Below are 139,038 nucleotides of genomic sequence, written 5' to 3'. Positions count from 1 at the left end.
GGATCATGGCGGAGGCAGAGAGGAAGTATGCCCAGGTCAAATGGTGCTCGCTGTGAAAAAGTTTCTCCAGAATTCCTGTGGCTGGCATTTCACCATAATAACTGAACACAAACCTCTGTTGAACCTCTTCAAGATGTGGTGATTCCTCCCATCACATCACTTTGAATCCAACACTGGGCTCTGCTATTAGGTGCCTAAGAATATACCTCAGAACATCATCCTGGGAGACATATAGCCAATGCGGATGCCTTGAGTATTTGATTAAACTCCAAATGTCATTTCTGTGTCCAAGTCTCCAATCAATCTATATCCTGTTGCATCCCCTGACAATCCCTGCAACTATCAGCAACTCCACCAAACTTCATGTCATCCACAAACTTACTACATTTTACTACAGACTCTCTACATTTTCCTCCAGACCATTTATATATACTTCAAACAACAGAGGCCCCAGCACTGATCCCAGCAGGCACCTCTACCTACAGATTTCCATTATGAAAAATACACTTCCACTGCTACCCTCTGTCTTCTATAACCAAGCTACTTCTGTATCCATATAGCCAGTCAAACTCAAATCCTATGTGATTTTAGTTTTTGTATCAATTCGCCCTATGGAATTTGTCAAACACCTTACTAAAGTTCATATACACTACATCCACAGCCCTTCCCTCATCAATTATCTTTGTCGCTTCTTCAAAAAACCCAATCAAGTTGGTGAGACATGACCTTCCCCATACAAAACCATGCTGCCTGTCACTAACTAGTCCATTTTCTTTCAAATGTGCATGTATCCTGTCCCTCAGTATCTTCTCCAAAAGCTTTCCCACCACTGACATCAGGCTCACCAGCCTATCATTTCCTGGATTATCCCTGCTTCCTTTAGAACATAGAAAACTACAGTACAAACAGGCCCTTCAGCCCGCAAGTTGTGCTGATCATATCCATACCTACCAGGCCTATCTATAACTCTCAATCCCATTAAATCCCATGTACTCATCCAGAAGTCTTTTAAAAGACCCCAGCAAGTTTGTCTCTACCACCACCGACAGCAGCCAATTCCAGTCACTCACCACCCTCTGAGTGAAAAACTTACCCCTGACATCTCCTCTGTAACTGCTCCCCAGCACCTTAAACCTGTGTCCTCTCGTAGCGACCATTTCAGCCCTGGGAAATAGCCTCCGAGAATCCACCCTATCTATACCTCTCAACATCTTATAAACCTCTATCAGGTCGCCTCTCAATCTTCGTCTCTCCAGGGAGAAGAGACCTAACTCCCACAACCTATCCTCATAAGGCATGCCTCCCAAAGGCAACATCCTTGTAAATCTCCTCTGCACCCTTTCAATAGCTTCCACATCCTTCTTGTAGTGAGGTGACCAGAACTATGCACAGTACTCCAAGTGGGGTCTGACAAGGGTCTTATAAAGTTGCAGCATTACCTCCCAACTCCTAAACTCAATCCCTCGATTAATGAAGGCCAGTACACCATATGCCTTCTTGACCACATCCTCCACCTGCGAGGCTGATTTAAGAGTCCTATGGACCCGGACCCCAAGGTCCTTCTGATCCTCTACACTGCTAAGAGTCCTACCCTTGATATTGTACTTCTTCATCCCATTGGACCTGCCAAAATGGACCACTACACATTTATCCTTTCTTAAACAAGGGAACAACATTGGCTATTCTCCTGTCCTCTGGCCAAAGAGAATGTGAAGGTATCTGTTAAGGTCCCAGCTATTTCTCCTATTGCCTCCCACAGAAACCTGGGATAGATACCATCCGGCCCTGGGGACTTGTCTACCTTAATGCAATTTAAGATACTCAACACTTCCTCCTTTGATATATTGACATTCACTAGAGCATTCACACACCCATCCCTGACCTCAGCATTAGTCATGTCCTTCTGTTTGGTGACTGCTCATTAAGGATCTCACCCACTTCCTGTGGCTCCACGCATAACTTTCCTCCATTGTCCTTGAGTGGCCCTACTCTTTCTCTTACTACCCTCTTGCTCCTAATAAATGCATAAAAAGCCTTGAGATTCTCCTTGACCCTGTTTGTTAAAGACATTTCATGGCCCCTTTTAGCTCTCCTGATTCCATGTTTAAGCTCCTTCCTACTTTCAGTATACTCCTCAAGGACTTTGTCAGTTTTTAGATGCCTCGTCCTATTGTACACTTTCTTTTCCCTTTTGACTTTCTGAATCCTGCCATTTCTATGCTTCATTTTTACGGGAACATGCCTGTCCTGCACTTCAATCAACTGGCCTTTCAAAGCCTCCCACATGCCAGGTGTGGATTTGCCCTCAAATAACTGCTCCCAATCCACATTCCTCACTTCTGTCTAATTTGGATGTCATTGGCCCTCACCCAATTAAGTGCCTTCACCTGAGGGCCCCTCTTGTCCTTATCGATGATGACCCAAAATCTATGGAGTTATGGTTGCTCAGCTCAAAATGCTCCCCAACTGAAACATCGATGACCTGGCCCGGCTCATTCCCCAATACCCAGTATAGTATGGCCCCCTCCCTGGTTGAATTGTCAACATATTGTATCAAAAAGCCCCCCTGGACACATCAAACAAACTGCTCTCCATCTGAGCCCCTAACCTAACCCAATTAATATGGGGGAAGTTAAAGTCACCCATCACAACTCCACTGTTTTTTTCACATCTTCCATGTATCTGACTGCACAGCTGCTCCTCTGTCTCCTACGGGCTGTTGGGAGGTCTATAGTACACTCCCAACATTGTGAATTTACCCTTCTTAGTCCTGAGCTCCACCCATAATGCCTCACTACAAGATCCCTCCAATGTCTCCTCCCTCAAAACAACTGTGATCTGCTCTCAGTATCACTTTTTTCCCTAGTCCCTACACTTATTGACCTGCAGTTCTGGTTTCCACCTCCCTGTCGCACTCGTGTTAGCCTTCCTGAACCACACTAGCAAACCTCCCACCCAGGATACTGGTGCCCCTACTGTTGTTTTAACAACACCAGGCCTGAGGTCCATGTCTCTCCTAGCACCCCCACTGGTAGAATTTCCTTTCTGCCATTTGGTTTGGTCAGAGGTTCGTTAATGACGGGACTGGGTCAGATGACGGAAACCAAATAGAGGATGTTCTCTTCTGGAGGGTGTACCACAGAGTTACTGAAGCGGGTTCCTCCTCAGGTTCTGCTTCAGCTGGGAGACCCACTTCTTTAGCCTCTGTCTCGAGTCCGTACCTTTGCTATCCGGAATGGCCAATGTGGAGTCAGCCCTGCCCGCAGCTATCTCCATGGCTGGTGGTGGGGACAGCTCGAGGAAGGATCCTGATACCAGAGAAATTCTTCACTTACAGAGGTTATCTGGATGAAAAGATGGAGGAAAAAGAATTCTTTCTCTTTGTCATCAACACAGTAATTTGGTCAAATGCCAGTTTCCCATCACCAAAACCCTTCATTCTGCACCAAAGGAAAAGGTTGCTCCCGAGGTTTACAGACTGATAGTCTTCACCTTGTGACCTGCAACTCTTGTCCAGGTAAAGTTACAGCCTTACAACTCCCGCTGGTTCCTCCCCACTGGGCGAGCCTCCACTCGCTCGATAAGGCAGCTTGTACTCCACGAAGACTATTGATTTGTTGATGATTGCCCCGTGGTCTTCACGGTTATCGTAACAGATTCTGTCACCTATTTTGCACACTGGAGTTTCGATACCTTCCACCAAACTAAATATGGGAATAACTTTAAATAAGTTAAGTTTATTTATTAGTCAGAAGCAAGGCTTACATTAACATTGCAATGAAGTTACTGTGAACTTCCCCTAGTCACTACAGTCTGGTAGCTGTTCAGGTCAATTCACCCAACCTGCACATCTTTCAGTCTGCGGGAGGAAACTGGAGCACCCGGATGAAACCCACACAGTCACAGGAGAACATGCAAACTCCACACAGACAGACTTGTGTTGTGAGACAGCAGTGTGAACCACTGTGCCACAACTCATGAAGTCCGTCCGTTGCAGGTTGAGATTAATACTGCATTTAAAAGTCTTTATGATTGGCTGAATGATGTTCTCAATATGCTGTTATATACACAAGCTGGGATTAATTATAAATTATTTAGGCAAAATTCTCTTACTGGCCAGGGAGAGTTTGATTTTAAATCTGGCCTGGATAGAATTTGAATTTAGCTTAAAAATTTAGTAAATTTAATAATTTAAAGTGACCAAGAAGCTGAAGAATTGTTAAAAAATCAGGTGGTTTACTCTCTGGTTCATCCTTTAGGGAAGGAAATGTGCTGTTCTTACTCGATCTGGTCTACATGTGACTCCAGGCCCTCAGCAATGTGGTTGTATGTAAATTGCTCGATAAAATGGCCATGTTATTTATATTGTCACCTTCTCAGAGTAACTCAGGATGAGCAATAAGTGTGACTTTAACGGTGACTTACACATCAATTCTAAAAATTATTCAATTTCAGACTCATTCCCCAGGATTGCTACGAATTAGCACTCATTGGATTTCATTGGGGAAGAGGCTAAAATGTGGAACATTGCAGCAATAAAACTTAATTCAGCTAATCTTGTGGCAATGTTTCCATCTGGTGGAAACTCTGGGAAGTACAGCTCCATTCTCCAAGCACCCTTTTTTTTGTAGTTGACCTGTAGTTTGGAAATGCAGATGTTCAGGGTTGTTGAGCAGCTGTGCTGCGCATTCTTTGCTAAAAAGCAGATGTGTCAATCACAGTGGATAATGCACCAGCTAACTCTTAGAACCATAGAAAATTACAGCTCAGAAACAGGCCTTTTGGCCCTTCTTGTCTGTGCCAAACCATTTTTTGCCTAGTCCCACTGACCTGCACTTGGACCATATCCCTCCACACCCCTCTCATCCAAGAACCCGTCCAAGTTTTCATGATTTCTTAATCTGGGGAGGAGGTGGAAGTTGAGTGTAGAGGCTAATAATGCTGATAGACCTCAACTGTCCTGTCCCTATAGATGGCATCCCTTTGAGTGACCCACAACCTGTGGAGACCATTCTCATCACTCACTGTCAGACTGGATTGCCAGGATATTCTTGTTGCCATCAGTGTGGGCACAGAAAGCCCACAGATCTCTGTGGCATGTCTCCTTTCATTTTATATCAATTGTCCTTTGATGAGAGACTGAATAAATTGAGTCTATATTCTCTGATGTTTAGAAGAATAAGAGATGATCTTATAGAAACATACAAGATTCTGGAAGGGACTTGACAGGGTTGACATTGAGAAATTGAACCTGAAGAAGAGTGTTAGAGCACAGAACAGTACAGCACAGGAAGAGGCCTGTTGGCCCACAATGTTGTGCTGAACATGATGCCAAATTAAACTAATCCCTTCTGCCTGCCCTTGCTCCATATCCCTCTATTCCTTGCATATCCGTGTGCTTATCTAAAAACCCTTTAAACACCCCTACTGTATCTGTCTGCACCACCATTCCTGGCAGCGCATTCCAGACATCTACCACTCTCTGTGTGAAAAACTTGCCCCTCACATCTCCTTTGAACTTTCCCCTCTCACATTAAGTCCATGCCCCCTAGTATTAGGCATTTCCACTCTGGGAAAAAGATTCTGACTGGCAACCCTATCTATGCCTCTCATAATTTTATAGACTTCTATCAGGTCTCCCCTCAGCCTCCACTGCTCCAGAGAAAACAGCCCTAGTTTGTTCAGCCTTTCCGTATAGCTCATCCCCTCCAATCCAGGCAGCATCCTGGTAAACTTCTCCAAAGCCTCCACATCCTTCATTAACTCTGTTTCTTGCTCCGCAGATGTGCCAGATCTGCTGAGTTTTTCCTGCTTGCGTTTCAGATTTCCAGCATCTCCAGAATTTTGCTTTAATTATTGGATATATCCCTCAACCTTCGCACTGGAATGACGGAGGGGTGATCTGATAGAAGGCTACAAGATTATGAGAGCATGGTCAGAATGCATGTACAGAAGCTTCTTCCAAGGATGGAAGAGCCAATTACTAGGGTGCCCGGTTTAAGGTGCAAAGGGCAAGGTTTAAAGGAGATGTACAAGGCAAGTTTTTTACACAAAAGGTGGTGGGTGCCTGGAACTCGCTGCCAGAGGAGGTAGTGGAAGCGGATACGATTGTGACTTTTAACGGGCATCTGGACAAATACATGAATATGATGGGAATAGAGGGATATGATACCCGGAAGAGTAGGGGCTTTTAGTTCACATGGGCAGCATGGTTGGTGCAGGCCTGGAGGGACGAAGGGCCTGTTTCTGTGCTGTAATTTTCTTTGTTCTATATTATTTCCCTTGGTTGAAATCTAAAACATAGGTTCACAGTCTCAGGGTAAGAGGCCAACCATTTCAGTCTGACTTGAGCAATTTCTTCATTCAGCTTTTGATGCCAGCTGATGTTGCTATTGGAACTATGTAACTATTGCTATCCCAGGGCGGAACCCAGTTTGACAGATCCTAACTTTTGTATTTTTCTTTGGAAACATGCAGGGCAGTGACTAGGGCTCAGATAATGCACTAGGGCTCAGATAGTGCACTAGAGAGCTTTAGATTGGCTAGGAGGGAGTTAAAGAGAGAGTTAAGAAGGGCTAAAAGAGGACATGAGAAGACTTTGGCTGATAGGGTTAAGGAGAATCCTAAGGCGTTCTATAGATATGTTAAGAACAAAAGGTTGGTTAGGGCAAGATTAGGGCCAGTTAGAGACAGCAGTGGGAATTTATGTGTGGAACCGGAAGAGATTGGAGAGGCATTGAACCAATATTTCTCTTCGGTGTTCACGCAGGGGGACATAAATGTAGCTGTGGAGAACACTGGGTTACAGGGTTGTAAACTGGACAGTATTGCAGTTGACAAGGAGGATGTGCTAATTATTCTTGAGGGTTTGAAAATAGATAAGTCCCCTGGGCCGGATGGGATTTACCCTAGGATTCTCTGGGAGGCAAGGGAGGAGATTGCAGAGCCTCTGGCTCTGATCTTCATGTCGTCGTTGGTCACCGGTATAGTGCCAGAAGATTGGAGGTTAGCGAATGTTGTCCCATTGTTTAAGAAGGGGAACAGAGACTTCCCCGGGAATTATAGACCGGTGAGTCTTACTTTTGTTGTGGGTAAGGTTTTAGAAAAAATTATTAGGGATAGGATTTATAGTTATTTGGAGAGTAATGAAATGATTAGAGATAGTCAGCACGGTTTTGTGGAGGGTAGGTCGTGCCTTACTAACCTTATTGAGTTTTTTGAGAAAGTGACTAAAGAGGTGGATGGGGGTAAGGCAGTTGACGTGGTGTATTTGGACTTTAGTAAGGCGTTTGATAAGGTTCACTATGGAAGCCTTCTGCAGAAATTGCAGATGTATGGGATTGACGGTGATTTAGGAAATTGGATTAGGAATTGGCTGGCGGATAGGAGACAGAGGGTAGTGGTCGATGGTAAGTATTCGACATGGAGTTCAGTTACGAGTGGTGTGCCTCAGGGATCTGTTTTGGGGCCACTGCTGTTTGTAATTTTTATAAATGATCTGGATGAGGGTATAGCTGGGTGGATTAGTAAATTTGCTGACGACACCAAAGTCGGAGGTGTGGTGGATAGTGAGGAAGGGTGTCTTAGTCTACAGGGAGACTTGGACAAGTTGCAGAGCTGGACCGAGAGGTGGAGGATGGAGTTTAATGCGGAAAAGTGTGAGGTAATTCACTTTGGCAGGAATAACGGATGTGTAGAGTATAGGGCTAACGGTAGGACTCTGAATAGTGTGGATGAACAGAGGGATCTAGGTGTATGTGTACATAGATCCCTGAAAGTTGGGAATCAAGTAGATAGGGTTGTTAGGAAGGCATACGGTGTCTTGGCGTTTATTGGTAGGGGGATTGAATTTAAGAGCCGCAGCGTCATGTTGCAACTGTACAAAACTCTGGTGCGTCTGCACTTGGAGTATTGTGTGCAGTTCTGGTCCCCACATTATAGGAAGGATGTGGAGGCTTTGGAGAGGGTGCAGAGGAGGTTTACCAGGATGTTGCCTGGTATGGAGGGGAGGTCCTATGAGGAGAGACTGAGGGATTTGAGGTTGTTTTCGTTAGAAAGAAGGCGGCTAAGAGGGGACCTTATTGAAACATATAAGATGATTAGAGGTTTGGATAGGGTGGACAGTGATAGCCTTTTTCCTCGGATGGAGAAAGCTAGCACGAGGGGGCATAGCTTTAAATTAAGGGGTGGTAGTTATAGGACGGATATCAGGGGTAGGTTCTTTACCCAGAGGGTGGTGAGGGATTGGAATGCCCTGCCTGCTGCAGTTGTGGATGCGCCTAGTTTGGGGGCGTTTAAGAGATCCGTGGATAGGTTTATGGATGGAAAGGGTTTGGTTTAGGTTAGAGGGTCATTGTTTTTTAACTGGTCGGCGCAACATCATGGGCCGAAGGGCCTGTTCTGCGCTGTAATGTTCTATGTTCTATGTTCTAAGCAGAGTCACAGGAGTCAGCTGATGAACTTTTAACAAAATAATAAAACATTTATTAAACAACAAAAGATTAACTATATTACATGACTCCTTCATTCCAACTACATCTTCACAGATATATACAGATTTGGATAGCACAAGTTACAAAATTTATCTCATACTCTAATGTTCTCAGTAAGTACACTGTCCATGTAAACCAAAAGGCAAAATGTGGTCAGACCCAACACCCTGAAACATATAAATGAAAGAACATAAGAAATAGGAGCAGGAGTCGGCCATCCAGCCCATCGAGCCTGCCCCACCATTCAATAAGATCACGGCTGATCTTTTTGTGAACTCAGCTCCACTTACCCGCTCGTTCACCATACCCTTTAATTCCTTTATTGTTCTAAAATTTATCTATTCTTGCCTTAAAAACATTCAATGAGGTAGCCTCAACTGATTCACTGGGCAGGGAATCCACAGATTCACAACCCTTTGTGTGAAGAAGTTCCTCCTCAACTCAGTCCTAAATCTGCTTCCCCTTATTTTGAGGCCATGCCCCCTAGTTCTAATTTCACCCGCCAGTGGAAACAACTTCCCTGCTTCTACCTTATCTATTCTCGTCATAATCTTATATGTTTCTATAAGATCGCCCCTCATTCTTCTGAATTCCAATGAGTATAGCCCCAGTCTACTCAGTCTCTCCTCATAAGCCAAACCTCTCAACTCCAGAATCAACCTAGTGAATCTCCTCTGCACCCCCTCCAGTGCCAGTATATCCTTTCTCAAGTAAGACCAAAACTGTACACAGTACTCCAGGTGTGGCCTCACCAGCACCTTATACAGCTGCAACATAACCTCGCTGTTTTTAAACTCCATCCCTCTAGCAATGAAGGACAAAATTCCATTTACCTTCTTAATTACCTGCTGCATCTGCAAACCAACTCCTTGAGATTCCTGCACAAGGACACCCAGGTCCACCCAGGTCCCTCTGCACAACAGCACGCTGCAATTTTTTACCATTTAAATAATTCCTACCAAAATGGATGACCTCACATTTACCAACATTGTACTCCATCTGCCAGACCCTCGTCCACTCACTTAGACTACCTATATCCCCTTGCAGACTTCAGTGTCCTCTGCACACTTTGATCTTCCACCCATCTTAGTGTCATCTGCGAATTTTGACACACTACACTTGGTCCCCAACTCCAAGTCATTTATGTAAATCGTAAACAATTGCGGTCCCAACACTGATCCCTGAGGCACACCACTAGTCACTGATCCCCAACCAGAAAAACACCCATTTACCCTCATCTTTGCTTTCTGTTAGTTAACCAATCCTCTACCCACGCTAATACATTACCCTTAACACCGTGCACCTTTATCTTACGCAGCAGTCTTTGGTGCGGCATCTTGTCAAAGGCCTTCTGGAAATCCAGATACACCCCATCCACAGGTTCCCCATTGTCCACTGCACATGTAATGTCCTCAAAGAATTCCACCAAATTAGTCAAGCATGACCTGCCCTTCATGAACCCATGCTGCGTCTTACCAATGGGACAATTTATATCCAGATATCTCACTACTTTTTCCTTGATGATAGATTCAAGCATTTTCCCCACTACAGAAGTTAAGCTAACTGGCCTATAGTTACCTGCCTTTTGTCTACCTCCTTTTTTAAACAGTGGCGTCACATTTGCTGTTTTCCAATCTGTGGGAACCACCCCAGAGTCCAGTGAATTTTGGTAAATTACCACTAGTGCATTTGCTATTTCTTCCGCCATCTCTTTTCTTACCCTGGGATACATTCCATCAGGACCTGGAGACTTGTCCACCTTTAGCTCCATTAACTTGCCCAACACTACCTCTTTTGTGATAATTATAGTTTCTCAGTCCTCGCCTGCTGTAGCCTTCCTGTCAACAATTTTTATTATATTATTTGTATCTTCCACTGTGAAGACTGACACAAAATATCTGTTCAACGCCTCAGCCATTTTCTCATTTCCAGTTCTTCCATTCCCCTTCTCATCCTTTAAAGGACCAATGTTTATTTTTGCCACTTTTTTTCATTTTATATATTTGTAGAAACTTTTGCTCTCTGTTTTTATATTCTGAGCTAGTTTACTCTCATGATCCATCTTTATAGCTTTTTTCATGGCTTTCTGCTGACCTTTAAAGATTTCCCAATCCTCTAGTTTCCCACTAATCTTTGCCACTTTGTATACATTTTCTTTCAATTTGATATCCTCCTTTATTTCCTTAGGTATCCATGGCTGATTATCTCTTTTTCTACAGTCCTTCCTTATCACTGCTATATACTTTTGCTGAGCACTGTGAAAGATCGCTTTGAAATCCTCCACTGTTCCTCAATTGTCCCACCATAAAGTTTTTGCTCCCAGTCCACCTTAGCCAACTCCTCCCTCATCCCTTTGTAGTTTTCCTTGTTTAAGCACAAGACACTGGTATTGGATTTTACCTTCTCATGCTCCATCTATATTTTAAATTCAGCCATACCATGATTGCTTCTTCCAAGAGGAAGCAAGAGAATTTGGCAGAGTGCAAAATTCTCTGTTCTCACTGGCAGTGGCAGAAGGACATGAACGGCCGGAGAATTCCAGCCATTGCCTTTAAAATGATTTAAACTGATTGCTAAGTAGAAATCATTTGGTAAACTCAGCACACCGCGGGGAAAGAAATCTGTTATCCTTACCAGCACAGAGCTACGCGTCACTCTAGGAGAGAGAATTGAGCCAATATTTTGAGCCTGGATGACCCTTCGTCACATCAATGTTGCTGCACAATCTCAAGCCTCATCAGTGACACTTTCAATCTTGAAAAACACTGAACCTAATGTCCATCAGTTAATGCAATAAAAACTGAGTAGGAACAGAAGATTGATTTAAAATTGTTTTTAATTATACAGCATTCAGTTTTCGAGATGCACAGAAACACACAGAGAAATGCACAAGTCAGAGACCTACACAGACATGTTTCCACCCACTCACCTGCAAATATAAACATGCAGAAATACACACAAATACACAACCTCTCATACACACATACTCTAACACACACCCTTATACACATTCATATATATGACCACACCTAGAAATATACATGCAATCACACAATGAAAAATGCTTATATATTTACACACATTCAGAGACAAATACAACAGAAATACATTTAGACACACTAAATAGTGACACATTGCCTGAAATTCACCTGTCCGTCCACCACGGGAATTGTAAGGGGGGTTTGGTGGGGGGAGGGGAGGGGGTGGTGGACCATGCAAAGGTCCAGTGACCTTGGGTGGGATTTTCCGGTTTTGAAGCCAGTTTGGTTGGAGAATCTGGCCCCGTTGTGTTAATTGTATTGATTGAAATGGTTTTCAACACAAAGGTGGTAATCTCTTTGATTAGCACAAAGGCATGTAGCTAGTTATCACACTGGTCTTGGCCAGAGAAAAGTTACCTGGACTGAAGGAATGCGAATATGACTATTTAAAATAATATTCAGGAGGGAATTGGCAAACAAAACCCTAGTTTTGAGTTTAGATGTAGAAGCCCACATTTCTGAAGCTGCTGAATAAGACCCTGTGCTCACTGTGCTTGCTAGGTGCGTTCACCAAGACCTCAAATTTAAAATTCTCATCCTCAAGTTCAAATGTCCATGGCCTTGCTTCTCCCTCTCTCCCACCTCGAGTCTCAGACATATTGGGTGGGATTTTATGACCTCACTCGTCCTGAAACTGTAAAATCCAGCCTGAGGTCAATGGATATTTCCATGGTCCACCCCTCACCCACTCCGATTCCTGTGGCGGGCAGGATGGTACATTTCCACTCATTCTTTCTGTTAACATGTTGATGTAGGGAGCTATCTATTGGTGCACGGAGTTGGGGATAAGGTGTTAGCGTGGATAGAGGATTGGTTGTCTAATAGGAAGCAGAGAGTTGGTATCAATGGGTGCTATTCTGATTGGCGGTTGGTGACTGGTGGACTGCCGCAGGGATCGGTGCTAGGGCCTCAACTATTTACCATTTATATAGATGATCTGGAGGAAGGGGCTGAGTGTAGGGTAACAAAATTTGCTGATGACACGAAGATGAGTGGAAAAGCAAATCGCGTGGAGGGTGTGGAAAGTTTGCAGAGGGATCTGGATAGGCTGAGCGAGTGAGTGAGGACCTGGCAGATGGAGTATAATGTTAGCAAGTGTGAGGTTATCCACTTTGGCAGAAATAATAGCAGGAGGGATTATTATTTAAAGGGCGAAAAGCTGCAGCATGCTACGGTGCAGAGGGACCTGGGGGTCCTTGTGCATGAGTTGCAAAAACCCAGTCTGCAGGTGCAGCAGGTGATCAAGAAGGCGAATGGGATGCTGGCCTTCATAGCGAGGGGGATAGAATATAAAAGCAGGGAGGTCTTGCTGCAACTGTACAGGGTACTGGTGAGGCCGCAGCTGGAGTACTGTGTGCAGTTTTGGTCGCCACACTTGCGCAAGGATATATTGACCTTGGAGGGAGTGCAGAGGAGGTTCACTAGGCTGATACTGGAGATGAGGGGGTTGGACTATAAAGAGAGACTGAATAGACTGGGTCTGTACTTGTTGGAGTTTAGAAGGATGAGGGGGGATCTTATAGAGACGTATAAGATAATGAAAGGGATGGATAGGGTAGAGGTAGAGAGATTCTTCCCGCTTAGAAAGGATAGCAGGACTAGAGGGCATAGCCTCAAGATAAGGGGGGGCAGTTTAGATCAGAGTTGAGGAGGAACTTCTTCACTCAAAGGGTGGTGAATCTCTGGAATTCTCTGCCCGTTGAAGTGGTGGAGGCTACCTCGCTAAATATATTTGTCACGGGTAGATAGGTTTTTGACAGACAAGGGAATTAAGTGTTATGGGGAGAGAGCGGGAAAGTGGAACTGATCCACTTCAGATCAGCCACGATCTTATTGAATGGCGGGGCAGGCTCGAAGGGCTAGATGGCCCACTCCTGCTCCTATTTCTTATGTTCTTATGTAAGGTACTGTCTTTATTTTGTAGTTCATTTTGGGCAGCACGGTGACACAGTGGTTAGCACTGCTGCCTCAGCACCAGAGACCCAGGTTCAATTCCCGGTTTGGGTCACTATCTGTGTGGAGTTTGCACATTCTCCCTGTGTCTGCATGGGTTTCCTCCAGGTGCTCTAGTTTCATCCCACAGTTTAAAAGACGTGCCGGTTAGGTGCATTGACCCGATCAGGTACTGAAGTGTGGTGACTAGGGGAGTTTTACAGTAACTTGCTTGTAACTAATAACTAAACTTTACTTTGAAACTTTATTTCTTCACGTCCATGTTTGAAGATGGCGGTGGAGTGTGGCGACTCTTTATGAGCTATGTTTGGTATGATTTGTACGGATAGCACGCAAAACAATACTTTTCACTGTATCCCGGTACATGAGACAATAATAACTTAAATCAAATCAAGGTGTGGAGATGCCAGTGTTGGACTGGTGTGGACAAGGTGAGAAGTCACATAAGAACATAAGAAATAGGAGCAGGAGTAGGCCATCTAGCCCTTCGAGCCTGTGATAGTGGTTCAGTTCCACTTACCCGCTTGCTCCCCATAACCCTTAATTCCCTTATTGATCAGAAATCTATCTACCTGTGACTTAAACACATTTAACGAGGTAGCCTCCACTGCTTCAATGGGCAGAGAATCCCAAAGATTCACTACCCTCTGAGAGGAGAAGCTCCTCCTCAACTCTGCTCTAAATTGACTCCTCCTTATTTTGAGGCTGTGTCCTCTAGTTCTTGTTTCCATTCTAAGCAGGAAAAATCTCTCTGCCTCTACCCTCTCTAGCCCCTTCATTATCTTATAGGTCTCTATAAGATTCCCCCCAGCCTTCTAAACTCCAACGAGTACAGGCCCAATCTACTCAATTAAAAAGTATGAATAAAAGAAATGAATTGTAATGTTTTGATAGTAGGTTGTTGGGCTGGAAATTTGCAAGGTCAGTTTATACTGGTTCAAAGGTCTGTGTCAGTTGGTGAAGTATCTCTATCTGTAGTGAAAGACCTTGATACAGTTATGCATGCTATCCACCACCGCAACGTGCCCAACATGGATGAGTCCAAGACCCCGAGGACTGTTGAGTCCACCTTCCACAATAATGCTGGCGGGCCCTTGTGGAGGGTAGAGGACGATTGAATGCCTGTGTCTCCAGTCTACCACCAGCACATTGTCCAGGTCATCGATACAGACGCCCCATGGGTTTGAAAGCTCAATGGTCAAACTGGACTTGGTGCTGCCCAGAACACGAAGAACCTGCAAGTTTCTGTCCAGAACCTTCACACAGCAACCACCATCAAAACCCCTCTCTGAGACAGCAACATGCTCTGAGCTATTAATGCTGATAAAATAAGGTTTATTGAAGCCAGATACTACATTGTTGTCCAGCCTTTGTGCAGTATGTGAATCCAGGGTCAAGACTGAGATGGTTCCTTGCTTTGTATCAGTGATGAGGAACTGGTCACTGATGTTGACAGTGATGCCTCTTGGGTTCTGGAAATTGTCAGTGATGATACTGAGGAGCTTTCCATGCCTGCTGTAAACCTCTATTGATTTATTAGAGATGTTGGACAGAGCCAACAGGCCCTGGCTATTCACTGAAACATCAAAGTAGGCACCTCGCTCCAACGCAATCTGTTGGATGACATCTCCTTTTCTGTTCCTAGCCTGTAGCCTCTTGTTTCCATAATCCACTACATAAATGGTGCCCTGGGGGGTGGTGTGTATGCCATAAGGGAGGTTCAGATCTGCTCGACCACAGCCATATCTTCCAAACTGTCCAACAAGATCATTTTTGAAGAAAGGAGTTCCTCTCTGTGCCTGGGAGCTCAGATTGGCCTCGCTTTTGCTCCGTGCTTTAGTAGCAGCAAGGGATGAATGAGGACTCTCTGTAGCTGTCATCCACCCATCCATCTTAGTGGAAACTCCACTGCAAGCCACAGAAAGAAACCTACTGTAGTTAGACTGTGATACCTTAGATGTTAAAATCTTCCTGTCTTCTTGAAAAGGGACTTTAGGTTTCCTGGTCACCTTTGGCTGAAGCCATGACTTTTGACCTCCTAACTCTGATGAATAGGGGCGAGACATTCTATGGCGACCCAGGGACTCTTTGTTGTCTACAGTTAGTGATGGATGTTCTCCACTTTGGACGTTTGGAACTGAACTGCTATTTAAACTTGTTCTCAGTCTCATGGATGGACTAGGGCACCTCCCTTTGACATTTATCATTTGAGATGAACCTTTCTTGTTAACCTCATTCCTGCCTGTTTTGGTAAAATGAGACCTGTATTTCCCTTTTGCCTGATTCTGCACTGCTTTTGAGGGTATTTTCTCCCTCTCTTCAAAGCTTCGAGGTGAATCAATCAGGAAAGTATTGGAAGAATCCAGACTGTCAGTGGGAGAGGATATCCTTTGTGAAAGATTTTCCAACTTGTCTTCCTCCGGATCACTGAATAGCCTCAGTTCTGGGATTACTGGTCTGTCATTTGTAGACAGGTCCAGACAGCTCTTACTGATCTTCTTCTTTTTAAACCTTTTGTTCAATTTTGAACTCCCTGTGTTGCCTGCTGCAAAACTTCCACCGTCTAGCTTAGCTGCTGCTTTGCTGATTGATTCCATTGATGGCCAACATGACATTTTATGAACACTATCCTCTTGTGATGTGGAAGGCAGACGACTGGCACAGATGGCTTGTGTCCTGTAAAGTTCAGGATCCTTTTTTTCTGTCTGGTTTAGTGCTTTCACTCTAGTCTTGGTACAGTGTTCAGAAATGGAATCATCTGAATCATCATCAGAGATAATTGCTCTCGTCACTCTGAAAAGGGATTCAGGATCAACTGGCTGGGAAGTTTCTGTCTGAGGTGAGCTGGATGTTGAATCACCTCCAAGACATTCCAGTGGATTAGTAGGGTTTGATTGATTTGCCTTGTTTCCATCTGTTGAAGTACTGTTCCTTACTTGTGAGATAGTGTTGTCAGGATTGTTAGTGGGCACACAAATCTTTGGTTGTATTAGTGCTACAGAGTCCTCCTGAGTGTTTGCTGGAAAGCTATTGGTCTGAGACTTCAGCACTGGCTCAGGTTTTGTCTTCATCACTGAACAGTGATTAACGATTTGCTCTTGACCCCTTTGAGTTTGTACATTATAGTTGGGAGTCACAAGTGAACGTTCAGAGGCTTGGTCATTCTTGTTTGGACCAGACAGTCTCGAATTCTGGACACTGGAGCACTGAGAACCTATAAGACTTGGAATAGCTGCATCTTGGTTTAAAGAGGCATCACCTTTGATCCCCAAAGTTCTCATCTTGAAGGGGACTCCACTGTCCCTCTTCTCAAACACTTCTATGTTCTCTATTTCATTTGCTGACATATGAGAGGCACATCCACCATCAAGCCACGAGGCTGAACTATTCACCTCTTCCGTAAAGACTGAAGACTCACACGTCCCACAACCCTCACTATCAGCAGTTTCATTCCCAATTGCATCACAGCACTCTGGGTTTGGCGATGAAACTGTTTGACATTCACTCACCATCAGAGAAGGTTTATTTCCTGAAGTTAGAATGTTACTGTATGGCTGTGAGTTCTCATGAAGCTCTATCCCTTCCTCGCTTTGTATTTCTCCATCAGTTCCTTTCCAGTTCACGTGACCCTCTGTGCTGTCCTGTAAGAAGGCATTTAAAGCACCTTGAATACTTGAAGGATCGCCTGCCAGACAGTAGCTTTGACTTACGCTGTTGCAGTCAGGGTTTTGCCAAGGGGCTGTGCTGTTGATTCCTGAATTCTCACTGAATGTTGAAGACTCTGTCTTAACTTTGTGCTGCAGCACTGAGGGGCCACTCAGCTCAGCACCTTGACACAGAGAGGAAAAGGAGAACTGAAGACACAGTTCCTCTGATACAATCTCCCCCAGCTTCAGGCCCTGATGGAGTCTTGGCACAAACTGAAGCTTCTTCAGTATGATATTGAAGCTCTTCTCCTTGGAGAAAAACTTGGCAATTTGATCCTGGATCTCTCTGCCACTGATGTGTTTACCTTCTGAGTTTATCAATGTCTGAAGCTTGGAGCAAAGCTGTAAAATTTGCTCTTGTTTCTGGTCGATTTTGGAGATTCCATCCTGGAGATTTGTTTGGTTAAATTCCTGCAGGATTGTCAGCTGTCTCTTCAGTTCACATTGTTCTTCCTCTATTTTATTCAGAATGATTTCCTCTTGTTGAAGAATTGACAGTCGAACACGTTCAGAGCAATTGAAAATCCTTTCATGCTCCTTGATGTTGCTTAATCTGAGGTCCTCAAGTCTCTGATAGTCTTTCTGGAGCTTGGACAACAAGTCTACATATTCCTCCATTGCTGCCTTGTTGTGATATTGATGCTGCTGAGATGAGGTTGAATGCTTCTTCAACAGATGAAGATGAAGTCAGTCCACTTTCTGCTCAACTCTTTCCTACAGAAAAACAGTAAACTCATTAAGATATGTTTTGATTTGTTCATTATTCTTGCAAGGATTCTGGCTCATGGGACAGATGAAGACCCGTTGGGTGGCACTGCCAGTACTGACATCCCACAAAGCTATTGGAAGACTACGCCCTCAGCAGAGATCACTTGGCATGAAAAGAGAGAGCAGGAGGAGAACATGGATTGAGCTGAAGGAGTTTTTCAGGAATGCATCTTCGAATATGGCACCTGACTGTGAAATGCAGCTTTCTACTTTTATCACATGCTCTGGGCTTGCTGATATTGAAACACAAAACAAACAGGTTGTAACCACAGACTCAAGCCTGGAGCACAAGAACCAAACACAAAGTGAACCTTCAAACACAGTTCATTTCATTTTAATTGCAAATTCTCCTCATAGTTTTCAGAGATCAAACAATGAAATGACTGCACAGAAACTGCAGGAGATCGTCTCATGTAACTGAAACCAGAGCGAACATTGCGTACTCTATAATTAAATTTAAATGACTGTTTTGTTAATGCTGTTCAGTGACAATGAGAGGGGTGGCCACACAGGTGGAGATAAAGGTAAAAGCAAAATATATAGACCGTTGAGATAATGGATTGAATTTTGCTGTGGCCACTGGAAATCTGACATAGAGACCATTTGTGAGATTGTACCTTTTGGCAGTGCACCCAATGGCACAAGTTTAGAGCAAAGAAAATTACAGCACAGGAACAGGCCCTTCGGCCCTTTAAGACTGCATTGACCATGCTGCCCGACTGAATTAAAACCCCGTACCCTTCCAGGCTCCATATCCCTCTAATCCCTGTTCATGTATTGCCGAGATGACCCTTAAAAGTTTACTGGAAGCAACATAATAATTGACCACCTCTGCATCCAATTAAAGGCAACAGATGGAACAAGGATTCAGAACGGCCAATGGGAGAGCCTGAGGGAATGGCTGGCCGGCAGTTCCACTGCGAGAGGTGAGCACCATTAAGGAAGAGGGAGATCTTGGGCACACCTAAAAGCTCAAAACTCTGAGGATTCTGTGTGGAAGAGGAATCCAGCCAAAAGAATGAATGACTGTCATTGCACCTCTTTGAGTTTTGTGTCTTCCTGATACCTACACTTGCAGCAGCTTCTGATGGCCCCTGACTCCCACTATCTTCGAAGCATTGCTGGCTCCCAAATGTTGCAACACCAGAAAACTTGCACTGTTCACAGAAAATGGCCCTTAATTGAAGCCTTAATTAACCAGAATGTCTGATGATTCCAGTGACAGGCTGCCTGAGAACACCCACCAGGAAAGAACCATGTTCTGACTGAGATTTCCACTATCTTCCTGCACTCACTCTCCATGCCTCCATGCAACCAGGAAACTCCCCCCTGAACCAAAATGAAACCTGAAAACCGGGAATAAAATTTGAAACTGTGGGAAATATGCAACATGTCTAAAACGAGATTTAATATTTTACATTGTTCTCAGTTTTATTACAAGTGACAGATAAACATTAAAAGATATACAAGTATAGATGGGAAAATGAGAAAGAGGAGAGAGGAGTGGTGGAAGGGAGGGGGAAAAAGCAACAAGAGAAAGAATGAAAGAGCATGTAAGACGGAGTGTCACTTTCCACCCCACCAAGTCTAATTCTAATTGAATCAGTTGGTATGCATGTAACCCTTGAGATCTTGATCATGCAGAGTTTGTAAGGAGAAAAGTTTCCAATGCCTTATCTGCAAATACTTACTGGGATGACTTCCAATGAATCTTCAGAATCTCATGCATTCACGTTACTACACAGAAGGAAGTATTTGGCTCATTGTACCTGTTCCAATTACCTATTCTTTGCCCATAGCCATGCAATTCTTTTTCTTTTCAACTATTTATCCAATTCCCCTTTGGAAGTTATACTTGAATCTCTTCCCATCATCCTTTCAGGCAGCGCCTTCCAGATCACAATAACTTTCTGTGTAAAAAGATTCCCTTATGTTTCCTTGTCAAATATCTTAAACCCACTGGAGAAAAATTATCATTCATTAACTCTGCTTCTCCTCACAGATGCTGCCTGACATCACAGAATCGTACAGCACAAAAGACGCCCTTTGGCCCATTGAATCTGCGCTGATGTGAGGCATACTTCACTTCCCACCTATCCCATTTACCAGCACTTGGCTCATAGCCTCGAGTGTTATGAATCCACACACTTGATGTGAGGTAATTCACCCCTCATGTTGAGAACTTCCAGCATTTTTGTTCTCTTCTGTTGCCAGTGGAAAAGATTACTCCCAATTTACTCTATAAAACCCTAACCTGATTTTGAACAATTTATCAAATCTATTTTAAAATTCTCTGCTTGAAGGAAAGTTATGTAGAAAAGTAATTTAGATTTAGAACCTTAACTCTGTTTCTCTCCATAGATGCTGCCAATCTTGCTGAGTTTATCCAGCATTTGCTGCTTTTATTTCAGATTTCCATATACACAGTATTTTGCTTTTATTTATCTCAGCATCTCCAGTATCCCTGTAACAAACTCTTGCATCCTGAGTACCTTTCCAGCAAATCTCTTCCACACTATCTCGGAGGCCTGGATACATTCTTCCTGGAGTATGAAGTATGAAGTTGATCCAGGTGTTTTATAAGGTTTTAGCAAAACATTATTACTTTGGTACTCTATTCCTCAATAGCTGTGTTTAACGTCTGTGGTAGGTAAAATGTTAGAATCTGTCATTAAGGGGGAAATTGCGAGGCATCTTGAAGGGAATTGCTTGATAGAGCAGACGCAGCACGGTTTCATTAAAGGGAAGTCGTGTCTGACAAATTTACTGGAGTTCTATGAGGATGTGTCTAGGGCGGTGGATAGAGGAGAGCCGGTGGATGTGGTCTTTCTAGATTTTCAGAAGGCGTTTGACAAAGTACCTCACAAGAGGTTATTGCAGAAGGTCGAGGGACATGGAGTTGGGGGTAGGGTGTTAGCGTGGATAGAGGATTGGTTGTCAAATAGGAGGCAGAGAGTGGGGGTCAACGGGTGCTATTCGGATTGGCGGATGGTGACTAGTGGAGTGCCCCAGGGGTCGGTGCTGGGGCCTCAGCTTTTTACCATTTATATAGATGATCTGGAGGAGGGAACCGAGTGTAGGGTGTCGAAATTTGCTGATGACACCAAGATTGGGGGAAAGGCAAATTGTGCGGAGGGTGTGGAGAGTCTACAGAAGGATCTAGATAGGATGGGCGAATGGGCCAGAAAATGGCAAATGGAATTTAATGTTGGCAAGTGTGAGGTGGTCCACTTTGGTAGGAAGAATGGTAGGAAGGACTATTACTTACGGGGCGAAAAACTGCAGCAGGTGACGATGCAGAGGGACCTCGGGGTCCTTGTGCATGAGTCGCAAAAACCCAGCCTGCAGGTGGTCAGGAAGGCGAATGGGATGCTGGCCTTCATAGCGAGGGGCATTGAATATAAAAGTAGGGAGGTCTTGCTGCAGCTGTATAGGGCATTGGTGAGGCTGCAGCTGGAGTACTGTGTGCAGTTTTGGGTGCCACACCTGCGCAAAGATATTTTGGCCTTGGAGGGAGTGCAGAGGAGGTTTACTAGGCTGATACCGGAGTTGAGCTATGAGGAGAGGCTGAATAAACTGGGCTTGTACTCGTTAGAGTTTAGAAGAATGAGGGGAGATCTCATTGAGACGTATAAGATGATGAATGGGATGGATAGGATAGAGGTGGAAAGACTCTTCCCGCTCAAAAAAGACAGTAGGACTAGGGGGCACAGCCTCAAGATAAAAGGGGGGCGGTTTAGAACACAGTTGAGGAGGAACTTCTTCACTCAAAGGGTGGTGAATCTCTGGAATTCTCTGCCCGTTGAAGTGGTGGAGGCTGCCTCGCTAAATATTTTTAAGATGCAGGTTGATGGGTTTTTGATAGGAGAGGGGATTAAGGGTTATGGGGAGAGGGCGGGAAAGTGGAACTGAGCAGCGACAGATCAGCCATGATCTTATTGAATGGCGGGGCAGGCTCGAAGGGCTGGATGGCCTACTCCTGCTCCTATTTCTTATGTTCTTATGTATATGCATTTTTAATAGTCTCCTGAACTTGTTCTGCCAGTTTCAAGGATTTATGTACATCAACTCTCAGGTCTGTCCATCCCTTCAGCTGTAAAATTATACATGTTCTTTCTAAAAAAATGAATCATATCACACTTCTCTACATTAAATTGCGTCATTCCTGTGTCTATTTCCCTAGTCCATGAAGTTTGTTATCACCCTCCTCAGATAGGGTTGTTAGGAAGGCATACGGTGTCTTGGCGTTTATTGGTAGGGGGATTGAATTTAGGAGCCACAACGTCATGTTGCAACTGTACAAGACTCTGGTGCGGCCACACTTGGAGTATTGTGTGCAGTTCTGGTCCCCACATTATAGGAAGGATGTGGGGGCTTTGGAGAGGGTGCAGAGGAGGTTTACCAGGATGTTGCCTGGTATGGAGGGGAGGTCCTATGAGGAGAGACTGAGGGATTTGAGGTTGTTTTCGTTAGATAGAAGGCGGCTAAGAGGGGACCTTATTGAAACATATAAGATGATTAGAGGTTTAGATAGGGTGGACAGTGATAGCCTTTTTCCTCGGATGGAGAAAGCTAGCATGAGGGGGCATGGTTTTAAATTAAGGGGTGGTAGTTATAGGACAGATGTCAGGGGTAGGTTCTTTACCCAGAGGGTGGTGAGGGATTGGAATGCCCTGCCTGCTGCAGTTGTAAATGCGCCTAGTTTGGGGGCGTTTAAGAGATCCGTGGATAGGTTTATGGATGGAAAGGGTTTGGTTTAGGTTAGAGGGTCATTGCTTTTTAACTGGTCGGCACAACATCGTGGGCCGAAGGGCCTGTTCTGAGCTGTAATGTTCTATGTTCATTGTTTACTATGTTCTGCGACATCGTTTAGTTTCTGAGCCTTACTATTTATTATGTGGCTGCATCAAGATTTGTATCTCATTAAAGTAAAATTAAACTTGAAATTAACATTGACATATTTATACCAATTTCCCTTCTATGAAAAAATAGTCAAAAACTCATATATAAGATCTATGAGCACTCAGAGACCTCTATTAGGTTGCCTCTTAATCTTTGCATCAATAGTGTGAAATGCCCTAAATCCCCAAGTCTTTCTGCATGGGCAGTACCACAATACCAAATGGGTATTACCAGGTCCTGCCCCAAGCCACCCAGGGGGAGGGGAGGTGGGGAAGGGGTGCGGGGGGGGGGTTGGTGTGAGGAGGAGCGGTGCTTGATTGGCCTCCGGTCCCACTGGCAAGGCCAGTCAGGATCTATGTGGTGTAGGTACACCCACAGTGCTGTTAGGGAGGAAGTTCCAGGATTTTAACCCAGTGACAGTGAAGGAACGGTGATATATTTCCAAGTCAGGATGGTGAGTGACTTGGAGGGAAACCTCCAGGTGACTTGGAGGGAAACTTCCACCTCTGTGGGGGCTATACGTGATAAATGCTGGTGAGCACCTCATGAGGAGGTAGATTCAAGTGAGCCCAGGCGATAGCAAAACATGTGATGAAAATCAGTTTTGCTCCCTATCTGAGCCAATTTCACCAGCAAATCAGTGTCAGTAAGATTGCGGGAGGTGTAAAACTGGGCGTGATCCTGATTTTTCACCTCTCGTCTGATCTTACCGGCTCACCTCACCAATAAGATTGCAGCTAGCAGGTTTGGCAGCATTTATGAAGATAAAAACAGAATTAATGGTTCGAGTCAATGTGACTTTTTCAGAGCTGAGATTTTGCAGAATTGTTTTTACTTTGATTTTATTTCCCTTTCTATGGTTCTATTTCTTTGACATGTCACATTCAGTTCTCAATGTGCCTATAAATCAAGGGTTCACTGTCCATGGCTCATTTCAATCTTACCCTGTAAACTATAATCCATTCCCCTTTTATCATTTCCAAAATGTATTACCTCAAGTTATTCAGTGCTGAGTTAACACATTCCCTTTCTATCTGCGGTTGGTCAGTCTCTTATCTGGGAACAGAGAAACAGGGAACAGAAAAAACTGCAGTGAAAGAGAGAGTCAGAGAGGAGAGAGACAAATGGACAGGCAGTGAAAGAGAAATAAATGTGTTTATACCGTGAGGTCAGAACATAGACAGAAATCTGTGAACCTGTACATGTCCAAGACAGAAAACTGGTGCAAGGTGAAATAACTGAATTTTAACAGAGTGGAATTTAGAACGAAGTTTACCTACTTTCAGCAGCTGTGTCGTACAGATCCTGACTGGCAGAGGAGAATAATTTTGATGGAAGAGCTATGTGAAATTAGTGATACCAGGCCTGCCCAAGCTTGTCTGGCCCTCCCAGTTACCAAAGCAACATGAAGCTTGGCCTCTACACAGTGGCACGTCTTGCTACGTATGTTAGAGAATAGTAATCAACATGGATTTTTCAAAACTTCTTTTATGGGAAGTAAACGTCAGGCGCATCCTTAATTGCCGTTCTTTGACAGAACCTTCCAAACTTGTGACCTTTACTACTAAGATGGACAATGGTAGCAGATACCTGGGAAGACCACCACCTGGAGGTTTCCCTCCAAGTCACTCACCATCCTGACTTGGAAATATATCACCGTTCCTTCACTGTCGCTGGGTTAAAATCCTGGAACTTCCTCCCTAACAGCACTGTGGATGTACCTACAGCACATAGACTGTAGCATTTCAAGAAGGCAGCTCACCACCACCTTCTCAAGGGACAATTAGGACTGGGGTGTAAATACTGGGCTAGCCAGCGATACCCACAACCCACAAAAGAATATAAAAATACAAGTGCTTGCAGCATTGTGAGTGCTGCATAGCTAACTGAGAGTGCTTTGGAGTTGGGTGAAAACAGGGAGCTCAAGGTGTAGGTTTGTAAGGGGTAAATAGAAATTAAGGTTAATTTCAGGGCTAATTTCTAGCTTCTTTAATCAGGTAAGTAAAAGCTGCTGTATTTGGTTGGGTGTAGTTTTGTTGTAATTCTGAAACGGGAGACAGTCAAGTCACACTTAACTGGTGCTGGGAAACTGAATAACTGGTTTAATCCAGTTTCACAAGCACTGTTTCGGGCCAGCACAGAGGAGGCAATCCTCCGTACTGTTTGGCTGAGAGCGCTTTGGAGTTGGGTGAAAACAGGGAATTAGGTAAAGCTGAAAGTCTGAGTGCGGAGCTCAGTCCAGGCAGGAACAAAGCACAGGAGAGCTTCATCAACAGCAAAAGGAAGAGAGAGAGAGAGAGGAAGAGAGAACTGATACGGTGAGTAGGGGTATGGTTGAGTAATTGTTATTAGATTATGCCTTGTAGTTGGTAAGCTCATAGTTAGAGCTGATCTATGAGGAAGCAATGGGGCAGGATGGAGTGGAGCACTCCTGAACGAAACATTGAGGTAAGCAGGGAGCAGAGCTTAAGGCAATGTCACTATTCAGCGAGGGCCGTGAGGAGCAGAGGCAGCTGATTGGTGAGTAACAATCAGCTGGTATTTCTTCCCTTCTTTAACTCTTTCAGAGATGTTAGTTTGGAGCAGCTAGTGTTTAAAGTAGAGAAATGTCCCTTGTGTAACCAGCACTCTAAAGGGAGAAACTAACAGCTCAGTTCAAGGTGTGATGATACTGTGCTGATAAAAAATGCCTTTAAAAGAACAAAGAACAAAGAAAGTTACAGCACAGGGACAGGCCCTTCGGCCCTCCAAGCCTACACCGTCTATGTTGCCCGACTTAACTAAATCCCCTACGCTTTCGGGGACCATATCCCTCTATTTCCATCTCATTCATGTACTTGTCAAGATGCCCCTTAAAAGTCATTACCATAAACGCTTCCACTACCTCCCCCGGCAATGAGTTCCAGGCACCCTCCACTCTCTGTGTAAAAAATCTGCATTGTACATCTCTTTTAAACCTTGCCCCTCGCACCTTAAACCTGTGTCCCCCTAGTAATTGACTCTTCCAGCCTGGGAAAAAGCTTCTGACTATCCACTCTGTCCGTGCCTCTCATAATCTTGTAGACTTCTATCAGGACTCCCCTCAACCTCCGTCACTCCAGTGAGAACAAACCAAGTTTCTCCAACCTCTCCTCATAGCTAATGTCCTCCATACCAGGCAACATCCTGGCAAATCTTTTCTGAATCCTCTCCAAAGCCTCCACATCCTTCTGGTAGTGTGGCAACCAGAACTGAACACTATATTCCAATTGCGGTCTCACTAAGCTTCTATAAAGCGACAACATGACTTGCCGATTTTTAAACTCAATACCCCGATGAAGGCAAGCAAGCTGTATGTCTTCTTGACTACCTGCTCCACCTGCATTGCCACTTTCAGTGACCTGTGTACCTGTACACCCAGATCCCTTTGCCTATCAATACTCCTAAGGGTTCTGCCATTTACAGTACATTTCCTATCTGTATTAGACCTTCCAAAATGCATTAACTCACATTTGTCCGGATTAAACTCCATCTGCCATTTTCCGCCCAGGTCTCCAACTGAACTCTATCCTGCTGTATCTTCTGATGGTCCTTATGTATTGCCTGCAAACTTACTAATCAATCGAGTTATATTTTCCTCCAAATCATTTATATATATTACAAACAGCAAAGGTCCCTGAGGAACGCCACTTGTCACAGCCCTCCATTCAGAAACACACCCTTCCACTGCTACCCTCTGTCTTCTTCGACCGAGCCAGTTTTGTATCCACCTTGCCAGCTCACCTCTGATCCCATGCAACTTCACCTTCTGCACTAGTCTGCCATGAAGGACCTTGTCAAAGGCCTTACTGAAGTCCATGTAGACACCATCCACTGTCCTACCCTCATCGTTCATCTTCGTCACTTCCTTGAAAATCTCGATCAACTTCGTGAGACACGACCTCCCCTTCACAAAACTATGTTGCCTCTCACTAATATATCCACTTATTTCAAAGTAGCTAGTACGTCCACTTATTTCTATTCTTTGTGTAGAATCTGTTTTAGCAGTTCTTTTTTGTACAAATAGTTCCATTCTGTCTATAAGCAACATCCTGCATTGTTCTTGCAGTGGCATAATTGCTTCTAATTGCAAAAATGTTTGTTTTAATCTGGACTAATGCTGTTCTGTAGTTTTGAGTGTTCCCTTGACGTTTGGGCTTTGTTGTTTTTTAGTTGCTGTTTGGAGTTGAGAGAGGTCAATGCTTCTTCTTCCCCTCTCTGAAGTTAGAGACTGGATTCTGCCAGGAAATAAGTCTCTTTCTCTGAGATTCTGCAACATGAGAGTGGATTTTTCTCCGCAAATTTAAAGTTAGTTGCTGTTTGGAAAATGCAGAGGGAGGTATCCCTTTTGGTCTCTGAAGTCTGGAAACTGCTATCTGGATCTCTGTCCATAAGTATTAAAAGACTGGAAATCTAGTGCCACGTAATCATGCTTGTTTTTTGTGCTAATTCTGAAAAAGGGTGTATGTTTATGAGAATATGGCTTTTCATTGTAACAATAGATATAGCTAGTTGTAAGAATTATACTTTGTTATGTTTAAGTATTTTAACTGGTAAAAGCTATGTTAATTCTTTTTGCAGTATTTTAAATGTGTTCTTAGATAAATTTTGTTTTTAGAAGAACTTCCTAGTGAGTCAATTGAATCATACCTGGAGCGAAACAACTTAAGCTCACCCCAATGCCAAAATCAATTGTTAAAGTTAGGATCTAGGCTAACTGCATAGCATACCTTGAGGTTTCTGGCCTGATTCCTAACAATATATAGCAGGAGAACTCAGCCTATTGTAATACTCCTCCTGCAATATGTGGGAAACCTGGTGACCTCGTGTGCAGGAAGACTGTCCAGCTGCAGTTCCTGAATGACTGCGTTGCAAGACTGGAATGTGAATTGGACTCACTATGGAGGGCATCATGGATAGCATGTTTAGCCAGCTGGTTACACCCAAGTCCGCACAGGATCTGAGTGCTCACCCGGGTACTCCATCCAAGCCAGTTGCTTTCCATGGGTTGACTTTCAAGAAGATCTGACATCAGAGCTCTTGGAGCACCGTTATACAGGTGCGCTGATTGCCCAGTAGGGAACCACGAAGAAAGGAAGGGCAATAGTGACAGGCATTCAGGGGAGCAGACAGGCCTTCCTGCTAAAGAAGACCTGGCTCCAGGCTGGTGTGTTGCCTCCCTGGTTCCAGGATCAGGGATGTCACTGGATGGCTGCAGGGCATCCTAAAAGGGGAGGGTGATGAGGGAGAGGTCGTAGTCCATGTTGGTGCCAATGATATGGGCAAAGTGAGGAATGAGGTCTGGCAGCAAGGATTCAGGGAGTGAGGCAGTAGATTAAAAAGCAGGAGCTCAATGGTTGTAATCTCTGGATACTTCTGGTGCCAGGTGCTACTATAGAAACAGGGAAAGATGACAGGTTAATTTAATTGCAAGAGGAATAGACAGGCATTTCTGCGAATCAAATGAGACTCCAGGATAGTATGTTGCCTCCTTGTTGCAAGGGTCAAGCACGCCTCGGAGTGACTGGATGGGGAGGGTGAACAGCCAGCTGTCATGGTGCAGAAAGGCACCAATGATATAGATGAAAAACAGTATGAGGTCTGACAAGCTGAATTTAGAGAGTTAGGAGTTAAAGTAAAAAGTAGGACCTCAAAGGTAGTAATTTCAGGATTGCTCCTAGTGCCACGTACGAGTCAGAGTAGGAATGTCAGGATAGCTGTAATGAATACGTAGCTTGAGGGATGGTGCAAGAGGGAGGGATTTAAATTCCTGGGATGTTGGAACTGGTTCTGGGGGAGGTGGGACCAGTACAAATCAGGGACTAGGACTGGAACCAATGTGCCAGGGGGAATGTTTGTTAGTGCTGTTGAGGAGGGGTTTAAACTAATGTGGCAGGGGGGTGGGAACCAATGCAGGAAGTAAAGCGGGGACAGAAACAAAAGGCAGTAAGGGGAAAAGTGAAAGGCAGAGAAACCAAAGACAAAAATCAAAAAGGGTCACAGTATAGAGATTGTGGAGAACTCAGTGACTGGGCCAGCAAGGGTCAGAGAAATAAAACACAGGGTGAGTGTACAAAACATGACAGGACAGATGGTCTGAGGAAGCAGGGCAGAGAGCAAGGGAAGTCTAGATTAAGCTGCATTTATTTCAATGCAAGAGGCCTGACAGGCAAGGCAGATGAACTCAGCGCATGGATTGGGATATTATAGCAATTACTGAAACATGACTAAGGCAGGGCAGGACTGGCAGCTCAATGTTCCAGGGTACAAATGCTATAGGAAAGATAGAACAGGAGGTAAGAAAGGAGGGGGAATTGTGTTTTTAGAACATAGAACATTACAGCGCAGAACAGGCCCTTCGGCCCACGATGTTGCGCCGACCAGTTTGATTAGGGACATGGCAATACTGAGAGGGGATATATCCGAGGGTTTGCCCACTGAGTCTGTATGGGTAGAACTGAAAAATAAGAAGGAGGAAATAAGAACATTAGAACTAGGAGCAGGAGTAGGCCATCTGGCTCCTCGAGCCTGCTCTGCCATTCAATAAGATCATGGCTGATCTTCTTGTGGACTCAGCTCCACTTACCCGCTCGCTCACCATAATCCTTAATTCCTTTACTGTTCAAACATTTATCTATCCTTACCTTAAAAACATTCAATGAGGTAGGCTCAACTGATTCACTGGGCAGGGAATTCCACAGATTCACAACTCTTTGTGTGAAGAAGTTCCTCCTCAACTCCATCCTAAATCTGCTTCCCCTTATTTTGAGGCTATGCCCCCTAGTTCTAGTTCATCCACTAATGGAAACAATTTCCTTGCTTCTCTCTTATCTATTCCCTTCATAATCTTATATGCTTCTATGAGATCGCCCCTCGTTCTTTTGAATCCCAATGAGTATAGCCCCAGTCTACTTAGTCTCTCCTCATAAGCCAACCCTCTCAACTCCGAAATCAACCTAGTGAATCTCCTCTGCAGTGCCAGTATATCCTTTCTTAAGTAAGGAGAACAAAACTGTACACAGTACTCCAGGTGTGGCCTCACCAGCACCGTATACAGCTGCAACATAACCTCGCTGTTTTTAAACTCCATCCCTCCAGCAATGAAGGACAAACTTCCATTTGCCTTCTTAATTACCTGCTGCACTTGCAAACCAAATCCGTGAGATTCCTGCACAAGGACACCCAGGTCCCTCTGCACAGCAGCATGCTGCAATTTTTTACATTTAAATAATAGTCCATTTTGCTGTTATTCTTACGAAAATGGATGACCTCACATTTACCAACATTGTACTCCATCTGCCAGATCCTTGCCTACTCACTTAGACTATCTATATCCCTTTGCAGACTTTCAGTGCCCTCTGCAGACTTTGCTCTGCCACTCATCTTAGTGACATCTGTGAATTTTGACACACTACATTTGGTCCCCAACTCCAAATCTATATAAATCGTAATCAATTGTGATCCCAACACTGATCCCTGAGGCACTCCACTAGCCACTGATTGCCAACCAGAAAAACACCCATTTACCCCCACTCTCTGCTTTCTGTTAGTTAACCAATCCTCTATCCGTGCTAATATATTACCCATAATACTGTGCATCTTTATCTTATGCAGCAGTCTTTGGTGTGGCACCTTGTCAAAGGCCTTCTGGAAATCCAGATACATCACATCCCCAGGTTCCCCATTGTCCTCTGCACATGTAATGTTCCCAAACAATCCCACCAAATTATGAACCCATGCTGCGACTTATCAATGGGATAATTTATATCCAGCTGTCTCGCTATTTCTTTCTTGATGATGAATCACTTTGATAGGGTTGTACTATAGGCCCCCAAATAGTCAGCAGGAAATTGAGGAGCAAATATGTAAGGAGATTACAGATAGCTCCAAGAAAAATAGGATGGTAACAGTCAGGGATTTTAACTTTCCCAACATTGACTGGGACAGTTATAGTATTAGAAGCTTGGATGGAGAGAAATTTGTTGAGTGCATTCAGGAGGAATTTTTCATTCAGTATGTGGATGGCTCAAATAGAGAGGGGTCAAAACTTGAAGGTATTAGATAGGAACTTTCAAAAGTTGAATGGGGGAGTCTGTGGGAAGGCAAAGAAATGGCTGGTAAGTGGGAGGCTTTCGAAAGTGTGCTAACCAGGGTTCAGGGTAAGCACGTTCTTTTTAGAGTGAAGGGCAAAGCTGGCAGAAGTTGGGAACCCTGGATGACTCTGGATATTGAAGCCCTGGTCAAAAAGAAGAAGGAGACACATGACATGCATGGGCAGTGGGGATCAAGTGGATTCCTTAAGGAGGAGAGGTTGCTAGAGTAGAGTTAAGAGAGAAATCAGGCCAAAAGAGGACATGAGATTGCTTTGGCAGATGAGGTAAAGGAGAATCCAAAGAGCTTCTACAAATACATGAAGGGCAAAAGAGTAACTTGGGAGAGTCGGGCCTCTTAAGGATCAACAAGGTCATCTATGTGCAGATCCACAAGAAATGGGTGAGATCCCAAATGCATATTTCTCATCAGTATTTACTGTTGAGAAAGGCATGGAAAGGCAGGGGACTTAGGGACATAAATACTGATGTCTTGAGAATTGTAGGATAATAAGGTTGGTTAATAGTGAAGATGATTGTAGGTTACAGGAAGATATAGATGGTTGGTCAAATGAACAGAGCAGTGACAGATGACATTTAGCCCTGATAAGTGCGAGATGATGCACTTTGGAAGATGCACTTCGGAGTGCGAAGTGATGCACTCATTAGGTGATGCACTTTGGAGTACTTAATGAATGTCAGGACACTGGGAAGCTCTGGGGAACAGAAGGACACCATATCTAAGGAAGGATGTGCTGGCCTTGGAAAGGGTCCAGAGGAGGTTCACAAGAATGATCCCTGGAATGAAGAGTTTGTCTTTTGAGGAATGGTTGAGGATTCTGGCTCTGTATCTGTTGGAGTTTAGAAGGATGAAGGGGGAACCTTATTGAAACTTACAGCATACTGCGAGGCCTGGATAGAGTGTACGTGGACAGGAACTTTCCACGAATGGGAAAAACTAGAACCAGAGGGCATGACCTCAGGCTGAAGGGACAATCCTTTAAAACAGAGATGAGCAGGTATTTCTTAAGCCATAGAGTGGTGAATCTGTGGAAGTCTTTACTGCAGAAGGCTGCGGACACAGGGATAGATAAGTTTCTGATTAATAAGGGGATCAGGACTTATGGGGGAAAGGAAGGAGAATGCGGATGAGAAAAATATCAGCCATTATTGAATGTGGAGCAGGCTCGATGGGCTGAATGGCCTAATTCTGCTCCTCTGTCTTATGTCTAAGGTGTAAGGGAAACAAAAAACCTCAGATGTTTTCACCGTAATAAATTAGGACACGCAAAGTCAGTGTTGGTGGTTTAAAAAAAACACTGGGGGAGAACAAGATAAGCCAGTAGGGTTTGTTAAAGCGGTAAAGCCCAGTTGAAGCTAAAGAGGTGGAAAAGAAAGTACTGACTGGTCAGAGGTTGACTGATAAGAAAGTGCCAAATCTCTTTAAACAATTTATTTGTGTGGGTAAAGTTTACTCATGTGTACCAGGAAGAATAGATAAAGAAGTTAAAATTTTAAGAGATATGGGAGCAAGAGATGAGGAGTTGTGTAGTTTGGGAGGAGTATTGCCAGAGAAGGTGGTAATATGTGGAATTCAGGATGAGAAGAGTCGTTTTCCATTATATAAGGTGAGGTTGGAGAGTCCAGTGAAAAGTGATGAAATGACAATAGGAGTGAAAGGGAAATTATCTTGTCTTGGAATATAGTTTATCTTGGATAAAGATATAACTGGATTGCAGGTGGGAGTGATGCCTACTGTGGTTGAAAAACCAGTGGAAAATCAAACAACTGTTCAAGGATACATATCTTGGGGTCTTTCCTGATTATGTGGTAACAAGGTCACAAAGCCACAGATTAAAACAAGAGGAGAAATTAAAGAGTCAAGATAAAGAATCAGAAACAATTTTTGATCATATAATTTGAAAAGAACAAGAACAGGTGGAGGATGAAGTGGATATTTTTGGTTTGGGAAAGTTGGTGGAATTACAACAGAAAGAAAAAGAGATAATACAGTTGTAACAGAAAGCTTACACGGAAGAAGAATCAGACTATGTACAAGAATGTTATCACCTTAAAAATGATGTTTAAATGATCCTGCTAGAAAGGATAGCAGGACTAGAGGGCACAGCCTCAAGATAAGGGAGGGGGGTGCAGCTTACATTGGACGAACTTCTTCACGCAAAGGGTGGTGAATCTCTGGAATTCTCTGCCCATTGAAGTGGTGGAGGCTACCTCGTTAAATATATTTAAGTCACGGGTAGATAGGTTTCTGATAGACAAGGGAATTACGGGTTATGGGGAGAAAGCGGGAAAGTGGAACTGATCCACTTCAGATCAGCCATGATCTCATTGAATGGCGGGGCAGGCTCGAAAGGCTAGATGGCCTACTCCTGCTCCTATTTCTTATGTTCTTATGTTTTAATGCGGAAATAGAGACCTTTACATATTCTGGCAGATGAAAGATGACAGAAGTTCAACAAGTAGTATTACCGGTGGGTTATAGAAAGAAGGTGTTGCAGGTAGCGCATGAGCTACCAATAGGAGGTAATTCGGGAATAAGGGAAACTCAAACCAAAATATAAATACATTTTTATTGGCCTGGACTGCATAAAGATGTGGTTGAATTTTGCCTGTAATATCAGACATGTCAGGGAATAGGGAAACCTCAGTCAGCACCCTCAATACCCACTCCAGCATTTGAGGGAATTTGCAAGGATCTTAATTGATCCCTAAAATGAAAAGTGGAAATCGATATCTATTGACCATAATAGATGTGTCAGCTGGGTTTCCAGAGGCCATTCTATTATGCAACATGACAGCTAAAAGGATTGTAAAGGAATTGCTTAATTTTTTTTACTTTTCTGGCAATACTCCTCCCAAACTACACAACTCCTCATCTCTTGCTCCCGTATCTCTTAAAATTTTAAGGAAAGGTTGAGGGAGCTGGGGCTTTTCTCTTTAGAGTGGAGGAGGATGAGAGGCAACTTAAGAACATAAGAAACAGGAGCAGGAGTAGGCCATCTAGCCCTTCGAGCCTGCCCCGCCATTCAATAAGATCATGGCTGATCTGTCGCTGCTCAGTTCCACTTTCCCGCCCTCTCCCCATAACCCTTAATCCCCTCTCTTATCAAAAACCCATCAACCCGCGTCTTAAAAATATTTAGCGAGGCAGCCTCCACCACTTCAACGGGCAGAGAATTCCAGAGATTCACCACCCTTTTGAGTGAAGAAGTTCCTCCTCAACTCCGTTCTAAACTTAATAGAGGTTTATAAGATGATGAGGGGGATAGATAGAGTGGATGTGCAGAGACTACTTCCTCAGGTGGGGTTCATGCTGGGAGATGTAGGAGGGATGTTCGAGGTAGATTCTTTACTCAGAGAGTGGTTGGGGTGTGGAATATGCTGCCTGCTGTGATAGTGGAGTCGGACACTTTAGGAACTTTCAATGGTTATTGGATAGGCACATGGAGCACACCAGAATAATAAGGAGTGGGATAGCTTGATCTTGGGTTTGGACATAGCTCAGCACAACATTGAGGGCCGAAGGGCCTGTACTGTGCTGGACTGTTCTATATTCTATGTTCTAGACATGGACTACCCACAGAAATACAATTAGATCAAGGGTCAAATTTTATATCAAAGTAATTCAAGGAGGTTATGGATAGCTCAGGAATAAAACAATTTAAATCAACTGTGTACCATCCAGAATTCAAGGGAGCGTTAGAATGAGGGCATCAAACTTTAAAGACAATGTTGAGGGCTTATTGTCAAGATTTTAAAGAGGATTGGGATAAAGGAATTCCATTTGTACCTTCTGCAATTAAGAATATGAAACAATGAAATTCAATTCATTTGAAATGATTTTTGGTCATGAGGTAAGAGGACCACTTAAATTGATTCAGGAGTGAGCGTTCTGAGAGTACATTACTGGACTACGTGTCAAATTTTAGGGAAATGTTAAATAGAGCAGATGAATTGGCTAGACAACATTTAAAAGTGGCACAGCATGCAATGAAACAGGAAGTGGATAAGAAATCAAAAATTTGCAGTTTTGCTAGTGGCAGATGAACCTTTAAAAGCAAGGTTTAGTGGGCATTATCTAATTGAAAGGAAACTGAGCAAGGTGAATTATTTGACAAGAGTGAATCATAGAATCATAGAACATAGAACACTACAGCACAAACAGGCCCTTCGGCCCACAAGTTGCGCCGATCACGTCAAAACCTACCAATCCATAGACCTATCTATAACCCCCAATCCCATTAAATCCCATATACTCATCCAGAAGTCTTTTAAAAGACCCCAGCGAGTTCGCCTCCACCACCATTGACGGCAGCCGATTCCATTCACTCACCACCCTCTGAGTGAAAAACTTACCCCTAACATCACCTCAGTACTTGCTTCCCTGCACCTTAAATCTGTGTCCTCTCATAGCGACCATTTCAACCTGGGGAAATAGCCTCTGAGAATCCACCCTATCTATTCCTCTCAACATTTTATAAACCTCTATCAGGTCGCCTCTCAACCTTCGTCTCTCCAGGGAGAAGAGTCCCAGCTCCCTCAACCTATCTTCATAAGGCATGCCTCCCAATCCAGGCAACATCCTTGTAAATCTCCTCTGTACCCTTTCAATAGCTTCTACGTCCTTCCTATAGTGAGGCAACCAGAACTGCGCACAGTACTCCAAATGAGGCCTGACAAGGGACTTATAAAGTTGCAGCATTACCTCCCGACTCCTAAACTCAATCCCTTGATTAATGAAGGCCAGTACACCATACGCCTTCTTGACCACATCCTCCACCTGCGAGGCCGATTTAAGAGTCCTGTGGACCCAGACCCCAAGATCCTTCTGCTCTTCAACACTGCTAAGACTCCAGCCATCTATGACTCCTCCATCATAGACGCCTACAGTGCTGAAATCAAACTCAGATCCCTGATTACTGTGAAACAGCAGTTCTAACCACTGCATCACCATACTGCCAGATAGAAGGAGAATTCAGAGCGTGTCATGTGAGTATGCTCTAACAGTATTTTGATCGGGAAGGAATGTAGAAGAGGGGTGTGTTGGTGGTTACAATTCAGAGCGAAGAACCAAATCCAGATGATTCTGAATTTGACATTCCTCAAACTAAATTGGATAATCAGGAAGTTATCAGAAACTGGAATAAATTATTGAGTTACTTTCCAGTTATTACAATCACACAGAGAGATATGTGGGAATAAGCTGGAAAGTACTAAACTAGTTATGCGTGAGGTAGATGGAGGAAATACTGTTCCAATTAAGCAACAGCCTTGTAGGCTTAACCCTCTAAAGTTGGCACAAGTTCAAAAGGAGATTGAAAGCATGCTTAAAAATGACATAATTTAAATAAGTTGCAGTGATGGTACCAAAACCAGACGATACCCAACAATTGAGCGTGGACTATAGGAAAGTTAATGCAGTTACAAAATCAGATTGGTATCCTACTCCTCAGTTGGAAGACTGCATTGAGAAGATGGAACAAATGACTTTTATCTCCAAACTTAACTTACTCAAAGAATAATGTGGACAATTGCAAGGTGATGCAATTTGGAGGGTCAAATTTAATTGTGAATTATGTTGTAAATGGTAGAACCCTTAGGAACATTAACATGCAGAGGGATCTGGGTGTGCAGGTCCATAGTTCCAGCACAGGTGGCCAAGGTGATTAAGAAGGCATATGGCAAGCTTGCCTTCATCAGCCAGGACATTGAGTATAAGAGTTGGGAAATCATGTTGCAGCTGTATAAAACCTGGGTTAGGCTGCATTTAGAGTATTGTGTACAGTTCTGGTCACCGAACTACCAGAAGGACATGGAAGATTTAGAGAGAATGCAAAGAAGGTTCACCAGGATGCTGCCTAATCTGTTGGCTATGAGGACAGGTTGAACAAACTAGAATTGTTTTCACTGGGAAGATGGGGGCTGAGGGGAGATCTGTTGGAGGTCTACAAAACTACGAGAGGCACAGACAGGGTGGATAGTCAGAAGCTTTTTCCTTGGGTGGAAGTGTCAATTACAAGGCACAGGTTCAGGGTGAGAAGGGGAAAGTTTAAGGGAGATGTGTGGGATAAGATTTTCACACAGAGAGTGGTGGGTGCCTGGAACACGCTGCCAGAGGAGGTGGTGGAAGCAGGCACATTAGTGACATTTAAGAGGCATCTGGATGAGTACATGAACAGGGAGGGAGTTGTGAGATACGGACCAAGTAAGGACAGAAAGTTTTTGTTTTAGTTTAGTTAGGGCATCATGTTCGGCAAAGGCCCTGCTCTTATACTGTACTTTTCTTTGTTCTTTGATACTGACAGGTACCGTCATCCAAAAGAGTGAAGGACATTTTAGCTTTTGTGATACCAAATGATTTGTACCAGTTCAAAATTATGCCATTTGGAATGAAAATACCCTAGCCGCATTTCAAAGGTTAACCAACAAGATCATTTCAGGTTTACCCAATTGTGAAGTATACATAGATATTCTGATGTTTTTTATTCAGAATAGAAACAACATCTGGAGCACCTAGCGGAATTGTTCGACTGACCTCAGGAAGCGGGCTTGGTGGTAAACCTGGCTAAGAGTGAGTTTGGAAAATCCTAAGTTAGATTCCTCAACCATACGATTGGACATGGACAGATCCCACAGGAAGTGAAGACAAAGGTTATTGGGTTGTTCCCAGTACCATCAATGAGAAGGGAAAAATGGAGATTTCTGGGCATGAGTGGTGGTTTTTACAGGAAATCTGCTAGAACTCACCAATTTTCACAGTTGCATCATAGAAAGCATTCTTTCTGGTTGTATCACAGCTTGGTATGGCTCCTGCTCTGACCAACGCCACAAGAAACTACAAAGGGCTGTGAATGTAGTCCCGTCCATCACTCAAACCAGTCTCCCATCCATTGACTCTGTCTATACTTCCCGCTGCCTCAGAAGCACAACAGGCATAATTAAGGGCCCCATGCATCCTTAATGAGTGACATCACAGACATGATCTTAGAATTAAAGATTCATAGAATCATACAGCACAGAAGAGGCCCTTCGGCCCATCGACTCTGCACCAACACATTAGAAACACCTGAAGTCCTACCTAATCCCATCTGCCAGTTCTTGGCCCATAGCCCTGAATGTTATGATGTGCCAAGCACTCATCCAGGTACTTTTTAAAGGATATGAGGCATCCCACCTCCACCACCCTCCCAGGCAGTGCATTCCAGACAGTCACCACCCTCTGGGTAAAAACTTTTTTCCTCACATCCCCCCTAAACCTCCTGCCCTTCACCTTGAACTTATGTCCCTTCATGACTGACCCTTGAACTAAGGGGAACAGCTGTTCCTTATCCACTCTGTCCATGCCTCTTATAATCGTGTACACCTCAATCAGGTCGCTCCCTCAGTCTTCTCTGTTCCAACGAAAACAAACCAAACCTTCATAACTGTTCGTCATAACTTAAATGTTCCATCCCAGGCAGCATCCTGGTGAATCTCCTCCACACCCCCTCCAGTGCAATCACATCCTTCCTATAATGTGGCAACCAGAACTGCACGCAGCACTCCAGTGTGGCCTCACCAAAGTTCTATACAATTGCAACATGACTGCATTGCTTCTGTAATCTATACTCTGAAAAAGAGAAGTGTCCCATATGCCTTTTTCACCATCCTACTAACATGCCCTGCCGCCTTCAGAGATCTGTAGACAAACAAGGTCCCTTTGTTCCACAGAACTTCCTAGTGTCCCACCATTCACTGAGCACTTCCTTGTCAAATTACTCCTTCTGAAGTACATCACCTCACACTTTTCATGGTAAAATTCCATCTGCCACTTATCTGTCCATTTGACCATTCTGCCTATATCTTCTTGTAGCCCAAGACACTTCGCCTCACTGTTAACCACCCAGTCAATCTTTTTGTCATCCGCAAACTCACTAGTTCTACCCCGACATAGTCATCAATGGCATTTATATAAATAACGAATAATAGGGGACCCAACACAGGTCCCTGTGGTCAGCCAGTGGACACTGGCTCCCAGTCAATGAAGCAGCCTTCTATTATCATCCTCTGTCTCCTACGACTGAGCCAATTTTGAATCCACTTCATCAAATTACTTTCTAGAACTAGAGAATCCCTATGGCTCACTGTGTGACAAATCTAAGAAAAGTGTAAGGACCAGCACCAACGACTATAATTGGCCTTTGTCAGCTTCACAAAAACCTTTGAATTTTCAATGCAGAAGGTTTATGGAGTATTCTCCTCACATTTAGCTGCCCTCAGCAGCTTTTCATCATCCTCTACCTTGTGAGTCCTTCTAAAGGAATCATCACAAACCCTATCCTGGGTCAAACAAGGCTGTGTTATTGCACCATCTTTTCTCCAATTCCCTTGCTGCAACTCTGTCCTTCACAGCCATGGAGATAATCTACAGTAGTCACGATGTGGAGATGCTGGCGTTGGACTGGGATAAACACAGCAAGAAGTCTGACAACACCAGCTTTAAGTCTAACCGATTTATTTGATAGTAAACTCGCAAGTTTTTGGGGTTTGCCCCTTCATCAGGCGAGTGGAGAATTCTGGCCTCTGAGGCTCTGTCTGAGGCCAGAACTCTCCATTCGCCTGATGAAGGGGCAAACCCCGAAAGCTTGCGAGTTTACTATCAAATAAATCGGTTGGACTTAAACCTGGTGTTGTCAGACTTCTTACTGTGATAATCTACAGAACAGAGAGGACGTGTTCAACCAACATTGTCTTCAATTGAAAACCCAAATCAATCCAACCTCAGTCATCAAGCTTCAGTATGTAGTTGAATCTTCTGTGTGCACTCACTCAGCAACTGAGTTCAAGGTTGTTGTTGATTCTTTCTCTGAAGCATATGACAGAACATGCCTTTCACTAATCACCCGGAAAACCTCTTCCAACGGATTCCCATAGCAAACCACAACTCGCTCATCCCCGCCAAGCTCTATGGAAAAATCCTGGGAAATGTGGAAAATTACTATAACTTTGGCGTCTCCTTGTAAGAAAGGCAAATGTCGGTAACAACATTGATGATCACCTCTAATGTGCCAGCTCATTTCCCTAACCTGTCAACACCACCTGCCTCACATGTGGCAGAGAGTCTGCAGATTGTACATGGGACTTTTCAATCATCTCAGAACCCATGGAAACTGGAGGGAAAGCAAGTCATCCGCGACCCCAAGGGACTGCCTAAGAAGAAGGCAATCTCTATTGACTGTAGTTACTAACATAAGAACATAAGAAATAAGAGCAGGAGTAGGCCATCTAGCCCTTCCAGCCTGCTCCGCCATTCAACAAGATCATGGCTGATCTGAAGTGGATCAGTTCCACTTTCTCCCCATAACCCTTAATTCCCTTGTCTGTCAAAAACCTATAAGAACATAAGAACATAAGAAATAGGAGCAGGAGTAGGCCATCTGGCCCTTCAAGCCTGCCCCGCCATTCAATAAGATCATGGCTGATCTGTCGTGGCTCAGTTCCACTTTCCCGCCCTCTCCCCATAACCCTTAATCCCCTCTCTTATCAAAAACCCATCAACCCGCTTCTTAAAAATATTTAGCGAGGCAGCCTCCACCACTTCAACGGGCAGAGAATTCCAGAGATTCACCACCCTTTGAGTGAAGAAGTTCCTCCTCAACTCCGTTCTAAACCGCCCCCCCTTTATCTTGAGGCTGTGCCCCCTAGTCCTACTGTCTTTTTTGAGCGGGAAGAGTCTCTCCACCTCTATCCTATCCATCCCATTCATCATCTTATACGTCTCAATGAGATCTCCCCTCATTCTTCTAAACTCTAACGAGTACAAGCCTAGTTTATTCAGCCTCTCCTCATAGCTCAACCCCCTCAACTCCAGTATCAGCCTAGTAAACCTCCTCTGCACTCCCTCCAAGGCCAAAATATCCTTGCGCAGGTGCGGCGCCCAAAACTGCACACAGTACTCCAGCTGTGGCCTCACCAATGCCCTATACAGCTGCAGCAAGACCTCCCTACTTTTATATTCAATCCCCCTCGCTATGAAGGCCAGCATCCCATTCGCCTTCCTGACCACCTGCTGCACCTGCAGGCTGGGTTTTTGCGACTCATGCACAAGGACCCCGAGGTCCCTCTGCACCGTCGCCTGCTGCAGTTTTTCGCCACGTAAGTAATAGTCCTTCCTACCATTCTTCCTACCAAAGTGGACCACCTCACACTTGCCAACATTAAATTCCATTTGCCATTTCCTGGCCCATTCGCCCAGCCTATCTAGATCCTTCTGCAGACTCTCCACACCCTCTGCACAATTTGCCTTTCCCCCAATCTTGGTGTCATCAGCAAATTTCGACACCCTACACTCGGTTCCCTCCTCCAGATCATCTATATAAATGGTAAATAGCTGAGGCCCCAGCACCGACCCCTGGGGCACCCCACTAGTCACCAACCGCCAATCCGAATAGCACCCATTGACCCCCACTCTCTGCCTCCTATTTGACAACCAATCCTCTATCCACGCTAACACCCTACCCCCAACTCCACGTCCTCTGACCTTCTGCAGTAACCTCTTGTGAGGTACCTTATCAAACGCCTTCTGAAAATCCAGAAAGACCACATCCACCGGCTCTCCTCTATCCACCGCCCTAGACACATCCTCATAGAACTCCAGTAAATTTGTCAGACACGACTTCCCTTTAATGAAACCGTGTTGCGTCTGCCCTATCAAGCAATTCCCTTCAAGATGCCTCGCAATTTCCTCCTTAATGACGGATTTTACCTACCACAGACGTTAAACTAACCGGCCTATAATTCCCCGCCTTTTGCCTGGCACCCTTCTTAAACAACGGCGTAACATTAGCCGTTTTCCAATCTTCCGGCACTTCCCCGGAATCCAGCGACGTCTGGAAAATAACCACCAAGGCATCCACTATAACCTCCGCCATTTCTTTCAGAACCCTCGGATGCATTCCATCCGGTCCTGGGGACTTGTCCACAATCAGCCCCTCCAGTCTGTCGCGCACCACCTCTCTAGTAACAGTAATGTCATTAAGACCCTCCAGTCGCTAACACCCGGCAAATTATTCACGTCCTCCTCCGTGAAGACAGAAACAAAAAAGTTATTCAAGACCTTAGCCATATCCCCATCCCCTACCACTAGGTCCCCTTTCTCATCCTCTAAGGGACCAACGTTCACCCTAGCCAGCCTCTTCCTTTTTATATATTTATAAAAACTCTTGCTATCCTTTTTTATATTAAGCGCTAGCCCAGCTTCATAGCTTCTTCTACCCTCCTTTATCAACTTTTTTGTCAATCTTTGTTGACATTTAAACCTTTCCCAATCCTCTTCTCGCCCACTGCTCTTAGCTACTCTAAATTCCTCCGCTTTTAATTTAACACTTTCCTTCACCTCCTTCGTTATCCACGGCTTATTACCTCTCTTCCTACTGTCCTTTTTAACCATCGGAATAAATTTCTGCTGAGCACCAAGAAAGATCTCCTTAAAGATCCTCCACTGCTCCTCAGCAGACCTACCTTCCAACGCGCTCCCCCAGTCCACATTCGCCAATTCTTCTCTCATCCTACCATACTCCCCTCTATTCAAACAAAGGACGCGTGTCCGGGAACCCACTTTCTCCTCCTCCATCTGCAACAGAAACTCCACCATACAATGATCACTCTCTCCAAGAGGATCCTTCACCGCAAGGTCCCTAATTCTACCATCTACCCGTGACTTAAATATATTCAGCGAGGTAGCCGCCACCACTTCAACGGGCAGGGAATTCCAGAGGCTCACCACCCTTTGAGTGAAGAAGTTCCTCCTCAGCTCCGATCTAAACTGCCCCTCCCCCTTATTTTGAGGCTGTGCCCTCTAGTCCTGCTGTCCTTTCTGAGCGGGAAGAATCTCTCTACCTCTAGCCTACCTAGCCCCTTCATTATCATCTCTATAAGATCCCCCCTCAGCCTTCTAAACTCCAACGAGTACAGAACCAGTCTATTCAATCTCTCCTCATAGGCTAGCCCCCTCATCTCCGGTATCAGCCTAGTGAACCTTCTCTGTACTCCCTCCAAGGCCAATATATGCTTTTGCAAGTGCGGCGACCAAAACAGCACACAGTACTCCAGCTGCGGCCTCACCAGTGCCCTGTACAGTTGCAGCAAGACCGCCCTGCTTTTATATTCTATTCCCCTCGCTATAAAGGCCAACATTCCATTTTCCTTCTTGATCACCTGCTGCACCTGCAGACTGGGTTTTTGCGATTCGTGCACAAGGACCCCCAGGTCCCTCTGCACCGTAGCATGCTGCAGCTTTTCGCCTTTTAAATAGTAATCCCTCCTACTATTATTTCTACCAAAGTGGATAACCTCACATTTGCTAACATTATACTCCATCTGCCAGGTCCTCGCCCACTCACTCAACCTATCCAGATTTCTCTGCAGACTTTCCGCGCCTTCCACGCAATTTGCTTTTCCACTCATCTTTGTGTCATCAGCAAATTTCGTTACCCTACACTCAGCCCCCTCCTCCAGATCGTCTATGTAAATGGTGAACAGTTGAGGCCCCAGCACCGATCCCTGCGGCACTCCACTAGTCACCAACTGCCAACTAGAATAGCACCCATTGATACCAACTCTCTGCTTCCTATTAGACAGCCAATCCTCTATCCACGCTAACACCTTACCCCCAAATCCGTGCACCCTAACCTTTTGCAGCAACCTTTTGTGAGGCACACTATTGTGTTGACTGGCCCAGTTAAATATATACCAGGATTCAGTGCTGGCCAGCCTGGTTATTAGGTTGGAGAAGGTATTAATGTTTTTAGCTTGGTTATTGGGTTACAGAAATGGGTATCAATAAATCATTCAGGTCTGGTTATTGAGTTAGTAGCTAGTCTGATGATGGAGTTCTAGACAGGTTATTGCGGGGCTGTGACTGCGGGTAATGAGATAGTCCCGGTCCTGCAGCGATCAGAAACACGTAACAATCAGTCAGTGTGAGCTCAGAGGCAGCAGTTACTGGGAAGAAGCCTGGCTAACGGGACAGTAGCAGCGGTGGAGGTGCTTCCCAATGGGATGACACTGATTCCTGTCCACCCGCCTATCTGGGCGGCTGGCCCAGCCCATCCATTCTGTCCAAGCTAAAAGCTATGTCCCACAGCGCCAACGTCGAACAGATCAGCAGTCGGCAGGCTGATGATTATTGGGTCCTGGTGCGACATGAGGTGAGAGATAAACAGCAGCAACTTAGCGAATATCGCGCTGAAAGTCAAATCAATGAAGGTCAGTAAGTGAAGGGTCAGACTGAGGGTCAGTGAGTGAAGGTCAGTAGGTGAAGGTCAGCGAGAGTCAGTGGATGAGGGTCAGTGAGGGTCAGAGGGTGAGGATCGTGGGTGAGGGTCAGAGTGAGGGTCAGTGGGTGAGGGTCAGAGTGAGGGTCAGTGGGTGAGGGTCAGTGGGTGAGGGTCAGTGGGTGTGAGTCAGTGGATGAAGGTCAGAGTGAGGGTCAGTGGGTGAGGGTTAGAGTGAGGGTCAGTAGGAGAGGATCAGTGAGTGAGGGTCAGTAGGTGAGGGTCAGTGAGAGTCAGTGGCTGAGGGTCAGTGGGTGAGGGTCAGTGAGAGTCAGTGGGTGAGGGTCAGTGAGAGTCAGTGGGTGAGGGTCAGTGGGTGAGGGTCAGTGAGAATCAGTTAATCTTCTCTACACTCTCTCCAAAGCTTCCATGGCCTTCTGGTAGTGTGGTGACCAGAACTGTACACAGTCCTCCAAAGGCAGCCTAACCAAAGTTTTATATAGCTGCGACATGATTTCCCAAGTCTTGTAGTCAATATCCGGGTGATGAAGGCAGGCATGCCATATGTCTTCTTAAGCACCTTGGCCACCTGTGTTGTCACTTTTAGGGAATTGTGGACCTGCATGCCCAGATCCCTCAGTACGCTAATGTTCCCTAAGGATTCTGCCATTTACAAGTATAACTCACACCTAAATTTGATCCTCCGAAATGCATCACCTCATATTTGTGCAGATTAAACTCCATCTGCCATTTCTGTGCCCAAGTTTCCAATCTGTCTCTATCCTGTAATATCCTCTGACAATTCCTGGCACTATCAGCAACATCAACAGGCTTCATGTCATCCATAAACTTATTAATCAGACCCGCTACATTTTTCTCCAGATCATTTATATCTATTGCAAACAACAGAGGCCCCGGCACTGATCCCTGTGGAACACCACTAGCAAGAAGTCTCACAACACCAGGTTAAAGTCCAACCAATTTATTTGATAGTAAACTCACAAGCTTACTGTGTTTACCCCAGTCCAACGCTGGCATCTCCACATCATGAACACCACTAGCTACAGATCTCCATTTTGAAAACACCCTTCCACTGCTACTGTCTGTCTTCTATGATCAAACCAGTTCTGTATCCATCCAGCCAGCCCACCCCAAATCCCACGTGATTTTAGTTTTTTTTTTACCAGTTTGCCATGTGGGACCTTAACAAACGCCTTACTAAAATCCATATAAACTACATCTACAACCTTTCCCTCATCAATTATTTTTGTCAACTCTTCAAAAAACTCAAATCAAGTTGGTGAGACATGACCTTCCCCATACAAAACCATGCTGCCTGTCATTAACTAATCCATTTTCTTCCAAATGTGCATACATTCTGTCCCTCAGTATCTTCTCCAAAAGCTTCCCTATCTCTGACATCTGTTCTATCTATCACCCCTCAATTTCAAATTATGTCCCTTTGTGCTAGCCATCTCCATCTGAGGAAAAAGGCTCTCATTGTCCATCCTATCTAATTCTCTGATCATCTTGTATGCCTCTATTAAGTCACCTCTTAACCTTCTTCTCTCTAATGAAAACAGCCTCAGGTCCCTCAGCCTTTCCCCATAAGACCATCCCACCATACCAGGCAACATCCTGGTAAATCTCCTCTGCACCCTTTCCAACGCTTCCAAATCTTCCTTATAATGCGGTGATGAAAACTGTACACAATACTCCAAGTGCGGCCACAGCAGAGTTTTGTACAGTTGCAACATGACCTCACGGCTTTGAAATTCAATCCCTCTACCAATAAAAGCTAACACACCGTACGCCTTCGTAACAACCTTATCAACCTGGGTGCCAACTTTCAGGGATCTATGCACATGGACACTGAGATCTCTCTGCTCATCCACACTGCCAAGTATCTTACCATTAGCCCAGTACTCTGTATTCCTGTTATTCCTTCCAAAGTGAAACACCTCACACTTTTCCACATTAAACTCCATTTGCCACCTCTCAGCCCAGTTCTGCAGCTTATCTATGTCCCTCTGTGACCTGCAACATCCTTCCTCACTGTTCACAACTCCACCGACTTTAGTGTCATCCACAAATTTAGTAACCCAGCCTTCTATGCCCTCATCCAGGTCATTTATAAAAATAACAAACATCAGTGGCCCCAAAACAGATCCTTGCAGTGCACCACTAGTAACTGAACTCCAGGATGAACATTTCCCATCAACCACCACCCTCTGTCTTCTTACAGCTAGCCAATTTCTGATCCAAACCGCTAAATCACCCTCAGTCCCATGCCTCCATATCTTTTGCAATAGCTTTCCGTGGGGAACCTTATCAAACGCTTTACTGAAATCCATATAGACCACATCAACTGCTTTACCCTCATTCATCTCTTTGGTCACCTTCTCAAAGAACTCAATAAGGTTTGTGAAGTATGACCTACCCTTCACAAAACCATGTTGGCTATCCCTAATCAAATTATTCCTTTCTAGATGATTATAAATCCTATCTTTTTTAATCCTGTCCAAAATGCTGCCCACAACAGAAGTAAGGCTCACTGGTCTATAATTCCCAGGGTTGTCTCTACTCCCCTTTTTGAACATAGGGACAATATTTGCTATCCTCCAGTCTTCTGGCACTATTCTTGTAGACAATGACGACCTAAAGATCAAAGCCAAAGACTCTGCAATCTTCTCCCTAGCCTCCTTGTGAATCCTAGGATAAATCCCATCTGGCGCAGGGGATTTATCTATTTTCATACTTTCCAGAATTGCTAACACCGCCTCCTTATGAACCTCAATCCTGCCTAGTCTAATAGCCTGTATCTCAGTATTCTCCTCGACAACATTGTCTTTTTCCTGTGTGAATATTGACGAAAAGTATTCATTTAGTGCCTCTCCTGTGTCTTCGGACTCCACGCACAACTTCCCACTACTGTCGTTGAGTGGCCCTAATCTTGCCCTAGTTATTCTTTTATTCCTGATACAAAGATATGTAGAGGGGCAGGCAGTGCTGAGGAAGTGGGGAGGCTGCAGAATTACTTGGACAGGCTAAGAGAGTGGGTAAAGAAATGGCAGCTGGAATATAATGCATGAAAGTGTGAGTTTATGCACTTTAGTAGGAAGATTGGAGGCATAGATTATTTTCTAAATGGGGAAAGGTTTCAAAAATCTGAAGCACAAAGGCACTTGGGAGTCCAGGTTCAGGACTCTTTTAAGGTTAACATGCAGGTTCAGTTGGCAGTTAGGAAGGTAAATGCAATGTTAGCATTTATGTCGAGAAGGCTAGAATACAACGGCAGGGATGCACTGCTAACGCTGTACAAGGTTCTGGTCAGACCCCTTATGGAATATTGTGAACAGTTTTGGTCCCCATACCTAAGAAAGGATGTGCTGGCCTTGGAGAGGGTCCACAGCAGATTCACAAGAATGATCACAGGAATGAAGAGTTTGCCATATGAGGAGTCTGGATCTATACTCGATGGAGTTTAGAAGAATGAGGGGGGCTATACTCGAAACTTACAGAGTACTGAAAGGCCTGGATAAGAGTGGACATGAAGAGGATATCAGCAAATCATATAAGGCTTGGAGGGCCAAAAGGACTGTTCCTGTGCTGTAACTTTCTTTGTTCTTATGTGTGGGTTAGGTGTATTGGCCATGCTAAATTGCCCCTTAGTGCCAGGGGGACTAGCTAGAGTAAATGCATTGTGTTGCAGGGATAGGGCCTGGTATGGGATTGTGGTCAGTGCGGACTTGATGGGCCAAATGGCTTCCTTCTGCACTGTAGATTCTGTGATTCTACAACTGAATTACAAAAATTCCAATTGATTCATCAAGCATGAAATAGGTCCATTTGTAGACATCAAGAGGTCATCAAAGGATTTGGCAGAGTGTGGGAAGATGGCATTCAGTTGGAGGATCATCCATGATCATTTTGAATGGACGAGCAATCGTTGAACCATAGAATAACCTCCTCCAGCTTCCATTGTCTCTGCTTCTGTGATTCAGTGCCATTTTCTGATGTACGTTTACACTGAGATGGCATGGGTGGCACGGTGGCTAGCACTGCTGCTTCACAGTTCCAAGGACCCAGGTTCAATTCCTAGAACCATAGAAAATTACAGCTCAGAAACAGACCTTTTTGCCCTTCTTGTCTGTGTCGAACCATTTTTTGCCTAGTCCCACTGACCTGCACTTGGACCATATCCCTCCACATTCCTCTCATCCATGAACATGTCCAAGTTTTTCTTAAATGTTAAGTGACCCCGCATTTACCACTTTATTCAGCAACTCATTCCACACTCCCACCACTCTCTGTGTGAAGAAGCCCCCCCTAATATTCCCTTTAAACTTTTCTCCTTTCACCCTTAACCCATGTCCTCTAGTTTTTTTCTCCCCTAGCCTCAGTGGAAAAAGCCTGCTTACATTCACTCTATCTATATCCATCAAAATCTAATCCATCAAATCTCTCCTCATTCTTCTACACTCCAGGGAATAAAGTCCTAACCTATTCAATCTCTCTCTGTAACTCAGTTTGTCAAGTCCCGGCAACATCCTTGTGAACCTTCTCTGCACTCTTTCAACCTTATTTACACCCTCCCTGTAACTAGATGACCAAAACTGTACACAATACTCTAAATTTGGCCTCACCAGTGCCTTATATAACTTTACCATAACAGTCCGACTTTTATACTCGATACTCCGATTTATAAAGGCCAATGTACCAAAAGCACTCTTTACGACCCTATCCACCTGTGACGTCATTTTTAGGGAATTGTGTACCTGTATTCCCAGATCCCTCTGTTCAAAAGCACTCTTCAGAGTCCTACCATTTAGCCTGTATGTTCTACTTTGGTTTGTCCTTCCAAAGTGCAATACCCCACACTTGTCTGCGTTAAATTCCATTTGCCATTTTTCAGCCCATTTTTCTAGTTGGTCCATATCTCTCTGCAAGCTTTGAAAACCTTCCTCACTGTCCACTACACCTCTAATCTTTGTATCATCAGCAAATTTGCTGATCCAATTTACCACATTATCATCCAAATCATTGATATCGATGACAAACAACAATGGACCCAACACTGATCCCTGCGACACAGTACTAGTTACAGGCCTCCACTCAGAGAAGCAATCCTCCACAACCACTCTCTGGCTTCTTCCATTGAGCCAGTGTCTAATCCAATTTACTACCTCCCCATGTATACCTAACGACTGAACCTTCCTAACTAACCTCCCATGAGGGACCTTGTCAAAGGCCTTGCTGAAATCCAGGTAGACAACATCATAGAACATAGAACATAGAACATTACAGCGCAGAACAGGCCCTTCGGCCCACGATGTTGCGCCGACCAGTTAAAAAAAAAACAACAATGACCCACTAACCTAAACCAATCCCTTTTCGTCCATAAACCTGTCCACAGACCTCTTAAACGCCCCCAAACTAGGCGCATTTACAACTGCAGCAGGCAGGGCATTCCAATCCCTCACCACCCTCTGGGTAAAGAACCTACCCCTGACATCTGTCCTATAACTACCCCCCCTTAGTTTAAAGCCATGCCCCCTCGTGCTAGATTTTTCCATCAGAGGAAAAAGGCTACTATCCACCCTATCTAAACCTCTAATCATCTTATATGTTTCAATAAGATCCCCTCTTAGCCGCCTTCTTTCCAGCGAAAACAACCCCAAATCCCTCAGCCTCTCCTCATAGGATCTCCCCTCCATACCAGGCAACATCCTGGTAAACCTCCTCTGCACCCTCTCCAAAGCCTCTACATCCTTCCTGTAATGTGGGGACCAGAACTGCACACAATACTCCAAGTGCGGCCGCACCAGAGTTGTGTACAGTTGCAACATAACGCTACGACTCCTAAATTCAATCCCCCTACCAATAAACGCTAAGACACTGTATGCCTTCTTAACAACCTTATCTACTTGATTCCCAACTTTCAGGGATCTATGTACACATACACCTAGATCCCTCTGCTCCTCCACACTATTCAAAGTCTTCCCGTTAGCCCTATACTCAACACATTCCTACCAAAGTGAATTACCTCACATTTCTCTGCATTAAACTCCATCCGCCACCTCTCGGCCCAGCTCTGCAACCTGTCTAAGTCTTCTTGCAAACTATGACACCCTTCCTCACTATCTACCACACCTCTGACTTTGGTGTCATCAGCAAATTTACTGATCCACCCAACTATACCCTCATCCAGATCATTAATAAAAATCACAAACAGCAGTGGCCCCAACACAGATCCCTGAGGCACACCACTTGTAACCGAACTCCATGATGAATATTTACCGTCAACCACTACCCTCTGTCTCCTATCCGCTAGCCAATTCCTAATCCAGTTCCCTAGATCACCCCCAATCCCATACATCTGCATTTTGTGCAGAAGCCTACCATGGTGAACCTTATCAAACGCCTTACTAAAATCCATATACACCACGTCCACTGCCTTACCCCCATCCACCTCTTTGGTCACTTTCTCAAAAAACTCAATAAGGTTAGTAAGGCACGACCTACCCACCACAAAACCATGCTGACTATCTCCAATCAACTCATTACTCTCCAAATAACTATAAATCCTATCCCTAATAATTTTTTCCAAAACCTTGCCCACAACAGAAGTGAGACTCACCGGTCTATAATTCCCGGGGAAGTCTCTGTTCCCCTTCTTAAACAATGGGACAACATTCGCTAACCTCCAATCATCTGGTACTATACCAGAGGCCAACGACGACCTGAAGATCAGAGCCAGAGGCTCTGCAATCACTTCTCTTGCCTCCCAGAGAATCCTGGGGTAAATCCCATCCGGACCAGGGGACTTATCTATTTTCAGACCCTCCAGAATATCCAGCACATCCTCCTTATCAACTGTAACACTGTCAATTCTACTCCTCTGCAACCCAGTGTCCTCCTCAGCTATATCCATGTCCCCCTGCGTGAACACCGAAGAGAAATATTGGTTCAATGCTTCACCAATCTCTTCCGGTTCCACACATAACTTCCCTCTGCCGTCTATAACTGGCCCTAACCTTGCCCTAACCAACCTTCTAACCAACTTGCCCTAACCAACCCTTCACTCAAAGGGTGGTGAATCTCTGGAATTCTCTGCCCGTTGAAGTGGTGGAGGCTGCCTCGCTAAATATTTTTAAGAAGCGGGTTGATGGGTTTTTGATAAGAGAGGGGATTAAGGGTTATGGGGAGAGGGCGGGAAAGTGGAACTGAGCCACGACAGATCAGCCACGACAGATCAGCCATGATCTTATTGAATGGCGGGGCAGGCTCGAAGGGCCAGATGGCCTACTCCTGCTCCTATTTCTTATGTTCTTCTGTTCTTGACATACCTATAGAACGCCTTAGGATTCTCCTTAATCCTATCAGCCAAAGTCTTCTCATGTCCTCTTTTAGCCCTTCTTAGCTCGCTCTTCAACTCCCTCCTAGCCAATCTAAAGCTCTCTAGTGCACTATCCGAGTGCTCACGTCTCATCCGAACATAAGCCTCCTTTTTCTTTTTAACCAACGAATCAACTTTTTTGGTGCACCACGGTTCCCTAGCCTTACCAATTCCACCTTGCCTGACAGGGACATACATATCACAGACTCGCAGTAGCTGCTCCTTGAAAAAACTCCACATTTCGGACGTTCCCAATCCCTGTAATCTCCTAGTCCAACCTATGATTCCTAATTCTCTCCTAATAGCCTCATAATTACCCTTCCCCCAGCTAAAACCACTGGCCCGAGGTTCATGCCTATCCCTTTCCATCACTAAGGTGAACGTAACCGAATTGTGGTCACTATCACCAAAATGCACACCAACTTCCAAATCCAACACCTGATCTGGCTCATTTCCCAGCACCAAATCCAATATAGCCTCACCTCTAGTTGGCCTATCTACATACTGAGTCAAAAAACCTTCCTGCACACTTTGCACAAAAACTGACCCCTCTAACGAGCTAGAGCTATAACAATTCCAATCAATATTAGTAAAGTTAAAATCCCCCATAACAATTACCCTATTACTTTCACTCCTAACCAGGATCGTCTCCGCAATCCTTTCCTCAACCTCTCTAGAACTTTTAGGAGGTCTATAAAAGACTCCCAACAGGGTGACCTCTCCTCTCCTATTTCTAATCTCCGCCCATACTACCTCAACAGACAAGTCCTCATCAAACCTCCTCTCTGACACTGTGATACAATCCCTGACCAATAATGCTACCCCTCCCCCCCTTCTACCTCCTTCTCTACTTCGACTAAAACATTTAAACCCCGGGACCTGCAGCATCCATTCCTGCCCCTGCTCTATCCATGTCTCTGAAATGGCCACAACATCGAAGTCCCAGGTACTGATCCACGCTGCAAGTTCACCCACTTTATTGCGAATACTCCTCGCATTGAAGTATACACATTTGAAACCATGCTCCACCCCACCCCTGCGATGCCATGCATTGCAGTCCCCATCCATGCACCCCTCACTTTCAACCCCTCTACTCAGGATCCCTCCCCCCCTCCGAATCAGTTTAAACTTCCCTGCATAGCCCTAGCAAACTTACCCCCCAGGATATTGGTCCCCTTCTGATTCAGGTGTAGACCATCCCTCTTATAGAGGTCCCACCTTCCCCAGAACGAGCCCCAATTGCTTAAGTACCTGAACCCCTCCCTCCTGCACCATCCTCTCAGCCACAAGTTCAAACTTTCCCTTTCTCTATTCCTCTCTAAACTATCTCGTGGCACAGGCAAGAGTCCGGAGATAACCACTCTATCAGTCTTGGCCTTTAGTTTCCACCCCAACTCCATAAATCTCTGCTTAATATCCCCTTCCCTTAACCTCCCTATGTCATGTGTCCCCACATGAACAATAACTTGGGGTTGATCTCCCTCTCCTCTAAGAGTCCTGAATACCTTTTCAGATACATCCCGGACCCCAGCCCCTGGTAGGCAACACACCAGCCCTGAGTCCCTACCTTTACTTCCGACCCTCCTATCTGTCCCCTTAACCGTGGAGTCCCCAATCACGAGGCCCAATCGTATACAGCCCCTAACCACCTGAGCTTTCACACTAGGCTCACCCCCAGTGACCTGGTCCCTTTGACTATCCCCAGTTGTTTCCTCCTCAACTGTAGCCTCCAGGACCGAAAACCTATTTTGGAGGGGAACCGCCCCAGGGGATTGTCCCCCCGATTGCTTCTTTCCCCTCTTCCTGGCAGTGACCCAAGACTCATTTTTAGGAGTGACTATTTCCTTATAACTCCTATCGATTTCCACCTCTGCCTCCCGAATTATGCGGAGTTCCTCTAACTCCACCTCCAGCTCCTTTACACGCTCCTCCAGAAGCTGCAATCTAACACACTTCCTACAAGTAAACTCCCCTGAAACACTACTAGATTCCCTCACCACATACATCCCACAGGAGATGCAGCTTACTGCCTGAACTGCCATCCCTGAAGCAATTACCAGCAGAAAAATAGATTAAAAAAAAAACAAACAACAAACTTCCCCCACTCTTATAATTAGGTTAGAGGAGGTGGGAGGGTGGGATTCTCTACCAGTGTAGAGGATCGGGTATCCTCTCTACACTAATTTATAGGGTTAGGGGCCCAAGAAAAAAAAACTACAACTCCCGGCAAGCGTCCTAGTGACGATTTCCGGTTTCTAACTAATTTAAAAAAAACTGCCGAAACTCGCGACTTTAAAACTATAAATAAAACGTTAAACAATAAAAACAGAAAAATGTACCTGTTTGCTGCCTCATCTCACGCCCAAAAATCGCTGCCTCTCGATACTGCTCCTCAGGAACAATGAGGCTGAGTACACGGAGGTAGGTGCTTATAAACCCGAGAAAAAAAAACTACAAATACTGGCAAGCGTCCTAGTGATGACTTCCGGTTTCTAACTAATTTTAAAAAAACGCCAAAACTCGCGACTTTAAAACTATAAATAAAACATCCACCACTTTCCCTTCATCCACTTTCCTGGTAACCTCCTCGAAAAACTCTAATAGATTGATCAAACATGACCTACCATGCACCTGGCTTGGGTCACTCTGTGGAGTTTGCACGTTCTCCCCGTGTCTGCATTGGTTTCCTCCCACAGTCTGAATAATGTGCTGCTTAGGTGGGTTGACCTGAACAGGCGCGGGCGTTTAGGGGAATTTCACAGTAACTTTATGCAGTGTTAATGTGACTAATAAATAAGCTTTTAACTTTACTTTTGTGGTCCCTCTGCTTCTGCACCTTAAAGTCTCTCCCCTCACTGTGGGGTGGCATGGTGGCACTGTGATTAGCACTGCTGCCTCATAGCACCAGGAACTCCGGTTCGATCCCCAGTTCGGGTCACTGTCTGTGTGGAGTCTGCATGTTCTCCCGTGTCTGTGGGGGTTTCCTCCGGGTGCTCCAGTTTCCTCCCACAGTCAGAAAGATATGCAAGTTAGGTGCATTGGCCATGTTAAATTCTCCCCAGTGTACCCAGTCCCAGAGTGTGGAGACTAGAGGATTTTCACAGTAACTTTATTGCAGTGTTCATGTAAGTCTACTTGACACTAATAAATAATAATCAATAAATAAAAATAATTTATTTTAAACTGTTTATCCACATTATCTCCTAAATTTGCTTTGACAAGACTCTTAATGAGTCTCGTTGCCTACTCACCTCAAGAGGGTGGGCAGCTGATCCAAGCCCAGAACATGCCTCTCGGGATGCCAGCTTCACGAAAGGCAACCTGAAACTGACAAGCTGGCTGTGCTGACATTTTCTCACAACTCAACCTCTATTGCTGATATTCAAGTTAAGCATTAATATAAAAAAGGTAAAATATTTACTGGAAACTAAATTTAGGTAACATCAGTTGACTTTCAGAGAGGCCGATAATCAGCCAGGTGGGATGTTGGAGACAAAGTAGATAAAGGAGAATGGAGGGGTGGAGAGGTTTAGGGAGATGATTCCTAAACTAAGGGTTAGGTAGCTGGAGACACAGTTGAAATTGGCGGAGTGGTTAAAATTAGGGATGAGTAAGAGGCCTGAATTAAATGAGTGGAGATATTTTGGAGAATTGTGGGGCTGGAGGAGAATTTTAAAATCAAATTGCTGCTTAAATGGGAGCAATGTAAGTCAGTGAAGAGAGACTGAGAGAAGTTAGTACATGGGTAAATCACACACCAGACCCCACAATACCCTGCTCACCATCCAAAATGAATCCAGATCTCTCAGCGAAGCCCTGAGCTACAATTAAATGCAGTAGCAAATATCCAGCTGCTCGTGACTGGAAACTAAATTTATTCAGATGAAATTTGCAAAATGGAATCAGGTAACTTCTAAAAGGAGGAACCTGTTCCCAGAAAACAGGTTTTGCAGCTTCAGAAATATCCACATGATTTCTTTCTATATTCTCTCATAGTACGTGGAGGCGTTGCTGATTAGGCCAACATTATTGTCCATTCCTATTTGCCCTTAAGTGGTGGTGAGAGCTTTAACCTGTGCAGTTCATGTGGTGTAGGTACCACCAACCACAGTGCTATTATGGGGTTTCACAATTTTGAGCCAGCCACAGTGAAGGAACAGTGGTGAAGTTGTAAATCAGGATGATGAATGATTTGGAGAGAAACTTGGAGCTGGTGGTGTTCCGTTGCACCTGCTGCCTGGGAACACCTTCTTCATGGTAGAGGTCACAGATTTGGGTGGTGCTGTTCACGGCGCCTTTAGTGAGTTCCTGCCACTGCTGCTACTGTTTTTTAATGATGGAGGGAGTGAATTTTAAAGATCATAGAATCATAGAATCTATGGCATGGAGACAGGCCCTTTGGCCCAAACTGGTCCATGCTGATCAAAAACCCCATCTAAGCTAACCCCGTTTGCCTACATTTGGCCCATATCCCTCTAAACCTTTCCTATCCATGTATCTGTCTAAATATCTTTTAAATGTTGTCAATGTCCCTGCCTCAACCACTTCCTCCAGCAGCTCATTCCACATACATACTACCCTCTGTGTAAAAAAGTTGCACCTCAGGTTCCCATTAATTCTTTCCCCTCATAACTTAAACCTATGCCCTCGATTCCCTGACCATGGGAAAAGAACAGAGTGCATTCATCCTATACATGCCTTTCGTGATCTTATACATCTCTATAAGGTCACCCCTCAGTCTCCTATACTCCAAAGAATAAAATCCAAGCCTGTCCAATCTCTTTCTATAACTCAGTCCCTTGAGTTCTGCCAATATCCATGTAAATCTCTTCTGCACTCTGTCCAGTTTAATAACATCTTTCCAATAGCAAGGTGACCAAAACTGAACACAATACTCCAGGTGCGACCTCATCAACGTCCTGTACAACTGGAACAAAACCTCCCAACTTTTATTCTCAATGCCCTAACTGATGAAGGTCAGCAGGCCAAACTCCTTTTCCACTGCCCTATCTACCTGTGACTCCACCTTTAGAGAATCGTGCACCTGAACTCCAACGTTCCTCTATTCCACGATACTCCTTAAGGTTCTACCATTCACCGAGAAGGTCCTATCTTGATTTGACTTTCCAAAATATAACACCTCACACTTATCTGTATTGAACTCCATTTGCCATTTCTCGGCCCACTTCCCCAGCTGATCAAGATCCTGCTGCAATTTTTGATAATTCACTGTCTATAATCCCACCTATTATAGTGTCATCTGTAAACTTACTGATCATGCCTTGTACATTCTCATCCAAATCGTTGATATAGATAACAAACAGCAGTGGGCCCAGCACTGACCCCTGAGGCACACCACTAGTTACAGGCCTTCAGTCTGCCAAGCGTCCTTCCTACCATTACCCTCTGTAACTGGGTCCTAAACGACTGAACCCACAGACCGCCGTAGTAAGGACAGGCAACAACACCGCCTCCATGATCATCCTCAATACCGGTGCTCTGCAAGGTTGAATCCTCAGCTCCTTACTGTGTGGCCAAATTCTCCTCCAACTTGATTTTCAAGTTTGCTGATGACACCACTGTAGTGGGTCGGATTTCAAACAATGATGACAGAGTACAGGAATGAGATAGAGAATCTGGTGAATTGGTGCGGCAACAATAATCTCTCCCTCAATGTCAGCAAAACGAAGGAGATTGTCATTGACTTCAGGAAGCGTAAAGGAGAACATGCCCCTGTCTACATCAATGGGGACAAAGTAGAAAGGGTCGAGAGCTTCAAGTTTTTAGGTGTCCAGATTACCTGTAACCTGTCCTGGTCCTATAGTTAAGAAAGGCCACCAACGCTTCTACTTTCTGAGGAGATGAAGGAAATTTGGCATGTTAGCTACTGCTCTCACCAACTTCTACAGCTGCACTATCGAAAGCATTCTTTCCAATTGTATCACAACTTGCCCAAGACTGAATGTTTGTGGAAGGCGTAGCAATCAAGCAGGCTGTTTTTTTCTTGATGGTGTTAAGCTTCTTGAGCATTGTTGGAGTTGCACTCATCCAGGCAAGTGGACAGTATTTCATCACACCTCTGACTTGTGCCTTGTAGATGGTCGACAGGCTCTGAAGAGTCCCACATGGGAGACTTATTAAGCAGGCTAATGCACATGCGATACAGGGTGATGTGATATGGTGGATTCATAATTGGCTTAGCGGTAAGAAACAGAGGGTAGTGACAGATAGCTGCTTTAGTGACTGGAGGTCAGTGACCAGTGGCGTACCATAAGGATCCGTACTGGGCCCCTTATTGTTCATCAGTTATATAAGTGACATTGATGATTATGTGGAGGGTAGGATCATTAAATTTGTCAATGATGCAAAGATTGGCCGGGTGGTTAACAGTGAGGTTGAGTGTCTTGGGTTACAGGAAGATATAGGTAAGATGGTCAAATGGGCAAATAAGCGGCAGATGAAATTTAACCCTGAAAAGTGTGAGGTGATGCAGTTTGCAAGGAGTAATTTGACAAGGAAGTATACTGGGAAGTTCCGATGAACAAAGGGACCTTGGCATGTTTGTCCATAGATCTCTGAAGGCAGAAAGGCAGGTTAATAGGCAAATGGCACACTCGCCTTTATCAATTGGGGTATAGATTACAAAAGCAGAAAGGTCATGATGGAGTTGTATAAAATTTTGGAGAGGCCACAGCTGGAGTACTGTGTGCAGGTCGGATCACCACATTATAGGAAGGATGTGATTGCACTGGAGGGGGTGCAGAGGAGATTCACCAGGATGTTGCCTGGGATGGAACATTTAAGTTATAAAGAGAGGATACATAGGCTTGGGTTGTTTTCTCTGAAGCAGAGAAGACTGAGGCGCAACCTGATTGTACAAGATTATGAGGGAATGGACAAAATGTGTAGGGAGCAGCTGTTCCCCTTAGTTGAAGGGTCAGTTACGAGGGACACACGTTAAAAGTGAGGGGTGGGAGGTTTAGGGGGGATTTGAGGAAAATCGTTTTTACCCAGAGAATGGTAACAGTCTGGAATGGGCTGCCTGGGAGGGTGGGGGGAGGCAGGATGCCTCACATCCTTTAAAAAGTACCTGGATGAGTGCTTGGCACGTTGTAACATTCAGGACTATGGGCCAAGTGCTGGCAGATGGGATTAGGTGGGTGGGTCAGGGCCTTTCATGTGTCAGTGCAGACTCGGCAGGCTGAAGGGCCTCTTCTGCACTGTGGGATTCTGTGATTCTGTGAGTCAGGAATTGAGCTACTTGCTGTAGGATTCCTATGGGGCAATCTTACTAAAAGAATTCAAACTGCCAAATTTGAAGCGAGGGAGTTTCAGACCTGTTTTTTTGACAAGAGGAAGAAATCAAATTTCATGATACTTTGAAAAACAAAAGAGGAAAAGTGTGATTGCTGCTAGTAGGGGGAGTGGATGGAATCTATTCACACCAAGAAAGCCAGCTGAAGACTGCTAGTGGGCGCTAATGTGCTTGCGCCCTGATCTCCCCATTGATAGGATGCAGAGACATTGATAGGATGCAGACCTGGGCCGAAAAGTGGCAGATGGAGTTTAACCCTGCTAAGTGCGAGGTGATTCATTTTGGTAGGACAAACTTGAATGCAGATTACAAGGTCAATGGCAAGGTCCTAAGGAATGTGGAGGAACAGAGAGATCTTGGGGTTCATATCCACAGATCTCTGAAGGTTGCCACTCAAGTGGATAGAGCCATGAAGAAGGCTTATAGTGTGTTAGTGTTTATTAACAGGGGGTTTGAATTTAAGAGCTGTGGGGTTATGCTGCAACGATAAAGGACCTTGGTGAGACCACATTTAGAATATTGTGTGCAGTTCTGGTCACCTCACTATAAGGAGGATGTGGAAGCATTGGAGAGAGCGCAGAGGAGATTTACTAGGATGCTGTCTGATTTTGGAGGGTAGGTCTTATGAGAAAAGGTTGAGGAAGCTGGGGCTTTTCTCTTTGGAGCGGAGGAGGATGAGAGGTGGCTTCATAGAGGTTTATAAGATGATGCGAGGGATTGATAGAGTGGACGTGCAGAGACTATTTCCTCAGGTGGATTTAGCTGTCACTAGGGGGCATAACTATAAGGTTCATGGTGGGAGATATAGGAGAGATGTCCGAGGTAGTACAAGGTCGGCAATATTGCGAGAGGTGAGCAATTGGGTATAAACCCAGTGTTTTGCTTCACTCGCGATCTTACTGGTTCACCACGTTGATCAACCGGCATTATGGGCTGGTAAGATCGAACCACCTCCCCCCCCCCGCCCCCCCAGTGTCTGACCTGCTCTTGTAGCCACAGTATTTCTATGGCTTTTCCAATTGAGTTTCTGGTCAAAAGTAACCTCCAAGATGTTGAACATGAGAGGTTTCATGATGGTAATGCCACTGGATGTCTCTTGTTCGAGATGGTAATTGCCTGGCATTTGTATGGTGTGAATATTACTTGTCAGCCCAAGCTTGGATATTGTCCAGACCTTGCTGCATTTGAACATGGACTGCTTCATTATCTGAGGAGTCACGTATGATGCTGAATACGGTACAGTCACTAATGAATATAGCTTCCAGAATAATGTTCAGGATTCCCCGGACAATTCCCTCCTGATTATATACCACTGTGCCACCACCTCTGTTGGCTTTGTCCTGCCAGTGGATAGAACATGCCAAGGACATTGTCAGTAAGGTATGATTCCATGAGTATGGTTACGTCAGGTTTTTGTTTGACTAGTCTGTGAGATAGCTCTCCCAATTTTGGTACAAACCGTCAGATGTTAGTAAGAAGGACTTTGCAGGGGTGACAGGGCTGTATTTGCCATTGTTGTTTCCAGTGCTCTGGTTGCCGTTGGGTGGTTGGTCCGGTTTCATTGCTTTTTGTTTTCGTTGAAGTTTGTGGCTTACTAGGCCATTTCAGAGGGCACCAAGAGTCAACTGTATTGCTGTGGGTCTGGAGTCACATTTAGGCCAGACCAGGTAAGGATGGTAGATCTCATTCCCAAAGATGAAGTGAATAGGACATTCATCCCAAGGATGTATTGGGAGAGAGAATGTGGGTTCAGAGGCAGGACACTGTTATTAGAGCACTGAGATAATTCTAATATGAGCAATCAGTCAACATGGATTTTTAAAGGGGAAATTGGGTTCAAAATATCTCTTAAGACATTTTTACGGATGTTGTAATTGTATGATGGTTAAGGGGGAAATCAGAAGATACAAAACAGGATTTGTCAGCCTTTCCCAAGGGCAGGATCTTCTGATCCTGACGAAGTGTATCCCCGTGGTGGGTTTCCCAGTGGCGGTATGGGTGGGCCATCCAAAATGCTGCAGACGTCAAGGGGACTGGAAGATCCTGCTGGCAGCTAATTCAGATGCTCAGTTTTTGGAAAATATTCAAAACAGGGTTCATAGACAAGTACATGAATAGGATGGGAATAGAGGGATATGGTTCCCAGAAGGGTAGGAGATTTTAGTTAAGTTGGGCAGCATGGTCAGTGCAGGCTTGGAGGGCCGATGGGCCTGTTCCTGTGCTGTAACTTTCTTTGTTCTTTGTTAGATTTCATTTGTGTAAAGGAATATGGGAATAAAATGGGGTTTCCTCAAAAAACAAACTTTACAAACTACCATCCCAAATCCAATCTTCCTTTTGCCTCCAAAGTCTCTGAACATGTTGCCGCCTTCCAAATATGTGCGCATTTTCCCCAAACTCAATGTTTGTCACAATACCAAAACATCTCTATCCAGCATAGAAGTAAGGCATTTTGCCCAAACAGCCCATGTTGTTTTTCTAATCCTCTTAAGCCCTCCTGTCTTTCCTTATTTAAATTTGCCATCAGAATCATCTACTCTCTTCTTTCTCAAATGTTTGTTGGTTTCCCCTCAAATGTAGGGAAGAGGGAATTTCAGAGCTTGGAGCCGAGGCAACTGAAGGCATAGCCACTATTGCTGGAGCAATTGTAATTGAGAATGAAATACATAACAGGCCAGAATTAGAGGAGTGCATAGAGCTCGGAAGATTTTACAGTTGGAGGAGATAACAGTGGGCAAAGTCTGAGGAGAGATTTGAAAACAAGGATGATAATTTTAAAATCAAAACATTGCTTGCCTGGGAGTCAATATGGCCAGCAAGCACAGGAGTGATACGACCATGAGAACATAAAATATAAGAGAAGAATTAGACCATACAGCCCATAGAGTCTGCTCTGTCATTTAATCATGGCTGATATTTTTCTCATCCCCATTCTCCTGCCTTTTCCTGTAACCCCTGATCCCCATATTAATCAAGAACCTATCTATCTCTGTCTTAGAAACACTCAATGACCTGGCCTCCACAGCCCTCCATGGCAATGGATTCCACAGATTTACCACTCTCTGGCTGAAGAAATTCAAGAACAAAGAACAAAGAAAATTACAGACCTCCAAGCCTGCACCGACCATGCTGCCCGATTTAACTAAAACCTCCTAACCTTCCATATCCCTCTATTCCCATCCTATTCACGTATTTGTCAAGATGCCCCTTAAAAGTCACTACCATATCTGCATCCACTATCTCCCCCGGCAGCGAGTTCCAGGCACCCACTACCCTCTGTGTAAAAAATCTGTCGCATGCATCTTCTTTAAACCTGTGCTTCTAGTAATTGACTTTCCACCCTGGGATAAAGCTCCTCACCTTGGTTCTTTGCTCTGAGGCTGTGCCCTCGGATCCTCGTCTCTCCTACTAATGGAAACATCTTCCCCACATTCACTCTATCCAGGCCTTTCAGTATTCTTAATGTGTCGATTAGATCTCCCCTCATCCTTCTAAACTCCATTGAGTCCAGACTCAGAGTCTTCAAATGCTCCTCATCTGACTAACCCTTCATTCCTGGGATCATTCTTGTGAACCTCCTCTGGACCCCTTCCAAGGCCAGCACATCCTTCCTTAGGTACGGGTGCTAAAATTGCTCAAAATAATCCAAATAGTGTCTGACCATAGCCTTATACAGCCTCAGAAATACATCCCTGCTCATTCTAGCCCTTTAGGAATGAATGTTAATATTGAATTTACCTTCCTAACTGATAACTGAACAAAGAACAAAGAAAATCACAGCACAGGAGTAGGCCCTTCGGCCCTCCAAACCTGTACTCACCTTGCTGCCTGACTTAACTAAAACCCTTCACTCTTCCAGGGACCATATCTCTTTATTTCCATCCTATTCATGTATGTGTCAAGATGCCCCTTAAAACTCACTACCGTATCCACTTCCACTACCTCCCCTGGCAGTGAGTTCCAGGCACCCATCACTCTCTGTATAAAAATCTTACCTTGTACATCTCCTTTAAACCTTGCCCCACACACCTGAAACCTATACCCCCTAGTAATTGACTCTTCCGCCCTGGGAGAAAGCCTCTGACTATCCATTCTGTCCATACCCCTCATAATCTTGTAGGCTTCTATCAGGTCGCCCCACAACTTCGGTAGTTCCAGTGAGAACAAGGTTTCTCCATCCTCTCCTCATAACTAATGCCCTCCATACCAGGCAACATCCTGGTAAGTATTTTCAGTACCCTCTCCAAAGCCTCCACATCCTTCTGGTAGTGTGGTGACCAGAATTGAACACTATATTCCAAGTGCGGCCTAACTAAAGTTCTATAAAGCTGCAACATGACTTGTCAATTTTTAAACTCAATGCCCCGGCCAATGAAGGCTAACGTGCCGTATGCATGAACCTGCATGTTAACCTTAAGAGAGTCCTGAACCAGGACTCCCAAGTCCCTTTGTGCTTCAGATTTCCAAAGCCTTTCCTCATTTAGAAAATAGCTTATGCCTTTATTCTTCCTACCAAAGTGCATAACCTCACACTTTCCCACATTTTATTCCATCTGCCAGTTCTTTGCCCACTCTCCTAGCCTGTCCAAGTCATTCTGATAATACCTGTCCCTGTATATACTTTTGTATCATCCGCAAATTTAGCAACCATGCCCTCAGTTCTATCTTCCAGGTCATAATGTGTATGGTGAAAAGTTGTGATCCTGACACTGACTCCTGTGGAATACCACTAGTCATTGGTTGCCATCCTGAAGAGGACCTCCTTATCCCCACTCTCTGCCTTCTGTCTGTCAGCTAATCCTCTATCCATGCCAGCACCTTGCCTCTAACACCACTGGCTCTGAGCATATTTAGCAGCCTCTGTAAGTCACCTTGTCAAAGGCTTTCTGGAAATCCAAATAAATCCCATCCACTGGCTCTCCTTTGTCTAACTTCTTTGTTACCTCCTCAAAGAATTCTGATTTGTCAGACATGACCTCCCCTTGACGAAACCTTGCTGGCTCAGCCATATTTTGCCACGCATTTCCAAGTACTCTGCAATTTCATCCTTATTAATGGACTCCAAAATCCTACCCATGTCTGAGGGCAGGCTAACTGGCCTATAATTTCCCATCTTCTGCTTCTCTCCTTTCTTAAACAGAGGTGTTACATTAGCCTTTTTCCAGTCCTCTGGGACCTTCCCTGACCCCAGTGATTCCTGAAAGATCACCACCAATGTCTCCACAATGTCCTCATCTATCTTCTTCAGAATGATGGGATGTAGTCCATCCAGTCCAGGTGATTTATCCACCTTCAGACCATTCAGCTTTCCTTAGCGATGGCCACTACATTTACCTGTGCCCTCTGACTCTCTTGAAGTTATGGCATAGAACATAGAACATAGGATAGTACAGCACATTACAGACCCTTCGGCCCTTGATGTTGTGCCGAGCTTTGTCCAAAACCAAGATCAAGCTATCCCATTCCCTATCACTCTTGTGTGCTCCATGTGCCTATCTAATAATCGCTTGAAAGTTCCTAAAATGTCCGACTCCACTATCACAGCAGGCAGTCCATTCCACACCCCAACCATTCTCTGAGTAAAGAACCTACCTCCAACATCCCTCCTATATCTCCCACCATAACCTTATAGTTATGTCCCCTAGTAATAGCTACATCCACCTGAGGAAATAGTCTCTGAACGTCCACTCTATCTATATCCCTCATCATCTTAAATAACCTCTATTAAGTTCACCTCTCATCCTCCTCCATTCTAAAGAATGGACATTAGAGATGTCTTTGGTGGCTCCACAATTGGTGATGGCTCCAAGATTGGTGGCTCCAATCTCTTCGAGATTGGAGCCACCAATCTTGGTGTCATCTGCAAACTTACTAACCACGCCTCCTAAATTCTTATCCAAATCTTTAATATAAATGATAAATAACAGTGGACCCAGCACCGATCCCTGAGGCACTTCATGCTGCTGCTAGTTCCTGAGCTTCTATTTCTGCATTTTCAAGTGATAAGGTTATTTTATTGGCTTTTTACAGTCCAAGTTGGGCTCTGCCAATAGCTTCTTTTTGGTAGCTGGGTTATTTATTATACAAACCAATATGTCTCACAATGTTGAATTAAGAAGCACTCTGAATTTGCAGTGTTCAGATAAGTTCTGCAACATAGTCTAGAACTCAGTGACAGGTTCCTCAGGAGTTCTCCCAGCCATGTTGAAATGACATCTCTGGGATATGAGTACCTAAGATTGTAGTGGTTTTTCACCAGGCCTACTAGCTCATTAGAAGTTTTTGATTCAGGGCTATCTGGATAAGTCAGGCTTTTAGTCACACTGAAAGTCGAGTCTCCGCATGCTGTCAACAATATCACCTTTTTTTCCGTCTCTTTTACTGATGTTAATATGGATTAAGTAACCCATGCGCTCTGTATATTTGGGCCCAGTCTCCACGCTGTTATCACAGGATTCAAATTTCCCAAAAAGAGGTATTATGGCATTTTCTTAATGGAAAAGATTCTTGACTGATGGAGGTTGTCAGGAGAGAGAGATGGAGAAAAAAGTTATCCTTGTCGCCAATGTAGTAATTCAGCCAGATGCCAGTTTCCCATCATCAAAGACCCTTTACTGTGTACCAAAGAGAGCTGCACCCGTGGCTTATAGCTAGACCATTCAAACCTCGGACCTACAATGGGTTAAGCAGCAGGTTTATAAGTCCCCGCTGTCCACTTAGCAAGCCTTTGCTTGCTCAGTAAGGAAGCTCATATTCCACAAAGTCCATCATGTCCTTCGTGGCTATTATAACAAAAGGAATTAGTGGAAGGTTCAGCAGCAGTTGAACTGAGCCAAGGTCAAGCCTGGGACTTGTCAAGTCAGTACCTGGGACTTTGATGTTGTGGCCATTTCAGAGACATGGATAGAGCAGGGGCAGGAATGGATGTTGCAGGTCCCGGGGTACAAATGCTTTAGTCGGAGTAGAGAAGGAGGTAGAAGGGGGGGTGGAGTAGCATTATTGGTCAAGGACTGTATTACAGTGTCAGAGAGGAAGTTTGATGAGGACTTGTCTGTTGAGATAGTATGGGCGGAGATTAGAAATAGGAGAGGAGAGGTCACCCTGCTGGGAGTCTTTTATAGACCTCCAAAAAGTTCTAGAGGTTGAGGAAAGGATTGCAGAGACGATCCTGGTTAGGAGTGAAAGTAATAGGGTAATTGTTATGGGGGATTTTAACTTTACTAATATTGATTGGAATTGCTATAGCTCTAGCTCGTTAGAGGGGTCAGTTTTTGTTCAAAGTGTGCAGGAAGGTTTTTTGACTCAGTATGTTGATAGGCCAACTAGAGGTGAGGCTATATTGGATTTGGTGCTGGGTAATGAGCCAGACCAGGTGCTAGACTTGGAAGTTGGTGTGCATTTTGGTGATAGTGACCACAATTTGGTTACGTTCACCTTAGTGATGGATAGGGATAGGCATGAACCTCGGGTCAGTAGTTTTAGCTGGGGGAAGGGTAATTATGAGGCTATTAGGAGAGAATTAGGAAGCATAGGTTGGACGATGAGATTACAGGGACTGGGAATGTCCGAAATGTGGAATTTTTTCAAGGAACAGCTACTGCGGGTCTGCAATAGGTATGTCCCTGTCAGGCAAGGAGGATTTGGTAGGGCTAGGGAACCGTGGTGTACTAAAAAAGTTGATTCGTTGGTTAGGAAGAAAAAGGAGGCTTATGTTCGGATGAGGCTTGAGGGCTCAGGTAGTGCATTAGAAAGCTTTAGATTGGCTAGGAGGGAGTTGAAGAGGGAGTTAAGAAGGGCTAAAAGAGGACATGAGATGACTTTGGCTGATAGGATTAAGGAGAATCCTAAGGCGTTCTATAGGTATGTCAAGAACAGAAGGTTGGTTAGGGCAAGATTAGGGCCAGTTATAGACAGTAGAGGGAAGTTGTGTGTGGAACCGGAAGAGATTGGAGAGGCATTGAACCAATATTTCTCTTCGGTGTTCACGCAGGGGGACATGAATGTAGCTGTGGAGGACACTGGGGTGCAGGGGTGTAAAATAGAAAGTATTGCAGTTGAAACCGGGGATGTGCTGGATATTCTAGAGGGCTTGAAAATAGATAAGTCCCCTGGTCCGGATGGGATTTACCCTAGGATTCTCTGGGAGGCTACAGAGGTGATTGCAGAGCCTCTGGCTCTGATCTTCAGGTCATCGTTGGTCTCTGGTATAGTACCGGAAGATTGGAGGACAGCGAATGTTGTCCCATTGTTTAAGAAGGGGAACAGAGACTTCCCCGGGAATTATAGACCGGTGAGTCTTACTTCTGTTGTGGGCAAGGTTTTAGAAAGAATTATTAGGGATAGGATTTATAGTTATCTGGAGAGTAATGAATTGATTAGAGACAGTCAGCATGGTTTTGTAGCAGGTAGGTCGTGCCTTACTAACCTTATTGAGTTCTTTGAGAAAGTGACCAAAGAGGTGGATAGGGGTAAGGCAGTTGATGTGGTATATATGGATTTTAGTAAGGCGTTTGATAAGGTTCACCATGGTGGGCTTCTGCAGAAAATGCAGATGTACGGGATTGGGGGTAATCTAGGTACTTGGATCAGGAATTGGCTGGCAGATAGGAGACAGAGGGTGGTGGTTGATGGTGAATATTCGTCATGGAGTTCGGTTACGAGCGGTGTGCCTCAGGGATCTGTTTTGGGCCACTGCTGTTTGTAATTTTTATTAATGATCTGGATGAGGGTATAGTTGGGTGGATTAGTAAGTTTGCTGATGACACCAAAGTCGGTGGTGTGGTAGATTGTGAGGAAGGGTGTCATAGTTTGCAGGGTGACTTAGACAGGTTGCAGAGCTGGGCCGCGAGGTGGCGGATGGAGTTTAATGTGGAGAAGTGTGAGGTAATTCATTTCGGTATACTGTGTTCAGTATAGGGCTAACGGGAGGACTTTGAATAGTGTGGAGGAGCAGAGGGATCTAGGTGTATGTGTACATAGATCCCTGAAGGTTGGGAATCAAGTAGATAAGGTAGTTAAGAAGGCATACGGTGTCTTGGCGTTTATTGGTAGGGGGATTGAATTTAGGAGTCGCAGCGTCATGTTGCAACTGTACACAACTCTGGTGCGGCCGCACTTGGAGTACTGTATGCAGTTCTGGTCCCCACATTACAGGAAGGACGTTGAGGCTTTGGAGAGGGTGCAGAGGAGGTTTACCAGGATGTTGCCTGGTATGGAGGGGAGGTCATATGAGGAGAGACTGAGGGATTTGGGGTTGTTTTCGCTGGAAAGAAGGAGGCTAAGAGGGGATCTTATTGAAACATATAAGATGATTAGAGGTTTAGATAGGGTGGATAGTGATAGCCTTTTTCCTCGGATGGAGAATGCTAGCACGAGGGGGCATGGCTTTAAATTAAGGGGTGGTAGTTATAGGACGGATGTCAGGGGTAGGTTCTTTACCCAGAGGGTGGTGAGGGATTGGAATGCCCTGCCTGCTGCGGTTGTAAATGCGCCTAGTTTGGGGGCGTTTAAGAGATCTATGGATAGGTTTATGGACGAAAAGGGATTGGTTTAGATTAGTGGGTCAGTGTTTTTTTTAAAAAAAAACTGGTCGGCGCAACATCGTGGGCCGAAGGGCCTGTTCTGCGCTGTAATGTTCTATGTTCTAAGCCATGTTACCGAGGTGGAAATATACATTCTTAGCAATACAAATTGTGCAAACATGGGGTTAGAAGCTCATTTCAGTATCAAATATGACACCAGTGTTGCAAGCAGACAGCAGAGTGACATTGGAGGAAGGCTATGCGGTCAACTATGTCAAGACTGTGGACAGTCCAGAAGGATGAGGAGAGAAAGGTTTACCTTTGTCACAGACATAGAGGATGTCATTTATGATTCTGATGAGAACCATTTTGGTGCTGTGACAGGGGCAGAAACCAGATTGAAAGGATTTAAACGTGGAGATTCACCCACAGTAACACTTTCAAATACTGGATATACCTCACTATAAGACTCTGATATAACTTATCACTGTAACACTGTCTGATATACACTTCCTGTGTTTCTGATTGTCTTTTAGGTGTGCGCCTCGCATCTTGGCGTGCAAGTAATCCCTGTTCCCTATCTGGTAGACGCTCACCACTATGATTTGTTGAATGTGCTCTTGGGACGGTCAGAAAACTTAGGGTCCCAACTACTTCGACGCAAGAGCTTCTTCCCCTTGGGTTCGCTGAAAGAAATAGTGGTCAATGTTACCGAAGAAAGCTTGGATCTGATGGAGCAGAATATCGAAAATCCGCCTGCGATCACACATGAGTTTGATTATGAGGAAGTTGTCATTGATGAAGGAGTTTTAAAATCCATCAAGCTGATTGTTAAAGATGTTAACAAGGAGGTCTCACTGTTTGTTATCAATCCTGGGATGCTGAAGCTCTCTCACAATCTTCCTTGGATGTACTCTGTTAGAAATGCATACATCATCTATGAAGTTTTCTACACCACTAATATTCAGCTTCTGGTATCTGACAGTAAACGGACCCAGCAATTTAAGTCCAAAAGTCGAATTCCAATTGGGTTTCTATGTAAGAAGTTCAAGCTGAGCTCAGAAGGGGTGATCGGAAACGAGGTGCCTTTGAAGAAATCTCTCGTCAAAGAAAATTTTGTGAACACCTCATCCTATATCTATGAAGCAGTGGTTGGTCAACACTTCAGTACATCTATGCATCGTATCACAACTCAGAGAAGTCAGAAACCCTCCAGTTTTTTCCGATCTATTTTAAGAGGTAAATCATTTAGAGAGGATGTTACAGGTTGTGGAAAGAGGAGGGAATTAATATTGGTGGAGTTTTTGTAAGCACTGAGGCTGTATTTGGCAAATTCAATGATCAGTGCAGGTTTCATAACAAATGCCAAATATTAAGTCCAATCAGCACATTGTTGTTCCATTTGTTGACTCTCTTGACTTCACTATTTCCGGGGTGCCAACTTTCAGCTCCCTGAAAGTTGGCACCCAGGTTGATAAGGTCGTTAAGAAGGCGCACAGTGTGTTAGCTTTTATTGGTAGAGGGATTGAATTTCGGAGCCGTGAGGTCTTGTTACAACTGTGCAAAACTCTGGTGCGGCCGCACTTGGAGTATTGTGTACAGTTCTGGTCGCCGCATTATAAGAAAGATGTGGAGGCATTGGAAAGGGTGCAGAGGAGGTTTATCAGGATGTTGCCTGGTATGGTGGACAGGTCTTATGAGGAAAGGCTGAGGGACTTGAGGTTATTTTCATTGGAGATAACAAGGTTACAAGGTGACCTAATTGAGGCATACAAGATGATCAAAGGTTTGGATAGGGTGGACAGTGAGAGTCTTTTTCCTCAGATGGTGATGGCTAACACGAGGGGACATAGCTTTAAATTAAGGGGTGGTAGTTATAGGACAGATGTCAGAGGTAGGTTCTTTACTCAGAGGGTAGTAAGGGCGTGGAATGCCCTGCTTGTAGCAGTTGTGGACTCGCCAACTTTAAGGGCGTTCAAGTGGTCAATGGATAGGCATATGGATAACATTGGAATAGTTTAGGTTAGAGGGTCATTAGATTGGTTCCACTGGTCGGCGCAACATCGAGGGCCAAAGGGCCTGTACTGCGCTGTAATGTTCTATGTTCTATTTCCTCTCACCATTAATGGGTCTCCTCCAACACTTAAGCCAAGTTAACAAGTTTCTGCTTTTATCCCAAACTCTTCTGTAGTTATTTTACAAAGCCTAAATCCAATCAGACACAAATCCTACTCTCACATTAGGGGAGTTTCTGTAAACCCCACATTTGGACTTACATAAAAGGGGTATGATGAAGAAGTTCACAGATTACATTAACATTGGCAGGGTGATAAATAGTGAGAAGGATAGTGGTAGATTGCTGGAGGATATCAATGGACTGGTCAGCTGGGCAGAGAAGAGGCAAATGGAATTCAACCTGGAAAGGTATGAGGTAATGCACTTGGGGAAGGCTAACAAGACAAACGATTACAGTACGCATGGTAGGACCCTGGAACATACTGAAGATCAGAGGAACCTTAGAGCACATATCCACAGATCCACATATCCAGTTGACAAGGCAGGTCGATAAAATGGTTAAAAAGGCATATGGGACACTTGCCCCGATTAGCCCTGATTAGGCGAATACAAGAGCACGGAGATCATGTTGGAACTGTATAAAACATTGATTGAATGTGATTGAGCTGGAGGGGGTTCAGAGGAGATTCACCAGGAACCAGGATGCTGCCTGGGCTGGAGAGTCTGAGCTACGAGGAGAGATTGGATAGGCTGGAACTGTTTTTCTTGAAGCAGCGAAGGTTGAGAGGGATGATATACACCTGATAGAGGTGTATAACATAATGAAGGGCAAAAATAGAATGTAGGAAGGTATAAATAGGAAGGTATTTTTATCATTAGTAGAGACATCAATAATAACCAGAGGGCACAGATTTAAGGTAAGAGGTAGAAAGCTAAGAGCGGAATTGAGGCACCTAGAGGGTGGTGCGAGTCTGGAACTCACTGCCTAACAGAGTGGTTGAGTCAGAATCTTTCATAACATTTTAGAAGTTTTTAGACACTTACTTGGGCTGCCATAAAGTGCTAGAAAATGGGGTTAGTGAAGTCAGCTCTTTGTTGACTGGTGTGGACACAATATGCCAAATACTCTCCTGTACTATAAACAACTATGAATCGAGAAGAACTTGTAAACTGAGATTGATGCAGAATTATTTAGAAAGAATGAATAGATGCAATAGTGGTCAACTACTGATGTGATAAGCCCCCAGACCATGGCGAAAGCTTTGACTCAAATCTGAGAGATGTGATAAGGAAGGAAACAGCTAAGCAGCTAACAATTGTCTTTAGAAATTTGAACTTACTGGAAATTGACTGGGATAATCAGGTAGGACAGGAAGATATTTGTAGAGTTAATGGAAGACTGATTTAGAACTCAAGTTTGTAAAAGAAGCAATATAAGAACATAAGAAATAGGAGCAGGAGTAGGCCATCTAGCCCTCCGAGACTGCCCGCCATTCAATAAGATCATGGCTGATCTGAAGTGGATCAGTTCCACTTTCCCGCCTGCTCCCCATAACCCTTAATTCCCTTGTCTATCAGAAATCTATCTACCCATGACTTAAATATATTCAACTAGGTAGCCTCCATCACTTCAATGGGCAGAGAATTCCAGGGATTCACCACCCTGAGTGAAGAAGTTCCTCCTCAACTCCATTCTAAACTGTCCCCCCTCTTATTTTGAGGCTGTGCCTTCTAGTTCTGGTTTCCTTTCTAAGCGGAAAGAATCTCTCTAGCTCTACCCTACCTAGCCCCTTCATTATCTTGTAGGTCTCTGTAAGATCCCCCCTCAGCCTTTTAAACTCCAACGAGTACAGGCCCAGTCTATTTAATCTCTCCTCATAAACTAACCCCCTCATCTCCGGTATCAGCCTGGTGAACCTTCTCTGTACTCCCTCCAAGGCCAGTAAATCCTTTTGCAAATAAGGGAACCAAAACTGCACACAGTACTCCAGCTGCAGCCTCACCATAGATAGAAAACATTGAGTAATTGGGAACTAGTATAATCAAAATCTGGGTAGAAAGGTGGATGAGATTTTAAATGCCAGTTATTATAGAATTCTCACATTTGACATTACTAGGAATGGAAAGGTTACAAATATCCAATGAAATTGAACTGTGACGAGGATGCAGAGATCCTTCAGAACGATCTGGATAGGTTGGGAGATTTGATTTGATTTGATTTATTATTGTCACATGTATTAACATACAGTGAAAAGTATTGTTTCTTGCGCGCTATACCGACAAAGCATACTGTTCACAGAGAAGGAAGTAAGAGAGTGCAGAATATATGTAGTATTACAGTCATAGCTAAGGTGTAGAGAAAGATCAGCTTAATGCAAGGTAGGTCCATTCAAAAGTCTGACAGCAGCAGGGAAGAAGCTGTTCTTGAGTCGGTTAGTACGTGATCTCAGACTTTTGTATCTTTTTCCTGAAGGAAGAAGGTGGAAGAGAGAATGTCCAGGGTGTGTGGGATCCTTAATTAAGTTTGGCTGCTTTGCCGAGGCATCAGGAAGTGTAGACAGAGTCAATGGATGGGAGGCTGGTTTGTGTGATGGATTGGGTGAATGGGTTAATCAATGGCAGATGCAGTATAATTTGGATAAATGTGAGGTTATTCACTTTGGACGTAAAAACAAGAAGGCAGGTCACTACCTGATGGTGATAAATTGGGAGAGGGGAGTGTGCAGAGGGACCTGGGTGTCTTTGTGCACCAGTCACTGAAGGTAAGCATGCAGGTACAGCAGGCGGTAAAGAAGGCAAATGGCATTTTGACCTTCATAGCAAGAGGTTTCGAGTACAGGAGCAGGGATATGTTGTTGCAATTATACAGGGCCTTGGTGAGGCCACACCTAGAGTATTGTGTGCAGTTTTGGTCTCCTTTTCTGAAGGTGTTCTTGTTCAACCTTTGTTGCAGCAAAAGTTTACCAGGCTGATTCTGGGGATGGCAGGACTGATGTATAAGGAGAGATTGACTAGGTTAGGATTGTAGAGACTTATAAAATTCTAACAGGACTAGACAGGATAGATGCAGGGAGTATATTAAAACATAGAACATAGAACATTACAGCGCAGAACAGGCCCTTCGGCCCACGATGTTGCGCCGACCAGTTAAAAAGCAATGACCCTCTAAGCTAAACCAAACCCTTTCCATCCATAAACCTATCCACGGATCTCTTAAACGCCCCCAAACTAGGCGCATTTACAACTGCAGCAGGCAGGGCATTCCAATCCCTCACCACCCTCTGGGTAAAGAACCTACCCCTGATATCCGTCCTATAACTACCACCCCTTAATTTAAAGCTATGCCCCCTCGTGCTAGCTTTCTCCATCCGAGGAAAAAGGCTATCACTGTCCACCCTATCCAAACCTCTAATCATCTTATATGTTTCAATAAGGTCCCCTCTTAGCCGCCTTCTTTCTAACGAAAACAACCTCAAATCCCTCAGTCTCTCCTCATAGGACCTCCCCTCCATACCAGGCAACATCCTGGTAAACCTCCTCTGCACCCTCTCCAAAGCCTCCACATCCTTCCTATAATGTGGGGACCAGAACTGTACACAATACTCCAAGTGTGGCCGCACCAGAGTCTTGTACAGTTGCAACATGACGCTGCGGCTCCTAAATTCAATCCCCCTACCAATAAACGCCAAGACACCGTATGCCTTCCTAACAACCCTATCTACTTGATTCCCAACTTTCAGGGATCTATGTACACGTACACCTAGATCCCTCTGTTCATCCGCACTATTCAGAGTCCTACCATTAGCCCTATACTCTACACATCTGTTATTCCTGCCAAAATGAATTACCTCACACTTTTCCGCATTAAACTCCATCCGCCACCTCTCGGCCCAGCTCTGCAACTTGTCCAAGTCTCCCTGTAAACTAAGACACCCTTCCTCACTATCTACCACACCTCTGACTTCCCGATGGTGGGGGTGTCCAGAACCAGGAGTCACAGTCTGAGGATTCAGGGTAGACCATTTAGGTCGGAGATAAGGAAACATTTCTTCACCCAAAGAGTGGTGAGCCTGTGGAATTTATTACCACAGGAAGTAGTTGATGCCAAAACATTGAATGTATTCAAGAGGCGGCTGGATATAGCACTTGGGGCGAATGGGATCAAAGGTTATGGGAGAAAGCAGGATTAGGCTATTGAGTTGGATGGTCAGCTACGACTGCAATAAGAGCAGGCTCGAAGGGCCAAATGGCCTCCTGCTGCTCCTATTTTCTATGTTTCTATGGAAGCTGGCATTTTACAGGTGTCTAGTCTAAAGGAATCATCAGAGTGGACGTGGCAGGTTTGAATATAACTAGGGGTGGAATTTTCCCATCCCACGTGCCACAGGAATTGTCGCAGGAGGGACATGAACCATGCAAAGATACATTGACCTCGGGTGGGATTTACTGGCCTTGAGGCGTGCATGGCTGGAAAATGTCACCCTAGGTATACGCTGAAAACTGTAATGTTACTTCAAGCTGGTGATTCTGAATGTAATTGATGGCTACAATCAAAACAAAGGTACCAAATTATAGGCACGCTTGTCTGGTTGAATGGGACTGCCAAGCAACTCATCAAGAAGGGAAAATAATTCCATGAAGGGACAGTGCACAAATTCAGACAGATTCAAAATCAAAACATCTGGGCAGGAGTTTTGTTCCTGTGACCGAGGCCCCCACACTGCTTGGTGATCTGTTTGGAGTCCTTTGTTGCTTCCATGGGAGAGACCCATCAATATAAATGTCATCACTTAACTCGCCTGTTTTGCATGGGATTTAGGACCCTAGAGATGGGAATACTACTTCACTAAGAGTTGCTGGCCAATCAGTGGCTTGCAGCTCCCAATTTCCAGCACAGGAATGCTCTGAAGCTCAGCCCAAGGATCAGCGCAGGATGACTGGATGAGAGTTGTTGGGGGGGAGTCATTGGAGAATGACAGTCGGGAGGGAGTCAAAGTTAGAGCGAGGAATTTTAGTAGCACCCATCCTACCTAGTGCCGAGGTATTGAATGACAATAAGCCGGCCTTCTGGAGGTGTATGGGAGAACCATACGAGATCCATTAAATCCCAGAGCTGATGTTAAATTCTGGTGGACTCAGGGATAACAGATGTCACATGGCTCACTGATGAGCCACAGGATTCCTGCCTCAGGTCCTTCCTGCCCCCAGCTTAATTGGGAACAGAAAAATCCTTCCTGTATCAACTCTGCAGGTATAGAATTGTTTGAATTCTGTATGCTTCAATGAGATTACGTCCATTCTTTCCTCATAGAGAAATCCAACTATCCCATGGATTAGTCTGGTGAAACTTTTGTTGCAGTCCCTCCCTGATAAATAGATCCTCCCTTAGGTACAGAGATTAAAACAGTGAACAATCCAGATGCAGTCTCACTTGCTTGGAGCAAGCCCTTTTTTTGCCGTACACAAATCCTCTTGCAATAAAGGCCAACGTACCATTTGCCCTAATTACCTGCTGCACTGCATGCTAGCTTTCAGAGACTTAAGAACAAAGAAATTTGGTCCATACGGACAACAAAACTTCTCAATCTCTCACCATTTAAGAAACAGTCTCTGTAATAGCAAAACTCACAGCAGTGAAACGGCTGGTAAAGTAATAACTTTATTTACAGGATAAAGAGCTATTTAGAACATAGAACATAGAAAACTACAGCACAAACAGGCCCTTCGGCCCACAAGTTGCGCTGATCATATCCCTACCTACCAGGCCTATCTATAACTCTCAATCCCATTAAATCCCATGTACTCATCCAGAAGTCTCTTAAAAAACCTCAACGAGTTCTCCTCTACCACCACCAATGGCAGCCGATTCCACTCACTCACCACCCTCTGAGTGAAAAACTTACCCCTGACATCTCCTCTGTACCGACTCCCCAGCACCTTAAACCTGTGTCCTCTCGTAGCAACCATTTCAGCCCTGGGAAATAGCCTCCGAGAATCCACCCTATCTATTCCTCTCAACATCTTATAAACCTCTATCAGGTCACCTCTCATCCTTCGTCTCTCCAGGGAGAAAAGACCTAACTCCCTCAACCTATCCTCATAAGGCATGCCACCCAACCAGGCAACATCCTCGTAAATCTCCTCTGCACCCTTTCAATAGCTTCCACATCTTGCTTGTAATGAGGCGACCAGAACTGCGCACAGTACTTCAAGTGGGGTGTGATAAAGCTACAAGAACTACTTACACCAAAATAACAATACTATCATAACTATCACAAGCTGCTTGCCAGGTCCCAGCTGCCAGATTGAACCTCATTCTCCAGCTCCAATCATGTGTGGTGCCATCCCAATGGTTGGGAGTTATGTGAGGCCCCCGAGATTTGTCAAGACCTCAGACAAGAAGTTCATATGGTCTCCAAGGTTGCCATGACATTTTTTCCCCTTCAACTCCTCTATTTCCTAAAGATCTTGAGTCAATACCTCAGTCTAAGAGAGTATTTTCACCTATGGGAGTTTACGAGCGTGATGGAGTATCACTAGTTGGGGTTTCTTTGGGGATTGTCTTGCTCCAACCAGCCTCTCCATCAATTTCTGTTGGTACAAGGACAACCTCTGCTGTTGTTTCTTTAGCTTCCACAGCAACAGATCCAGAGGTTGCTGTGGCCTGTTGGGCTTTTTTGATATTTTGGTTAATACTAACTGTGGTCATGTTTGGTGTTGGTGACTCTACTGGCTCTGGTGGGAGCTCTTTTTTTCTCAAATGGCTTCAATGTTTTCTCAGGATCTTGTCTTGGGGTCTCATCTCGTACAACACTGGTCCAGTCTTTGCTACTATAATTCTTGAGATCCTGCTAGGACCGCTGCCAAAGATCCTCACGAAAACTTGATAATTTATCTTAAATGATGTTTGCCTTCGAGCAGTCGTGATTCCATTTTGAAATCTTGCCTAGACTCCACCTTTCCACCAAATTTGGAAATATGAGACTTAGACCAAAAAACCTACCATCTCACTCGCCATGGAATCAGGGTGGGCGAGGTTCCAGAACAGAAATCTCCATTGGCCTCGGGCGGGATTTTCTGATCTCGCCCGTTTGAGTTGTAAAAGCCATCCTTAGTTTCTGCGCAGTATCAGTTCTGCTGGGATTATTACTGTTTTTGAGCGTGAGGTGGGTTTTATAGGCTAATAAAATCATACAATCTAGTGAACATGGATGCCAGTGACTGCTTTACATTCTGATCTGAAAGTTTGTACTGCTCGTTCCACCAACCCATTTGACAATGGGCAGCATGGTGCTGTTTTGATGTAGAACATAAAACACTACAGCACAAACAGGCCCTTCGGCGCACAAGTTGCGCCAATCACATCTATACCTACTGAGCCATAGAACTATCTGTAACTCCCAATCCCACTAGAATCCATATACTCATCCAGAAGTCTTTTAAAAGACCCCAGCGAGTTCACCTCTACCACCACCGATGGAAGCTGATTCCACTCACTCACCACCCTCTGAGAGAAAAACTTACCCCTGACATCTCCTCTGTACTTGCTTCCCAGCACCTATAACCTGTGTCCTCCAGTAGCGACCATTTCAGCCCTGGGAAATAGCCTCTAAAAATCCACCTATCTATTCCTCTCAACATTTTATAAACCTCTATCAGGTCGCCTCTCAACCTTCATCTCTCCAGGGAGGAGACCTAGCTCCCTCAACCTATCTTCATAAGGCATGCCTCCCAATCCAGGCAACATCCTTGTAAATCTCCTCTGCACCCTCTCAATAATTTCCACATCCTTCCTGTAGTGAGGCGACCAGAACTGCGCACAGTCCTCTGAGTGGGGTCTGACAAGGGTCTTATAAAGTTGCAGCATTACCTCCCAACTCCTAAACTCAATCACTCCATTAATGAAGGCCAGTACACCATATACCTTCTTTACCACATCTTCCACCTGCGAGGCTGATTTGAGCGTCCTATGGACCCGCACCCCAAGATCCTGCTGCTCTTCAACACAGCTAAGACTCCTACCCTTGATATTGTACTCCTTCATCCCATTGGTCCTGCCAAAATGGACCACTACACATTTATCTGCGTTGAAGTCCATCTGCCACTTCTCCGCCCAGTCTTGCATCCTATCTATGTCACGCTGGAACTTCTGACATCCCTCCAGACTATCCACAACACCACCAACCTTCATGTCGTCGGCGAATTTACGAACCCATCCCTCCACTTCCTCATCCAGGTCATTTATGAAAATGACAAACAGCAAAGGTCCTCGAACAGATCCCTGGGGCACTCCACTGGTGACCGACCTCCATACAGAAAAAGACCCATCTACAACCACTCGCTGCCTTCTGCAGGCAAGCCAGTTCTGGATCCGCAAGGCCAAAGGCCCTTGGATCCCATGCCCTCTCACCTTCTCAAGAAGTCTTGCATGGAGTACCTTATCAAACACCTTGCTGAAGTCCATGTAAACCACGTCCACTGCTCTTCCTTTGTCAATGTGTTCAGTCGCATTTTCAAAGAACTCAACTAGACTCGTAAGGCACGACCCGCCCTTGACAAAGCCGTGCTGACTATTTCTGATCATTCTAAACTTCTCTAAATGCTCATAAATCTTGTCCCTCAGAATCCTCTCCATCAACTTACCAAGCACTGACGTCAGACTCACTGGTCGGTAATTTCCCGGGCTATCTCTGTTCCCTTTCTTGAAAATAGGAACCACGTCCGCAATCCTCCAATCCTCCAGAACCCCTTCCGTCTCCATCAATGATGCAAAGATCATCGCCAGGGGCTCTGCAATCACTTCTCTCACCTCCCACAGTAACCTGGGGTCCATCCCAACCGGTCCCGGCGACTTATCTATCTTGACAGAATTTAAAAGTTCCAACACATCCTCTTTCTCAACATCCACATACTCAAATGTACTTAATACCATTGAAAAGCATGAATTTCTGGAACTCCATGTTGGTAAAACAGTGCTATAATCTAAAACCAGCATCTCTGGTCCTGCGTGAATGCAAAAATACTGATATAATTTTTCAACTACTGCGTATGTTGTAGCATCCATCTATTTAGTGTGCGTGTCATTAAATAAAAGATGCATAAAACCTATGAAGGGACCTGCAAAATCTACATGCAACCTTACCCAAAGACTATCAGGCCGTTCTTAGGGGTGCAAAAAGGCAGTGGGAGATATATTCCGTTGTTTTTGACAGTGCTTACGTTGCTTAACTACATGTCGACGTTGATTCTGGGCCACCACAAGTAACTCCTCACCAACATTTTCATTTTTCATATGCCTGATGGGCGCTATGTAGTTTCTGTAATAATAAATGTCTTCCTGGGTGTGGTTAGCACTGCTGCTTCACAGCTCCAGGGACCTGGGTTCGATTTCCAGCTTGGGTCACTGTCTGTGTGGAGCATGATCTCCTCGTGTCTGCGTGGGTTTCCTCTGGGTGCTCTGGTTTCCTCTCACAATCCAAAGATGTGTGGGTTAGGTTGATTGGCCATGCTAAAATTGCCCCTTGGTGTCCTGAGATGCGTAGGTTAGGGGGATCAGTGCACAAATATATGGGGGTAGGGCCTGGGTGGGATTGTGGTTGCTACAGACTCGATGGGCCAGATGCTCTTTTTCTGCACTGTAGAGTTCTATGATTCTATGATGATTCCTGAATTGGGAACAACTACTCGTGATTCTCAGAGGATCACAGCTTAGTTCAGCTTTTTGAGCCAAGTAAGGCACCCTAGCCTCTGAAATTTGACTATAGAACCCTCTGCTTAATATCAGGTTTCTGATAGTGTCCAAGTTCTGATATATTTTGCAGGTAATGGCACTGTTTCTATGCAGTTGAAAGTCATTGCAACTTCTGACACTGGTGGGGGAGTTGAACTAATGGGCAATGGTAGGCAGCTTAAAGCATCAACGTTGGCTTCCGTGCTCCAGTGTTACTACTGATAGTGAAATACCTTCGGAATTACTAATCTAATTCAGGGTGTAAGTAAGCATGACTCGTGTCTAGTTTAGTAAATGGCATCATCGGCTAATTTGGCACACAGATCTTTGAATCTCGGCATGGAATATCTGTCTAATTTGGTGGCTGGATCGTCAGTTAGATTGTAATCCCCGCAAATGTGGATGACAATGAGAGGACAGGTGCAACCAACTCCGCAAATGGCATTGCCTTTTGATGCCCAGATCTTCAAGTTCTGCTTCCACCTTTTCCATCATGGGGTCGTACTTAGTAATATTTTGGCATGGCCCTGCAGCATCTTTATTTTACTCAGTTCTTCTCGGAAAACCTTGGGATAACTTTGGATTAATCCATATAATCTCCATTCAGGTTGAATATCTCTATCCAATTTACCTTAATATGTTGGAGCCAGTCCATCCCCATCAGACTTGGTCTCGTCCAAGTATGACAAAAAGCAGGAGTTGGGCACACTGCCAGTAAGTGACCAAAGCTATCATGGTCCTCTTGATTTTAAGCATCCTTCCCTTATCAGTGGCTAGCCTGGCTTGCAGGGATTTTCCAACCTCAATGGGTTTGACCCCCATCTTGTAAATAATGGAACATTTGTTCCCCAATGACAGTTGCCAAAGCCCCAGTATTCATTTTCATTTTCAAAGGACGTCTGTTCACTAGCAGTACCATGGTAATTGGGGCCACTTTGCCCACGTCAAATGGTTCGGTGTTAATATGTTTCGTTCCGGTGACTGACACTTCTCCACACGGTGGATCGATGCTGGCTTTTGTCCCTTTGCTGAACTGAACAGGCTCTGTTTTCTTCTATATTTATGCCTTAGGTGACCTCTTCTACTGGATCCGAAACACTCTGTGTCCCAAAACCTACACTTTTCTGGGGGATGGTTACCTTACCCCCACATCTAAAGCATTCAGCAAAATTTCTTTTTGATTGAAATGAAGGATTTTGCCTCAATTTCCACTTCCACCTCTCTTTCTTTGCTTGAACAGGCACCCTCAACTCTGGTGCTGCAGCTTACAGACCGTCTCCCCAGCTGATGGACCTCACCTTCAGGCATGCTTTGCAGTTCCTGGGCACCTGTTTCTGCACTTTCCATGGACAAAGTTATTTCCATGCCCTTTTTAAAGTCTCTGCCAGCAATTTCTTTTGGATAGCTATGTTTCAGGGGAGATGATGGCTTCATGGCATTATTGCTAGACTATTAATGCAGAATCTCAGTTGGAGGCCCAGGTTTGAATCCTGCCATGATGGATGGTGGAATTTAAATTCAGTAAAAATATCTGGAATTAAGAATCTACTGATGACCATGAAACCATTGATGATTGTCAGAAAAACCATCTGGTTCACTAATGATCTTTAGGGAAGGAAATCTGCCATCCTTACCTGGTCTGGCCTATTGAAATGAGTAATTACTCTGTTCTCACTCTCTATATATATATAAATCATTTCATCATAGTGATGATGATGATGCTGGTGGTGGTAATGTCGATGGAAATGATGGTGATCGTGGTGCTGATGGTGGCGGCCGTATTGGGACGGGTTTAAACTAAGAGAGCAAGGGGATGGGAACCTACATAAGGATTCAGAGCAGGGGAATCAAGAACAAGAGGAAAAGGTAGCAAAGAAAATAAGAAAAGTGATAGGCAAAGAAATCAAGGGCCAGAATCAGACAAGGACACAATAAAAAATAGTAGGAATAGGACAAGAAATGTTAAAAGGGCTCATCTTAAGGATTTGTACTGGAACGCATGGAGTGTTTGACACAAAGTGGATGAAATAGTCACGCCAATAGATCTAACAGAGTATGATATAGTTGGCATTACAGAGACAGAGCTGAAGTTAAGTTTATTTATGAGTCACAAGTAGGCTTACACTAACACTGTAAGAAGTCTCAGAACACCAGTTAAAGTCCAACAGGTTTATTTGGTAACACGAGCTTTTGGAGCGCTGCCCCTTCCATCAGGTGAGCTGCGTTCTGAAAGCTCATGCTACCAAATAAACCTGTTGGGCTTTAACTGGTGTTCTGAGACTTCTTACTGTGCCTAGCCCCTTCCAACGCCGGCATCTCTACATTAACTCTGCAAGGAAGTTACTGTTAAAATCCCCTAGTTGGCACACTCTGGCGCCTGTTCGGATACACTGAGGGAGAATTTAGCACGGCCAAAGCACCTAATCAGAATGTCTTTTGGACTGTGGGAGGAAACCGGAGCACCCGGAGGAAACCCATGCAGACACAGGAGAATGTGCAGACTCTGCACAAACAGTGACCCATGCAGGCAGGTCCCTGGCGCCGTGAGGCAGCAGTGGTAATCACTGTGTTACAATGCCGCCTCCAAGGTGACCAAGGATGGGAACTAAACATTAAGGGCTATTCAGTGTTTAGGAAGGACAGACAGAAAGCAAAAGGTGGTGGAGTTGCATTGTTGATTAAAGAAGATATTGATACGATATTGAGGAAAGATGTTAGCATAGATGATGTGGAATTTGTCTAGATTAAGTTAAGAAACACCAAGGGGCAAAAAATATTTGTGTGGGTAGTATACAGACCACCACACTGTAAGTTTAAGTTCATTTATTAGTGTCACAAGCAGGTTTACAGTAACACTGCAATGAAGTTACTGCGAAAATTCCCTAGTCACCAATAAGGTTGGCTCAATGACCTACCTCCCTTGCAGGTTCTTTTTTCAGGAACTCACCCTTCCCCCTCCAGGTGTTGAAATTTTAGCGACTGTAAGCAGATTTATTTTTGATGCCAATATTGTAATGCGAGGTATCATGACCAGGAAGCCGTGAATTACAAAGGTGACTTATTGAAGGAAAGATGAAACTATATAAAACCAAGCTCAATATAGATGTATGTCAATTCTCACAAACTGCCAGGCTCACACTGGTGATTCCTCCAACAACACTCATAAAGCTTGACACCATCCAGGACAAAGCAGCTCGCTTGATTGGCTCCACATTTATAAACATTCAATCCTGTACCATTGACACTCAGTAGCAACAGTATTATCTACAAGATGCAATTCACCAATGATGCACCTTCCAAACACACGGCCACTTCCATCTAGAAGAACAAGGGTAGCACATACATGGGACACCAGCAACTGCAAATTCCCCTCCAAGCCACTCACCATTCTGACTTGTAAATATATCAGCATTCCTTTGCAGTTGCTGGGTCAAAAACCTGGAATTCCCTCCCTAATGGCATTGTGGGTCAACCTACAGCACATGGACTGCAGTGATTCAAGAAGGCAGCTCACCACTACCTTCTTAAGGGCAACTAGGGATGGGCAATAAATGCTGGCCAGTCAGTGATGCCCGTGCCCCATGAATGAATAAAAAACTTTTACAGATGCACCATTGAAAGTATTCTTTCTGACTGTATCACAGCTTGGTATGGCTCCTGCTCTGTCCAAGATCACAAGAAACTACCAAGGGTCGTGAACAAAGTCCAATCATTCATGCAAACCAGCCTCCCATCCATTGACTCTGTCTACACTTCCCACTGCCTCAGAAAACCAGCCAGCATAACCAAAGACCTCACACACCTTGGACCATCTCTTCCACCTTCATCCATTGGGAAAAAGATCCAAAAGTCTGGGGTCATGTACCAACCAACTCAAGAACAGCTTCTTCCCTGTTGCCACCAGGCTTTTGAATGGATTTACCTCGCACTAAGTTGATCTTTCTCTACACCCAAGCTATGACTGTAACACTACATTTTGCACTCTCTCGTTTCCTTCTCTATGAATGGCATGCTTTATCTGTATATCTTGCAAGAAACAATATTTTTCACTGTATACTAATACATGTGACAATAATGAATCAAATCAAATCCCTCCGCTTTTAATTTTTCTATACCATCTTAAATAACCAAGTTATTCAAGCCCAAATTCTAATGAAACATTATATACATGAGTTGGGCAATATAAATTGAGTTTTTGAGGGATTTTTATGTTTCTTGGAAAAGGATGTAATTTTATAGTCTATGATTCTTCCACTGGATCACCCTTAATAGGAACTGCAAAGAATAGGTCCAAGACCTCTTGTCTAGGCAAGCTCATCCAGAAGATTAAAATGCATGGGATCCATGGTGACTTGGCTGCTTGGGTAATAGGTTTGCTGATGACACAAGATAGGTAGAGTTGTGGATGGTGTAGAAGGTTGTCAAAAGATGTAGTGGGATACAGATCAATTGCAGATATGAGCGGAGAAATGGCAGATGGAGTTTAATCCAGGCAAGTGTGAGGTGCTGCACTTTGGGAGAGCAAATTTTAAGTTAATATACTGTTAATGGCTGGACCCTGAACTGCATTGATGTACAGAGGGACCTTGGAGTTCAAGGTTATTGGTCCCTGAAAGTGGCCACAGAAGTGGATAGGGTGCTAAAGAAGGCGAATGGCATGCTTGCCTTTACTGATCAGGTCATTGAGTACAAGAGTCAGAATGTCATGTTGCAGCTTTATAAAACTGCGTTAAATTCAAGTCGCCACATTACAGGAAGGATGTGTGGCTTCGGAGAGGATGCAGAAGAGGTTAACCAGGATGCTGCCTGGATTAGAGGGTTTGAGCTATAAGGAGAGGCTGGACAAACTAATGATGTTTTCTCTCGAGCAGTGGAGGCTGAGGGGAGACCTGATAGAAGTCTCTACAATTATGAGAGGCATAGATAGGGTTGCCAGTCAGAATCTTCTTCCCAGAGTGGAAATGCCTAATACTAGGGGACACCCACTTAAGATGAGAGGGGGAAAGTTCAAAGGAGATGAGAAGGGCAAGTTTTTTACACTGAGAATGGCAGGCATCTGGAACACGCTGCTAGGGATAGTGGTGCAGGCAGATACGTTGGGGCATTTAAGGGGCTTTTAGATCAGCACATGAATATGCAAAGAATAGAAGATATGGACCAAGAGCAGACAGAAGGGACTGGTTTATTTTGGCGTTATGTTTGGCACAATATTGTGGGCCGAAGGGCCTGTTCCTTTGCTGCACTGTTTAATGTTCTGGTACAGGCAGTTCATTACAACTTGCTTTCACAGAGATATCAGTTATGTTTATAACAGGTCGAGCAGGTACTCACAGGTACTTTGGTGCATATAGAGTCCAAAACATTTCTTGGCTTATTGATGAGATCTTGAGGCTGTGTATTTTTAAACATGAACATTTTTACTGGTAGGCTTTAACTGTACAGTTCCAAATATGGTCTCCCATGGAGCTCTTCCATCCAGGCTTGCTGCTTTTCCATTCGCATGACCATTTCAGAGTTCTTCTTCTGACGCATAAACTCAGTTTCTTTCTCTCTGAATTGCTGATTCTTCTGTCAATTTCTTCATAGAAATATGGAAACTTAGAATCAGGTATAGGCCATTCGGTCCTTCGAGCCTGCTCTGCCATTCATCTTGATCATGGCTTATCATTGAATTCAACATCCTGATCCCCGCTTCCCCCCATATCCCTTGATCCTTGTAGCCCCAAGATCTATATCTAATTTCTTCTTGAAATCAGACAACATTTTGGCCTCAACTACATTCTGTGGGAGTGAATTCCACACATTCACCATTCTTTAAAGAAATTTCTCCCCACCTCAGTCCTAAAATGTTTACCCCTTGTCCTGAAACTATGACTCCTAGTTTTGAATTCCCCCACTATTGAGAACATTCTTTCTGAATCCACTATGTCTAATCCTGTTGGAATTTTGTCAGGTTCCCTGAAATCCCCTCTCACTCTTCTAAACTCTAGTGAATATAACCCTAACCAACTTAGTCTCACCTCATATGACAGATCTGCCATCCCAGGAATCAGCCTGGTAAACCTTCACTGGACTCCCTTTATAAGACATCCTTCATAAGAACATAAGAACATAAGAAATAGGAGCAGGAGTAGGCCATCTAGCCCTTCGAGCCTGCCCCGCCATTCAATAAGATCATGGCTGATCTGTCGTGGCTCAGTTCCACATTCCCGCCCTCTCCCCATAACCCTTAATCCCCTCTCTTATCAAAAACCCATCAACCCGCGTCTTAAAAATATTTAGCGAGGTAGCCTCCACCACTTCAAAGGGCAGAGAATTCCAGAGATTCACCACCCTTTGAGTGACGAAGTTCCTCCTCAACTCCGTTCTAAACCGCACCCCCCTTTATCTTGAGGCTGTGCCCCCTAGTCCTACTATCCTTTCTGAGCGGGAAGAGTCTCTCCACCTCTATCCTATCTATCCCATTCATCATCTTATACGTCTCAATGAGATCGCCCCTCATTCTTCTAAACTCTAACGAGTACAAGCCTAATTTATTCAGCCTCTCCTCATAGCTCAACCCCCTCAACTCCGGCATCAGCCTAGTAAACCTCCTCTGCGCTCCCTCCAAGGCCAAAATATCCTTGCGTAAGTACGGCGCCCAAAACTGCACACAGTACTCCAGCTGCGGCCTCACCAATGCCCTATACAGCTGCAGCAAGACCTCCCTACTTTTATACTCAATCCCCCTCGCTAAGAAGGCCAGCATCCCATTTGCCTTCCTGACCACCTGCTGCACCTGCAAACTGGGTTTTTGCGACTCATGCACAAGGACCCCGAGGTCCCTCTGCACCGTCGCCTGCTGCAGTTTTTCGCCACGTAAGTAATAATCCTTCCTACCATTATTCCTACCAAAGTGGACCACCTCACACTTGCCAACATTAAATTCCATTTGCCATTTCCTGGCCCATTCGCCCAGCCTATCTAGATCCTTCTGCAGACTCTCCACACCCTCCGCACAATTTGCTGTTCCACCAATCTTGGTGTCATCAGCAAATTTCGACACCCTACACTCGATTCCCTCCTCCAGATCATCTATATAAATGGTAAATAGCTGAGGCCCCAGCACCGACCCCTGGGGCACTCAACTAGTCACCATCCGCCAATCCGAATAGCACCCATTGACCCCCACTCTCTGCCTCCTATTTGACAACCAATCCTCTATCCACGCTAACACCCTACCCCCAACTCCATGTCCCCTGACCTTCTGCAATAACCTCTTGTGAGGTACCTTGTCATACGCCTTCTGAAAATCCAGAAAGACAACATCCACCGGCTCTCCTCTATCCACCGCCCTAGACACATCCTCATAGAACTCCAGTAAATTTGTCAGACACGACTTCCCTTTAACGAAACCGTGCTGCGTCTGCTCTATCAAGCAATTCCTCTCAAGGTGCCTCGCTATTTCCTCCTTGATGACGGATTCTAACATTTTACCTACAACAGACGTTAAACTAACCGGCCTATAATTCCCTGCCTTTTGCCTAGCACCCTTCTTAAACAACGGCGTAACATTAGCCGTTTTCCAATCTTCCGGCACTTCCCCGGAATCCAGCGATGTTTGGAAAATAACCACCAAGGCATCCACTATCACCTCCGCCATTTCTTTCAGAACCCTTAGATGCATTCCATCCGGTCCTGGCGACTGGTCCACAATCAGCCCCTCCAGTCTGTCGAGCACCGCCTCTCTAGTAACAGTAATGTCATTAAGACCCTCAAGTCCTACCACCTTTCCATCTCTAACACCCGGCAAATTATTCACGTCCTCCTCCGTGAAGACAGAAACAAAAAAGTTATTCAAGACCTTAGCCATATCCCCTTCCCCTACCACTAAGTCCCCCTTCTCATCCTCTGAGGGACCAACGTTCACCCTAGCCAGCCTCTTCCTTTTTTCCTCAGATAAGGACACCAAAACTGCACATAATACTTCAGATGTGGCCTCACCAACACCCTATACAATTGCAGCAAGAACATCCCTATCCCTGTATTCAAATCCTCTCACTATGAAGGCCAGCACACCATTTGCCTTCTTTACTGCCTGTTGTACCTGCGTGCTTACTTTCAACTTAACTAGTTAAACACAGAACATAGAACCTTACAGTGCAGAAACAGGCCCTTTGGCCCATTGAGTCTGCACCAAACACAATCCCATCCAGGCCCTACCCCCATACATTTACCCTCTAACCTACACATCCCTGGACACTAAGGGGCAATTTTAAGCATGGCCAATCAACCTAACCCACACATCTTTGGACTGTGGGAGGAAACCGGGGCACCTGGAGGAAACCCATGCAGACACAAGGAGAATGTGCAAACTCCACACAGACGGTGACCCGAGCACGGGAATTGAACCCAGGACCCTGGAGCTGTGAAGCAGCAGTGCTAACCACTGTGCTACCGTGCTGCCCAAGCACTTTCAGTGACTGATGCACAAGGACTCCAAGGTCTTGCTGAGTATCCACTTCTCTCAACTTACACCCATTCAAATAATAATCTGTCTTCCTATTATTGCTACCAAAGTGGATAACCTTGCATTTATCCACACTATACTGCACCTGCCAATGCATATGCTCACACACTCAGCCTGTCCAAATCACACTGAAGCATCTCTGCATCCTCCTTACAGCTCACCCTCCCACCCAACTTTGTATCATCTGCAAATTTGGAGATAATACATTCAGTTCCCTCTTTCAAATCATTAATATATAATGTGAACAGTTGGGGTTCTAGCACAGATCCCTGCAGAAGCCCACTACCCACTGACTGTCAATCAGAAAAAGACTCATTTATGCCAACCCTTTGCTTCCTATCTGCTATTCAGCTTTCACAAGACATTACCTGCAATCCCATGTGCTTTAACTTTACACAGTAGTCTGTTACATGAGACCTTGTCAAAAGCCTTCTGAAAGTCTAAATAAACCATATCCACTGGTTCTCCTCAGTCAATTCTACTCGTTACATTCTAAAAAATTCCAAAAGTTTCGTCAAGCACGATGTCCGTTTTGTAAATCCATGTTGACTTTTTCTGAATACACATTCCACTGCCTTCCAAGTGCTAGTTATCAAATCCTTGATAATGGACTCTAGCAATCTCCCCAGTACTGACTAAAAGCAAATTACTGTGGATAATGGAATTTGAAACCAAAAGAGAAAACGCTAGATAATCTCAGCAGGGCTGGCAGCATCTGTAAGGAGAGAAAAGAGCTGACGTTTCGACTTTGACAAAGGGTCATCTGGACTTGAAATGTCAGCTCTTTTCTTGCCTTACAGATGCCACCAGACCTGCTGAGATTATCCAGCATTTTCTCTTTTGGGTCCCCAGTACAAATGTTAGGCTCATTGGTATGTAGTTTCCTCTTTTCTCTCTACCTCCCTTTTTGAATATTGGGTCTACATTAGCTACCCTCCAATCTGTAGAAACAATTCCAGAGAATTTTGGAAAATAACCACCAATGAATCCACTATTTCCAGGGCCACTTCCTTAAATACTCTGGGATGAAGATTATCAGGACCTGGAGGTTTAACCACCTTCAATCCCATCAATTTCCCCAAAACCATATCTCTTCTAATGCTGATTTCCTTCAGCTCCTCACTAAAACTTGTTTCTCTCAGAATTTCTGGTACATTATTATTATTATCCAGGTACATTATTACTGTTACAAATATACAGTAAATGGCAGAACTTTTAAGAGTATTGATAGGCAACAGTATCTGGGTGTACAGGTACATGTCACTGAAAGTGGCAACACAGGTGAAAAAGGTAGTCAAGAAGGCATACGGCGTGCTTGCCTTCATCAGCCGGGGCACTGAGTTTAAAAATTGGCAATCATGTTGCAGCTTTATAGAACCTTAGTTCGGCTGCACTTGGAATATAGTGTTCAATTCTGGTTGCCACACTAGCAGAAGGATGCGGAGGCTTTGGAGAGGGTACAGAAAAGATTTACCAGGATGTTGTCTGGTATGGAGGGCATTAGCTATGAGGAGAGGTTGGAGAAACTTGGTTTGTTCTCATTGGAGCGATGGAGGTTGAGGGGAGACCTGATAGAAGTCAAAAGATTATGAGGGACAGAGTGGATAGTCAGAAGCTTTTTCCCAGGGTGGAAAAGTCAATTACTAGGGGGCACAGGTTTAAGGTGTGAGGGGTAAGGTTTAAAGGAGATGTACAAGGCAAGTCTTTTTACGCAGAGGGTGGGGGTGCCTGCAACTCGCTGCTGGGGGAGATAGTGGAAGCAGATATGATAATGACTTTTAAGGGGCATCTTGACAAATACATAAATAGGATGGAAATAGAGGGATTTGGTCTCCGAAAAGGTAGGGGGCTTTAATTCAGTTGGGCAGCATGGTTGGTGCAGGCTTGGAGGGCCCAAGGGCCTGTTCATGTGCTGTAATTTTCTTTGTTCTTCCTTTGTGAAGACTGAAGCAAAGTATGAATTTAATTCCTTAGCCATTTCTTTATTCCCCGTTATGAATTTGCCTGTTGCTGACTGTAAGAGGCCTACATTTGTTTTTGTTCAATCTTTTTCTCTTTACGTACCTTTAGAAACTTTTACAGCCAGTTTTCTGTTCCCCAATAGCTTACTTTCAGAGTCTATTTTTTCCCTTCTTAATCAATTCCTTGGCTCTCCTTTGCTGAATTTTAAACTGCTCCCAATCCTTAGGCCTATTGCTTTTTCTTGCCAATTTGTATGCTTCTTCCTTGAACCTGATACTATCTACAATTTCCCTTGTAAGCCATGGTATGGCCACAGTTCCCTTACCAATCTTGCACCAAATAGGAATAAACAACTTCTGGAATTCATCTATTCATTCCTTGAATGTCTGCCATTGCCTATCCACTGATTTTGATAATGAATTTTTTTGTCTCCACAGGCATTTAAGTCCAGCAAGGGGCATGCAGGCAGCAGGTTGTAGTGGGCTGCTCTTGAATGTTGCTTCGGGAGTTGCCTATTGCTTCATGTCGTTAGTGTGCTTAAACTGGACCATCTCGAGGGCAACATGACAGCTCAGAGACTATCTCTGTTGCTGTGCGGACACATGGATTTGGGCCTGTGTCTGTGGGAGTTTGCACGTTCTCCCCGTGGTTGCGTGGGTTTCCTCCGGGTGCTCCGGTTTCCTCCCACATCCCCCAAAGATGTGCTTTTAGGCTGATTGATTGGGTACTAAAATTGTCCCTAAATTGGACCTCCCTGATCCTCGCACGTTAGACGTAGACTAAAATCATGAATAGGTCACTGAGATAGTAGGACGGCGGCGCGGGCTCGTTGGGCCGAAGGGCCTGTTTCCCGTGCTGTGTTGTTCTTTATTTATTGTTGTCACATGCATTATTATATAGTTAAATGTATTGTTTCTTGTGCATTATACAAAGCATACTGCAAATGGAGAAAGAAATAAGTGGATACAGAATGTAGTATTACAGTCATAACTTTGAAAAAGATCAACTTAATATGACGTAGTCCCGTTCAAAAGTCTGATGGCAGCAGGAAAGAAGCTGCTCTTGAGTTGGTTGATACGTGACCTCAGACTTTTGAATCTTTTTCCAGATAGAAGGTGGAAGAGAGAATGTCTGGTGTGCTGGCTGCTTTTCTGATGCAATGGGAAGTGTAAAGAGAATGAAAGCATTGTTACAGAGTTTAAAAGTATTAGAATAATTTTAAAAGCATAGAACAAGAGTAAAAGATAGAATTAGAGGCCTTCCTTTCAGTAGTGTTTCCCAGTCCAACTTACCCAATTCATATCTCAAACCATCATAGTTACTTTTATTAAGTTTCAAGACCCTGGTCTCAGAATCAACTGCATCACTATCTATCTTGACATTCCACCATATCATGGCACTCGTCACCAAGGGTTCTCTCACAAATAGATTGTCAACTAATTCTTTCTCATTGTACAAGATGGATAGAAAGTTGGTTAGCAAATGGAAAACTAAGAGTTGGCATAAATGGGTCTAATCACAGGCAATAACTAATAAAATCTTCTCAGTCAACGTGGACAAAACAGCTGAATTCCAGAGGTGAGGCGAGACTGACAGATCAAAATCACATTCGGCTGACTGTGGCATCAAGGAGCCAAACAAAACTGGAACCAATGAGTATCAAACCCATAGGCAAAACTCTCCGCTCATTGGAGTCATACCTGATACATAGGAAGATGGTTATGGTTGTGGAAGGTCATCTCAGCTCCAGGCCATCTCTACAGGAGTTCCTTGGGGTAGTGTCCTAGGCCCAACTATCTTCAGCTGCTTCATCAATGTCCTTCCCTCTGTCATAAGATCAGAAGTGGGGATGTTCGCTGGTGATTGCACAATGTTCAGCACTATTTGTGGCTCCTCAGATGCTGAAGCAGTATATATTCAAATGCAGCAAGTTCTAGATAATATCCAAGCTTGGGCTGACAAGTGGCAAGAAATATTTGCGCCACACAAATGCCAGGCAATGACCATCATCAAGAGAGTCATAGAGGTTTACAGTAGGAAAACAAACCCTTTGGCCCAACTTGTCCATGCTGCTCTTTTTTATTTTAAACCCCTAACTAATTCCAATTACCCGCATTTGGCCCCTATCCCTCTATACCCTATTTCTTATGTTCTTATGTTCTTATACCTATCTTACCCATGTAACCGTCTAAATGCTTTTTAAAAGACAAAATTGAACCCGCCACTACTACTACCTCTGGCAACTTGTTCCAGACACTCACCATTCTGTGTGTGAAAAATTGCCCCTCTGGACACTTTTGCATCTCTCCCCTCTCGCCTTAAATCTATATCCTTTAGTTTTAGACTCCCCTACCTTTGGGAAAAGATATTGACTATCAAGCTGATCTGTGCCCCTCATTATTTTATAGACCTCTATAAGATCACCCCATAGCCTCCTACACTCCAGAGAAAAAAGTCCCAGTCTATCAAGACTCTCCTTATAACTCAAACTATCAAGTCCGGATAGCATCCTAGTAAATCTTTTCTGCACTCTTTCTAGTTTAATAATATCCTTTCTGTAATAGGGTGGCCAGAAACGTACACAGTATTCCAAGTGTGGCCTTACCAATGTCTTGTACAACTTCAACAAAACATTCCAACTCCTGTATTCAATGTTCTGACCCATGAAACCAAGCATGCCTTATTCACCACTCTGTCCACCTGTGACTCCACTTTCAAGGAACAATGAACCTAGATCTCTTTGTTCTATAACTCTTCCCGACCATTAACTAATTCCTGTCCTGGCTCGATCTACCAAAATGCATCACCTTGCATTTATCTAAATTAAACTCCATTTGCCATTCATCAGCCCACTGGCCCAATTGATCAAGATCCCTGTTCTAATCCTAGATAACCTTCTTCACTGTCTACTATGCCACCAGATATGGTGTCATCTGCAAACTTGCTAACTGTGCCTACTATATTCTCATCCGTATCAGCAATATAAATGACAAATAACAATGGAGCCAACACCGATCCCTGAGGCATACCACTGGTCACGGGCCTCCAGTTTCCTCTACAACCACCCTCTGGCTTCTGTCATCAAGCCAATTTTTATCCATTTGGCTACTGCACCTTGGATCCCATGAAATTTAACCTTATGCAACAACCTACCATGCAGTACCTTATCAAAGGCCTTGCTAAAATCCATGTAGACAACATCAACTGCACTGCCCTCATCTATCTTCTTGGTTACCCCTTCAAAAAACTCAATCAAATTTGGGAGACATGATTTTTCACTCACAAAGCCATGCTGACTTTCCCTAATCAGTCCTTGCTTCTCTAAATGTCTGTAGATCCTGCCTCTCAAAAATTCCTTCCAACAACTTACCCACTACAGATGTGAGGCTCACTGGCCTGTAGTTCCCAGGCTTTTCCTGCAGCCCTTTTTAAACAAAGGCACAATATTTGCCACTCTGGCCCGAAACAAGCAGACAGCGCGCAAGTCAACCGGCGGGAAAGCTCCCCGCAAGCAGCTGGCTACCAAAGCTGCCCGCAAGAGCGCTCCAGCCATGGGCGGAGTGAAGAAGCCTCACCGCTACCGGCCCGGCACTGTGGCTCTGCGGGAGATCCGCCGTTACCAGAAATCCACCGAGCTGCTGATCCGCAAGCTGCCCTTCCAGTGCCTGGTGCGGGAGATCGCTCAGGACTTCAAGACCGACCTGCGCTTCCAGAGCTCGGCCATCATGGCCCTGCAGGAGGCTAGCGAGGCTTACCTGGTGGGGGTCTTTGAGGACACCAACCTGTGTGCCATCCACGCCAAGCGAGTCACCATCATGCCCAAAGACATCCAGCTGGCCCGCCGCATCCGCGGGGAGCGCGCCTAAACTGACCGGACCCACTATTGGCCTTTGAAATCCAGAAAGAAACACCTGTGACTATCGATGATTCAAATATCTCTGCTGGGGGACCCGCAATTTCCTCCTTACTCCTCTACAGTGTCCTGAGATACACTTCATCAGGTCCCGGGATTTATCTACCTTGATGTGTTTTAAGACTTCCAGCACCTCCTTCTCTGTTAAATGTACATTCCTCAAGACATCACTATTTATTTTCCCAAGTTCCCTAACATCCATGCTTTTCTCAATAGTAAATACTGATGAGAAATATTCATTTAGGATCTCACCTATCTCTTGTGCATCCATAAATAGATGACCTTGTTGATCCTTAAGAGGTCTTACTCTCTTCTTAGTTACTCTTTGCCCTTTATGTATTTGTAGAATCTGCTTGTATTTCTCCTTTGCCCTATCTGTCAAAACAATCTTGTGTCCCCTTTTTGCCCTCCTGATTTCTCTCTTAACTCCAATCCTGCATCCTCTACACTCTTCAAGGGATCCATTTGATCCCAGCTGCCTATGCATATATGAAGATTCATATCAACTTCCACGGAGATGAGTGGAAAAGAAAATTGCGTGGAGGGTGTGGAAAGTCTGCAGAGAGAACTGGATAGGCTAAATGAGTGGGTGAGGGCCTGGCAGATGGAGTATAATGTTAGCAAATGTGAGGTAGAAATAATAGTAGGAGGGATTATTATTTATAAGGTGAAAAGCTGCAGCATGCTATGGTGCAGAGGGACCTGGGGGTCCTTGTGCACAAATCGCAAAAACCCAGTCTGCAGGTGCAGCAGGTGATCAAGAAGGAAAATGGAATGTTGGCCTTTATCACGAGGGGGATAGAATATAAAAGCAGAGAAGTCTTGCTGCAACTGTACAGGGTACTGGTGAGGCCGCAACTGGAGTACTGTGTGCAGTTTTGGTTGCCGCATTTGTGGAAGGATATATTGGCCTTGGAGGGAGTACAGAGAAGGTTCACTAGGCTGATACTGGAGATGAGGGGGTTAGCATATGAGGAGAGATTGAATAGACTGGGTCTGTACTTGTTGGAGTTTAGAAGGCTGAGGGGGGATATTATAGAGACATATAAGATAATGAAGGGGATAGATAGGGTAGAGGTAGAGAGATTCTTCCCGCTTAGAAAGGATAGCAGGACTAGAGGGCACAGCCTCAAGATAAGGGGGGCACAGTTTAGATCGGAGTTGAGGAGGAACTTCCTCACTCAAATGGTGGTGAGTCTCTGGAATTCTCTGCCCATTGAAGCGGTGGCGGCTACCTCGCTGAATATATTTAAGTCATGGGTAGATAGGTTTCTGATAGACAAGGGAATTAAGGGTTATGGGGAGAAAACGGGAAAGTGGAACTGATCCACTTCAGATCAGCCATGATCTTATTGAATGGCGGGGCAGGCTCGAAGGGCTAGATGGCCTGCTACTGCTCCTATTTCTTATGTTCTTATGTTCATATCATGTGTCTCCTTCTTCTTCTTGACCAAGGCCTCAATATCCTGAGTCATCCAGAGTTCCCTACTTCTACCAACCTTCCCCTTCACTCTAAGAGGAATGTGCTTACCATGAACCCTGGTTAACACACTTTTGAAAGCCTCCCACTTACTAGACGTCCCTTTGCCTTCCCACAGACATCCCCAATTAACTTCTGAAAGATCCTGCCTGATACAATCAAAATTGGTCTTGCCCCAATTTAGAATTTTAACTTTTGGGCCAGACCTATCATTCTCCATAGCTATCTTAAAACTAATGGAATTATGGTCACTGGTCCCAAAGTGATCCCTCACTAACACTTCTGTCACCTGCCCTTCCTTATTTCCCAAGGGGAGGTCAGGTTTTAGAACATAGAATATTATAGCACAGTACAGCCCCTTCGGTCCTCAATATTGTGCTGAGCTATGTCCAATCCCAAGGTCAAGCTATCCCCTCCCTATAATTCTGGAGTGCTCCATGTGCTTATCCAATAACCGCTTGAAAGTTCCTAAAGTCCCCTCTCTACTCGGGCCATCCACATATTGAATGAGAAACTCCTCCTGAATATACTCAACAATGTCTCTCCATCCAAGCCTATAATACTACAGCTGTCCTGGTCAATGTCGGGAAAGTTAAAATCCCATACTATTATCACCCTATTTTTCTTAGAGCGATCTGTAATCTCCTTACATAGTTGCTCCTCAATTTCCTGCTGACTAGTGTTTAGAGTTTAGAAGGATGAGGGGGGATCTTATAGAGACGTATAAGATAATGAAAGGGATGTATAGGGTAGAGGTAGAGAGATTCTTCTGGCTTAGAAAGGATAGCAGGACTAGAGGGCACAGCCTCAAGATAAGGGGGGGGCAGTTTAGATCGGAGTTGAGGAGGAACTTCTTCACTCAAAGGGTGGTGAATCTCTGGAATTCTCTGCCCGTTGAAGTGGTGGAGGCTACCTCGCTAAATATATTTGTCACGGGTAGATAGGTTATTGACAGACAAGGGAATTAAGTGTTACGGGGAGAGAGCGGGAAAGTGGAACTGATCCACTTCAGATCAGCCATGATCTTATTGAATGGCGGGGCAGGCTCGAAGGGCTAGATGGCCTACTCCTGCTCCTATTTCTTATGTTCTTATGACTATTTGGGGGCCTATAGTACAACTCTATCAAAGTGATTTCCCCTTCTTATTTCTCATTTCAACCCATATTGACTCAGTGGGCGAATCCTCGGATATATCCCCTCTCAGTACTACCGGTTTGATTTGATTTATTATTGTCACATGTATTAATATACAGTGTAAAGTATTGTTTCTTACACTATACAAAGCATACTGTTCATAGAGAAGGAAATAAGAGTGTGCAAAATGTAGTGTTAGAGTCAAAGCAAGGGTGTAGAGAAAGATCAACTTAATGCAAGGTAAGTCCATTCAAAAGTCTGACAGCAGCATGGAAGAAGCTATTCTTGAGTCGGTTGGTTCATGACCTCAGGCTTTTATATCTTTTTCCCAATGGAAGATGGTGGAAAAGTAAATGTCCGGTGCGTGAGATTCTTAATTATGCTGTCTGCTTTGCTAAGGCAGTGGGAAGTGTAGACAGAGGCGTGATGGATTGGGCTACATTCACAATCTTTTCTAGTTCCTTGTGGTCTAGGGCAGAGCAGGAGCCATACCAAGCTGTGATACAACCAGAAAGAATGCTTTCAATGGGGCATCTGTAAAAGTTGGTTAGAGTCGTAGCTGACATGCCAAATTTCCTTAGTCTGTGATGTTTTCCTTCATCAAAAGGGCAACTCCCTATCCTCTCTTACCTCCTGTCCAATCTTTCCTATAGCATCTGTACCCTGGAACTTTAAGCTGCCAGTCCTGTTCCTCCCTTAACCATGTTTCAGTAATTGCTATAATATGCCAGTCCCATGCACCCATCCATGCGCTGAGTTCATCTGCCTTGCCCGCCAGGCCTCTTGCATTGAAATAAATGCAGTTTAATCTGGATTTCCCTTGCTCTCTGTCTTGCTTTTGCCTGCTGTCTTGTACTAGGATCACTGACACTGCCTTTACTATTTAATGTCCCCTCTTTAACTTCTGTGCTGTCCTCAACCTTCTCTTCTGTCTCCCTACTGCTTTGGGTCCCAGCCCTTGCCAAACTAGTTTAAACCCTCCCGATTCGCTCTCGTAAATCTTCCCACCAGGATATTAGTCAGCTCTTCCCCAGAAGAGGTCCTAATGATCCAAAAATCTAAATCTAAATTCCTGTGCATGTGGTACATCCAGATTTTCATAAGGCATTTGACAAGGTGCCGCATAAAAGACTGATCCAGAATGTTTGATCCCAGGGTTTTGGGGATTGATTATTGGCTTGGCTAAAGGTTTGGGGGCACAGTGATTAATACTGCTGCATCACAACTCCAGAGACCTGGGTTCAACTCCCAGTTTGGATCACTGTTTGTGTGGAGTATGCGCATTCTCGCTGTGTCTATGTGGGTTTCCTCCCACAGACCTGAGATGTGCGGGTTAGGTGCATTGGCCATACTAAATTGCCCCTTCGTGTCCTGGGATGTGTAGGTTAGAGGAATTAGCGGGGTAATTCGTGGGGATACAGGGATAAGGCCTATATGGCATTGTTGTCAGTGCAGATTCAATGGGCTGAATGGCCTTCTTCTGCACTGTAGGAATTCTATTCTCTTCCTTTTTATGTACTTCTAGAAGCTTTTGGTATTAGTGCCTATGTTTTCTGCTAGTTTTATTTTGTAGTTCATATATTTTGCTTTCAGTCACCCTTTGCTGACATTTAAAGTTCTCTCAATCCTCCACAGTGCCACTGACTTTCGCAGTACAAAATGCCCTCACTTTCACCTTTATACCAACAAAGCACAAAGAACAACACAGCACGGGAAATAGGCCCTTCGGCCCAACGAGCCCGCACCGCCATCTTAACCATGTGTTTTTCCTCCTCCACCCTTGACCCATGTCTATGCTCATGGTACCCCCATTGGAAACCAGATTATGTTAACCTTGACTTCCTTGCTAAGCCATGGATGACTTTTCACATTTTCACAATTCCTCTTCCTCTCAAAAATACTCAAAATTATGTTTTTTTCCCTCACCATGGTCATTGGATTGGCTCTGCCTTTATATCTTATTAAATTCAACCTTCTGCTCACAGCCAATCTGCTGCTTTGGTTCCCACCCCCTGGCCTTATTACTTTAAAACCACCCAAGCTGCATTAGCAAACTTCCCTGCCAGGATGTTTGTGCCCCTCCAGTTAAGATGCAATCCTTTCTATACAGGTCCCACCTGCCTTGGAAGAGATCCCAATGATCCAAAAAATTTCAATCCTCCCACCTATGCCAGCCATGTGTTAAGCTGTACTGTCATGCGATTCCTTGCCTCACTACCATCTAGCATGGGGGGGTAATCCCGAGATTACAACCCTGGAAGTCCATGCTGACTTTGTCAGATGCTGTGCTATGAAATCTTTGATGATACACTCTAGCAACTTCTCCAGTACTGACGAAAGGTTTACTCTCCACCTCCCTTTTGAAAAGGGGGGCTCACGTTAGTTATAGAACATAGAACACTACAGCACAAACAGGCCCTTCGGCCCACAAGTTGCGCCGATCACATCCATACCTACCAAGCCATAGAACTATGTGTAACTCCCAATCCCATTAAATCCATATACTCATCCAGAAGTCTTTTAAAAGTCCCCAATGAATTCGCCTTACCACCACCGACGGCAGCCGATTCCACTCACTCACCACCCTCTGAGTGAAAAACTTACCCCTAACATCTCCTCTGTACTTGCTTCCCAGTACCTATAACCCGTGTCCTCTTGTAGCGACCATTTCAGCCCTGGGAAATAGCCTCTGAGAATCCACCTATCTATTCCTCTCAACATTTTATAAACCTCTATAAGGTCGCCTCTCAACTTTCGTCTCTCCAGGGAGAAGAGACCTAACTCCCTCAACCTATCTTCATAAGGCATGCCACCCAATCCAGGCAACATCCTTGTAAATCTCCTCTGCACCCTCTCAATAGCTTCCACATCCTTCCTGTAGTGAGGTGACCAGAACTGTGCACAGTACTCCAAGTGGGGTCTGACAAGGGTCTTATAAAGTTGCAGCATTACCTCCCGACTCCTAAACTCAATCCCTCGATTAATGAAGGCCAGAACACCATACGCCTTCTTGACCACATCCTCCACCTGCGAGGCCGATTTAAGAGTCCTGTGGACCCAGACTCCAAGATCCTTCTGTTCTTCAACACTGCTAAGACTCCTACCCTTGATATTGTACTCCTTCATCCCATTGGTCCTGCCAAAATGGACCACTACACATTTATCTGCGTTGAAGTCCATCTGCCACTTCTCTGCCCAGTCTTGCATCCTATCTATGTCACGCTGCAACTTCTGACATCCCTCCAGACTATCCACAACACCACCAACCTTCGTATCGTCAGTGAACTTACTAACCCATCCCTCCACTTCCTTATCCAGATCATTTATGAAAATGACAAACGGCAAGGGTCCTAGAACAGATCCCTGGGGCACTCCATTGGTGACCGACCTCCATGCAGAAAAAGACCCATCCACAACCACTCTCTGCCTTCTGCAGGCAAGCCAGTTCTGGATCCACAAGGCCAAAGCCCCTTGGATACCATGTCCTCTCACCTTCTCAAGAAGTCTTGCATGGGGGACCTTATCAAACGTCTTGCTGAAGTCCGTGTAAACCACATCCACCGCTCTTCCTTCGTCAATGCGTTCAGTCACATTTTCAAAGAACTCAACTAGGCTCATAAGGCACGACCTGCCCTTGACAAAGCCGTGCTGACTATTCCTGATCATTCTAAACTTCTCTAAATGCTTATAAATCTTGTCCGTCAGAATCCTCTCCATCAATTTACCAACCACTGAGGTCAGACTCACCGGTCGGTAATTTCCCGGGCTATCCCTGTTCCCGTTCTTGAAAATAGGAACCATGTCCGCAATCCTCCAATCCTTCGGAACCTCTCCCGTTTCCATCGACGATGCAAAGATCATCGCCAGGGGCTCTGCAATCTCTTCCCTCACCTCCCACAGTAACCTGGGGTACATCTCATCCGGTCCCAGTGACTTATCTACCTTGATAGAATTTAAAAGTTCCAACACATCCTCTTTCTTAACATCCATATACTCAATCTTTTCAGGTTGCTGCAAACCAGCAGTACAACTTCCCAGATCACTTTCCACCGTGAATACCGAGGCAAAGTACTCATTAAGCACCTCTGTCATTCTGGTTCCACACAGACTTTTCCCCCTTCACCTTTAATAGGTCCTATCCCTTCACTTCTCATCCTTTTACTCTTCACATATTTGTAGAACGCCTTGGGATTCTCCTTAATCTTACCCGCTAAGGCCTTCTCATGACCCCTTCTGGCTCTCCTAATTTCCTTCTTAAGCTCCTTTCTCCAAGCGTTATACTCCTCTAGATCCTTAACATCTCCTAGCTCTCTGAACTTTTTGTACGCCTTTCTTTTCTTCCTGACTAGGTTCATCACAACCTCCGTGCACCACGGCTCCTGCGACCTACCAAAACCGCCTTGTCTCATTGGAACGTTGTCGTGCAGAGCTCCAGTCAAACATTCCTTGAAAATCCACCACCTTCCTTCAGTACTTTTCCCCAAGAACACCTCCTTCCAGTTTACTCGTCCAATTATCTGCCTGATGTCTTCATATTTCCCCTTACTCCAGATAAACACCTTCCTAGCCTGCCTGATCCTACCTCTTTCCAATGCTATTGTGAAGGAGATAGAATTATGATCTCCATCCCCGAGATGCTCTCCCACCAAGAGATCGACACCTGTCCTGGTTCATTAGCCAGCACCAGGTCAAGTACAGCCTCTCCTCTCGTAGGCTTATCCATGTGCTGTGTCAGGAAACCCTCCTGAACACACCTAACAAACTCCTCCCCATCCAAACCCCTTACCCTAGGGATATTCCATTCGATGTTTGGGAAATTAAAGTCTCCCATCACGACAACTCTGTTATTACTGCATCTCTCTAGGATCTATTTCCCTATCTGCACCTCAACTTCCCTGTCATTATTGGGCAGCCGATAGAAAACAGCCAGCAAAGTTATCGACCCTTTGCTGTTCCTAACTCCCACCCACAGAGACTCCGTAGACAGTCCCTCCACGGCATCCACCTTCTCTGCAGCCATGACACCGTGCCTGATCAACAGTGCCACTCCACCACCTCTTTTGCCTCCCCCCCATCCTTCCGGAAACATCTGAATCCCGGCACCTGAAGTACCCAGTCCTGTCCCTGAGACATGGCCACCACATCACATTCCCAAGCAGCAATCCATGCCCTCAGCTCATCTACTTTATTCACCACACTCCTGGCGTTAAAATAGACACACCTCAGACCCTCGGTCTGGGCGCTTCCCTTCTCCATCACCCGTCTAACCTCCCTCTCATACTGTCTACAGTCCTTCTCTACTTGGGAGCTAACCTCCTCGCTCTCAGTCACCTCATCTCTATTCCCTCCCCCAACCTTTCTAGTTTAAAGTCCCCCCAGTGGCCCTAGCCAACCTTCCCGCCAAGATATTGGTCCCCCTGGGATTCAAGTGCCAACCATCTTTACTGTACAGGTCACACCTGCCCCTAAAGAGGTCCCAATGATCCAGGAACCAGAATCCCTGCCCCCTGCTCCAGTCCCTCAGCCACACATTCACCCTCCACCTCATTCCATTCCTGCTCTCACTCTCCCATGGCGCAGGCAGCAATCCTGAGATTACTACCTTCGCATTCCTCTTTCTCAGCTGTCTACCTAATTCCCTATAATCCCTTTTCATGTTACCCTCCAGTCTGATGGAACCAATCCAGGGATCTAAAGGATTTAGGAAAATGAACACCAATGTATCTATTATTTCCAGGGCCATTTCCTGAAGTGCTCTGGGATGAAGATTATCAGGACCTGGAGATTTATCCACCTTCAATCCCATCAATTTTCCAAAAACCATTTTTCTACTAATGCTGATTTTCTTCAGCTCCTCACTAAAACTTGTTTTTCTCAGAACTTCTGGTACATTATTCATGTCTTCCTTTGTGAAGACAGAGCAAAGTACGGATTTTGGTCCTCAGCCTGTTGCCTGGGCTAGAGAGTCTGAGCTATGAGGAAAGATTGGATACGTTGGGGCTGTTTTTCTTGGAGCAACAAAGGTAGAAAAGTGACCTGATACATGATTATAGGGTGGAAAGGAAGGCACTTTTTCGATTTTTCGAGAGGTCGATAACCAGGGGGCATGCGTGGATTTAAAGTAAGAGAGAGAAGACTACAAGGAAAGTTGAGGATTTTTTTTCACCCAGAGAGTGGTGGGAATCTGGAACGTTTTGCTTGAAAAGGTGATGAAGGAAGCAGAGTCCCTATAACAATGAAGAATTATTTAGATGTTCACTTGTACTGCCATAACTGTGGAGAAAAGTATGGAAGTTAGGGGACTTGGGGAAATAAATAGTGATGTCTTGAGGAGTGTACATATTACAAGGAGGTGCTGGAAGTCTTAAAGCGCAACAAAGTAGATAAATCCCCAGAACCTGATGAAGTGTATCCCAGGACATTGCAGGAGGCTAGGAAGGAAATTGCGAGTCCCCTAGCTGACATATTTGAATCATCGATAGTCACGGGTGAGGTGCCTGAAGGTTGGAGAGTGTTGTGCCTTTGTTTAAAAAAGGCTACAGGGAAAAGCCTGGGAACTACAGGCCAGTGGGCCTCACATCTGTGGTGAGTAAATTGTTGGAAGGTATTTTGAGAGACAGGATCTACAGGCATTTAGAGAGCAAGGACTGATTAGCATGGCTTTGTGAGTGGAAAATCATGTCTCACAAATTTGAAGTGTACCTCAGGGATCAGTGTTGGGACTGCAATTGTTTACGATTTACACAGAAGATTTGGAGTTGGGGACCAAGTGTAGTGTGTCAAAATTCACAGATGACACTAAGATGGATGGAAGAGCAAAGTGTGCAGAGGACGCTGAAAGTCTGCGAAGGGATATAGATAGTCTAAGTGGGTGGGTGAGGGTCTGGCAGATGGACTACAATGTTGGTAAATGTGAGGTCATCCATTTTGGTAGGAATAAAAATAAAAATGGACGATTATTTAAATGATAAAAAATTGCAGCACGCTGCTGTGCAGAGGGACCTGGGTGTCCTTGTGCAGGAATCTCAAGGAGTTGGTTTGCAGGTGCAGCAGGTAATTAAGAAGGCAAATGGAATTTTGTCCTTCATTGCTAGAGGGATGGAGTTTAAGGTTATATTGTAGCTGTATAAGGTGTTGGTGAGGCCACACCTGGAGTACTGTTTACAGTTTTGATCCCCTTCAGAAAGGATATACTGGCACTGGAGGGGGTGCAGAGGAGATTCACTAGGTTGATTCTGGAGTTGAGAGGGTTGGCTTATGAGGAGAGACTGAGTAGACTGGGGCTATACTCATCAGAATTCAGAAGAATGAGGGGAGATTTTATATAAGATTATGAAGGGAATAGAAGCAGGGAAGTTCTTTCCACTGGCAGGTGAAACTAGAAGTGGGGGGCATGGCCTCAAAATAAGGGGAAGCAGATATAGGACTGAGTTGAGGAGGAACTTCTTCACACAAAGGGTTGTGAATCTGTGGAATTCCCTGCCCCGTGAAGCAGTTGAGGCTACCTCATTGAATGTTTTTAAGGCAAAGATAGATAAATTTTTGAACAGTAAAGGATTTAAGGGTGAGCGGGCAAGTAAGTGAGCTGAGTCCACTAAAGGAGCAGCTGTGATCTTATTGAATGGCGGAGGAGGCTCAAGGGGCCAGATCGCCTACTCCTGCTCCTAGTTCTTATGTTTATTTCATCCATTTACCTTGATTTGGGCAATTAGTTTGTCTACCTTATTTCAAATGTTTCATGCATTAAGACACAAAGCTTTTGGGCTTTCCATTTTTAATCATCCTAGATTTCCTTTGTACTGTGGCACTATTTGCCTCTCATCTTTGACTATCCTGTCTACCATTTTGGCATTTTACTACTCTTTCCCTTATTATTGTCCTTGTTTCTCTTTCCCTTGTCACCCTGCTTAGGTTTCCAGCCCCCTGCCATTCTAGTTTAAACCCTTCCCAACCACATTGGTACTTCCTTGTCCTCAGACATCAATCCCAGTCCTACCCAGGTCATAGAATCATAGAGGTTGGAAATAGGCCCTTCGGCCCAACTTGTCAAGGCCGCCTTTATTTTGACCACAAAACTCGTCCCAATTGCCTGCATTTGGCCCAGATCCGTCGATACCCATCTTACCCATGTAACTTTCTAAATGCTTTTTAAAATACAAAATTGTATCTGCCTTTATTACAACCTCTACCAGACACTCACCACCCTCCGTGTGAAAAAAATTGCCCCTTTGGATCCTTTTGTATCTCTCCCCTCTCACCTTAAACCTATGTCCTCTAGCTTTAGACTTCCCTACCTTTGAGAAAAGATGTTGACTAGCTAACTGATCTATGCTCCTCATTATTTTATAGACCTCTAGAAGATCACCCCTCAGCCTCCTTCGTGCCAAGGGAAAAAGTCCCAGTCTATCCAGTCTCTACTTATAATTCAAACTATCAAGCCCCAGTAGCATCCTAATAAATCTTTTCTGCACTCTTTCTAGTTTAATAATATCTTTTCTATAATAGGATGACCAGAACTGCATACAGTATTCCAAGTGTGGCATTACCAATGTCTTGTACAACTTCAACAAGGTGTCCCAACTCCTGTATTCAATGTTCTGGCAATGAAACCAAGCATGCCAAACGCCTTCTTCATCACTCTGTCCACCTGTGGTTCCACTTTCAAGGAGCTACAAACCTGTACTTCTAGGTCTCTTTGTTGTATAACTCTCCCCACTCTTTACCATTAATTAAGTAGGTCCTACCCCAATTCGATCTAATAAAATGCATCACCTCACATTTATGTAGGTGTAATGTGTCCAGTTTGTACTGACCCCACCATCCCCAGAACCAGTCACAATATCCCAGGGATCTGAAACCGTCCCTTTTGTACCATTTTTTCAGCCATGTATTCACCCAATATACCCTCTATTTCTACTCTGACTAGCACGTAGCATTGACAGTAATCCTGAAATCACTACCTTTCAAGTTAGACTTCTCAACTTTCTTCCTAGCTCCCTATATTCTACTTTTAGGACTGCATCCCTTTTTTTTAATGTATGTCAGTGGTATCAAAGTATGCCACTATCACTGCCTATTCATCCCCTTTAGAATGTCTTGAAACTGCATTGAGACATTCTTGACCCGTGCACTAGGGAGGCAACATACTATCCCGGAGTCTTGTTTGCGGCCATACAAACACCTATCTATTTCCCTTACAATTGAATCTGCGATAACTATTGCATTCTCGACATTCTCCTCTCCCATGTTGCAGAGTCGACCACGGTGCAATGAACTGAGCTGTTGCTAATTTTCCCTGAAAGGTTAACAAATATCCAGAGCAGTACATCTGTTCTACAGGGGAATGGCAATTGGGGATTCCTGCACTGCCTGTCTAGTCCTCTTACTCTGCCTGGTGGTCACCCATTCCCTTTCTGCCTGTGGAGTCTTAGCCTCTGGTGTGACCACATGTCTGTACATGCTGTCCATGAAACTTTCAGTTTCACGGATGCTCTGGTGTTCTCAGCTGTTGCTCCAGCTCCAAAACCTGGGCTTCCAGTAGCTGAAGCTAGAGACACTTCCAGCACACAAATATCTTCATTCACAGTTATGAGTCTCTGGAATTCTCCATCCCAGAGGGCTGTGGATTTCCATTGCTGATTGTACTTAAGTCTATGATAGACAGATTTTTAATCTGTAAGGAAATCGAGGGAACAGGTGGGAAAGTGGAATGAAGCCAAGATGAACCATGATTGTACTGAATGGTGGAGCATCTCAACGGACTGTATGGTCTACTCCTGCTCTTATCTTGTGTGTTTACATTTGGAATAAGCCTGGAATATTTTGGTCCATATGGCGTTTTGCATTTCTACCAGTTGTTACACTAACTGCTTGATAAACTGGTCAGGTCTCAATCACACATTCTCAGTGGTACAAACAGTGCTGGCTTATCTTTTCTGTTCAACAGACTGCTGTTTATCTCGTGATGTCAAGATGGCAAAATCCGAGGCAAATTTCCTGCCTATTGCAACGCCTGACAGCTCTGTTGAGGGGGGTATGGAGGATTTGGCAATGTCTCTGCTTCCGGTAAAGGCTCCCAATGAGAAGTTCGTGGAAAATATGGAATATGAACCTCCACGTCTGATCATCCAATCGCTATCTAATATACAGAAAAGCATGTCGTTTGCAGGCTTTCAAAGTGAACCATTTGTGATCAGGAGAACCATTTCACTGACAAATGACTTGCTTTATCTACATAGACAATCCTCAGGCATGGGGAGCCCCAGCGCACAGTGGTCAGGAGTCAACAACTTAATTGGACAGCCACCAGAAATATATTCTCAAAATTCACAGACACCAGACATTGACTCCCCACAAATTTTGCCATTAACTGTGGACTCTCCATTTCTCTGGTCATCAAAAAATAACTTTCAGCAAGAAACCATTGACCTTCAGAGTTCAACATCATCAGATACTGACCTTCAGAGTCTGCGACCACTAGATATTGACCATTCAACTTCATCATCATCGGACACTGACTTTCAGAGTTCATGGCCACCAGGCATTGACCTTCAGAGTTCAACATCATCAGACACTGACCTTCAGAGTCCACAACCACCAGATATTGACCATTTGGCCTCACCATCATCGGACACTGACTCTCAAAGTCCATGGCCATCACACATTGGCTCTCAGAGTTCTGTATCATCTGAAACTGTTTCTCAAACTCCACAGCAATTAGACACTGTCTCAACTCTTCCCTCTGTATCTCTCTGGGACTCATACAACATCTTGCCGTCAGTCACAGACCTCCCATATTTCTCATCATCAGTCACAGACTCCTCACATCTCTCACGATCAGCCACAGACGCCCCACATCTCTCACTATCAACCACAGACTCCCCACATCTCTCACTATCAACCACAGACTCCCCACATCTCTCACGATCAGCCACAGACGCCCCACATCTCTCACTATCAGCCACAGACTCCTCACATCTCTCATTATCAGCCACAGACTCCTCACATCTTTCACTATCAGCCACAGATGCCCCACATCTTTCACTATCAACCACAGACTCCCCACATCTCTCACGATCAGGCACAGACTCCCCACATCTCTCACGATCAGCCACAGACTCCCCACATCTCTCACGATCAACCACAGACTCCCCACATCTTTCACTATCAGCCACAGACTTCTCACATCTCTCACTATCAGCCACAGACTCCCTACATCTCTCACTATCAGCCACAGACTCCCCACATCTTTCACTATCAGTCACAGAATTCCTAAATCACCCATCATCAGGCACAGATTCCACGCAGCTCTTGTCATCTGTTATGAATTCCCCATATCTCCCACCATCAGTCATGGAATCCCCACATCTCCCTCCATCAGCTAAGAAATCCCCACATTTCCCACCATCAGTCATGGAATCCCCACATCTCCCTCCATCAGCTAAGAAATCCCCACATTTCCCACCATCAGTCATGGAATCCCCACATCTCCCTCCATCAGCTAAGAAATCCCCACATTTCCCACCATCAGTCATGGAATCCCCACATCTCCTGCTATCAGTCACGAACCCCACATCTATCATCACTCAAAGTCCCCACACCTTCTGCCATCAGCCATGAACTTCCCACACCCACTACAATCAGCCAGGAACACCCAACACCCACCACAATCAGCCATGAACTTTTCATTTCTCCTGCTATCAAATAATGAGTTCCCAAATCTTTTGCTGTCAGATATTGACTTTCTTCTTGCCATCATTCATGCACAGTCATCCCGCACCATTAGTTCATAGTATCATCATTGCCACAAGCACTCAGAGACAACCAATGTTACCTTTGCCATATCTGTGCCAAGATGTATCATGCATTGAACACAAAGGACAAAACAAATGTCTCTTATGCAGGTCTCTTCTGTGATGGAAGGAAAGCAGAGATCAGTCCTTGAATTGCTACCCCAATTACTAATAATTGGTAAGATAGAATGTGAGCAGCTATTGACATCTCCACAATGGAGCTGCAGCTGGATAAAACTTCCTGATGTCAGTCTCAGATACTGAGGACTTCCCCTGATTCAGATAGTGATGAGGCCTCAGCTTTCTAATTAGATATTCAATTTGTCAGTAAAAAGGCATCCATTTTTGATTTGCATTTTGTGTAATTTCAGCTGATTACTACGGTACAGCAAAAACATTTTGGCTTCCAGAAATTTTCCGTATCTAAACAATAAAGTGCAGCACTAAAATAAGGCACAGTCTGACTGAGATAAATGATGGTGTCCATCACCTAATCTCAAATTTACAACATGAAAAATGCTCAAATAATTGGGAATAAGCCAAGATAAATAGTGATATGTGGGCAGAGATAACCAGGGTGAGAACACATAGGGAACATCTATGAATTAGATGCTTTTGAGAGTAACCAGAGTATTTAGAATTCACATTTAAAAAGGCATATGGCAAGTAACAGGAAGTAGATAATTAAATAATAATCAGGAAATAGGCACATGAAGCCTTGTCAGGTAGGAGGGACCTTGTGAATAACCATGATTTAGTTGCATGGAGAATAATAGTCACAGAGGTTTACAGCATGGAAACAATTTGTCCATGCTGCTCTTTTTTGTTAAACTCCTAAGCTAATCCCAATTGCCTGCATTTGGTCCATATCCCTCTATACCCATCTTATCCATGGAACTGTCTAAATGCTTTTAAAAAGACAAAATTGTACCTGCCTCCACTACTACCTCTGGCAGCTTGTTCCAGACACTCACCACCCTCTGTGTGAAAAAATTGCCCCTCTGGACACTTTCGTATCTCTCCTCTCTCACCTTAAATCTATGCCCTCTAGTTTTAGACTCCCCTACCTTTGGAAAAAGATGGTGACTATCTAGCTGATCTGTGCCCCTCATTATTTTATAGACCTCTAGAAGATCACTCCTCAGCCTCCTATGCTCCAGAGAAAAAAGTCTATCCAGCCTCTCCTTATAACTCAAACCATCAAATAATTGCAAATAAGTGTGGCGTGCAGGAATGGGACGGCCGTAGTTATGGGGGATTTCAATCTACATATACATTGGTCGACCCATGTTGGACGCGGTGGGCTTGAGGAGGAGTTCTTGGAATGCTGCCGGGATAGTTTCCTTGAACAGTGTGTGTTGGAGGCAATGAGGGAGCGAGCTATCTTGGATCTGGTGCTATGTAATGAGGCGGGTAGAATTAGGGACTTTGCGGTGAAGGAACCTCTTGGGGAGAGTGATCATTGTATGGTGGAGTTTCTGGTGCAGATGGAGGAGGAGAAAGTGGGTTCCCAGACGCGTGTCCTTTGTTTGAACAGAGGGGAGTACGGTAGGATGAGAGAAGAGTTGGCGAATGTGGACTGGGGGAGCGCGTTGGAAGGTAGGTCTGCTGAGGAGCAGTGGAGGATCTTTAAGGAGATCTTTCTTGGTGCTCAGCAGAAATTTATTCCGATGGTCAAAAAGGACAGTAGGAGGAGAGGTAATAAGCCGTGGATAACGAAGGAGGTGAAGGAAAGTGTTAAATTAAAAGCGGAGGCGTTTAGAGTAGCTAAGAGTAGTGGGAGAGAAGAGGATTGGGAGAGGTTTAAGTGTCAACAAAGATTGACAAAGAAGATGATAAAGAAGGGTAGGAGAAACTATGAAGCTGGGCTAGCGCTTAATATAAAAAAGGATAGCAAGAGTTTTTATAAGTATATAAAAAGGAAGAGGCTGGCTAGGGTGAACGTTGGACCCTTAGAGGATGAGAAGGGGGACTTAGTGGTAGGGGATGGGGATATGGCTGAGGTCCTGAATAACTTTTTTGTTTCTGTCTTCACGGAGGAGGACGTGAATAATTTGCCGGGTGTTAGAGATGGAAAGGTGGTAGGACTGGAGGGTCTTAATGACATTACTGTTACTAGAGAGGAGGTGCTCGACAGACTAGAGGGGGCTGATTGTGGACAAGTCGCCAGGACCGGATGGAATGCATCCGAGGGTTCTGAAAGAAATGGCGGAGGTGATAGTGGATGCCTTGGTGGTTATTTTCCAGACTTCGCTGGATTCCGGGGAAGTGCCGGAAGATTGGAAAGCGGCTAATGTTACGCCGTTGTTTAAGAAGGGTGCCAGGCAAAAGGCAGGGAATTATAGGCCGGTTAGTTTAACGTCTGTTGTAGGTAAAATGTTAGAATCCGTCATCAAGGAGGAAATAGCGAGGCATCTTGAGAGGAATTGCTTGATAGAGCAGACGCAGCACGGTTTCGTTAAAGGGAAGTCGTGTCTGACAAATTTACTGGAGTTCTATGAGGATGTGTCTAGGGCGGTGGATAGAGGAGAGCCGGTGGATGTGGTCTTTCTGGATTTTCAGAAGGTGTTTGACAAGGTACCTCACAGGAGGTTGTTGCAGAAGGTCAGGGGACATGGAGTTGGGGGTAGGGTGTTAGCGTGGATAGAGAATTGGTTGTCAAATAGGAGGCAGAGAGTGGGGGTCAATGGGTGCTATTCGGATTGGCGGATGGTGACTAGTGGAGTGCCTCAGAGGTCGGTGCTGGGGCCTCAGCTATTTACCATTTATATAGATGATCTGGAGGAGGGAACCAAGTGTAGGGTGTCGAAATTTGCTGATGACACCAAGATTGGTGGAAAGGCAAATTGTGCGAAGGGTGTCGAGAGTCTACAGAAGGATCTAGATAGGCTGGGCGAATGGGCCAGGAAATGGCAAATGGAATTTAATGTTGGCAAGTGCGAGGTGGTCCACTATGGTAGGAATAATGGTAGGAAGGATTATTACTTATGTGGCGAAAAACTGCAGCAGGCGACGGTGCAGAGGGACCTTGGAGTCCTTGTGCATGAGTCGCAAAAACCCAGCTTGCAGGTGCAGCAGGTGGTCAGGAAGGCGAATGGGATGCTGGCCTTCATAGCGAGGGGGATTGAATATAAAAGTAGGGAGGTCTTGCTGCGGCTGTAAAGGGCATTGGTGAGGCTGCAGCTGGAGTACTGTGTGCAGTTTTGGGCGCCGTACTTACGCAAGGATATTCTGGCCTTGGATGGAGTGCAGAGGAGGTTTACTAGGCTGATGCCGGAGTTGAGGGGGTTGAGCTATGAGGAGAGGCTGAATAAACTAGGCTTGTACTCGTTAGAGTTTAGAAGAATGAGGGGAGATCTCATTGAGACGTATAAGATGATGAATGGGATGGATAGGATAGAGGTGGAGAGACTCTTCCCGCTCAGAAAGGATAGTAGGACTAGGGGGCACAGCCTCAAGATAAAGGGGGGGCGGTTTAGAACGGAGTTGAGGAGGAACTTCTTCACTCAAAGGGTGGTGAATCTCTGCAATTCTCTGCCCGTTGAAGTGGTGGAGGCTACCTCACTAAATATTTTTAAGACGCAGGTTGATGGGTTTTTGATAAGAGAGGGGATTAAGGGTTATGGGGAGAGGGCGGGAATGTGGAACTGAGCCACGACAGATCAGCCATGATCTTATTGAATGGCGGGGCAGGCTCGAAGGGCTAGATGGCCTACTCCTGCTCCTATTTCTTATGTTCTTATGTTCAAGTCCCAGTAACATCCTAGTAATTCTCTTCTGCACTCTTTCTAGTTTAATAATATCCTTTTTATAATAGGGTGACCAAAACTGAACACAGTATTCCAAGTGTGGCCTTAGCAATGTCTTGTACAACTTCAACAAGATGTCCTAACTCCTGTATTCAATGTTCTGACCAATGAAACCAAGCATGCCGAATGCCTTCTTCATCACCCTGTCCACCTGTGACTTCACTTTCAAGGGGCTATGAACATGTATCCCTAGATCTATTGTGATGGGTATAGAGGGATACGGGCCAAATGTGGGCAATTGGGATTAGTTTAGGGGTTTTATAAAAAAAGGACAGCATGGACAAGTTGGGCCGATGGGCCTGTTTCCATGCTGTAAACCTCTATGACTCTCTATGACTCTATCTCTTTGTTCTGTAACTCTCCCCAACGCCCTACCATTAACTGAGTAAGTCCTGCCCTGGTTCAATCTACCAAAATGCATCATCTCGCATTTATCTAAATTAAACTCCATCTGCCATTCATCAGCCCACTGGCCCAATTGATCAAGATCGCATTGCAATCCGAGATAACCTTCTTCACTGTCCACTATGCCACCAATCTTGGTGTCATCTGCAAACTTACTAATATTGAAATAGAGAGATGGAGAATAACAATACAATAGTTAACATAAATTATAAACAGAAAATAGTGGCGAGGAGGGTAACCAGAAAATTAGAAAACAATCAAGGAAAGGTTCTAGAAAGTAAACAACAGAAAGGTACATGGCAAGTAACCAGGGTACGAAGTGCAACCAGAAAGCAACGAGTACACAGTCACAGTGATCAGGAAAAGATCACATAAGGACAATTAGAAAATAGGCAAATGGATTGTAACCAGAAATTATGCCTGAAAATTGACTAAGAAATACACACATGGGTTAGGGACATGGATAATAACCAAAGAATTGAAAGCTAGAAATAGTCATATGGAAAAGAATTGAGGAAATATGAACAAGGAGAATAATCAGGAAACAGGAATGTGCACTGCAACCAATAAATACTTACATGGAAAGTAACCAAGTATTAGACACATAGAGAGTATCCAGGAAATAGTTACAATGGATATAGCTGAAAATCGTGGTTACAGGTAAGAAATTATCGCACTGCAATGCAGCACTGGAAACACAAATTTGTCATTGTGTAATATAGATACAATTCTGGTGTACAGAATTGGCAATAACACTGGGGTACAGCATTAGTGAACATAGGCTGTCATTGCATCAGACCTTTTAGGATATACAGCATAGAAAAAGCCATTCTGTTGAACCAATCATAGAACATAGAAAAACTACAGCACAAACAAACCCTTTGGCCTACAAGTTGCGCTGAAAAAGATGTAAAAGATTGGGCCTAGTGATTGGGGACTCCACAGTTAGGGGGATGGATAGGAGAGTCAGAGGTAATAGAACAATAGAACATAGAACATTACAGCGCAGAACAGGCCCTTCGGCCCACGATGTTGCGCCGACCAGTTACAAAAACAATGACCCACTAGCCTATACCAATCCCTTTTCGTCCATAAACCTATCCAGAGATCTCTTAAACGCCCCCAAACTAGACGCATTTACAACTGCAGCAGGCAGGGCATTCCAATCCCTCACCACCCGCTGGGTAAAGAACCTACCCCTGACATCCGTCCTGTAGCTACCCCCCCTTAATTTAAAGCCATGCCCCCTCGTGCTAGCTTTCTCCATCCGAGGAAAAAGGCTATCACTATCCACCCTATCTAAACCTCTAATCATCTTATATGTTTCAATAAGATCCCCTCTTAGCCGCCTTCTTTCCAACGAAAACAACCCTAGATCCCTCAGTCTCTCCTCATAGGACCTCCCCACCATACCAGGCAACATCCTAGTAAACCTCCTCTGCACCCTCTCCAACGCCTCCACATCCTTCTTGTAATGCGGGGACCAGAACTGCACACAGTACTCCAAGTGCGGCCGCACTAGAGTAGTGTACAGTTGCAACATTACACTGCGACTCCTAAATTCAATCCCCCTACCAATAAACGCCAAGACACCGTACGCCTTCTTGACAACCTTATCTACTTGATTCCCAACTTTCAGGGATCTATGTACACACACACCTAGATCCCTCTGTTCATCCACACTATTCAAAGTCCTCCCGTTAGCCCTATACTCGACACATCTGTTGCTCCTACCAAAGTGAATTACCTCACACTTCTCCGCATTAAATTCCATCCGCCACCTCTCGGCCCAGCTCTGCAACCTATCTAAGTCTCCCTGCAGACTATGACACCCTTCCTCACAATCTACCACACCTCCAACTTTGGTGTCATCAGCAAATTTACTAATCCACCCAACTATACCCTCATCCAGATCATTAATAAAAATTACAAACAACAGTGGCCCCAAAACAGATCCCTGAGGCACACCACTCGTAACTGCACTCCATGATGAATATTTACCATCCACCACCACCCTCTGTCTCCTATCTGATAGCCAATTCCTGATCCAACTTCCTAGATTACCCACAATCCCATACATCTGCATTTTCTGCAGAAGCCTACCATGGTGAACCTTATCGAACGCCTTACTAAAATCCATGTATACCACGTCAACTGCCTTACCCCCATCCACCTCTTTGGTCACCTTCTCAAAAAACTCAATAAGGTTAGTAAGGCACGACCTACCTGCTACAAAACCATGCTGACTATTTCTAATCAATTCATTACACTCCAAATAACTATAAATCCTATCCCTAATAATTTTTTCTAAAACCTTGCCCACAACAGAAGTAAGACTCACCGGTCTATAATTCCCGGCAAAGTCTCTGTTCCCCTTCTTAAACAATGGGACAACATTCGCTATCCTCCAATCCTCCGGGACTACACCAGAGACCAATGATGACCTGAAGATCTGAGCCAGAGGCTCTGCAATCACCTCTCTAGCCTCCCAGAGAATCCTAGGGTAGATCCCATCCGGACCAGGGGACTTATCTATTTTCAGCCCCTCAAGAATTTCCAGCACATCCTCTTTATCAACCGTAATACTGTCTATTTTACACCCCTGCAACCCAATGTCCTCCTCAGCTATATTCATGTCCCCCTGCGTGAACACCGAAGAGAAATATTGGTTCAATACTTCTCCAATCTCCTCCGGTTCCACACACAACTTCCCCCTGCTGTCTGTAACTGGCCCTAATCTTGCCCTGACCAACCTTCTGTTCTTGACATACCTATAGAACGCCTTAGGATTCTCCTTAATCCTATCAGCCAAAGTCTTCTCATGTCCTCTTTTAGCCCTTCTCAACTCACTCTTCAACTCCCTCCTAGCCAATCTAAAGCTTTCTAGTGCACTATCTGAGCCCTCCAATCTCATCCGAACATAAGCCTCCTTTTTCTTTTTAACCATCGACTCAACTCTTTTAGTGCACCACGGTTCCCTAGATCTACCAAATCCACCATGCCTGACAGGGACATACCTATCAAGGACTCGCAGTAGCTGCTCCTTGAAAAAACTCCACATTTCAGACGTTCCCAGTCCCTGTAATCCCCTAATCCAATCCATGCGTCCTAATTCACTCCTGATAGCCTCATAATCGCCCTTACCCCAGCTAAAATTGCTGACCCGAGGTTCATGCCTATCTCTTCCCATCACTAAGGTGAACGTAACCGAATTGTGGTCACTATCACCAAAATGCACACCAACTTCCAAGTCTAGCACCTGGTCTGGCTCATTTCCCAGCACCAAATCCAATATAGCCTCACCTCTAGTTGGCCTGTCTACATACTGAGACAAAAAACCTTCCTGCACGCTTTGTACAAACACTGACCCCTCTAGCGAGCTAGAACTATAGCAACTCCAATCAATATTCGTAAAGTTAAAGTCCCCCATAACAATTACCCTATTACTTTCACTCCTAACCAGGATTGTCTCCGCAATCCTTTCCTCAACCTCTCTAGAACTTTTAGGAGGTCTATAAAAGACTCCCAACAGGGTGACCTCTCCTCTCCTATTTCTAATCTCCGCCCATACTACCTCAACTGACAAGTCCTCATCAAACTTTCTCTCCGACACTGTGATACAGTCCTTGACTAGCAATGCTACCCCACCCCCCCTTCTACCTTCTTCTCTACTCCGACTAAAGCATTTGTACCCCGGAACCTGCAACATCCATTCCTGACCCTGCTCTATCCATGTCTCAGAAATGGCCACAACATCAAAGTCCCAGGTACTGATCCACGCTGCAAGTTCATCCACTTTATTGCGAATACTCCTCGCATTAAAGTACACGCATTTCAAACCCTGCTCCGCCCCACCCCCACTATGCCGTGCCCTGCATTCCCCAACTATGCCCCCCTCACTTTCACCCCCTTTCCTCACTATCCCTCCCCCCCTCCGAATCAGTTTAAACCTTCCTGCATCGCTTTTGCAAATTTACCCCCCAGGATATTGATTCCCCTCTGGTTCAGGTGTAGACCATCCCTCTTATAGAGGTCCCACCTTCCCCAGAATGAGCCCCAATTGCTCAAGTACCTGAACCCCTCCCTCCTGCACCATCCCCTCAGCCACGAGTTCAAACTTTCCCTCTCCCTAATGGTAGGGACTCAGGGCTGGTGTGTTGCCTCCCAGGGGCTGGGGTCTGGGATGTTTCAGAGAGGGTGTTCAGGACTCTTAAGGGTGAGGGAGATCAACTCCAAGTCGTAGTTCATGTGGGGACGCATGACATAGGGAGGTTAAGGGAAGGGGATATTAAGCAGAAATTTATGGAGTTGAGGTGGAAACTTAAGGCCAAGTCGGACAGGGTGGTTATCTCGGGACTCTTGCCTGTGCCACGGGATAGTTTAGAGCGGAACAGAGAGAGGGAAAGTTTGAACTCGTGGCTGAGGGGATGGTGCAGGAGGGAGGGGTTCAGGTTCTTGAGCAATTGGGGCTCATTCTGGGGAAGGTGGGACCTCTACAGGAGTGATGGTCTACACCTGAATCAGAGGGGAACCAATATCTTGGGGGGAAAATTTGCAAAGGCTATGCAGGGGGGTTTAAACTGATTCAGAGGGGGGGTGGGATCCTGAGTAGCGGGGGTGAAAGTGAGGGGGGCATAGATGGGGACTGCAATGCACGGCATCGTGGGGGTGAAGCGGAGCAGGGTTTGAAATGTGTATACTTTAATGCGAGGAGTATTCGCAATAAAGTGGATGAACTTGCAGCGTGGATCAGTACCTGGGACTTTGATGTTGTGGCCATTTCAGAGACATGGATAGAGCAGGGTCAGGAATGATTGTTGCAGGTTCCGGGGTTCAAATGCTTCAGTCGGAGTAGAGAAGGAGGTAGAAGGGGGGGAGGGGTAGCATTATTAGTCAAGGATTGTATCACGGTGTCAGAGAGGAAGTTTGATGAGGACTTGTCTGTTGAGGTGGTATGGGCTGAGGTTAGAAATAGGAGAGGAGAGGTCACCCTGTTGGGAGTCTTTTATAGACCTCCTAAAAGTTCTAGAGAGGTTGAGGAAAGGATTGCGGAGACGATCCTGGATAGGAGTGAAAATAATAGGGTAATTGTTATGGGGGACTTTAACTTTACTAATATTGATTGGAATAGCTATAGCTCTAGCTCATTAGAGGGGTTAGTTTTTGTACAAAGCGTGCAGGAAGGTTTTTTGACTCAGTATGTAGATAGGCCAACTAGAGGTGAGGCTATATTGGATTTGGTGCTGGGAAATGAGCCAGACCAGGTGCTAGACTTGGAAGTTGGTGTGCATTTTGGTGATAGTGACCACAATTCGGTTACGTTCACCTTAGTGATGGAAAGGGATAGGCATGAACCTCAGGTCAGTAGTTTTAGCTGGGGGAAGGGTAATTATGAGGCTATTAGGAGAGAATTAGGAAGCATAGGTCGGACTAGGAGACTACAGGGTCTGGGAATGTCCGAAATGTGGAGTTTTTTCAAGGAGCAGCTACTGCGAGTCCTTGATATGTATGTCCCTGTCAGGCAAGGAGGAATTGGTCGAGCTAGGGAACCGTGGTGCACTAGGAAAGTTGATTCACTGGTTAAAAAGAAAAAGGAGGCTTATGTCCGGATGAGACTTGAGGGCTCAGGTAGTGCACTAGAAAGCTTTAGATTGGCTAGGAGGCAGTTAAAGAGCGAGTTAAGAAGGGCTAAAAGAGGACATGAGAAGACTTTGGCTGATAGGATTAAGGAGAATCCTAAGGCGTTCTATAGATATGTTAAGAACAGAAGGTTGGTTAGGGCAAGATTAGGGCCAGTTAGAGACAGCAGTGGGAATTTATGTGTGGAACCGGAAGAGACTGGAGTGGCATTGAACCAATATTTCTCTTCGGTGTTCACGCAGGGGGACATAAATGTAGCTGTGGAGAACACTGGGTTACAGGGCTGTAAACTGGACAGTATTGCAGTTGATAAGGAGGATGTGCTAGATATTCTTGAGGGTTTGAAAATAGATAAGTCCCCTGGGCCGGATGGGATTTACCCTAGGATTCTCTGGGAGGCAAGAGAGGAGATTGCAGAGCCTCTGGCTCTGATCTTCAGGTCGTCGTTGGTCACTGGTATAGTGCCAGAAGATTGGACGTTAGCGAATGTTGTCCCATTGTTTAAGAAGGGGAACAGAGACTTCCCCGGGAATTATAGACCGGTGAGTCTTACTTCTGCTGTGGGCAATGTTTTAGAAAAAATTATTAGGGATAGGATTTATAGTCATTTGGAGAGTAATGAATTGATTGGAGATAGTCAGCATGGTTTTGTGGAGGGTAGGTTGTGCCTTACTAACCTTATTGAGTTTTTTGAGAAAGTGACTAAAGAGGTAGATAGGGGTAAGGCAGTTGACGTGGTATATATGGACTTTAGTAAGGCATTTGATAAGGTTCACCATGGAAGGCTTCTGCAGAAAATGCAGATGTATGGGATTGAGGGTGATTTAGGAAATTGGATCAGGAATTGGCTGGCAGATAGGAGACAGAGGGTGGTGGTTGATGGTAAGTATTCGTCATGGAGTTCAGTTACGAGTGGTGTGCCTCAGGGATCTGTTTTGGGGCCACTGCTGTTTGTAATTTTTATAAATGATCTGGATGAGGGTATAGTTGGGTGGATTAGTAAATTTGCTGATGACACCAAAGTCAGAGGTGTGGTAGATAGTGAGGAAGGGTGTCTTAGTTTACAGGGAGACTTGGACAAGTTGCAGAGCTGGGCCGAGAGGTGGCAGATGGAGTTTAATGTGGAAAAGTGTGAGGTTATTCACTTTGGCAGGAATAACAGATGTGTAGAGTATAGGACTAACGGTAGGGACTCTGAATAGTGTGGATGAACAGAGGGATCTAGGTGTATGTGTACATAGATCCCTGATAGTTGAGAATCGGGTAGATAGGGTTGTTAGGAAGGCATACGGTGTCTTGGCGTTTATTGGTAGGGGGATTGAATTTAGGAGTCGCAGCGTCATGTTGCAACTGTACAAAACTCTGGTGCGGCCGCACTTGGAGTATTGTGTGCAGTTCTGGTCCCCACATTATAGGAAGGATGTGGAGGCTTTGGAGAGGGTGCAGAGGAGGTTTACCAGGATGTTGCCTGGTATGAAGGGGAGGTCCTATGAGGAGAGACTGAGGGATTTGAGGTTGTTTTCGTTAGAAAGAAGGCAGCTAAGAGGGGACCTTATTGAAACATATAAGATGATTAGAGGTTTAGATAGGGTGGACAGTGATAGCCTTTTTCCTCGGATGGAGAAAGCTAGCACGAGGGGGCATAGCTTTAAATTAAGGGGTGGTAGTTATAGGACGGATGTCAGGGGTAGGTTCTTTACCCAGAGGGTGGTGAGGGATTGGAATGCCCTGCCTGCTGCAGTTGTAAATGCGCCTAGTTTGGGGGCGTTTAAGAGATCCGTGGATAGGTTTATGGATGGAAAGGGTTTGGTTTAGGTTAGAGGGTCATTGCTTTATAACTGGTCGGCGCAACATCGTGGGCCGAAGGGCCTGTTCTGCGCTGTAATGTTCTATGAACATGTCCCTACCTACTAGGTTCACCTACAACCCTCTGTCTTACTAAGTTCCATCTACTTATCCAAAAGTCTCTTAAAAGACCCTATCAAATCCGCCTCCACCATCATTGCTGGCAGCCGATTCCATGCACCACCACCCTCTGAGTGAAAAACTTACCCCTGATATCTCCTCTGTACCTACTCCCCAGCACCCTAAACCTGTGACCTCTTGTGGCAACCATTTCAGCCCCGGGAAAAAGCCTCTGAGAATCCACTCGATCAATACCTCTCATCATCTTATACACCTTTATCAGATCACCCTTCATCCTTCGTCTCTCCAAGGAGAAAAGACCGAGTTCTCTCAACCTATCCTCATAAGGCATGCCACCCAATCCAGGCAACATCCTTGTAAATCTTCTCTGCACCCTTTCTACGGCTTCCACATCCTTCCTGTAATGAGGCAACCAGAACTAAGCACAGTACTCCAAGTGGGGTCTGCCAGGGTCTTATACAGCTGCAGCATTATCTCCTGACTCCTAAGCTCAATTCCTCGATTGATGAATGCCAGTACACCATACACCTTCTTAACCTCTACCTGCGCAGCTGCTTTGAACGTCCTATGAACTCGGACCCCAAGATCCTTCTGATCTTCCACACTGCCAAGAGTCTTACCCTTAACATTATATTCTGTCATCCTATCAGACCTGCCAAAATGAATCACCACACACTTATCTGGGTTGAAGTCCACCTGCTACTTCTCCACCCAGTTTTGCATCCCATCAATGTCTTGCTGCAACTTCTGACATCCCTCCACACTATCCACAACACCTCCAATCTTTGTGTCATCAGCAAACTTATCAACCCATCCCTCCACTTCCTCATCCAGGTCATTTATAAAAATCACAAAGAGCAAGGGTCCCAGAACAGATCCGTGGGGCACTCCACTGGTGACTGACTTCCATGCAGAAAAAGACCCATCTACAACCACTCTTTGCCTTCTGTGGGCAAGCCAGTTCTGAATCCACAAAGCAATGTCCCCTTGGATCCCATGCCCCCTCACTTTCTCAATAAGCCTTGCATGGGGCACCTTATTAAACGCCTTGATGAAGTCCATATAAACTACATCTACTGTTCTTCCTTCGTCAATGTGTTTCAACACATTCTCAAAAAATTCAATCAGGCTTGTAAGGCATGATCTGCCTTTGACAAAGCCATGCTGACTATTCTTGATCATACTATTCCTCTCCAAATGTTCATAAATCCTGCCTCTCAGGATCCTCTCCATCAACTTATCAACCACTGAGGTTAGACTCACTGGTCTATAATTTCCAGGGCTATCTATTCTCCCTTCCTTGCATAAAGGAACCACATATGCAATCCTCCGGAACCTCTCCTGTCTCCATTGATGAAGCAAAGCTCATCACCAGAGGCTCAGCAATCTCTTCCCTCGCCTCCCACAGTAACCTGGTGTACATCCCATCTGGTCCCGGCAACTTACCTAACTTGATGCTTTTCAAAAGCTCCAACACATCCTCTTTCTTAACGTCTTCATGCTCAAGCTTTTCAGTCTGCCTCAAGCCTGCACTACAACCACGGAGATCCTTTTCCACAGTGAATAATGAAGTAAAGTATTCATTGAGTACCTCTGCTATTTCTACCTTTTCTATATAAACTTTCCCACTGTCACACTTGATAGGTCCTATTCTTTCACGTCTTATCCTCTTGCTCTTCACATACTCGTAGAATGCCTTGGGGTTCTTCCCCAGTTGGGGAACCAATTGGGGTTCTTCCCCAGGACAACCTTATATTGATGACATATAGTTTTCCTTTTCTGTACGAGTGAACATTGTGTATGTACTAAATTGATCAAAAGCCTTTACAATTTTAAAGACCTCAATTAGGTATCCCTCAGCCTTCTTCTAAGTTCAAGAGAAGAGAGACCCAGCTCATCTAACCTTCCCTGGTACTGTTACCCATTTTTGGTTTCATTTTTGTGAATCTTATCTTCAACTCCTCCAGGCGTATTTATGAGATAGTGAGCAGTACAACATGCAGTACTCTAAATGTGACCCACCAATATTTCATACAGGTTCAGCATAACTTCCCCCTTTCAATTCTATCCCTACAGAAGTAAAACCTAGTGTTTTTTTATATGACCTTGCTAACCTGTGGTACAACTTTTAGTGATTTACTTATTAGTCCATTTTGCAAGTTTATTAATGTACTCCTGTAATTTGTTAGTTCCTCCTTGGTATTGACTATCCCCCTAATTTGGTGTCATCAGCAAATTCAGAAATTGTGATTTTGATTCCAAAGTCCAAATTGTTAATGTAAACAGTGATTTCTGCACTTATTTGTGGATTACCACTTCCCACCTTCCGTCACTTTGAAAAAATATTTTTTATTCCACTTTATGCTTTCTGTCTTGAAGGTAGAAACATAGAAACTAGAAGCACGAGGAGGCCATTCAGCTCTTCAAGGCTGTTCCACCATTCATTTTTGATCATGGCTAATCATAAAATTCAATATTCTGATCCCTCGTTGCCCCCATATCCTTTGAGACCTTTAGCCCCAAGAGCTACATCTATAGAAATGTAATAAATCTTTGAAGGATCTTTTTCCAAAATCCCGGACTCTCCAGTGGGAAAAGCCACAATTGCTGTTGGTGGCTCCAACAAAAAATCCCTTACCAAAGTCCTTTTATTTACAAACTCTAGTAGTAGTACACAGAGTACTATCAGTTAGCAGTCAACCCTCGGGGGGTGTCAGAGGAACTCAGACTTCTGGTACAGTACAAGGCAAGGACTCCCTGATTGGGCCATCAATTGGATCCTTAATCAGGGAGTTCAAACCCCAATAGGCCAACTTCAATGGCCTGATTGAAGTCATTCCATGAAGCAACTAAAGATCGTTGGAAATCCATTCTGCCACATTCTCTGGCTTTATTCATTACATATTATATGGAGCATCTGATCAAAGGCCTTTAAAGAATCCAGATAAATTACATCTACTGCATAACTTGGTCTACTCTCCCTGTTACCTCCTCCAAAACTTCAAAAAGATTGGTCAAGCCTCAACGTAAAGAGAACAGGACAGGTGAAGTTAGGAAAGAATGAAAAAAAAACATTGATCGCAAGGGAATAGGTAAATGTAGAAAATGGGAGTCCAAAAATTTGCTTAAATTTGAAGTGACAGAAACTCATATTAAAAAAGTCTGTAAAGCCGTGCAGGCAAGGTCTGCTATGAAACAGGAAGTGGATACAATCATGCATTGGGAATAGTCAAACATAATAGAGATTACTGAGATAGGGCTAAAGAAAAATCAGGACTGCGGACTAAACACTGCAGGTTAAACATACTAAACAGAGAGGGAAAACAGAGACAAGGTAGCCATACTTATTTGGGATAACACAATGGCAGCAGGATAAAAGAATGCAGCAATCAGCAAGACAAAAATCAAATTTATTGGATAGAAATAAAAGATCAATCACATTGCCTACAAACCACTTAACAGAAAGTTTAAAGTTTATTTATTATAGTCACAAGTAGGCTTACATTCACAGTGCAACAAAGTCACTGAAAATCCGCTGCTCGGGCACATCGAGGGAGAGCCCAATATGGCCAGTGCAAACAGCACGTCCCCTGGACTGGGGAAACCGGGGCACCTGGAGGAAACCCATGCAGATATGGGGAGAATGTGCATGCTCCACACAGACAGTGACACAAGCCAAGAATCAAACCTGGATCCATGGCACTGTGAGGCTGCAGTGCGAACCACTGTGCCACCATGCTACCTTAATAGTGGAACAGAGATGGAGGAATAAATCTGCAGACAGGTTAGGAAATTGACTAAAAGACTGAATAATAATCATGGGTTAGTGGGGATTCAACTACCCGATATAAACTAAATAGAAGTGGAAGGTAAAACGGATAAAATAATGAAACATCTGCAATCTGTACAAGACTTTAAAAAAAGCATCCATTCAAGGGCCAAGGGCCTTGTCGGCTAGGCTAACCAATTTTTAACCCTATTTATAAAACATCCAAAAGAAAAAATTCACTATCGAATTTAGTAATGGGGAATAAACCAGAGTGGATAAAACAAATATACATAGGGGAACAGACAGTCATAGGGCAAAATGTTCCCAAAATCGGCAAAGGTCAATGTGGTGAGTGGGAAAAGCAGTGTTGGAGCCACCAACAGCAATTGTGGCTTTTCCCATTGGAGAGTCCGGGATTTTGGAAAAAGATTCTCTGAGGATCAGGACATACGATGTATCCACAGTCCAAAGATGTGTGGGTTGGGTGGATTGGCCATGCTAAATTGCCCCTTAGTGTCGGGGGGAACTAGCTAGGGTAAATGCATGAGGTTATGGGGATAAGGGCCTGGGTGGCATTGTGGATGGTGCAGACTCAATGGGCCAAATGACCTCTTTTCTCATTGTAGGGATTCTATGATTGCTAGCCTGTGATTTGCACATTCTGCCAGCAGCTTAGACAGCTGAAGATCAAATTGCCATTTTTGAAGTCATGAAATGTTCTTGGCAGACAGGATTAAGGAGAATCCTAAGGCATTTTATTCATACGTTAGGAACAAAAGAGTTGTCAGGGAAAAAATCGGACCTCTCAGGGACAAAGGAGGGTAATTATGCTTAGAGCCCAAGGAGGTAGGGGAGATCCTAAACGAATACTTTGCATCAGTATTCACAAAGGAGAGGGACGTGTTGACTGGGAGTGTCTCAGAGGGACGTGTTGTCCCGTTAGATAAAATCTCCATCACAAGGGAGGAAGTGTTAGGTTTTTTAGGGAACATTAAAACTGACAAATCCCCACAGCCTGATGGCATCTAACCTAGACTGCTCAGGAAGACAAGAGATGAAATTGCTGGGCCTCTGACAGAGATCTTTGTCTCTTCATTGGACACAGGTGAGGTCCCTTAGGATTAGAGGATAGCGAATGTGGTACCGTTATTTAAGAAGGGTAGCAGGGATAACCCGGGTAACTATAGGCTGGTGAGCTTGACGTCCATGGTAGGGAAATTGTTAGAGAGGATTCTTAGAGATAGGATGTATGCGCATTTAGAACTGAATAATCTCATTAGTGGTAGACAGCATGGTTTTGTACGAGGGAGGTCATGCCTCATAAATTTGGTGGAGTTTTTTGAGGAGGTGACAAAAACAGTTGACGAGGGTAGAGCCGTGGATGTCATCTATATGGATTTTAGTAAAGTGTTTGACAAAGGCCCTCATGGTAGTTTGGTGCAAAAGGTTAAATCTCATGGGATAAAAGGAGAGGTGGCTAGCTGGGTAGAGAACTGGCTTGGCTACAGGAGACAGAGGGTAGTAGTGGAAGGGTCTTTTTCCAGCTGGAGGTCTGTGACCAGTGGTGTTCCGCAGGGCTCTGTACTGGGACTTCTGCTATTTGTGATATATATAAATGATTTGGAAGAAGGTGTAACTGGAGTGATCAGTAAGTTTGTGGATGACACGAAGATGGCTGGACTTGCGGATAGCTATGAACATTGTCAAGGAATAGAGCAGGATATAGATAGGCTGAAAAATTGGGCGAAGAAATGGCACATGGAATTTAATCCAGATAAATGCAAAGTGATGCATTTTAGTAGTACTAATGTAGGGGGGAGCTGTACAATAAATGGCAGAACCATCAAAAGTATAGACGCACAGAGGGACCTGGGCGTGCAAGTCCATACATCCTTAAAGGTGGCAGCACAGGTGGAGAAGGTGGTGAAGAAGGCATATGGCATGTTTGCCTTTATAGGATGGGGTATAGAGTATAAAAACTGGAGTCTGATGTTACAGCTGTATAGAACGTTGGTTAGGCCACATTTGGAGTACTGCGTCCATTTCTGGTCGCCGTACTACCAGAAGAACGTGGAGGCTTTGGAGAGAGTACAGAAAAGGTTTACCAGGATGTTGCCTGGTATGGTGGGTCTTAGCTATGAGGAGAGATTGGGTAAACTGGGGTTGTTCTCCCTGGAAAGACAGAGAATGAGGGGAGACCTAATAGAAGTGTATAAAATTATGAGGGCTATAGATAGGGTGAACAGTGGGAAGCTTTTTCCCAGGTCGGAGGTGACAAACACGAGGGGTCACAGGTTCAAGGTGAGGGGGGTGAGGTTTAACTCAGATATCAGAGGGACGTATTTTACACAGAGGGTGGTGGGGGCCTGAAATGCACTGGGTGGTGGAGGCGGACACGCTGGGATCGGTTAAGATTTATCTGGATAGTCACATGAGCAGACTGGGAACGGGGGGATACAGAAGAATGGTCTAGTTGGACCAATGAGTGGCACAGGCTTGGAGGACGGAAGGGCCTGTTTCCTGTGCTGTACTGTTCCTTATTCTTTGTTCTAAAGACTGCCCCAGTGCAGAGCGAGGAAAGCAATTCACTCTGAAACCCTCTCCAGTACTGTCTGGCTACTACCAAGGGGCTGTGCCAGGGGTAGTGCCTGTGCAGTACTATTGGGCAATGCGGAGGCATCACCCTATTTCCCTTGAGCTCTGCATTTTGTCTGAGTTCCCCGGTAGGTTGCACACCTTCAGAGATTCAGGGCTCTATTTCACCATTTTGATTCTAAGTGCTGGGCGGACTTGAAACTGGAAGTGTTTCAGGTCTGACTTTTAGATCCGTTCAGAGGTTCCTCCATACACACTTTACCTGCAAAAATATCAGTGAATCCAAATTGTGCTGTGGAAGCCTGCGGGTGGAGCTGAATGTGCCCGAAACCCTGCAGCTCCAATTGGAGCACATGTGCAAAAATATAGATTGCTGCTCCCCTGCTACATCCCTCAGGCTGGATAATGCCTCCTCCAGCCCCCACATCCCCATCCCCATCCCCATTGCCCCATCCCCACAACATTATTGACACCCTTACCCCCAACACTCTGACCACCCAGACCAATCACAGGCCTCTCCCCTCTTCCCCTCCTCCCCTCAGGCAGAATAGCAGTGGACCCCCCTTCCTTTCCACTGATCTCAGGCAGAGTGGCAGCAGATCCCAGCTCTCTCCTCCGACCACCCCCCCATCCCACAAATGATCTCAAGCAGAGAGCCATCGGATGCTCAGCATTTACGTCCTCATTAACAGGGGTAAAGGGGAAAGTGCTGGTAACGTTGGGCGTGCAGCCCATTAAGTCAATTGAAATGCAAACAAATGCATTTAAGTGGCTATTGCGCCCGTTTCAGGCGCGGGCCCGACTGCAGCCATTCTTGGGCCTTGGTAAAGGGGCAACCGGCACGGATTGCAACAGGACCTTGGTCAATTAGGCAAGTACAAAGAACAAAGAACAAAGAAAATTACAGCACAGGAACAGGCCCTTCGACCCTCCAAGCCTGCACCGGCCATGCTGCCCAACTTAACTAAAACCCCCTACACTTCCAGGCACCATATCCATTTATTCCCATCATATCCATGTATTTGTCAAGACGCCTCTTAAAAGTCAGTACTGTATCGCTTCCGCTACCTCCCGCAGCAGCGAGTTCCAGGCACCCACAACCCTCTGTGTAAAAAATCTGCCTTGTACATCTCTTTTAAACCTTACCCCTCTCACCTTAAACCTGTGCCCCCTAGTAATTGACTCTTCCACCCTGGAAAAATGTTTCTGACTATCCACTGTATTCATACCTCTCATAATCTTGTAGACTTCTATCAGGTCACCCCTCAACCTTCATCATTCCAGTGAGAACAAACCAAGTTTCTCCAATCTCTCCTCATAGCTAATGCCCTCCATACCAGGCAACATCCTGGTAAATCTTTTCTGTACCCTCTCCAAAGCCTCCACATCCTTCTGGTAATGTGTCTACTCGAATTGAACATTATGTTCCAAGTGCGGTCTAAGATTCTGTAGAGCTGCAATATGACTTGCCAATTTTTAAACTCAATGCCCCGGCCGATGAAGTCAAGAATGCATATGTCTTCTTGACCACTTTCCCCACCTGCATTACCACTTTCAGTGACCTGTGTACTTGTACGCCCAGATCCCTTTGCCCATCAATACTCTCAAGGGTTTTGCCAATTGTGCTGACAAATGGCAGATGGAGTTTAATTTAGATAAATGTGAGGTGATGCATTTTGGTAGACTAAACCAAGGCAGCATTTACTCAATTAATGATAGGGCATTGGGGAGACTTACAGAATAAAGAGACCTAAGGGTACAGGTTCATAGCTCCTTGAAAGTGGAGTCACAGGTGGACAGAGTGGTGAAGAAGGCATTCGGCATGCTTGATTTCATTGGTTAGAACACTGAATACAGGAGTTGAGATGTTTGGTTGAAGTTGTACAAGACTTGGGAAGACCACACTTGGAATTCTGTGTACAGTTCTGGTCACCCTATTATAGAAAGGATATTATTAAACTAGAAAGAGTGTAGAAAAGTTTTACTAGGATGCTTTCAGGACTTGATGGTTTGAGTTATAAGGAGAGGCTGGACAGACTGGGACTTTTTCCTCCGGACTGTAGGATGCTGAGGGGTGATCTTCTAGAGGTCTATAAAATAATGAGGGGCATAGGTCAGCTAGATAGTCAATATCTTTTCTTAAAGGCAGGGGAGTCTAAAACTAGAAGGCATTTGTTTAAGGTAAGAAGGAAGAGATACAAAAGTGTCCAGAAAGGCAATATTTTCACACAGAGGGTGGTGAGTGTCTAGAACAAGCTGCCAGAGGTAGTAGTAGAGGTGGGTATAATTTTGTCTTTTAAACAGTGTCTTTGGACAGTTACGTTGGATAAGATGGCTATTGAGGGATATGGGGCAAACGCAGGCAATTGGGACTAGCTTAGTGGTTAAAAAAAAGGGGTGGCATGTACAAGTTAGGCTAAAGGGCCTGTTTTGTGCCTTGGGGATTTTCACAGTAACTGCATTGCAGTGTGAATATAAGCCTACACACGACTAATAAATAAACTTTTACTTTTTTCCATGCTGTAAACCTCTATGACTCTATGAGGTACAGGACTACCATTTGTTACTAAGGCATACATAATCCAAAGATTTATAAATGGCATTCGAGAACAAAACACAGAACAAATAAGAAGGAGGTAGATGCAAATCAAGGAACAACAACAAGCATCGATCTAGAATAACAAGTACCAATCAGGAGAAAATCATTACGAGCTAAATGAAATAAAAAAAGAGCAAAGCAGTAGGACTGGATAAGATACCAACAGATGTTTTTAAAAGCTTATTTATTAGTGTCACAAGTAGGGCTACAATTAATACTACAATAAAGGTATTGTGAAATACCCCTTGTCGCCACATTCTGGCATCTGTTTGGGTCAATGCACCTCACCTAACATACGTATGGACTTTTCTGGATGAGTTTAGGGTCAAGGCCCTGAACAAGTTACTCAGTTGTACTATTATAAGAAAGAAAACTCCAAGGGCATGGAGGCACAACATCTTGGCACCAATATTCAAGATTATATAAAAAAAAACAAGGAATTAAATTCCTGCCACAAACTTCCAAGATATGGAACAGAGTTATGGATAAGAGACTGAAAAAAGTTGGAAATAAAGGAAGGTCAGTTCAGATTCATGCTCAATCATAGCTGCCATTCTTGTTTTGAGGCAAGTGGTGCAGAAATATTTGGATGATCAATGTAGCTTGAAGACTTATGATCGATTCCTAGGGAGAAAGTCTGGAGATGGGCTAGAGTTCATGCAGACTTTGAGAAGTATGTACAACTACTGTATGACATGTACAAGGAGTCCAGGTAAGAGTAAGAAGCAACGGGTTGGATTGGGAGGTGGCGGTGCAAAGGTAGGGAGAAAGGGTGTGTGGTGGTGAGAATTTTGAAGCTAAACGTTATGTGGCATTGCATCAGGGATCAGCACTGAGTCCCTTTGTCTTCTTGATTTTCAGACGTGTTCTAACTCAATAAGTGAGACAAGAAATGCCACAATCATTGACGTTTGCAGAAAGTAGTGAGCTACATGGTGATAGGAACATAGAAACATAGAAAAACTACAGCACAATACAGGCTGTTTGGCCCACAAAGTTGTGCCGAACATGTCCCCACCTTAGAGATTACTAGGCTTACCTATAACCATCTATTTTACTAAGTTCCACGTACTTATCTAAAAGTCTCTTAAAAGACCATATCGAATCCGCCTCCATCAACATTGCCGGCAGCCCATTCCACACACCCACCACTGTCTGAATGAAAAACTTACCCCTGACATCTCCCCTGTACCTACACCTCAGCGCCTTAAACCTGATGAGAGAACATAACAAAATATCTGGAGAACTTCAGAAAAGCATTATAAGACAAAGACAGCATAGTGGCACAGTGGTTAGCACTGCTGCCCCACAGTTCCAGAGACCAGGGTTCAATTCCAACCTTGGGTCACTATCTGTGTGTAGTTTGCACATTCTCCCCATGTCTGCGTGGGTTTCCTCTGGGTGCTCTGGTTTCCTCCCACAGTCCAAAAGCATGCAGGTTAGGTGCATTGGCCAGGTTAGAGGAATTAGTGGGATAAATATGTAGGGTTAGGGAGATGGGGGTCTAGGTGTCAGTGCAGACTCATTGGCTGAATGGCCTCCTTCTACACTGTAGAATTTCTTTGATTCTACAATGGTATGAAGATCAGTAGACCAAAGACCCAATGTTAATTTGAACCTCAGGAAGAGGATTGGAGTGAAGGTATCAAGATTTAAGGTAAAGACTTGGAGAAAGTGAGGAGTTTCAAGAATCTGGGGTCAATGGTGAAAGAAGATGGGCATGAGGGAATGGATATTGAGCAATAAATTAGTTCTAGTAGAAATGGTGGCAGTGCAATGGAGGAAAGTGTTGCTGAAACTGAAAGAAAGAATCTACAAGACACTTGTGAGACTGCTTGGTTAACATTAAAAAGAGAGGAACAAGGACTGGATATTGACTAGATGTCATTGCTGAGATGGATGTGTGGAGTAATAAGAAATAATAAAATGAGGAACCAGCACAGCAGAAAGTCAGTGAAGATTGTGGGAACATTGAAGAAAATAACCGGTAAGAGATTGAAATGTTACGGTCATCTGGTACACAGAGAGAGAGAGAGAGAGAGAGGAAATATATAAATGATGGGCTTGCCAGGAAGGAGAGGAATGTCTAAGATTAAATGGAAAGACACAGCGGTGACAGACTTAAATGCAGTGGGATTGGAAGAGGAATGATGACTGATAGGAAGAATAGGAACAGAATGATCAACCAGCATAGTGGTGATGTCAAGGAAAATACAAGATAAAGAATAGGGAAAAGTAGAAAATGGCTTGCTACAATTCTGTTTGGGACTGTGAACATATAAAAATAAGTTGGATCACTCCATGATTAATCAACGGAATGCCACACCAAGATTTCTCATTTTTAAACAAAATATATTGTTGATAACAAATTAAAGCAAGCACTATTAACTTAACACTATTGTTTATAATTGTATGAACTGTGAACTCAGTTCTACTTCTTAGGTCTATCTTAAGAATTCTCTTCAACACTCTAACAGCTTTGAAAGTTCATTCACTTCCAAAGGGAACAACCCAAAGATATCCTACAATTCTCTGGAATTCAGCTTAATTCCCTTCAGTGTTCCAGCTATTTTTAAAGATAAGACTTTATTGGGATCATTCCACCAGTTTTCTGGCTAAAAATACCCCTAACTTTTAATACCTCACCTGTGTATGAGTCAGTCCTCTGTTCTGTTTGCTGATATAAGGGAAACTCCTTTCTCATAACCTTCCAAGCTAACTCTGCTACTTTCTGCCACAACGCTCTCTGAGGAGCACTGGGGATTTGTCCATCTAGTTTCAAACTAGGCAAGTCTTCCAACTTCATCCCCCTTATGAATTCCAAACTGAGATTGAGCCCCAATCCACCCATTATACCATGAAGGATAAAGTTAATATTTTCTCTGCTTACATGCAGGCCTAACAATAATTTATTCTTAGCTATTTCCTCTCAATGATATGCAGTTTGCATCAAACCAAAATTGCAATTGCTTTCTGTGAGCAAAACCAAGCTAAGTGCAACTAAAGGGCCTGACAGCCCATCTTCATGACTTCATGCTTTGGAATGCAAATACATTATTTTATCTTCAATGCAATTTTTTGATTCTGTAACCTATATGAATAATTTAAATTGCTAATAGATGTGATTGCTCTCTCCAGAGACTCCATGGATCCATGACAAAGCCCTCACATAAACATACATTTCACAGGGTATGAGCATCGCTGGCTGACCAGCATTTATTGCTTGTCCCTAACTGTCCTCCATTTCAGAGGGCATTTGCGAACCAACCACAGATTTCCTAAGGACGTTAGTGAATGAGAATCGACTCATGGTCATCATCAGACTTTCGATTTCAAATTTTTGTTGCATTCAAATGTCACCATCTGCCATGGTGGGATTTGAACTAGGGTCCCCAGATCTTGTTCTGGGTCTCCAGATTACTGGTCAGGCAACAATACCACTGCCTTCCCTGACTTTATAATAGTTTCAATTCCCACCTACCCACCATGTGTACCACAAATCAAGCCAGCTCCATCTTAAAAATATCCGTAGACTCTTGTTCCACCACCTTCTCAGGAAGAGAATTTCTATGATTCATGATGGGTAGCACCATGGCACAGTGGCTAGCACTGCTGCCTCACAGCATCAGAGACCTGGGTACAATTCTGGCCTTGGGTAGCTCTCATATAGACCAGTACAGCACAGTACAGGCCCTTTGGCCCTCAATGTTGTGCTGAGCTTTGTCTAAACCCAAGATCAAGCTATCCCTCTCCCTATCATTCTGGTCTGCTCCATGTGCACATTCTCCCTGTGTCTGCATGGGTTTCCTCTGGGTGCTCCGGTTTCCTCCCATAGTCCAAAGATGTGCAGGTTAGGTGGATTGGCCATGCTAAATTGCCCCATAGTGTCCCAAGATGTATAGGTTAGGGAGATTAGTGGGGTAGATGCGTGGGGTTGTGGGGATGCGGCGGAGGTGGGCCTTGGTGTGGCTAGCCTGGAATTCGAGTTTGGTCCAGTACTGTTGCTTGACATCTTTGATGGTTCTGCGTAGAGTGTATCTGGATTCTAGTATAGGTCAGGGTCATCTGACTTGAATGCCTCAGACCTGGACTTTAGTAAGCAGTGGATATCCCTGTTCATCCATGGTTTCCAATTGGAAACACAGATTTGCTTCTTTGGCACACAGTCTTCTACACACTTACAGTCTGTTCTGATAATGGCGTACTCATTCAACTTGGTCGTTGAGTTTTTGAATATCGACGAGTCCACTGACTCCAAGCAGTCCCATAGAATATCATCAGATTCCTCGGACCAACGCTGCTTTTTCGGATTCACCCGCTTCAGTTTTTGTTCATCAGTCAGGAGCAGGAGCACAACCTTGTGGTCTGATTTGCCCAAGTGTGTATGGGCAATAGAGTGGTAGGCACATGTGATGCTTGTACAACAGTGGTCGTCAAAGTTGTTTGGGCTTCTGGTGGGACAGGAGACATGTTGGGAATATCTTGGTAAGACACTCATGAGCTTGGCCTGGTTGAAGTTCCCAGCCACAGTGAACAAAGCCTCAGGATACTTCATCTCAAGGCTATCGTGGTAATTTCACCCAGTCTTCACGTCTGCCTGCAGTGGAATGCAAACTGCTGTCAGGATAACAGAGGTGAACTCCTGCAGTAGGTAGCAGGGTTAGGGTAAAAAGAAGCCCAAAAAAGGAGCCTTTATTGTCCCAAACCATGTACCACAGGCTTGTGGTTTAACTTTTGTTTTATAAATTAAAATACTGTTCCTTTCCAGTTGGCTTCCTGGGGTTATTACAGAATAGAATCATAGAATTTACAATGCAGAAGAAGGCCATTTGACCCATCGAGTCTGCAGTAAGCACAATCCCACCCAGATTCTATCCTCATAACCCCATGCACTTACCCTAGCTAATCCCCCTGACACTAAGGGGCAATTTAGCATGGCCAATCCACCTAATCCACACATCTTTGGACATTGGGAGGAAATTGGAGCACCCGGAGGAAACCCACGCAGACATGGGCAGAATGGGCAAACGCCACACAAACAGTGACCCAAGTGGGAATCAAACCCGGATCCCATGCGCTGTGAGGCAGCAGTGCCAATCACTGTGCCACTGTGCCACAGCACTCTTAGCAAAGTGCCTTGGTTTCATGGAAGAGGCACTTGTTGCCTTCTCTAAAAACAGTATCATGCCTCTAAACACACCGGACACCCCCCAGGGCCCTTGTTCATGCTATCTATCCAGTCAGACCATATTACATCAGTCCATGTTGAATGCTACTGTCTGCATTAGATGCTGCTCACAGTAAGAACCAGAGTAGACCATATGGCCCCTTGAACGACCCCTTCATCCAGAACAATCAAGGCCGATCTCTGCCTCAAATCCACTTTTGAGCACAAGCCCTGATTTTACTGGCACGGCCACGCGAGGCTTGTAAGATCGCGCCCGAGGTCAACAGAGAATGCCATTCTACTCGCCCCTCCTGATTTCAGGGCAGCAATGCTGGTAAAATCAGTGCCCAAACCTCTGTTTATCTCAGCTTTAAATATATTCAACAATGATGTGTCCTCCAATGCAGAGTCTGATGAAGAGTCATCTAGGCTCAAAACATCAGCTCTGTTCTTTCTAAACAGATGTCAGACCTGCTGATATTTCAGCATTTTCTGTTTTTGCTTTAGATTCCAATAGCTGCAGTAATTTGCTTTTATTCTTCTCCAAATACAGTTGTCTTTCACAGCCATATGTATATTCAAGCTGTAGCCACTGGAAAAATGCTTCAAAGGAGCATGATTATTGGACCGACACCAGAGGCATTTAAGTTAGATAAGGCAACAATGTTGGATAAAGACAAGCTTCCAGGAGGGGAATATAGGAATTGTCATGAGGTATAAAGACATTGATGAGGGTTTCAGGAGCAAAGTACCTCAAATGAGGATGTTTGCGACATGGACAATGTTTTGGAGAAAGAAATAGGGCATCAAGATTGCAACTTTGTTCCAGATTCATTGGTCAGGGAGAGAAGTGTAGCTGTTGACTAGAGGACTGGTTAAACTACACCTGGAAATCTGTGAACAGTTTTGGTCCCCTTATCTAAGGAAAGATATAGTGGCATTAGAGGAAATCATTTTTCTAGGTTGATCTTGAGTATGAAGTCTTATGAGAAGTTGAGCCTGTACTCATTGAAATCAAACAAAATGAGAGACAACCTTACTGAGACATGTTGGATTTTCAGGGAACTTGACAGGGTAGATGCCGAAAGATTGAGGGACAGTCCAGGACCAGAGGGCATAATCTCAGAGCAAATGATCACCCATTTAAGACAGAAATGAGGAATAATTACTTCTCTCAGAGGGTTGTGTGTCTGTGTAACTCTTTACCAGAGGGCTATAGAGGCTGGGTTATTAAGTATGTTCAAGGCTGAGATAGATCAGAAAGGGAATTAAGGATAATGGGAATAAGGCAGGAAAGTAGAGTTGAACATAACAGATCAGTCATGATCTCATTGAATGGTAAAGCAGACTTGATGGGCCAAATGGCCTACATTTGCTCCTACATCTTATGGTTTAATATAATTTGTTGTGGGGACTAAAGACAAGGGCTATTTTTTCTAATATTTAATTGGAGGAAACTTCTGCTTATCTAATGCTGAATGTTAGACAGAGTGACAGAGTGTTTTTTGACAATGTGGATAATATTTGACAATATTTATTGATAAATTTGTTTTTTATATTCCAAATTTGGTGCTGGTGTTTGTAATGAAGTGACACCAAAATGTATAAACTCCAGTGGTTGTAAGGAAAATTGTAATGGATTGTGGAAGTTTTTCCGAATCGGACTTGTGGGAGCTTTGATTTGATATTGTCATATATATTAGTATATCATGAAAAGTATTTTCCTTAGGTACAATAGAGACAAAGCATACTGCACATAGAGAAGGAAACAAGAATGCAGAATGTAGTGTTACATTGTAATAGTGCATTGTCAGGGAGTTTGAAAGAGTTAGATTAAGTTTTAGAAGCATAGAAAAGTGTAGAATAAGAGGATATGCTGGGGACAAAATTGAGGATATTAATAGAACATAGAACACTACAACACAAACAGGCTCTTCGGCCCACAAGTTGTGCCGACTGCATCCATACCTACCGAGCCATAGAACTATCTGTAACTCCCAATCCCATTAAATTATATATACACATCCAGAGGTCTTTTAAAAGACCCCAGTGAGTTTGCCTCTACCACCACCAATGGCAGCCGATTCCACTCACTCACCACCCTCTGAGTGAAAAACTGTACTTGCTTCCCAGCACCTTAAACTGGTGTCCTCTTGTAGTGACCATTTCAGCTCTGGGAAATAGCCTCCGAGAATCCACCCTATCTATTCCTGTCAATATTTTATAAACCTCTATCAGGTCGCCTCTCAACCTTCGTCTCTCCAGGGAGAAGAGACCTAGCTCCCTCAACCTATCTTCATAAGGCACACCTCCCAATCCAAGCAACATCCTTGTAAATCTCCTCTGCACCCTCTCAATAGCTTCCACATCCTTCCTGTAGTGAGGCGACCAAAACTGCGCACAGTATTCCAAGTGGGGTCTGACAAGGGTCTTATAAAGTTGCAGCATTACCTCCCGACTCAATCCCTCGATTAATGAAGGCCAGTACACCATATGCCTTCTTGACCACATCCTCCACCTGCAAGGCCGATTTGAGCGTCCTATGGACCCAGACCCCAAGATCCTTCTGCTCTTCAACACAGCTAAGACTCCTACCCTTGATATTGTACACCTTCACCCCATTGGTCCTGCCAAAATGGACCACTACACATTTATCTGCGTTGAAGTCCATCTGCCACTTCTCCACCCAGTCTTGCATCCTATCTATGTCACGCTGCAACTTCTGACATCCCTCCAGGCTATCCACAACACCACCAACCTTTGTATCGTCGGCGAACTTACTAACCCATCCCTCCACTTCTTCATCCAGGCCAGTTATGAAAATGACAAACAGCAAGCATCCTAGAACAGATCCCTGGGGCACTCCACTGGTGACCGACCTCCATGAAGAAAAAGACCCATCCACAACCACTCTCTGCTTTCTGCAGGCAAGCCAGTTCTGGATCCACAAGGCCAAAGCCCCTTGGATACCATGTCCTCTCACCTTCTCAAGAAGTCTTGCATGGGGGACCTTATCAAACGCCTTGCTGAAGTCCATGTAAATCACATCCACCGCTCTTCCTTCGTCAATGTGTTCAGTCACATTTTCAAAGAACTCAACTAGGCTCATAAGGCATGACCTGCCCTTGACAAAGCCGTGCTGACTATTTCTGATCATTCTAAACTTCTCTAAATGCTCATAAATCTTGTCCCTCAGAATCCTCTCCATCAGCTTTCCAACCACTGAGGTCAGACTCACCTGTCGGTAATTTCCCAGGCTATCCCTGTTCCTTTTCTTGAAAATAGGAACCACATCCGCAATCCTCTGGAACCTCTCCCATCTCCATCGGCGATGAAAAGATCATCGTCAGGGGCTCTGCAATCTCTTCCCTCACCTCCCACAGTAACGTGGGGTACATCCCATCCGATCCCGGCGACTTATCTATTTTGATAGAATTTAAAAGTTCCAACACATCCTCTTTCTTAACATCCACATACTCAATCTTTTCAGTCTGCCGCAAACGTGTAGTACAACCTTCCAGACCACTTTCCACCGTGAATACTGAGGCAAAGTACTCATTAAGCACCTCAGCCATTTCTTCCGGTTCCACACAGACTTTTGCCCCTCCACCTTTTATAGGTCCTATCCTTTCACTTCTCATCCTTTTACTCTTCACATATTTGTAGAACGCCTTGGGATTCTCCTTAATCTTACCTGCCAAGGCCTTCTCATGACCCCTTCTGGCTCTCCTAATTTCCTTTTTAAGCTACTTTCTCCAAGCCTTATACTCCTCTACATCCTTAACATCTCCTAGCTCTCTGAACGTTTTGTACGCCTTCCTTTTCTTCCTGACTAGGTTCATCACAACCTTCGTGCACCACAGTTCCCGCGACCTACCAAAACCTCCTTGTATCATCGGAACGTTGTCGTGCAGAGCTCCAGTCAAACATTCCTTGATATTGGTGCTCTTGATACAGAAGGTGCTGTCAATGTCACAGTTTGAGGCTGGCGTTGTGGCGACATAGCTTGCTGACAGCTTCCTTGATGATATGAAAATGTCTCATACCTTGCTCCTTAGTAAAACTGATGTTGATATGGTCACCTGTGCACTGTCCTCTTCTTAATGGCAAC

General features: G+C 44.6%; 2 protein-coding genes across 2 annotated transcripts; both read left to right on the top strand.

The window, feature by feature from the left end:
• Nucleotides 1–17,977: 17,977 nt before the first annotated feature.
• Nucleotides 17,978–70,689, top strand: LOC145349326 (uncharacterized). The gene is made up of 6 exons (XM_080197827.1): nucleotides 17,978–18,374; nucleotides 18,809–18,887; nucleotides 21,985–22,036; nucleotides 25,083–25,181; nucleotides 69,017–69,631; nucleotides 70,672–70,689. The coding sequence occupies exons 1-6, from the start codon at nucleotides 17,978–17,980 to the stop codon at nucleotides 70,687–70,689; spliced, it is 1,260 nt and encodes a 419-aa protein (XP_080053953.1).
• Nucleotides 70,690–70,770: 81 nt separating this feature from the next.
• Nucleotides 70,771–94,563, top strand: LOC145349325 (histone H3-like). The gene is made up of 2 exons (XM_080197825.1): nucleotides 70,771–70,960; nucleotides 94,136–94,563. The coding sequence occupies exons 1-2, from the start codon at nucleotides 70,771–70,773 to the stop codon at nucleotides 94,561–94,563; spliced, it is 618 nt and encodes a 205-aa protein (XP_080053951.1).
• Nucleotides 94,564–139,038: the final 44,475 nt, after the last annotated feature.

Source organism: Carcharhinus amblyrhynchos, chromosome 10 (assembly GCF_965287045.1).
Source record: "Carcharhinus amblyrhynchos chromosome 10, sCarAmb.v2.hapA, whole genome shotgun sequence".
NCBI classification, from domain to species: domain Eukaryota; kingdom Metazoa; phylum Chordata; class Chondrichthyes; order Carcharhiniformes; family Carcharhinidae; genus Carcharhinus; species Carcharhinus amblyrhynchos.
This window is presented reverse-complemented; position numbering and strand designations above follow the sequence as displayed.

What these genes read in the sequence shown, in the direction of transcription:
- LOC145349326 (XM_080197827.1), top strand. Translation starts at nt 17,978, where the DNA reads ATGGGACAGATGAAGACCCGTTGGGTGGCACTGCCAGTACTGACATCC. An exon ending in ACTGCAGGAGATCGTCTCAT is followed by an intron (nt 18,375 to 18,808) that starts GTAACTGAAACC and finishes ATCCAATTAAAG; the next exon opens with GCAACAGATGGAACAAGGAT. An exon ending in AGGAAGAGAGAACTGATACG is followed by an intron (nt 25,182 to 69,016) that starts GTGAGTAGGGGT and finishes ATTGTCTTTTAG; the next exon opens with GTGTGCGCCTCGCATCTTGG.
- LOC145349325 (XM_080197825.1), top strand. Translation starts at nt 70,771, where the DNA reads ATGAAGAAGTTCACAGATTACATTAACATTGGCAGGGTGATAAATAGT. An exon ending in AAACGATTACAGTACGCATG is followed by an intron (nt 70,961 to 94,135) that starts GTAGGACCCTGG and finishes TTTTAAACAAAG; the next exon opens with GCACAATATTTGCCACTCTG.